The 111,744-nt window shown below is 40.7% G+C and overlaps 1 protein-coding gene across 2 annotated transcripts; it reads right to left on the reverse strand.

Annotated features, from left to right (window-relative positions):
• Positions 1–5,230: 5,230 nt before the first annotated feature.
• LOC122661781 (mannosyl-oligosaccharide 1,2-alpha-mannosidase MNS1) lies at positions 5,231–82,596 on the reverse strand. 2 transcript variants are annotated; one of them, XM_043857286.1, is made up of 15 exons: positions 82,592–82,596; positions 77,888–77,900; positions 72,280–72,287; positions 60,358–60,462; positions 52,204–52,316; positions 51,917–51,982; positions 51,372–51,543; positions 44,288–44,377; positions 43,914–44,038; positions 38,073–38,138; positions 37,452–37,560; positions 37,248–37,346; positions 13,395–13,475; positions 13,133–13,303; positions 5,231–5,692 (listed from the first exon to the last, which is right to left on the reverse strand). In XM_043857286.1, exons 4-15 carry the CDS (start codon positions 60,412–60,414, stop codon positions 5,447–5,449), a joined length of 1,395 nt encoding a protein of 464 aa, XP_043713221.1. In that variant the 5' UTR covers positions 60,415–60,462; positions 72,280–72,287; positions 77,888–77,900; positions 82,592–82,596; the 3' UTR covers positions 5,231–5,446. The 2 variants fall into 2 exon arrangements, with proteins under 2 accessions (XP_043713221.1, XP_043713220.1); XM_043857285.1 differs by lacking the exons at positions 72,280–72,287; positions 77,888–77,900; positions 82,592–82,596 and adding exons at positions 75,525–75,572; positions 76,526–76,963 and having other exon boundaries at positions 60,358–60,537.
• Between the last annotated feature and the right edge of the window lie 29,148 nt (positions 82,597–111,744).

Raw genomic sequence — 111,744 nt, forward strand, 5'->3', positions numbered from 1 at the left:
CCAAGTTCGGTGTCCACTCACAGCACTTGGATCCCATCACTCACACTCATCACATAAACATTGCGTATCCAACACATAATCGTTGCATACAAAATGAGCTCTAACGGATCTATTTTTGGTCCATCTGGTCGATCGGATCATAACCATTAGAGAAATAGATCCGTTGGAAACTAGCTGTTGGACCGGACCAAGTCACGGGTACGTTCCCATGATGCTGCTGCAAGCATCCGGATGAAATGGGTTCTGAGATCCGATCGATCGGATCACAGTCCCGTTCCCCTGTATTGCTTGATTCTGACAGTTTTGATTGTGGGGATTCGTGAGATTTTGCTCTAACCTTTTTCTAACATTTCCTAAGTTCATGTGGGTTCAAATGACAACCTCCTAAGGTCTTTATATGATGTAATGCAATTTCATTAATATTATGCAAATGCAAATACAAGTATGCAAGTGTGTGTGTGTATTTGTAAGTGCGCGCACAAGCATCTTCATAAAGGTCTTCATCTTGAATTCTTCAAGTAATGTTCTTCAATCTTCAATTATTCTTTAGTAAGAATAGTGAGGTGTCGTCAAAGCCTTGATCTTTCAACCTTTATCTTGAATATCCTTGTGCTTTATGTCCTTCAATTTCTTGGCTTGATCTTCTTGGTTCCATCATCAAACCTGTTGATATATTTATATACAATAGCTTGTGCCAACACGTTTGTTATCATCAAAACAATCATGGAGCTATGGAAGGTTTTCCCAACACTCCTATGGTGTACCTATGATCTACCATGCTAGGTTGGTGTATGCCATGAGTCCTTGGTGTAGGAGTCTAGATCTTTGCATGCATGAAAGAATCTGCACTTATTCATCTCTGTTCTACCTTCTTATATGTTCAGATTTATTGTGCTACCATTCTAGCCTATAGATGACCTATTGCCATGCCATATAGTATGCCTAGATCATGGATATAGGTGTAGGACATGCTTACCTTAAATGCATGTTGAGTTCATAACCAAAATCTTGCATCAGTATTGATTTAGAGTTAATCAAACTCCTCTTTAACTGAAAATCTGCAGATTCATGTGTATAAAACCATGTATGTTGGCCATGTGAGCCATAGATCCCAAAACCCCATGCATGTTTATTTTTCCTCTTAGATATGTTGGTTATCATGGATGGGACCTACCTATGCTTCCTGGTGATCCATGCTAGTCATAGATCAGTAGAACCAAGCCCAAACAGTGAAGGCGTTTAAGTTTCTCAAGCTGATCATGCACTGGTCGATTGGATGGACCAGTACCAATCGACCACTACCAGAAACCTTGACCAAATACAAACCTGGTCAACCTATGGCCTGTAACATCTTGTTGAAGGCCTTTGTGTTGAAACCCATGCCATCCCAGCCCTATACCTACTAGTTGGAAAACAGTTTGACTCCCTGGAATGGTGATTAGCCAACCAACCCAAGTTGGGGATAATACCCTAGGCCAAAACCTGCTGGAGCCACTGATCTATCACTCTAGAGCCCTATGGTGTGAAACCATGCCCATTCCCCTCAAGCCCTTTCCAGTTTTGCAACTGTAGCCCTACTGGTCGATTGCTACTAGTCTATTGGAAGGACCATTACTAATCGACCACTACCAGAAACTTGAACCAGATCTGAGTCTGATCAGTCCTATGGTTTGAAACACCATATGGGAGGCCATTTATGTGAACCAAATAAGAAACCATGCCCTGATGCTGCCTTTGAGTAATGGGTTGATTCACTCGGGTTGATTGGATCAACCAATCCAATCAACCAGTTCAAATCCTTGATTAAAACTTGACCAAACCATGAGGAATACTTGAAGTATCACCCGAGAAGCCATGCTAGTTTCCTTGGTTTCTTTTCAATTTTGTTGTTGTAAGCCCTACTGGTCGATTGCCACTGGTCTATTGGATGGATCAGTACCAATCGACCATTGCTGATGTCTTTCTAGTTTTGGGTCTGGCCTTGGTTTGGAACCTAAACCAAGGGTACCCCTGGTCTCCTTAAGTAATTTACTACTTACTAATGTGAAATCCTGATTTAATTACCATAGGCTATAGCAACTTATCCAGCGACGCGTGTTGGAGTGCTTTTGTGAGCCTAGAACCTTTCGAGCAAGTAGACCTTAGCTAAGGTGAGTGGATATGAATCATTCTTGTGGGTGTAATGGTGCTAAACACTATAAAGATAATTAAATGCTCTTCTTTTTTTTTTAAATTTCTTGAAATTATGAAATTAATGATGTAAATGTGGAAATGATCGTGTTATGATTAAATTGTTGCATTATGATGAATTGCATGATATTGAACTGCTAGACTAGATGTCGTAGTCGGCTTGAAAATAAATGGTATGGTGAGCCGTAGTATGGGCTACGGGAGCTTTATACACTTCATACTTAGAAATGGGGAGTATGGTAGCCCATAGAATGGGATACGGTTGACACCACTCAACTCATACTTACTATGTACACCATATGGTTAGGTTGAACATACCTTTATGCTACAACCCTTACCAACAAGGGTGCATGTGTCGGGTGATCATGGCCTCTTAAAAATCGAGGAGGGCAGAATCTAGGATAGGTTGTCATGGTTATCTTAGGGTCTACCAAGGGAGAGAGTCGGTGCTCCTGGACCAGTGTGGGTTCCATTCGCAATGATTGAGATCGCAACCAAAGTGATGATAGGAAGAAACGGAGGTTGTTGCCGGAGTCATTGCAAGTAGCATATACCTAGTGACTTAGTTGTGTTGCTAGGTGGACTAGCGTAATAAAATTGAATCCAAGCATATAGACTCATAATGTTGTGTTGCATCTGCATGCATGATTTATTATTTACTTGCTGGGCTCGGTAGAGCTCATCCCTTATGATATATTTCTTTTAGATGATTTTACAGGTGGATGTCTCCCTGAATGGGAGAATCATTTCGGACAGGATGATGTTGGTGATTGTGACTTTTCTATTGTGGATCCCGACGGAGGTGATCCCTCTGATGCGGGTGCACAGATTTAGCTTGGAAGAGTTGATCTGAGGAGCGGGTGTCCTTATTTTGATGTTTCTTGGAGCACTCTTTTTGTGGATAGCCTAATGGCATTTCTTTTTGTAAAGCTTATAGATGCATCTTTTGTTTACTTATAACCTTAATGTAAAGCTTGGTAAATGTCATACATGTATGTAAAGAACTGTGGGTTTGTGGGCCACTTCTGAACAATGTAACTGGTGACTCTATATATATAAATCTTTAGCTTTCCGTTGCACTCTAATTTTACAGTGCTTTATTGTGAATGCTTGTGTGTGTTTGTGAGTGGTGTTTGCTTATAGATCCTGAGGATTTAGTAGATGTGGTTTGACATCCAGGTCACCCGTTCAATCCTCCTAGGGGGTGGTTTTGGGGTGTGACAACAGTCCTTGTTAAATCTATCCTCAACTCCATCCCAACTCACTAGATGTCTTGTTTCCTGTTTCCCAAATCCATTTGTAGCCAACTAGATTCCATTAGTGCTAAATTTTGGAAGGGACATTTGAAGGATAAGAAATACTTCTCCCCCATCTCTTGGAGTAAAGTCTGCAAAAATAAAAAGGAAGGAGAGCTAGGTCTCTGTTCACACTGGTATCACAACCAGGCACTCATGCTCAAGCTGGCCTAGAGACTCACTACTTGTCCTGAAACTACCTGGGCCAAGCTCCATAAGGCAAAGTATTTTGTTTCCACTTCCATATTCAGGATCTTGGACTTGGAATAGCATCAGGGCTATCTTACCTACCTTCTAGAAAATGATAAGATGGAGGGCAAGAACGGGAACCAAAATAACCATTTGGAATGACCCTTGGATACCTCTCCTGGGCTCAAATGAAAACCATCATGCAAATCACATCCCCAACCCAAATTTTTCTGCTGTAAGCAAACTTCTTTGCAACCGCACTTGGAATGTGCCACTCATCCGCTCTCTATTTCCTCAATACACATGCCAGGCCATTCTTTCCATCCCCCTATATCTCCTCCCACATGATGACAAAATCTTTGCACACATCTCCAAATTTGGTTGGTTCGCTTCAAAAATTGCTGCAAACTTTGTTTGCTCTAACACAACTACAAGGAACCCTCTACCCCATTTGGACAAGAATCTGGAAACTCAAAACTCATCCCAAATTTAAACTTTTTATTTGGAAAGTGTTTATGGATGGAGTGACAAGAAGGAACAAACTCAGGTGAGAACATACCTCCTCCTCTTGTCCTCTCTGCAATGGACTTGAAACACCATGGCATATTTTCTTGTCTTGCCCATTGATCAAAAGAATCTAGGCTACAGGACCTTTGGGACTTCGTACTGAGTTCTTACAGAGAAACAATTTCTTGGATGTATTTTCTACACTGATTTCTGATCTTACTGTACCTAAATCTGATGGAGATAGGCTTCCAAGTATTGCCAATAGTACTCTATATTTCATCCGGCAAAGCAGGAATGGGGTAATCTTCCAAGGCAGAAAATTCTATCCCAATCATGTAATGGAGAACATTTGTAACTGGATTGCGGATAATAATCTATTAACCACTGTTGAGAAAGACAAAATGCTGATGGCCATAGGGAGAACCAATCTCTAATGGATATCAACCCCAGCCTTGACTATTACCTAAACCAATGTACAATGGACCATGTCCTAATTATTTCTGATGGTAGCTTTGATACATCCACTAAAAAGGGAGGATGGGGATATTTTATCTTTCACTAAAATAAAATCCTTGCCTCTTGTATGAACTCTGGTTATGCAAGGACAACCCAAGAAAATGAAACAAATGAATCAAAGGTGTAGAAAGGACCCTACCGATGAAGTGCAGGAACATAACAATCTGGACTGATTCAGAGGAGGCGAAAAACTGGTTGACAGATCAGGAAATACATCCATGGTCTTGGGATTTGTTTTATTTGCTTTTTGACATCTATTATCTTCTTATGTCTTTTGGAAATGTACCTATTATTAAACAACCTAGAAGTTTAATACTTCCTGCTCATAGGGCAACACTTTCTAATATGGATGATTGTATGTCAAACTATTTTCAGTAATGCTAAGTAGTATTTTTCATCAAAAAAAACAAAAAAAAAAACCCAAGGATTAGCAGTGTAGAAACTTCAAACTTGAGCTAATTTTCACTACAAAAATCAAATACAAAAAAGTCATCCCCATAGAATTACGGGGCCAGGGAATGATCTAGCTGTAGTTCTCACTGCGAATGCCTCCATTTTGTATCAATTATATGAGAAAGTAACAATTCTACAATCTCGGATTCTCATGTCCCATTAGAGAAAAAAATGTGATAATCTACAAGGTATGTTGCATAACCTGCAAATTAAATATTAAAAGAAAACGAGCGAGAGAGAGAACAGGAGAGGGAATAAAGAGGATTAAGCTAAACTGCTGAGATGATGGATCCTAATCATCCTCCTGTTCGACCTTCCTTCCTCCCACGGAACCTAAGTGGCAGTTTCTGCTGTCCATCAAATCCTCTAGAATCCTGTGCTCGATCTTGCCGAGTCACAATTTTCAGGGGGTGGGCTTCTGTATTGAACACCCACTCATCAAAAGATATAACCGAGTCTGGTGAGAACAGGAGGTAGAGATATTTCAGTGTCTCTGCCAGAAAGAAGCTTTGCATCATATTGTCTTGAACACCGGAATTTACCTGAACATGTCAACAATCAGCAGTAAGCATACGGCAATTTCATCAGAGTATAGAAAATTAAAAAATAAAATTCCACTTTTAATCAACATTGTTAGGATGACTGTAATTTATAGAAATACTAATCTTGGTTCTCCCTTCTCTTTCACGATAAGCTAGGAGAAATAAATTGTACCTCATATCTTGTCTCTAGACTTAATGCCAAAGTTGGGAAAAAACATTACTGTAGGATCAGACCAAGATGGACAGGCTACCATCCAAGTCCATGCAACTGCAGCTCCATTTATATTTCATTTACAACCCTAAAAAGTAATTCATAGAAATCTGGTGTTCCTCTAATGTATTGGAAACTTCAAATTCTGCTTCTAGCTGTACCTTCCTAAGTGACAGATAATACATTTGAAAGAAATCAACAAAATACAGCTAATGACATTTGAATCTGATGATTTTTTATTTTTTATTCAGTAGACTTTAATTGGAGAAATAAAGAAAAAGTTATAGTTACCAGCATGTGCAGGATGTTGAACCCCAATTTAACTGCCATCAAACTAGTAAATACTTTTCCATGTAACCTATGGCTACATAGTGCATAACTAAGAACCTCTAGTATTGGCTAATAAAAATTTAATTTTGGACATTCAATTTTGTAATTAGTTATTACGGTACTACTATATTAAAATTAAAATACGGTACTACTTTCTAAAACAGAATTCCCGTCTTTGATTGACATACTTTTGAAATTTGGTCATAACATTTCAAATATAACTCGACCTTGGTTTTGTTGGTCAGGCAACTCAATTAAGATATTAAATGGCGCCAAAAATCATGGTAAAAGGATTAGATTTTACCTTTCAAAATAAACAAAGAAAAGTGACAGAAATAACCAATTTCCTTTGATCTCTCAACCAGTAAACTGGTATAGTGGTTCGTAAAGCAAATCCAACCCGCTGATGTTCCATTAAAGGGCCCCCACATCACCATCCAATAGTCTGAATGGCAACATGCACTCCATCCAGCCACAATCAAGGCCCATTGCACTAAAGCTTTTGATCAAATGACCTTACTAGCTAACATATATAAATATATATATATATATATAGATGTATATGTTGCGTCAAGAAATCTCCAGTGGGTCCTCCAAGAGTGGGACCTGCACAAAATAACAGACAGACAAGGGAGATAAGTGCTGGTGAGGTGCCGGCCGGCGAGGGACTCTCCGATGCCTAAGTTAAGTCTCTTTAGCAAACAGAAAAAACAATAAGAGTTTCAAGAGTTCAATCCCCTCGCATGGACAACCTTCCCATTTATAGGGTTGATCCCTTTGGGCTGTCGTGATAATGTAGAGGTCCTGATGTGACCAATGATGGAGCCCTCCTCTCAGGAGGAAGTGGAGTGTTTCTCTGTCTTAACTGTCTGTCTTAGATTTGGAGAGTCCCATGTGGAGAATGCTTTATCAAGGACGGCCTCCTACATGCGTAGTGGCTTCTTTCAGTGAGCATCATTAATTGCTCATAAATGCAGTGGAGATGTGGAAAGTGGCTCCCTTCACTGGATTGCCACCTTTTTATGGTCGTTGATGTGCCAAGGCCCACTGTAGAGCGCCCACACCTATTGAGAGGTTATGTGGTAGAGTGTATAGAGTTGCCTTTGATAGGCTACTTGACCTGATGGATGTGTTAGCTTCTTCTTGCTTCTTTGAAGGGACCTCTGGATTTTTGAGCTATGGATCTTGGACAGGTATTTCTTTACCCGATAACTCCAGCTGATGGGCTTTGCTGATACCATGAGGCATGCTATCATTGGGTGGTCATTATATGGTATAACATAAAACCCCCACTCCAACAGATTCCATTTTGGGTGCGTTAGGGTAGAGCAGATTTTGTCAAAATCTTAACCCCCTCCACTCTCGATTGAGCAGTGGGGATGCCTTGGACTCCCAATGCTCGGTTGAGCTTTGGCGTTCTTCAAAATCTTACCCCCTCTACTCTCTACCGAGCGGTGGGGATGCCTTGGACTCCCAACGCTCGGTGGAGCGTTGGCATTCTTCAAAATCTTACCCCCTCCACTCTCGGCCGAGCGGTGGGGATGCCTTGGACTCCCAACGCTCATTTGAGCATTGGCCTTCTTCAAAATCTTACCCCCTCTACTCTCGACCGAGCGACGGGGATGCCTTGGGCTCCCAAAGCTCAGTTGAATGTTGGCTTTCTTCAAAAATCCTATCCCCTCCCCCCTGTTTCATTAACGCTATGTCTGCCAAATTTCTCATCATTACTTCTATTTTCTATGCATTAGGTAAGGGTGGGAGGGTCTTGTACCTATTACTTCATGCGTTGCTTGGTGGGACGTGCCTTTGATGGATTGACAAATGGTCTGATGCCACGTTTGGTCCTTCGCCACGCACAATCGTGGGAGATCCCTAGAATGGCAACCTACTTGCTTACGTCTTTCCAATGCTTGCTGCTATTTTTGAGCATTAAATACCCCTTGATGAGCGTGGCTTGGGGTTTTGCTTAAACCCTTTCTTTATTTTCATGGTTCTATGAGCGTGGCTTGGGATTTTGCTTAAACCCTTTCTTCTTTATTTTCATGGTTCCAGGCTTCTTTTTGTCGTTAGTTTTCTGGAGACATTATTTTCCTTGATCATGTGCTGATACTCTGGTTTCTATCATTTACCTGTCTTCTTCTTTCAAGCGCGCTTTCACCAGTAAGACCTTCTCCTTTCTGGGTTTCTTTTGCAATATCTTTTCGCTGTTTTTCTGTCTTACTACAACTTGTGCGTATGGCATCTTTGGATAAGGGCAAGTCTTCTCCCCGGGGGACTCCCGTTGCAGGGAATACTATCCCGGCATCATGGCAGGCGTGCCCATTGGGGAGAGTTCAAACTTTTGGCTCCTTGCGTGAGGGTTTTACTCCCCGTCATGCTGGCAAAACTTCTACTTCAGGTTCAGCCGGTGCTGCCCCTGGGGGTTCTTTTCACCCTGCGGGAGCGCATGTAGTGCCCCCCATTTCCCAGGGAGCTGGATGATCAGATGGAAGTCCGTCCCTTCTTTGGGTTGCTCGAGGGTATGCTAGTACAATCACCGAGGCAGATTTGGATCGTCTTAGGGAGAGGCTCTAAGTTCCTGATTTTATACCCCTTGAGGAAAGGGAGTTTGCTTATGATCCTGCTGAGGGAGAAATTTTCCTTTTCGAGGACTACTGCACCGGTGGGTTTAGGTTCCCTATCCAGCCATTCCTTGGGGAAGTCTTAGAGTACTACCATCTTTCTCTCTCTCTCCTTGTTTCGAATTCCTATAGGAACGTCCTTGCTTATATGCCATAATGAATAGTCTTGGTTTGCCCTTTCTCTCAGTCTCTTCTTGAACCTCTTTCATATCAATCCCCACTCTGGCTCCCAGGGTTGGTATATCATAAGCCAGTATTCTGAAGCGAAATGTCTTATCGGTTTGCCTTCTTCCAAGAAGGGGTGGAAACACCGATTCTCCTTCGCCCTGGGGGTTAGGGGAGTGTCGTCTAGCAATATTTGGTCCGAGCTTGAGATGTCAACATTGAATGCCAGGCCTCGACTGTATGAATCAGACCTCCGGATCTTTGAGAAGTTGGAGAAAATGGACCCTCCTTTTGATGCTTCTCCTTTGACTGAAGAGGAATTTCTTGTTCGGCATGGTCTCACTACTGGTGAGACTCTGTTTTGTCTTTTTGCTAGCTTCTTAAGTCTGAGTCTTATGCTATTCCTTTATTCATCGTGCAGTGTCTATTGACAATCAATCACTCAGGGCCACTATCAAGCAACGTGCCTCTCGTCCTTCCAAGAGGGGTTTGGAGGAGACGAGTCTGCAACCTTCTTGGGGTGGAGGGAAGACACGCTTGAGGGTGGAGGCATCTTTGACTCCTTGGTGCTCAAATGAGGATGAGCCCTCTTCTTTTGTCTCTTCATGGCGTCTCTCTACTACTTGCTCTGTCCTTGGTGATATGTCAGTGGGTGAATCCTGGGTCCATGAGGGAAGGCTTCCTCAAGACCGTGACCTGGTGGGGAAGTCTTCCACTAAGGATCTTGTGTCGAAGGGTAGGGGCACACTTGCTCAGGTAGGTCCTACTCACGTCGCATGTAGTTCTTTTGGGTTCTTTTTGTACTTCTTCATCTTACCTTTTGTCTTCTACAATACGTTGCTTATGCTAGGGTTGCCTACGACCACTCAATGCTCCTTCAAAAGGAGTCAAAGAAGAAAGATCTCCAAATTTTGGATCTCCAAGAAGAGTTGAAGGGGAGAGATCAGCAAATTCTGGACCTCCAGAATTCGCTCCAGTTGCATGCCGTTGAGTGCGTTAACGCTGAGAGTGTCTTAAAGGCGGCAAGCTCCTGGAATAAGGCGCTTGAGGACCAGATAATATCGGCCGTGGAGAGGCATCATAGCCTGGAGGGTGCTTGGGTCACTGAGAAGAGTGCTCTAGAGAGTGATCTGCAGCAGGCTCTGGTGCATGTGGAGAATTTGGCGGAGGCCAAGGCTTCTGCTGATGCACACGTTCAGGAGCTTGAATCCAAGATGAAGGATGTTGAGGCCAAGCTGGCCAAATTTGAAGAGCGAGTGAAAGTTATCGCCTCTCAGGAATTTGATGAAGCTTTGGTTGAGGCGGGTATTGACTCCTACTTCTTGGTGGTTGGGAAGTTCGAGACTTGGTTTTGAAGTCCATCCCCGATTTTGACTTCTTTGAGTGTTCTCTGCTGTTGGAGAAAACTAGTAAAGACTAAAGAGCTTGCGAAAGAGTCTGGCGAGGACGAAGGCGAGCAAGATGCTCAGGACCAAGGTGGCACCGAGGATTATGTCATTCCTACTACTTTGGTAGGCAAGGGTTAGACTGTAAACCCTCCTTTTAAGTAAAATATTTTCCTTGTCTTTTTCCTTATTTTTGTAACTGTTGCCAGGATGTACTCGGTCTTTATTTGAATGGAACTTCCCTCTTTTTTACCTCGGTATACTTCATTGTTTTGACCTGCTCGTCGTAGGCCCGCCCTGTGATTGATGTCAACAACGCCCAAGTCGCTAAGGCTAAGAGTCCTCCTTCCTCAACAGAACCTTCCCATTCCCAGGTAACGTTTTTGGAAATTGAGCTTGTCGCGTGCCAGGCTAAAGTCCGAGCTTCTGAAGAGGCTGTTGCTGAGCTGAGGAAGGAAAGAGAGTTACAAGAGAATGAAGTTAAGGTGCTCTAGCTTGCTGTGGAGGAGATGAGTATAAGATTGGTCCTCTTATGGATGAGTTGAACTATCTGCGATAGGTCAATGAGTCCTTCCCAGCCTGGGTTCAGAGGCAGAACGATGCTGTGGCTGATGGAGCTGTTCAACAATACCTTCATTCGCAAGAGTTTAGGCGACATGGCCGTCGGTGCTACCAGGATGGTTTCCGGCGTGTCGTGGAAGTTGTTAGAGCTAGATTTCCTGACCTCAACCTGAGTGATATTCACAGTCCTAGCTCCTCGGATGCCCACGGCGGCTCTCGAAGAGATGTAACTTTTCTCCAGCGTTTCTCTTAAGCCTTTTTCTTCTTGAATAGCTAATGAACTTTCTTCCTTCATTGCTTGCTCAAATTTGTAGATCTGCACCATATCTTGCTATTTTTCAGGCTTCTCTTGACTTGACTCTTGAATTGACTGAGGTTTCTGATGAAACCCTCGCTCGGCATCCTCCGGAGTCTGGAGATGTTATACCCTCTCTGGCTGTTGAAGATATGGAGTATGACTTAGATGGTATGCTTCTGCCTTGGAGAGTGCCGAGCGTCGAGCAACTGAGTTGTCCCAAAAGTCAGAATTTTTTCCCGAGTGTTACAAATCTGAGATGGAGTTCGAGCGGATGTAGTACAACTCTGCTCTGGATGACGCTGATTGCCAGATAAGAGGGCTTTCTGATCAGCTGGATTTCGCTCGAGAGTGCAAAGATGTGCTTTCTCGAATAGCCGGTTGGGCTGTTGAACAGTTTAAAGCTTCTTCTGAATATAAGAGGTACGCAACCTCTAGGTATCTTGTTGGCGTCCAGTTCGTACGGGAGGTTGTGATTGCTCGTGCTCCTGACTTTGACTGGCATGGTATCACTGTGAATTTCCAGTGGTGAATGGTCTGGCTTGTATACACTCGGCTTTCGTTTGCTTGACCTTTTGAGCGGTATTCTTTTTCGTCTGCTTTTCCTTTGCTTGGGGTCTTCTGTCTCTTCTTTTTATTATATATATATGTGTGTGTGTGTGTGTGTGTGTGTGTGTGTGTGCATGTTAAGAACTTGGAATATGGCAGATCCAGAGGATCCCTATCCATCCAATTGTCAGAATGTGGGATGCACTCGATAAGCCACTATAATGGTCTATTGCGGCAAAAAGCTTAGCCAAATGACCTCATTACATACTCTACACCCCTTCGATAATGCTTAGAAAAGTATCTTAGATAAATGTCAGTTACCTCATATGACCAGATTTAAACCTTCTTAGCTGTGCATAAATGAATGGACCCAAACAAACTTGATTATTAATCAGCTCCGAAACATTATACACAGACCCCAACAATCAGTGTCATGCATTGATCCTAATCAGGTAATTGGTATCTACTGACACCACATGTCTGTCAAGGAGATGTCTAGGCAACTAGGTGTCCCAGAGGGATAGGGGTCAGTGTGTTAGACACTAGCCTAGGCGAGCTCTCAGATGCTGAGATATCTGCCAAGGCAACCAGGGTTGCATCTAGGTTGCAATTTTGCTAAGCAACCACCAAGCTAATAGATGTCAATATACTCTTATGTGGCATTGTATTTGCTCTGATGTATATATATATCATATGAATGTATAACAGCTATCATTTATTATTTCGCATGCATGAATTATGAATGAAAAGTTCTTATTCCTGTATCAAATATCAAATATGTTAAAAAAAACTTGAAATGAACTACAGAGACAAAAGCTGAAATTATGGGCTACGACAGCCTAGTATTTTATATAGGGCAAGAGATCACTGTCTGGTTGTGTAGTGCCTACACCAGCACGGGGCCAATGAGAATTCACGCAGGGGGATCTGCCTGAATGAGTTTTTTTATTTCAGTGGAGGTTAAATGGTAAATTCAAGTGGTCCTCTGTGTGTGTGTTATACACGGACACACACACAATGCCTTGGGCAAAGGGCTGGGTGCCCTACCTAGGCTGATGTTTTGGCATGTTAGGTACAATGCCTTACCTAGTTGACAGGCTTCATTGCCTTGGGTTGTCTAGGCTTTCAAGAACACTACCATTTTAGAAGCAAATGCTCACAACTATGAATGGTTTATAGCCCATTTTTCAAACCAAGTTGACGTTTGTACTGATCGATGAAAGCTCCGAAGCAACCCCCATCCACAATCAAGGATCACTAACTTAACATATTTTTTCTGGAAACTTAACTCAAGATATATCAATGGGATTGATGAGTGCTTACATCCTTTAGACCAACATATCCAGATTCTATGCGGGAGTTCTTTTCAAATGCTTGGAATATGTTCCAACCCCATTCTTGGTATGTCTTGTTACCAGTGAGACGCCAAAGATAAAAGAGTGATTCCACAGTCTCTGGCCTCAAAATGTTCCAAGATGTACCCACACTCATGTCCTGCAAGCATATAGAATAATTTATTCAAGCTCCATTAAGCCAGTGTCTCATCAAGTTAAAATAAATAAATAAGAAAGCGGAAGTAACTTACATGTCCATCATGAAAGAAATAGTTCTCTCCAGCCAGTTTTGTTGGCGTTGACTGGTAGAAGTTATAGCAAGTCCAAGCAAGCTACAAAAAGAAAAGAAATAAGATGAAAGCAAAAAGAAAGAAGTAAAAGTGAAACCACTAAATGGGTAGAGAAGTGAGGGCAGTGGAATCTGTAAGCCAGATGCTAAAGACAACATCAATGCCTCTGTCCAAGCCATTAACATGAAGAAATGCCATCACACAAGGAAATCAGTAACCAAAATTACAGTTAGGGGTGCAAGTTTGGCCCTGGCCCGCCCTGAGCCCGAACAAGGTCTGGGTTGAGATATTTGGCCCTGAGGGCGGGTTAAGGCTGGAAATCTCTGACCCTGAGTCAAGGTCGGGTCGGGTTAGGGTTGAGGCTTCAGGCTAAGCTTGGCCCGGCCCGGCCCGACCCTGATTTAAGTTATACTATAAAATCTATATTGATATAATATATATATTATAAACTTTAAATGTCACCTACATTTTTTTATATAATATATTATATATGACGACAATAAGTGATAAAATATTTTTTATTATAGTGTTATTTTATGTAAATTTGATAATGTTCTCCCCGGCTCATTCCAACCCATGCATTTCTTTCCCCTTCCCCATGATCAGGGCCAATTAGGGTCAACCCGTCCCGACCCTGAGGGCAGGTCAGGGTTGGATTTTTTTGGCCCTGAGTCAGGGTCAGGTAGGGCCTGGGCCCAGCTAAGGGGACTTAGGGTTGGGCTAGGGTTCTATAAAGCCCGGCCCAACCCGACCCTATTGCAGCCCTAATTACAGTCATGAGGAAAGGTTGAATCGATTGACCAAATAAAATGTTGGTCCTGAAGGAACGTGCCAGAAGCATTTTCAGTCAATAATCAAAAGAAAATATTCAAAACAAGTAGCAAGCTCTTTTTGGCTTTACAATTTACAACAAAGGTTCAAGTCACTCGTAATGACTCCATTTTGACCAAGAAAAAAGGTAGAAAAATAAAGCTTTATACGGACAAGGCATAGTTCTTCCAAATCACACCCTTCAATATGAAACCTTGTCCCACTATTTGTAGCATTAATAAGTTCCCGAAATGCCGTCAGTTGTATAAAAGGTATCATTTGCAAGTCCATAATTGGTTGGTATGTTTGAAACAGAAAATTTTGTCGGTCTCATGGTCAAACCCAAATCATCTCTATCTTTAATAAGAGGGGCGGAAGGACCTTTCTAGCATCCTAGATGGATTCATTCCTGTAAATTTTAAGAGTCTAATAATTTAAGAAAAGTAATACATTGAAAAACAAATATAAAAGTTGAACAACAAATATAAGATTTTAAAAAGAGATACTATTCATTGTCAAATACCATGCACAAAAGTATGTCTTTTGCAAAAACAAAAAATAAAATAATATATCTGCCATTCTAAGCCATGTGCAAAGCCCTGATTTCCAAAGAAACATTGTCAATATGCCATTAGAGGCCAGGTGTGAAGCATGTGCCTCCAACTCCTCCGATATTTAGAAATCACTACCCCACATATAGGTCATTCCATAATCAAAATGTTGTACCATATACCTTAACACCGTTTCTGTCCAAATTGATACAGCTATTAAAAACTGGACTCTTCTCTGAAATATCAACCAATTTCCAATTAAATAACTATTCTAGGCAGAGCTTTCCCCTTTATATACTACCATTTTATATCAGTGCCTATCTATTTATTATTAAATCACCAGTGTCAAGTTGAGACGCAGTAACTAGATGCCCATTATAACCAGGCACTGGATCATTTTTGCCTCGATGCTGCCTTCAAAATGCAACAACTACAACATAGCCTTATCCCAACTAAATGGGGTCAGCCACATGGATCCTTACTCTCCAATCAGCTCTATTCGAAGTTATACATGATACAAGGCCTAAGCTAAGCACGCCTTTCCTCAGCACTTTTCCTATGGTTATTTTAGGCCTGCCCCTGGCTCTTTTAGTTTCCTCTATTTGAATCAAATCACTCCTCCATACTGGGGCATCCCTAGGCCTCCGTTGAACATGGCCATGCCACATCAAACTACTCTCTCGAAGCTTATCACGGATAGGAGCTACTCCCAAGACAGCTCTAAAATGGTCATTCCTTACTTTATCCTTCCTAGATTTACCACACATCCATCTCAACATTCTCATCTCCACTACACTTAGTTTATCTATATTCCAAATGACTTATAGCCGGTCGTATGACAGTCATATAAAATTTCCCTTTAAGCTTTAAAGGAATATGCCAATCACACAGCACTCCGGACACACCACTCCACTTAATCTATCCTATTTTAATCCGCTAGGCAACATCATCCTCTATATCGCCTATAAATCACCTTCTTTATTTATGATTGAGCCCAGATATTTAAAATAATCACTTCGAGGAACCTTCCTTTCATATATATTCACATCTCATTAACCGTCCGTCCTATATAGTTGGCAATACATCGCCTAGAAGTCCAGGCGCTTAGGTAGACTTCGGCGCCTTGTTGGTGTTGCCTTGATTTTGGACCCTGTCCAACGCCTTGGGTCGCCTAGACACTGTGACAACTATGCCGTCCTATTGTGGCTGCAGTTATACACCATATATTTCATTTTAGTTATGTATCTTAAGACCTTCTAATTAATAGGCAAAAAAGTTGCTTCATATTAAGTGCCAAGGCTTCCGATGCAAGATCTCGGATGGTTAGCGAGGTGACAGGGTTTGTGAGGAAGTCACTGCCCATTGTGTATTTGGGAGCACCACTTTACTCGGGCAGACTGAAAATTTCTTATTTTAAGGAAGTGTTGGCAAAGCTCAGTCTCAAAATAGCAAGGTGGAAGGGTAAGTTACTCCCAACTGGTGGCCGACTGACGTTGCTTAGACATTCTTTACCCATTCATATTCTCTCTGTCTTGGATGTCCCTAAAATGGTTTCGCGTAAATTCCATAGCATCTGTGCTGATTTTTTATGTGGATGTTCAGACTATGGAAAACGCAACCATTGGGTAGACTGGAAAAAAATCTGCAGGCCTTTGAAGGAGGGAGGATTGTGCATCAGACGTCTTGAGGATATTAAACTATCTATGAGATTAAAGGGATTATGGTGTATTATATCTGAAACCTCTATATGGGGTAATTTTTTTAAAGCCAAGTTCCTGAAAGGGAACCACCTAACGCTGGCTACTCCTTTGTCTGGGTCAAAATCTTGGAGGAAAGCGTTAGGCCTCAAGGAGACACTTTTGTCTAACTCCAAATTGCTGGTTAGCACGGGCGATGTCTTATTCTGGTTGGATAATTGGACGGGCAAGGGTCCCCTGATTAATTTTGTTGATGGAGCCCTGCAGGTTAACTTGAATACCCATGTCAAGGAGGTGATCAATTTGGAGGGAGAGTAGGACCTTCAGACTTTGCAGCTTATTGACTTAATGGAAATCCAGAAAACAATTATTGACAGTAACATCAAGCTTAGGGAGAGGCAGATAAGCCCATCTAGATGCCTGCTCTGGAAGGATTATTCTCTTTTAAGTCAGTTTGAGATGAAGTGAGATCTCAGGGCGGCGTGGTTCCGTACTCTCAATGGATTTGGAATCGTAGCCTCTAACCCAAAATTGGTTTTTTCAGCTGGAAGATCCTTAATGATCAAATCCCAACAGACGATGCGTTGATGAGGATTGGAATTCCTTTGGTTTCCAAATGTTGTCGTTGTGGGAATCCCTGGTGGGAAACGGCTTATCACTGCTTGTTGGTAGGGGGAACATCTTCTAAGGTATGGGCTTTTTTTGGTCGGTTAATGGATGTGACCATTATTAACTCTCAGGACATTAGAAGCAGGATTTTATTCTGGATTGAGAATGCAAACCACAAGGGGGTGTGCGGATTTATCAAGGGTCTGTTGCCTTCATTTATTCTATGGGAATTATGGCGGGAGAGAAATTTGAGAAGACATGGAGAGGATTCTCGTACGGCTACCACCATTATTAAACATATTTTCAGTTGGATCCGAGAGTGGCAGTATCCACCTAATGTTTGCAAAAGGCCTGGCTTTAAGGAAGATCTGACTTGATCTGAATTTGCAAATTTTAAAGGTAAAAATTCTTTACCCCCCTTTAAAGGTGCCCCGTCCTATTTATTGGTTCCCCCTTCCTCAGTGATTAAACTTAATGTTGATGGGGCGAGTAAAGGAAATCCTGGAATTAGTGATGCAAGAGGAATTATTAGAGATACAGATGGGAATTTTATAGCAGCTTTCTCCAACTTTTACTGAGTTTGCACTAATGTGGCTGAGCTGCGTGCGCTCATGGATGGGCTCCGCTTGTGCGATGTGTTGGGATTCTCCGAGATTGTAGTGAATTCTGATTCTATGTTGATTGTGAATCAAATAAGCAAAAAGCGTTGCAGTCTATGGAATTGTTGGGATTGGTTCCAGGAAGTGTCAGATCTTTGTAACTCCCTCCGTGTCCGAGTTTCTTTTGCTTTCAAGGAAAGCAATCGTGCGGCTGATTGGCTGGCTAATTTAGCCTGCTCAACTAATGGTAACACATCTTTTCAGTCTCTCTCAGCCCTTCCCAGAGAACTCAGAGTTATAGTGAGGCAAGAAAAGGTAGGTTTGCCCTTTTTTCGGTTTAAGGGTCTTGTGGATCTCGGATGGTTTTTTCAGGAGTGTTGCATTGTGTGATTTTTCTATTGGGTTTGGGGTAAAGCGGGAGATGTCCCCCCCTTGTACTGCTTTTATAGTGGTTTGTTTTAATAAAATTCTAGGGGTTTGTTTTAATAAAATTCTAGGGGCCAACCCGGGTCCCAGGTAATATTCGGGTTTTAAAATTAAAAAAAAAACCTTCTAATTCCAAGGCTAATCTCCATAACTCCAACTTGGCGTTAATCCCTTCTTTTGTCTCATCCACCAAAACAGTATCATCTGTAAAAACATACACCAAGGAACCTCATCTTGTATGCCTCTAGTTAAATCATCCATGATATGCGCAAACAAATAAGGGCTCAAGGAATTATCCTTGATATAACCCAATTGTAACTGGGAATTCACTACCTTCACCCCCCCCCCCCATAGTTCTTATGCTAGTCACCACACCATCATAAATATCTTTAATTATGTCCATATATTTACATGATACTCTTCTCTTCTCAATTATTTTTTATATTAATTCTCTAGGGACTCTGTCGTAGGATTTTTTTTAGGTCAATAAAGACCATATAGAGATCCTTCTTACCCTCTCTATATCCTTCCACGAGTCTCCCAAGTAAGAAAATAGCTTCCATCATGGATCTTCCTACATAAAAGCAAATTGGTTCTCCAAAATAGTAGTTTCCTTTCTCTGGTGAGTTTCAATAACCCTCCCCCATGACTTCATTGAATGACTCGTTAGTTTTATGCCTCTTTAGTTATTGCAGCTCTGAATATCACTTTTACTTTTGTAAATCGGGACCACAATGATTCTCCTCCATTCATCTAGCATTTTCTTTGTGGTCATAATCTTGTTAAACAGCTTGATTAACCAAGATAAACCACAGATTCCTAAGCACTTCCACACTTTTATAGGGACCCCATCTGGGCCTGGTGCCTTGCTTTCTTCATTCATAAAGCTTCTTTTACTTTAGAGACCCTAATTTTGCGTATATATCTATGCCATGTGGTATCAACTATCAAGATGAGTAATACACCCTTCTAGAACCCTATTATTCGAAAAGTCTTCATTAAGTAGGCCGTAGAAATAGTGTTTCCATCTCTCCTTAATGTCCTCATCCCTTATTAATACTCCACCATTAGCACTTTTAACACCTCAAACACGGTTGAAATCTCTATTCTTCCTTTCTCTCATTTTAGCCATCTTATAGATAGCTTTTTCCCCATTTTTTGTGTTCATATTTTTCCTTCGAAACATAGGCATCAAGGCGGGAAGGCAGCCAAGGCGTTTTAGATGGTAAAAAACCAAGGCGACCAAGGAGTCTGGATGCCATGGTGTCACCTTGGCGACGCCTTGATAACCATGCTTCAAAATGCAAAATAATAGCAATTCCATATTTTCAAAATAGAGCTTTGTGATCAGATCCAAGCATCCGCAACTTTGCGGCCATGCCTGCTGCTGTCTAGCTCCTTTGTGAGTATGCCTTGTGAATAACATCAAGGAGACCTTGTGAGTCATATCAAGGTGGAAGAGATTGGTGGACTCCAATCGACTCCTTGCATCTGTTTAGATCGGGAGGCTCTCTTATCCATCTTCAAGCTGCCGTCTTGCAAATTAAATTCTGCAAATCAGTAAGTGTTTAAAGTTTTCTGCAATTACTTTCTTCTTTTAATCTTCCAGCCTTAACCAACCATCAAAACCCATACATAATTTCATCAGCCTCCCCTCACCCACCCTACACTCAATCCAACTCTCAGCCCCTTTCCTCTTGCAAAACCCTAAAAACTACCATCCCCCACAAGCTGCAGAAACCCTAAAACCTCAGCTGAACCATTCCAGCCATCAGAATCTGTTCATATTTCAGCCACAGCCCTTTACACCATCCCCTACACTCAACCTAGCTTGCAGCCCCCTCCCTCCCATCACAATCCTAATTTCTCTCGTCTCCCATTAAACCCTAAAACCTAAAATCCTAGTTAGCCGATTCCAACCATTAAAACCCACCCATATCTTGGCCGAATATTCAGTCCTATCCTAGGAGAACTTGATCCAAGCCCCTCACCCTAAATCCACATCTAAACCCTAGATCTCATCATCCCCTTCTTTCCCAAAACCCAAAACCTAAAACCCTAGTTTTCTGAATTTTAAAATCTCACTCAAACCTAACCAAACCTGGTTCATTAGACTCCCTTAAACCTTGCAAGCTTTACCATTTAAGATTCAACCCCAATACCCTAAGCCTAACCCTAGTTTTGACAAAGGCCCTCAAATCTGCCCAACTGACCGGCAGTCTCTGATTTACATGGCTCCTAGTAGACCCTTTGTCTATCTAGGACTACATTACTTTGTTATCAAAATCAACTATAAATATGATCTAATAGTTTTGATCCACAAAAAAGGTGCTGGATGCACAGACCAAAGTTTCATAAACAAGCCCACAGAGAGGTTTTGACGCTTACTGTAGGAATTAAAGGAAGCACATGAAGCTGGATTATGGGCCAATGAGTAATGCGACATATGTCCAGCAAGTTAGGGTCCCTAGCACTGTTTGATTCGCCTACAAGTTAAAGAGGTAATGATGCAATGGGGCATTAGCAAAATAATGCAGTGAAACTCATGGGAAGGGTTCTTAAAGGTAAATGAATTGATTAAGCTTACTATGAAAAAATAATAACTTTTGGCTAGTGTGTACAATTAAAAAAATTGTTAATTTAAAAAGTTTGGTTTGATAGAAGGTATTTGGGATGAGGGCACAAATGTAATCAAAATTATTAGAAGAGGGTCTTTCTGTAATTTTGAACAGGGCAAGATTGTAATTAACTGTATTAGATGGGGGTAGTTTTTGTCATTTTCTACAAGGGTATTTTTGTAATTTTACTTTTGTTTGCTCAAGGGTTAAGAAACGTAGAAGAGAAGTTACTTCTTGAGGAAACTAACTTAGCTTCTTGAAGAAGCAACCTTTTAGCTTCTTAAACAAGCAAGTTAACTTACGTATTTAACTAGCTAACAAAGCAAACCCCCCCCCCCCTAGCTTCTTAAACAAGTCATGTATGAGGGGTCCTTATTGACTCAGCTAGTTATTATAGTAAAGATTCCCACACCCCTCAAAATTTTAGGACTAAAAGATCCTCCACCAGCATTCCTAAAGCTTCCCTATTTCAATGTGATAAAATTGATACATGCTACCACCACAATCAATAACATAGTCTATTGTGCCCTTCTTTCTAAGATAATATTCATAAAATTCAGACTAATCCCTAACACATCCCATCATCTATTGCTCAATTTATAGTTTTGATAATTTGATATGCTATCCTCCCTGCCTGTCCCTCTCCTCTCCCTCCGATCCCTTCCATCTCCTTGTTCCAAAATGATGGGCTTCCATTAGTTCATGGGGCCAATGTGAACGTGTTGATCATGAGCACAAACACATTTCAGCATTGCATTAGCCATCCTTATATGCTGTGAAGTCTAGAAGCGGGATCGGAGGTAAATGAAAAACCAATTTAAGTAAAAATAAAGGAACAACTACCTAAAACAAGAATGAGAGCATATGTTGGTTCAAAATGGAACCTGAAAGAATTTGACTTTTGGTATCACAGCTATGATCAAAATGGGAGAAAATTTAGAATGATTAAATTACCAAAGAAAGGGGAAAACTAGACAAAATTCTGTCGAACTAGGGCATTAAGGTGGATTGATCTTATAACACAATCATAACAGCTAGGAAACCCTTGTGGAGGACCTTTTGATTGCAGAAGTTCTGAAGGGTTCGGGAATCTTTACTATAAAAATGATTGGTGCAGTTAAAGGTCTCAAAAAACTTGACAGGTTTTTCTATGATTAAAAAAATTAAGCAAGTCAAATGACATGAGAGAGAATGAGAACATTTGAGGTGTGCTTTTGCTGGGGTGAAAGCATCAAAATTGAAGATCAAGAAGCTTTGAAGAAGCAGCAGCAGTTGATGGCACAAAGATCAGCAACAGTAACCACCTCCGAAGCCTATTCAAACTCTGGTTTCTTGCACCTAATCTAGTTTTGGTCCCTCTAATGTATATCCATCTAAGAGGCCAGTAGTTCATTGGCTAGTAGTCTCATCCATGGTTCGAGAACTTGCAAGATCTCGCCGAGTTTCTCGGTATTTCAAAAAACCGAGTCAATACATGATACGCATTATAAAACTGCAATATCTCGGCGAGATCTCGATCTCAGTTTCGGGTATCGGTTTGGCCCATTTTTTCTAACCCATCATGACCCATCTACCTAAGTTAATACCACCTAACCATGGACAGAACTCACATATCTCGGCGAGTTCTGTCCTAAAAGCCTAAAACTTTGAAAAAACTGCTCCAAACTCCATTTTCTTCTTCTTTGCTTCAAATTTTGTATGGATTGCAAGCTTGGAAATGTGATTCAACTACAAACTTGAAGATTCAACTCCAATATTGCAAGAATCATCACATATTTGAAAGTTTTTCAAAGGTACCCCAAGTTTATTTTTTTCAACAAAAATTGTGCAATCCTTGATAGATTCATGTGATTTTGAGATATGTTAAACAACTTTGGCCGATCTATCACTTGATGGAGTCCTAATTATTTTTCTGTTAATATTTTTTTAATTATAATTTCTGCAAAAATAAATGATTTATTTGAAAAAAATATTGAAAAAAATATGATGAATAGTGATTGTTTGGAAGTGATTTTCATATATGTTGAACAACTTTGGCCGATCTATCACTTGATGGAGTTTGAATTATTTTTCTGTTATTATTTTTATTATTATAATTTCTGTAAAAATAAATGATTTATTTGAAACAAAATTGAAAAAAATAAAATGAATAATGATTGTTTGGAAGTGATTTTCATATATGTTGAACAACTTTGGACGCTCTACAGCCTCATGGATCAGTTTTTTATTTTCACCTATTAAAAAAAATTATTTTATTTTTCAGAATTAATAAAAATATTATTAAAATTAAAACATATATATAATATTAAGGAAAAATACTTGTTGTTTATGAAAAATTATGCACAACATATGTACATAATGTTCAACTCCAAATGGTATCAAATACATCATTACATTATATTTTTCTTATATTTTAAGGTATAAATATTTTTAATAAAAATTCTAAATATTATTTTAAGAAATAAATACTAGGGTTAGGGGATAAATAAGAGATAACTATTTGATTGTTCTAGTAGCTTGACATTATGTTTAACAGTTATGAATAGAATACTTTAAGTCTTGAATACATTACTTTAAGTCTTTAATAGTTGCTAATACCTGTTTTTTTATGTAACAGTGTAAAATATAAGACATTTTGTACACAATGTCTGATATAGCATGGCAACATTGAGTCCCGATGTCCGAAGACAAAAAGAAGTCCAAATGCAATTATTGTAGAAAGTTACTATCTGGAGGAGCAACCAGGTTAAAGCAACATTTGTCTAGTACAGGCAAGGATGTTGCCTCATGCCCAAATGTTCCAACCCAAGTGAAACTGGCTATGGCACAACACTTGAGAGGAGGAAGAATAAAGAAAGCTGAGAGGGAAAGAATCCAACAACAGTTTGGTGAGGCAGTACTAGAGAGGCCTGGTGTAGAGGTCCGTGGAGGAGATGATACTGAATTTAGGCCTCCACCTGGTGAGTTTCAATCAGAGGCTGAATGGAGAATTTACCAGTAAACTTTCACAGAGAGTAAACAAAGTTTGCATTTTGAGAATGTAAGAAGATATGAAGAGGCAAAAGGAGCTGGTGGATCTGGCTCAGCTGCACCAGTGCAAGAAGATGAGCGGAGAAAAAGCACTGAGACAACAAATATACCATGGCCCCCAACCCGACTACGAGCACATTCCCCAGATCCCATTTATTAGCAGGATCCAACAATTTTTAGGCAACAAGATGCCTACCAACCAACCATCCCACAAATGTTTGGTGGTAAACAAGAGGAAGCACGAAAAGCCTTCAGCAAGTTCATGTTATACAATGGCATTCCAACTAATGTAGCCCAAGGAACATACTATAATGCATTCCTTGACGCTACAGGGAGGGCTGGCCCAGGATAGAAGGGGCCTTCACCCCATGAATTATATAATATACATTTGCCTCAAGAGGTACAGGACCTGAAAGAGTACATTGATGGTTTGAAGCCAATGTGGGAGACGTATGGGATTACCCTTATGGCTGATAGTTGGACTAGACCTACTAGACTGTCCATTATAAATTCTATGATGAGTTACAACGGGAAGACAGTATTCTTGAAGTCTGTCGATGCATCAAAGCATGTAAAGGATGCATCATACTTGTATAAGGAGTTGAAGCTAGTGGTGGACGAGGTAGGAGCAAAGAACGTTATCCAAATTGTGACAGATAACGGTTCTAACTTTAAAAAGACTGGAGAAAAGTAGATGAATAAGAAGAGCAAGAGGATCCAGCTCTTTCGGACTCCATGTGCAGCACATTCCACTGATTTAATGCTGAAGGACATGGGGAAAAAAACTTTGGTGATGGGTGTGGTAAATAGGGCAAGACAAGTGACAAATTTTGTAATATAACCATGGTTATGCTTTAGCCATGTTGAGGGAAAAATGCAATGGAGATTTAGTGAGGCCTGGTGTCACTCAATTTGCCACCAATTACATTGCATTGAAGAGCTTTCAGACGAAGGAGATAGGTCTGAGGTCTATGTTTGTAAGTGAACAATGGTTTGGAGGCAGTACTGAGGATGATTGATACAGAGAAAAAGCCTACCTTGGCCTACATTTATGCTGCCATTCAAAAAATGAAGGAAATGGTTAGAGCTGCTATACCTCGAAATGCAAAGTCCAACATTAACATCATTGACGAGTGGTGGGAGAAGCACTTGAGTCATCCATTGCATAAAGTTGGTGAGTTCAACATACTTTACAATTTAAATGTTAAAATTTTTTTACATTTACATATTCAAAACCCAAAGGCATTACGTCATTAACAAATTATATTTGTGGTGCCTACTTTACCAGTATACTATTTGAATCCAAAGTATCAGTACTCCCATGATCTTAGGCTAGACACAGATTTGTTAGTGGGAGTTCAAGTTATTATTGAGAAGTTGGAGCCCAATCCAAAGATACAAGCTACCTGCAATGATAAGGTGAGAGTATGGGACTTTGGTACTTTGAGTTAGTTTATGAATGTAATTACTAAATAGTAATACTAATGCCTCTAACAATGTTTGAAATTTAAAATGAAAATAGATCAAATATTTTAGAGAGGCCTCAGAAAGTTTCGGTCGCCAAGCTGCAGTGGAGGGTAGACAAAAGTCAGACCTTGGTAGGAGGCATGATATTACATTTATGAATTATAATTTTATCCCTTTAGAATGTACATATTCCTAATATTCTATATCTTGTAATGCAGCCGACTGGTGGGTGTTTTATGGTATAAGTTCACCTAACCTAAGGAAGGTAGCAGTGAGAGTACTCTCACAAATTTGTTCATTTTCCGAATGCGAGCGCAACTGGAGTACATTCTCATTGATACATTCAAAGTACATTCTCCGAATGTGGCCAAACTCGAGCAGCAAAATAAAAAATCAGCAAAGAGAACAATAAAATATCTAGCAGGATCCCAAAGAAAGACTCAGCCCACACCTACACCTACACATTACACACATAGGACACACCATTCAACAAACAAAAAGTAAACCTTGGGAGTTAAAACTCATTGATCCATACCCTCCTCTTAGAACGAGCAGAATTCACCTTTGACTTCGCAGTTAAAAAGTATAGAAATTTTGACCAAAATCTTTCAAGTTCAATCGAAACCCCGCATGTTTCGTCTGGTTGATTAGATAGGGCATTTCTGTGTCAAATGGCCATATTTTGGCTCAAACTTTAGAGAAACCCTAATTAAGCATCTCAAAACATAATGGAACCTTAGATTGTTAAAAAACATACCCAAAATGCTAGTTTGGTTTAGTCTCCTAGGTCGGTAGTGTACGGTGTACCTTGTTATATACTTTCTCAAATATAACCTATGCTACATATAATTTAGTGCTAAAACACATAAAATTCAATGATAACAACTAAAATATGCATTACAAAGGAAGAAAGACCATTTAATATTATAAAATTTCAAAGTATTATAAGTATACATACAAGTGTAAAAGTGTTACAACTATAAGTGCACAACCAAGGTGAAAAAGAATTTACGAAGCCATTCCTCCAACTCTATGTAAATGCCACATAGAGTTTTGAAATGGCTCAAACGATGAAGATTGTTGCGCGTACCAAGAAACCATTCTTCCGACTCTATGACAAAAGAAGGCCATGACATGCCTCGCCCGAAGAAACTCTCAAAGTCCATCACAACCATAGTTCGAGAACTCGTTTCGCTTTTGGTATTCGAGCCGACTCAAATATCCGAAATATTCGAAATTTCGGATATTTCGGTCGAAATATTGTATTTTTTCTGGTATGTTTCGATAGGTCATTTCGGTGGGTTTTAGGCCAAGTTAAGGCACGAAACTTCATGGAAACCCTATTTTAGGCTATATAAACACATTTAAATGTTCAAATTGCAAAAATAGTCACCCAAAATGGTGTTTTGGATGTGCACCATTGATTGGCAATGTACGGTCGAACCCTAATGTATAAGTGTATAACTTAGTTAATTACACATTTACACATACACATTATACATTAAACAAGTAAATTGACTTGGAACTAAGTTGGAAACATAATGACTCATAAGTTAAGTCATAAATCATAATATTAAGTACATAAGACATCAAGTCAATAACAAGTTAACAAATAACAACTTAAGAGTTAAGATTTAAGAAGATGATATCAAACATTCCAAATCACAATATGTCAATATCCCTAATTGTCCCCTACAAGGCTACAAGTCAAGTAGTCAACTAGTCATCATTCATCTCAAATGTTTACAAATTTGCTAATAATAACTACTCCGCCGTCCAGGATCAACCCCACTCATGGTCTACTGGAGCCGACGTGTATTGCTCTCCGACTGTAGGACAAATGCATGCCACGTCATAGTCTGGGAGAAGAAGCGAGTGTAGTCATCCACAGTGGCCATGTAAACTGCATCATCAACATGCTGAAGGTAACCTATCCTAGGATATAGGTCACCAAATGTGAAGAAGTACTACCCATCGATCCACTATGATATGAGTCATATGACGGCTCGGGAGCATGTACGGGTTTGCAGTGCGTTGGTGGGTTGGGTAGCCGATATAGGAAAAGAAGTCATGCACAAAATACGATCCACTATATCCTTGTGAGTGGGAGTCATACTCAAAACTGGGAATGGATGGAGAAGATATAGGCCTGCCGCCCCAAGGGTACTGCCGAATGCCCTTCGCCACATGGATGTGAATGAGATGAACCATGCTCACGATTGTCTTTGGAGATGGATCTTGTCTACATGAAAAGATGGGGCACGGAAATGCCCACTCGATCTACTGTCTCTATCGCCAATACTCAGTCCACCAATAGAGCCAAATAGGGCATCAATGTCCATAAGCTCAGCCTGCCTACTAGTACCACTACCACGACCACCAGGACGGGACACCCACGCTGCTTTCTCGAGTAGGTCGAGGTGGACGATGTGGGCCGTGTGGCTGGTGTGGGGCCGGTGGGGGCACGGATTGCCTCTTGCTGCTCTTGTACCACAAACGGGACTCGAGTTCCCTCATATGCTTGACCACCATCACCATCATCATCACGTCCATCATTACCTTCATCACCATCTCCACCATCACCATCTCCACCAGGACCACCACCACCATCTCCACCATCACCATCTCCACCACCACCATCTCCACCAGATGACATAGACCAATCTTCATCCTCCCCTCATCAACACCACCAGTGAGATCGGAACGGTATGGGTGACGCGTCCCGTGCATGTACCTCACCCCTCTGCGGCCGTGAAGTCATCCACATCGGCTTGTATGTGTTCGGCTATCATGGGGTCAGGTCTACCTCCAGGCGATCTAACACTCGGCTCACCTCTATCCCTCACCCAATCAACAATAGGATCTTCATCATCTGACTCCACCTGGAAAATGTCGGCGAGATCGATATTTTCCCTGATACCCTCTTGTCCCATGCGTATGTGTTGCATCTTCAACCTCAAATTATAATGCACATACACTAAGTCAGAGAGACGTTCAGAACCCAATCTATTTCTCCTCTTGGAGTGGATGAGAGAAAATGTACTCAATTTCGTTCACGACTAGATTTGAACATGTCCGGGAGAGAACCTTGATTGCTATTTTTCTTAAATTGTTTGCGAACCCCATACAACACCCACCATTCAATTGCATTACAACAAAAGAAACATGTCACCTTCATTTCAAAAGAATAAGATATTGAATTGAGTAATGACTAATGAAGTAATGACTAATGAGTACCGACATCACCGCGTGTCCGGCCTTGCTGTGCAACTTCGGTTCCAAAACTTCCCAATGCATCCCTAAAAGTCTTCAACTATAATCATTTGGAAAATATTTAAAATTAGTAATGACTCGTTACTATTTAGTATTGAATTGAGTAATTCCAAATGAATTATAACTTATAAGACTCACCTCATTGTTGCATATTGCCTGTAATTTACTATTCGGCTCCAACTTGGCAACTACTTCTTTGACTGTGTCAATAAGACTATTATTCAACCCAAGCCTATGACTGTATTGGTACTTGGGGTTCAAATAATATGCTGAAATTGACATTACATATTCACTAGTTAGTAATATATCCTTCAAATTAACTTTAAAAGATGTAATTGCATAAAAAACAAAGTGTACACTCACCAGCCTTATGCAGTGGATGCATAAGTTGATTTTCCGAGCGCTCCTTGATAATTTTGAGAAAGTGTTTGCAACCTCGTGGATTTGCATTGTAAACACCTTCATTCATCAAGTCTATGGCAACATATAGATGTGGCATGGTTGGTCCCTTGACAAAGATAATCAACTATATGCAAAACCTTGACCACTTGGGTCGAAGTTGTACCACTTTATGCAACTTAGACCAAAAGTCATCGATGAAATTGTAGCTTGTGCTTCCCTACCACCATGGGTATTGGACCCATTCCGGTTGAACCAGTCTTGAGCAAACATTGATCTCGGTCCAGGACTTCTTGGTTTCTATACTCTTGAGTGCAATGTAGTTGGTGGCGAATCTAGTTATGCCTGGCCTCACTAAGTCACCCCCACACTTCTCCCTCAAGAGGTTTAGTGCAAACCCATGGTTGTAGACAAAGTTGGTCATTTGCCTTGCCTTTTCCACGACATGTTGTACCAATTTGATCTTTCCCATGTCCTTCAACATGAGGTCTATACAATGGGCAGCACATGGAGTCCAAAACAACCGGTACTTATTGTTTTGCATCAACCTCTCACCGTCACTCTTGTAGTTGCTTCCGTTGTCCGTTACAATTTGGACAACGTTCCCCACTCCTACATCTTCTACCACTTCCTTCAGCAATTTGTAGATATACTTTGCATCCTTTTTCTCCTTGGATGCATCAACAGACTTTAGAAAGACTGTCCTCCCATCACAATACACCATAAAGTTGATGATGGACTTTCTTGTAGGACCAGTCCAACCATCACACATTATGGTCACCCCATAGTTCTCCCACAACCCCCTCATTTCATTGATGTAGTCTTCAAGCTCTCTCTTCTGTTGGGGCAAATACACATTCATAATCTCATATGGGGTGGGCCCCTTATACCTGGGCCAGCCAGCAATGGAATCTATCATAGTCCGATAAAAGGGGCCTTTGCTGTGTTTGCTGGGATGGTATGGTATAACATCCACTTAGCTATAGATTCCTTCACCATCCCCTTCAGATTTTTCCATGCTCCCTTGATTTTTGGTTGTTTGTTGCCTTTCTTTCTATAAACACCAGGTGCTTGGTGAAGTGCTGGGTCATCTTGTGGTGGTGGAGGCGGAGGGGAGCGCCTCGTACTCTGTGATCTCCTAAAGGGATTAGGCAACCCACCTCCTCCACTTGTACTGCTCCTCCACTACCACTAGCACCAGCTCTAGAGGTACTAGCTCCTCCACTACCACCTACTCTATGTCTCTCGACTCTCTCCTGATCCTCATGATAAGCGCTCTGCTCATCATCGTGCTCGTCTCCAATCCCTAGCCTCTTGCTCGGTCTCTATATCATCAGGAACATAGACATCATCATGTCATCATCATCATCATCACGATGGCTTGATTGGCCTCCATTGTACACTCTCAGCTGCTTCCTCAAGATCTACTTTTGCCTTCTCCCTCCGAGCCTTCCTCTTACTCCCTCCCTTCATGTAATCAATGACATGACCCTAGATACCTCCACAGGGACCATATGACATGCGACCACTTCAGGAGAATTCCCGACTAGATGTTGTTTGAGTCTAGTGGCACCACCTCCCAAAAGCTGCATGTGACAATAGTTGCATTGGGATTTTCTTTTATCCCCATCAATTGGAGTGCCATTCAACCATGCAATGTCACCTAGTGCGCTTGGGTGTGCTCCTCCTCCCGGGCGGGCCGGCTGCCTCTGCCCCTCTTGCCTCGGCTGCTGTCGTTTACCACGGTTCGTCATAATCGGACTAGTTTCTTGTTGCATGAATAAAAGACAATTCATTAATCATGAAGCACATCAATTCTTTTAGTTTAAAATTTTAAATGTTTAAGAATTAAGATTTAAGAGCACTAACACAAGTATATAAGTATATAACTAGTTAGTATTTTTCCCCTAACCCTCATACTTTTCTCATATTTAAAAACAATTTTTAAAAATATTTTTCAAATAAATATTGGCCTAGCACAACAAAATCGAATAGATATGTAAATGGGCAGCAAATAAGAAGTATGTACAATTTACTTTTATATTTTTCAGTAATTTTAAAACAAAAACCTCATTATTTCTTATTTTTTGCTATTTTTTTGAATTTTTTAAATATTTTTTATAATTTTCAAAAATTAAAATAATTAATTATTGGCAGAAAAATATTTTTGACACCATGAGGCCATAGATCGGCCAATGGTGTCTAACATATATTTAATTCATCACCATACAATATACATAACCCCTATTATTTTTTGATTTTTGTTGTAAATAAATCCAATTTTTGAAGTAGAAAAATAAATAAATAATATATATACCAAAAAAATTTCGACACCGTGAAGTCGTAGATCGGCTTCCGGTGTCTAACATATATTTATTTCATCACAAACAAACATGTTGATCAAGCATTTCCCTAAAAAATCAATTTTGAGAATATGGTTTTACTTGAAATAGTGGAAAGGCTTCACAGATGTGCTAAGAAGTTTGTTCTCCAAGTGATTCCGGCGTAGATGTGACAAGGATTCAAGTGGGAAGTGGAAGATTGAAGAAGAAATAAGCAAAAACCTTCAAAAACCAAGCAAAAGAGGAAAAATGCTCTGTTTCTTAGTCTCGGTCGAAATTTCGACCGAGATTATCGAAACATGGTATTTTATATAAAGCATTTTCTCGAGATTTTTGAAATCTCGCGAGATTTTGAAAATGTCTCGAAATATCTCGAAATCTCGAGAATTTCGATTGAAATTTAGTATTTTTTTTATTCGAGGGGTCATTTCGTTTCGAGGGGGTCGAAATTCTCGAAATCTCGATCCGCGAAATTTTGAACTATGATCACAACAGCCTAATAGGTCTCATCATCAACATCCTCTAGGTACCCCCAACCACGGATATAGACAACCGGGCCAGGAAGATGATGCAAATGTGGATCTATTGTAGTGGCTTGATGGACCAGGCTGATATGGTTTTTGGGGACCTAGATATGAGAAGATGCTATCTACTAAAGATAACACATCCTATGACTGACCATCATGAGCACTGGGGAATGAAGAGGAATACTGATCAAACCCACCATGCCCACTATACCCGACATGAGATGTATCTATAGCAAATGAGGATGCATGCCACTGGTTTATGTCCATAGCCACCATATCCACTACTTCCCTCTAAACTGAGGCCTCCAAAAGTGTCACACAAGGAAGAAACATATATCTCCATGTCAATGTTGCCATCCTTATCTAGTCTGCACCTGCGGCGTAGGCCTTTAGAATAACATGTACATGTGGGAGAACATGCACCATGGTTGGCATCCTATGTAGCATAATCAAATTGAGTCTCTCCTGTGAATTAGATAGGCTCTGGCTCCACAATCTCATGGTCATACTATCGAAAGGATGCAAATCTATTGCCATCACCTCCACTAGACAGCGATGGTGTGAGTGTGGGAAGTGGAATACGACCAATCGACATACTCCTCATCATCTTCGCCAAGCGAGGACTAGAAAGGTTGAGGTTTTTGTGTGTGAACTTGACCCTATTGAGAAGCCATGAACACACTAACATTGCCACCCATTTGACTAAAGATCTCGAGGTGGGGCCTACCACTAGTTTGATCCGTCATGAGGTCACCTCAATCCCTCACCTACTCGTACAGGGGATCCTCCTCATCTGAGTTCACTTGGAAGATATTGAGCCTGATTGGGTCTTTGTCATTGTCTATGCCCATGCGTATGTGCTATATCTACAATCTCATGTTATAGTGCACATACACCGACTACTCCAACCGTTTATGACCCACTCAGTTCCACCTCTTGGAGTATATAACTGAAAATGTACTCCAATTGCGCTTGGATCTAAAGGCGAAACATGTCCTGGGAGAGCACCTTAATCGCTATCTTCCTTAGGTTAGGCGCATATCTCCGACATAGAACCCACCATTCACCTACATTAGAATATTTTTGGTAAGTGGTTGTACTTGGTAGATACTTATATCTAAGAAACTAAGTTAATGGATCTACAAGGAATGGTTTTATCCCCATTGGACTTTGCCGCTACATGGCCGAAAGTCCCAAGTGCACCCTTGAAGGTCTTCATCTATGTACATTTCAAACATTGGTAGGTTAACAATAATACCAATTCAAATAGTTGCATTGATTTACTACTTAAGAAATTCTAAGTTCACCTCACTATTATAGGCTTACTACTTAAGAAATTCCAAGTTCACCTCATTATTAGGGGGACTATATATCTAGGTTAGGCTCCACCTTGGCCACCACATCTTGCACTGCATCTATCAATTCTTGACTCATCCAAAGTCTATGCTTGTATTGGTACTTGGGATTGAGATAGTAGGCTGGAAATCACCAGGAAGAACTTGTCAATGATTATGAAGTTGTAAATGGATAGTAATTTGTCTTCGGTAGTATAAAAGAAAAATCCACCAGTATTATGCAGTGGATGCACAAGTTCTCTCCCAGCAATGTTGCACTATCTGAATGTAGCTCCTGGCACCACATCGTATCGTTGTTGCCATGTGGTCCTTCATCATCTCCATTGCAGCATACAAATGTGGTCGGGTAGGCTTCTTCCCAGAGTTGACCACCCTCAAGTCCTTCACTAGCTCAAGTAATATAACAACCATTAATGCAAAATCATCACCAAACTGGGCTTCTTTGCTTAGGAATAATGGGTTATATACATGTTGAGCCTTTGATCCCATGGGTTTTCTATGTAAGAGGCCATTTTTATGGGCCTAAAATATGGATAATTAGGTTGCATATGGGATTAGTTGTTTTAGTTCCATACTTGATTTTATTTTGGTGTTTTTGTTCATAAATTGAACAGGTTCAACCAATGGTTCAGTTTAAGTGATTTTAGTAATTTCTTTTAAGTGTTTAGCGGGGCTGAATTAGGACTCTGTTTGTGTCTATTTCAGTTTCATAGTCAGTTTCAGTTTAAGTTACCTAATAGGTTAAGGATTGGGTTTGGCCTTTCCTTTTTAGTGTAGGTGCCTATTTTTGAGTTTTGAGTCTTTTATAAAGTTGTAAGGGGGCAAGTATTGAACACAAATTTTGATATTAATGAAAAGCTTTTGCTGCTCTTCTTCTCCATTGAAGATTTTTGTCTTGTGTTTCATCAAGGCTGGTGGGATCAGTGTTTGATCCGATTGACATCTTGCGGTGGGAAGCCCGGGCGGTTCTTTGGTGGGATTGGTGTTTGATCCAATTGACACCTGGCGGTGTAAAGCCCGGGTGGTTCATGAGCCCAAGTGATTCATTCAAGCTCTCTTTGTTCATGTTCTGATTTTTATTCAAGTTTACAATCAAACAAGCTGCTGCCAAGAAAATTCTGCAACAACAGTGAGTTTGAATCATCTCCATCCCCTGCAATTCTTCTTCTAATCCTCTCACAGCCTAAATCCTAAATTCCCCTTTTTTGTTTTCAACTTTCCCAAGACCTAAATTCTGGCCAGACCTAACCAACCAGCCAAATCACACCAAACTTTGATCGAATTCTCCTCTCATACTAGGGAAATCTCGATCCAAGTTGCTCCCTCATTTGACCATCATAAACCCTAAAAATCCATCTTTTCCTCTTTTCAAAAACCTAAAACCCTAACCTTAACATTGCTGCCGATTCTAATTAAAAGGCCTAGACTAGTTAAAAATTAACAGGAACTTCACTAAAAACTCCCCTACATCAACTTAGCATAACCCTACCATCAAACCCTAGGTCTCATTAAGCCTAACCCTAATTCCACAATTTTCACCTATTTTGACCTGTTTGAACTACCTTGTTCCTGGCAGATCCTGGTTATTGGCTTCTAGTTGATTTCTTACCAATCTAGAACTACATTAAACATCTTTAGGTCGTGCCGGAATTGCACACTAGATATCGTCAACTGGGCTGTTCGACCGCCTGGAGCTCAACTCCCCCTAACTAAACCACTCCTATGAAGCAAACATAGACCTGAGTCCAACCTTCTTTGCCTCAAAGCTCGAGGCAAATTGTGCAATGTTGGACCTCACCAAATCTCCACCACACTTGCTCCTCAACAATTTTAGTGCACGTCCATGGTTGCCCTCTTGACCACACTTTGTACCAAGGACTTCTTCCCAATGTCCCTCAGCATGAGGTCAATGCAGTAGGTTGCACACGGGATCCAAAACAGGCAGTACCTATTATTGGTCATCAGCCTCTCTCCTACTTCTTGAAGTTAATACCATTGTTCGTCACCACTTAGAAGATGTTATCTATCCCCACCTCTTGGACCACCTCCTCTAACAACTCGTATAAATATTTTGCATCCTTCCTTTCCTTGGATGCATCCATTGACTTAAGAAACAGAGTCTTACTATCACAATATACCATGAAGTTGATGATAGACTGTCTAGTGAGTCCAGTCCAACCATCACACATAATATCGACACCATAATCTTACCATGTCCCCTTAAGGGTCTTTATATACTCCTCTAGCTCCTTTCTCTGTTGGGGCAAATACACATTCATAAGCTCGTAAGCACTACCTCTTCACTCCTTCCCCAGCCTAGCCTACAATGTCTATCATATTCTGATAGTATGGTTCCTCAATAGTATATGTTAAGGTGTTGTGGTAAAAGAACCACTTCGACATGGTGCCACCCACTTTACCCTTCCAATCAAACCACACATGCTTTAACTATCTTTGTCTACTGCTCTGAGTCCTGAAAAGTGCAAGATCCTGCTCAAGTATGTCAACAACATCCTCACCTACTAGGGATGGGGCTCCCCTCAAACAATGTGTTCTCCAATAGGGCAACTCCATCTGCTTTTGTTTCTTCCTACCCTGTATAGAAGAAACACTACCACTAGCCTTTGGCTCTCTAAAACTACCCTGCTCCTGGCTGTCTCTCCAACATTGCCTCATCAAACTCTTAAAACCTTGCTTTCTACTTATCTAACCCTCCTCTATATTCCTCCCATGAGGGCAGCCATGGCCTTTTGCACCTCACTAGGGATCCAAGGGCATTTGGCCACATCTCTGTACCCACCTCCCAAATGCCATTTCAATCTAGTGGCCCCACCTCCAATAATCTTCCCACAATAGTTGCATTGTGACCTTTTTATCATTTTCAATGGATACACCATGCCTCCATGCTTTGTCTCCTCCCCAATCTCCCTGAGCACCCACAATGTAATCCTCTTACACTGTTCTAACAAAAAATGCCACAATATTAACTTTTCTACATCAACTGAAATTCTTCTGACAACAATAAAGCTATTTCCTAATTTCAACTTAATTTTTATATTTTTTTCTAATTAAAACTACTCTTTATAATTTTTTAAAAATAATAATACCGTAATTAACTAAAATTTAAGTACGGAACAACACATTAATCACTAGTTTCAGTTGAAAAGGCAAAAACAATACTGAAAAAAAATTTCATTAATTTTCAAACTAAAACAGAATATTTTAACTTATTTTTTCGTAAATTTTTTTAATTTTCTAAATTATTTTTCTAATTTCAAAAAATAATTTTCAGGCAAGACAAAAAGATACAGTTTTTTAAAGAATAAAATCTAAAAAAAAAAAATTTAACAAAAAAATTAAATCTGACTACGTGAAGTCATAGATCGGCCTATGATATATTAAATATTAAAAATTGAAACCCAACCACTAAATATTTACCCTATTTTTTGTAAAATTAACTTTAGGGGACAATAGTATAACTCAAAGTTTGAATCTTCAACAAACCTCACTTAAATGCAGCAAATTGTTGTTGCAGATGTGTTGTAGTAGTCTCCAACATGTTCCATCAAGGTTTGTAGGTGATTTAGCCAAAAAAAACATAAAAACTAGGGTTTCTAGCAAAATCCCCTTCTCCTTATCGAAACCACCAACACCAGTGAAATGAGACGAAATTTCAACCCATTCGATCAACTTTTGGATTTTAAACATCGTTGTATCGTTTCGACATGAAACATCCCTCCGAAACCGAAATTTCTACCATAATATCAAAATTTAATTTCCATAATATCAAAATTTCAGTCAGAACGTTGTATGCCTGCAAGGTCAACACAGGTTTGAAACCGAAAAATTCACAAAATCTCGGTCGTCTTCGAACTATGGTCGAAACCAAAAAAAATTCCAAAATCTCTGTTGAAAAGCAATCTGAGCACTTCCATATGATAGGTATATTAATTAAGTTATAGGATTCCAAGGAAGAATAAGCCCCTCTCAAAATTAACTAATGCAATCAAATACTAATTTTTCCATTCAAAATGGCCCAACTTGAAGAAAGCAGAGGTATTACAAACCAAATCTATTCAGAATATGTTACTAAATAGAACGAGAAGAGTACCTCTTCTGCAAGTGTGAGAAGTTTTTGAGCTTCTCCCGGGCCATACCCAGATGATCCCAAAGCAAGCATTCCTGGAGCAAAGCATGCTAATTCATCCATCTGCAAGCATATGTTAAAAGGCACTCAAAAGTCAAAAGACTGAATAATCAAATTCAGGAAAAAACCATATAATATGCTTTTTCAGCATTATACAACAAACACTACCTTGGGACTCACAGACTCCCCAGTCTTCTCACATATGTACGTGAAGGATGATGGTGTCGTTTTCCGGGTTAAGCTCACCAGACCTTTCATTGATGTCTCCCACATTTCTCTGTTTCCAGAAATGATAGTCACAAATATTGTTAGGAGGAAACTTTTGGCAAACCGAACCCTTGAAAGATGTTACATCCTTTTTTTATAGGATTAACGATAATAGTTGCTCCACCCCCCCCCCCCTTTTTCTTTGAGTCTGAATGAGAAAATTTAATAAAGAAAATACGAATTTTTACAGTAAATATAAACAATATGCTGAAATAAATTAAGTAATTTGTAAGGATCAAACTTAGGAAAAGCATATCAGTGCTTCTTTAAATACGAAATACAAGAAAAAAAAATTTACATATAATCGCATTACAAAGAAAATTTTGGGGGACTACTAAGCCTGTTCACATTGTACAATGAAAATTAAAACATCATGGTACATATCAAGAAAAAAAATTAAAGCATGAAGACTGTGTTGGTGAAGAACAAGTAATCAGAATTACAGAAGCTCCAATCAATCACAATACCTCCACCAAAGAGCAGGATAAATTCAAAGTCCAAAAGAATGCTAAACCTACTTACCTATAATGACTTACAGCTTCAGTTTTGTTTCCTTGTATCCAGGCTTTGAGTAGGTACTCATAGAAGCTGCAACAATCAAGTTTACATGTTAACAGAATCTTAAATAAGTGAAGCAATTTTCCACACTAGATGTACACATAATTATCTTCTTATAGTAACAAGACATCATAAATCACAAAGAATCTATGCAAAAAAACTGACATTAACGGAAAAATCCCCTTACAAAGCGACAATAAGGATGAATCAAGTAGTAATTGATTCAGAAATAGCCAAAACATGCATGCATGTCCATGCCAGACAGAAAGAAAAGGTTTTAAACACTGACCACAACAGACCTAAATATCCAACACATCAGGACAGTTTATTTCGCATCTCATATAACATGCTTCTGAACTCAGTTCGATTAGATAAGCTGATATTTTGCCAAGGTGAACTATCTGTAGTAATCGGAAGGTTTACTTTCTGTGGCCAGTCCTAAGAAGCTATACATTACTCTCTTTCTTTTGCCGCCTTTTTTTTTTTTTTTTTTTTGGGGGGGGGGGGGGTTGGGGGGAGTGTCTACTTTCCAATTCGGACACCTTGTAACTTCGGATGACAAGGCAAAGAAACATGTCTCCAATCAAGCCCAATGAGGGACACACATGACACATGAGCTCTAAGCATGTGCAGGCATGCCCCATTTTATATGATGTAAAAGTTCAGTCCTCCATCATATTGGGTAATGCAGGCATGCCTCCTCACGTACTCATATATCCTCATTTCTTCTCCAGAAACCCATCCAACAACAGTAAAAAAAAATTCATGATCAACATGAAAAATTGCATAGACCGCAATAATTAATCCAAAAAAATAAATAAAAAAAATGTCAAAACAAAAGGGTAGCAGCATGTCCAATATTTGAATATGCCTGTTAATTATCAGACATCAATAACTAACTCTTTGTTAAATAATAAATAAATTGCTAAAGATAAAGATATTAAGGACACGTAAACAATAAATCCTGCAAGATGAGCAAAGTTTTAGTGGAAGTCATAACCATACATCAGCAAACACAGGTACCAAATGAAATGTATAAGTAGGATTGAAGAAAAAAGACATGTACAAGTACCACTTCATACCTCAACAGACCATGCATTAACAAAGAAATTATGGGCATGTACGAATGCACAACCAAACTTCATATCCCCATGTATAAATAAAGCAATTATGCTGATGTACTACACTCAAAACTTGCACCGAAATGAGAATCCATCATACTGAACTGATTTGAACACGTAATTTTATGTTCAGACTTTTTGATGATTGAATGAATCTTAGCAGATAACATGGCATACTGACATACAGTAACTCATGAAAACAAAACATAAAGGGAGCAGTAACACTAATTCATGACATTAGAGTAAAATCTATAATTAAACAAATAATATTTGGCCTCGTAAAAATATGATGGTGGAAGGAAACTTCAAAGGAAAGGAATATTTTATTTGTGCATTCCAGCTTATTTGCACAAACTTCAATAGCATCAATAGACTAGTATAAAATCACTAGGGAGATCAGCTTGCAACTAAAGAACCAATGAGAGAACCAAAATAAGGACCAATTGGTGGGGTTAGGATATGGAGTTTTGAGTCTTCTTACTTGGGATGCTATGTAATAGGTCTTTTGGGCCTGGCCTGGGGTTTGTGCAGTTTTGTTCGGACTCTTTTAGCTGGCTAGTAGGAAGATACGATGGGTTAGGAATCTAGTTTCTAATGTATGGGTTTTTAGTTTTAGGTACATTTCTTATTTATTTCACTAGTATGAGTCTATATATTTGTATCTACCCAATAGATTTTATGGTATGGTTATGGTTTTCTCTAACTGAGAATGATTCTCTGGTTATGAAGGCTGACAGGCAACCTTTCCAAGGTTTACCCATCAAACCCTTCTCTGTGTTTTATTGCTCCTCAAGTCGGCTCCACCCCTTGGGGCCTTGGTGGAGATTTTAATGTTGTTCGTTATGAATATGAAAAAATGGGCAGCCATCCTATTGACACCTCTGCAGTCGAAGCATTCAATGATTGCATTGATAGTCTCAGCATGAATGACCTTCGATGGTCGGGTATGGATTTCTCTTGGCATAACAGAAGAAATGGAGAGTCCAGAATTGCTTGTAAATTGGACCGCATCCTAGTTAACGAAGCCTGGTTATCCATCTTCCCCTCCTCCCATGCTACCTTTGATCCGCCTGGTATTTTGCATCAGTCTCCCATTTCCCTCCTCATCCAGCCTTATGTCTCCTTTGGCCCAAAACCTATCAAATTTTTCGATATGTGGTCCTCTCATCTGGACTTCATCACTACTGTCCACTCATCCGGACTTCATCACTACTGTCCAATCGACTTCAGAAAAACCTGTCCATGCTTTTTCCACCCTCCTAATTGCCTTTGCTAGGAAGCTGCACAATATCAAGAGCGCCCTTAAAGCTTGGAATGCAAACTCTTTTGGAAATATCTCTGATTCTCTTGCTGCCTGTAGACTTAAACTTGGTGATATTCAGACCAGGCTTCAAGATGACATCCTTAAAGTTCAGTTGGTTGATGAAGAAAAAAAAACAGCTCATGAACTCTCAAAACTGGTGGCTCAAGAAGAGGGCTTTGCAAGGCAAAAAGCCAGGGTCAAAAGACTCTAGCTTGGTGATACTAATTCTGCTTATTTCCACAGGTCTCTGAAAGCTAGAACTAATTTCAACTCCATCCCCTTGCTGATTGCTCCAGATGGTTCCACTCTTTCATCAGTTGTGGCATTCGTTCGGAAGCAGTCCGATTCTTTAAAGAGTTGTTCTGCCCCACCTCTGCAACTCCATCAACTCCCATCCCCAATGTGCTCATCAAGTTCATCCCCAGCTACCTTATCAGCTCTCCTCATGCTATCCCAACTGAAGATGAGATCCTCAAGGCTGTTCTCTCCCACAAGCCTAACAGAGCCCCTGGCCCAGATGGGTTCAGTATGGGGTTCTTTTCCTCCTGCTGGGATATTGTTAAGGTAGATCTCATCAAGGCCATACAAAACTGGACAAGCACTTTACCAACATAATTACCCATCCCTGGTGATGACTATACTCAAACCAGAAAATATTAGTTTATTGGAACCTATAGTTGGTGAGATTGATCAGCAACTGAATATTTCGAGAAATCGAGCAGTGCTTTTTAAGATCAGAAATTCATAGATATTATCAACAGTACGTTAACTACCAAGTTGAATGGAAATTAAGCAACATGAAAGAAGATAAGAAATGAAATATAAAGGAGAAAATGATCTAAAAACAGGGTATCCACTCAGGTGATATAGAAGAAGATGGTGTACCCAGTGCACGAGGCTCCTGCCACTGCAGGGTCTGGGGAAAGACATAATCTACACACACCCCCCCCCAACTTTCGTGGTGAGGCTGTTTTCTGACTCAAACCCACGACCACTTGGTCACAATGGAGCAACCTTACCGTTGCGCCAAGGTCCCCCCTCAGGTGATATAGAAGAAGAATAGAGACGAAACAGGGAAGAAATAAAAGAACTTAGAAAAGAAGATTATCAGAGGAGCTTGGAGAGAGAACACACTTGATAGAAATACTCAGATTGGCAAAGTAGAAAGAGAGAAAAACAGTCACACAGCCAGCAGTTCAGCCGCATAAAAAATACAAAAAACATCTATTCAGCACTGTAATCAATAGGGGGGGGGGGGGGGTTAGGTATGTACTTATATCTGTTTCATAATTGTCATGGTGCCTCCATGGTGTCATATCGCTGGAATAATGGGCATATCGACCAACGACATGGGATATGTAAGAATATCGACTGATATGGCCTCCATGGCGGTGCCATAGCGCCGACATGGACGCCATATGGCCCATAACACGATATATGGCCATATTGGCCGATATTCATGTTCAAGTGCATAAAACTTAAGTTTTTAATAATTATTAATTTTTTTAACCTTTTAAAGATAATGCTTATATCTTAATGTGGATTGGAGGTGTAACTTTTTAAGTTACACCTGTAATACACATTAACATAAAAAAAAGTTAAAAAAACTTAAAACAATACACTGTACCCTAACTCTCGTCTCTTGGGAGAAATAGAAATCGAAAAAGAGAACAGAGGAGAGAGTCGTAAGATAGAGAGACGCAGTTCTTCACTTCTTCGAATGGCTGTTGACCTCCTTCCTTGGCTCCGGCGAGTGCTCCCAGCTCCGGCAACCTCTTCAAGCAGGTAAGTAATTAGTGTAATTGTTTTTTTTTTTTTTTTATATGGTGGTTCTTCTTCTTCTTCTTCTTCTTCTCCTCCCAGTCCTCCAGCAACTCTCTCGTTCAGTTCTTCTTCTTCTTCTGTTCAGTTCTTCTTCTTATTCTTCTTCTTCTTCTTCAGTTCTTCTTCTCACTCATTCACGCACAGTCACAACTACAGCAAGACTGCCAGAGACAAAGGGGGGGTTTCATGTTACACTTTCATGAATTAAACCATAGTAGATTAGTAGTACACTTTCCTGTTGATTTTTTTAAATTATAGGGTATACATTATAGCATACTAAATGACATTAAAAATAGAGAAAATAAAAAATAAAACATGGTCGACATGATCGCCATGGCGGGCGACATGTCGATATATCGATTAGATACCCCTCCACCGACTTGGATCGCCGTGACAATGTGACAACTAAGATCTGTTTGCTAAACAAAATTCAACTCAGACTAGGATTCCTAATCACAATCAAAAACTAACTGAAAACTGACTGAACTAAAATTCCTAATCAGCAACTATCAATAGCAAAAGTTCCCCTAAAATAATAATTTTTTTTAATTCACAAACATATCCGCAATAAAATAAATACCTAACTACCCCCTACTGGAATATTTAGGCCTGGTTCTCTTTGGCCTGGGCTTCCAAACTAGATCTTGCTAGTCCAGCCAGACTAGTGCATCTGAATCATCTTCCTATTATGAAATCTGAGTTTTGTGTTGCTCTTATTATTACTCAGTTTTCAACGCTATATCTTGACAGAGATAAGAGAAGATCAACTCATACCAAATTTTAGAATTTGAGCCTGATATTTTGGGGGGATTGCTCCACTACTAAAGGCAACTCACCTGTTGACTTTGGGGCTGAAAATTTGCAAGGCTGCGAGATCTCAACTATAATTCAGACCTGGTTGCTACAGTACTGCTAAAGTGTCAGGGATTTTCCTTACTTTCTATTGACCCCTTTGACCCTTTGATTTAATCAATATTTTAATCCAAGAGGGACAAAATTGCCTACTACATCCTAAAGTTTCAGTGTTTCAAGCTTCCAAGGAATCCCTAGAATTCTCGAAGTGAGATCAGGTCTGCTATCGTTACCATTCACAGACCCTGTTCTAGTCGTGAGGGTGAAGAAGAAAAACTCTTTTATTTTTACATACAAGGACAGATTCTGCGTTCAATTGTTTGAAAGACCTTTCCTTCAAATTCTTTCCCGAATTAAACCCATTCTGAATTCTAATTTCCATGAAAAGGCCTTCTCTTCAAAGTTACGTACCTAGTCACCCTATTTTGTTTGTTTGAAAATTTTATTATTTAGATAGGGCCCTATGCGACCTAATTGCGGTTTTCAAACCCTAGGTTGCATCACCCAGAAGTTCTAAATTAATGAGTCTCAAAGAGGGGGTTTAACAGGATAATTTTGGGATATTAGATTGCGTAATACTTAAAAACCAAGCAACATATAATAAAAACTTCTCAAAAGATACTAGGAAAATGACATTACCGTCATCAGCTATGGCTTTCTGGAACTCATTGACAGTATATCATATCAAAAAAAAATCAGAAGTACCTATCACCCATGGCACCAAATGTAATGGTCGAATATGATGTTCTCCCTGTATGAGGATTAATATAAATAGGAAGCAGACCATCGGCTGGGAAGTTTTTGTTAAGCTCTGTGATAACATTCTCCACCTGAAACAACAGATTCAAACGATACAACTTAAAACAAGAAAATGAATGAATCTATTATGTTCTCAAAAAATGGAAAACAAATAAAATATTTTTCCTTCCAAAAAACTCCATTATCACCTAAATGAATGAACAGCATATTTAGGCACCCCCAAAAAAAATATCACAACATATTTCGCCAAAACATCACAAGAAGAAGAGAAAATAACAGTGTTGCATTACAAAAGAAGCTACAAACATAATCAAAGATACCTTCTGCTGGTACTTGGGGTCACCTGTCCTTTGAGATAGAGCAATAAATTCTAGCTGCTCTGTGCCAGAATCCGCCAGGATGCTCTCACCCTATGAACAAGGAAAGCTTAATACATATAAAGTAAACAGATAAGTACAATATGCACGGACTTTATATTCCTAACATAGAGCCAACTCATAGAGGATTATGTTTGAGATGAGTCACCAGATTTGTAGTGACAAGGCTTCGAGTAAAGATCAGTTGAGAATAAATGTATCTAGGTTTGTATCCAATTGTCTGAACTGAGCACTCTTTTTGTTTTGGATCTATGAATATGTCCATGTATCGTGCGGTGACTTCTAAGGGATATATGTATACATGTATAGATATATACCTTTGCTATTTCGGACTTTGGCCCAATTATTTTTGTTATTACATCAAGAAAGAAAGCAATAATCCTAACATAGATTCCAAAAACAAACATCCATTCAACTTAATCAATAACACTACAACAACAACAAGAAGCTCAGCCTTATCCCAACTTAATGGGGTCGGCTACATGGATCCAAACAAACAAAGTAGGTAAAACTGAGGATTAGACAAAATAAGTATTAAAAAAAGGGAAATGAGATGAGTAGTGGAAAATAAGAAATGGCAAATGAATGAAGTAAAAACAAAAGAAAATTGAAAGATAAACGTAAGAGGAAAGAGGCACAGCCCAGCAAGTCAGGAGAATCTCAGCTAAATAGGGTCTGCTACATAGATCCTTGCCCTCTAATAGGCTCTATCCGAGGTCATACCTGGTACAACACCTAGACTATGCATGACCTTCCTCAACTTCTCCGATGGTCAATTTAGGCATGCCCCTTGCTCTTTTAACTCCTTCTATTGGGATCAAATCACTACTCCTAACTGTAGCGTCCCTAGGCCTCCATTGAACATGACCATACCACCTCAAACGACTCTCTCGTAGCTTGTCATTGATCGGAGCAACTCCCAAGTCAGCTCTAATATGATCATTCCGTACTTTATCCTTCCTTGTTTTACCACACATCCATCTTAACATCCTCATCTCTACCACACATAGCTTCACAATATTACACTTCTTAACATCCCAACATTCAGTCCCGTACATCATAGCTGGTCGTACGATAGTCCTATAGAACTTTCCTTTAAGCTTTAAAGTAATACGTCAGTCACACAACAGTCCGGATCATGGTTTGTAATCTCGGATCGAATCGGCCGATATCAGCCGGATCGGATAGGTATTGGTCGAGGCCGATGCTGAGATTAGACCGATATGGCAAGGTTGTACCAGATTGGCCCCTGGATCGGCCGATCCAATCCGATACTTGTCATTTTTTGGGGGTTTAAAACCCATATTTTTTCTTCATCCCAAGCCTTTCAAACTGTGATTCATGGATTTGAAACTTCAAATCCGCTAGAAAAAAAGGGGGATCTTACTGTTTTTTACCAAGAATTGATTAAGGAATATTTCATTCTATATAAAAATTGATCTCACCGTTATTTAGAGATTTACCTCAAATCGCCTAAAATTGAGGGGGGGATCTTACCGTTTTGACTGGGGAATTGATTAAGGGAATATTTTATTCCATTTAAACATTTATCTTCTTAAGGTGGTTAAGGTTTTAAAACACAGATTTTCCAATTTAGAGCCTTAAATCCATTGGATTAAAAGTTAATAGCGCCATAGCGGTAGTGGATGAGGTTGAGGAGGCGGACAAGGTAAGGTCAACATAAAAATAGGGATTTGACAAGCTCAAATTAAGGATTAGGCGTGATTACCATTTTTTCACATTTTATTTTATTTTCTTAATATTTTAATATTTTTCTGACTGATGCTGACCGATTGTAGGACCTTTCCAACAAAAACGAGTTTTTTGCAAATTTTAAACGATCCGGACCTATTTTGACCGATCCGGATCGGTATCGGATTGGTTTCGGCCTTAACCGATCCCGGGATTAAGAACCTTAGTCCGGATGCACCTCTCCACTTCATCCATCCCACTTTAATTATGTGTGAAACATCATCTTCTATGTCCCTTCTTTATGAATGATTGACCTCAAATATCTAAAATAGTCACTTTGCAATATCTCTCTTTCCTTGATTCACACCATGTCAGTATCCATCATAGTGTGACTAAAATTACACATCATATGCCCCGTCTTTGTTCTACTAATCTTAAAACCTCTAGTTTCCAAGGTTGATCTCTATAGCTCTAATTTAGCGTTAATCCCTGCTTTTGTATCATCTACCAAAATGATATCATCGACAAAAAGCATGCACCATGGGACCTCATCTTGAATGCTCTTGGTTAGGTCGTCTATGATAAGCGCAAAAAGATAAGAGCTTAAAGCTGATCCTTGGTGTAGCCCAATCGTAATTGGGAATTCCTTGCCCCGACCTCCTACAATTCTCACACTAGTCATCACGTCCTCGTACATATCCTTTATTACATGCACATATTTACTCGAAACCCCTCTCTTCACTAGAACATACCGGATTAAATCTCTAGAGACTCAGTCATAGGCTTTTTCCAAATCAATGAAGACCATATGGAGATCCTTCTTGCTATCTCTATATCTTTCCATAAGCCTCCTCAATAGGTAAATAGCTTCTGTCGTGGATCTACCTGGCATAAAGCCAAATTAGTTCACCAAAATATGGGTCTCCCTTCTCAAACGGGCTTCAATAACCTGTTCCCAAAGTTTCACTGTGACTCATAAGCTTTATGCTTCTATAGTTATTGCAGCTTTGGATATCACCCTTATTTTTGTAGATCGGGACTACGATGCTTCTCCCCCACTCATCTGGCATCTTTAACTTGGTTAACCAATAAACCCCAAGGTTTTTCCATGCTATCAAACAGAATTCAATGAAAGTATCATGATTAGCTTACACTGCATGCCAAAAACAAAACTAAACATAATCTTCAAGGTGCTCAGAAGAAGAAAAGTTTTTAAAATTCTAGGGACCAGAACATTTTAAGAAAGTTCTATTAAAGAGTACAACCCTGCTATCAGCAATTATGAAAAAGTAAAGCTATAAGCAACAAAGACATAACTAAATCCACAACTTAACCCTAGACATAGAGACACAGATTTGATGCAGAATAGAAGCATGGAGTCAGTAGCTGACTATCACTCTTATTCTTCTTTGTCACCATAGTTATGGTCATTGTCTTCTTTTTTTTTTTGTGTGTGAGCATTTTTTTTGGGGGGGTGGGGGCATTATATATTTCAGAAGTAGCCCCTTCTGTAGTTTATAGTTGTCAAGGCGGCGCCTTGGCCGACTTGGTCGCCTTAGCCCCCTTGCCCACCTTGTTGGTGTCGCCATACTTTTGGACCCTCTCCAGCGCCTTAGTTCGCCTAGACGCTGTGACAACTATGATGTAGTTGCAACTAGATATGATAAAATTGCATGTAGGGACCTTGCAAAGTAATTGAAAGAACAGAAAAACCAAATTTGTTGGCCTGAATTTCAGAATCAAATAAGTAATGACAAAGCCTTATCCAACTATTTCGTACCAGCAATAAAAATCTTATGCTGTCACCCTGGTCAATCCACTCCATATTCTCTGTCAAAGCCATCTCGTCATATCTTTCATGTTTTAATGTAGATCGCCAAAATCAAATCCTTTTTTTTTTTTTTTTTTTTGGGGGGGGGACTTGCTGGAATATACTTGACAGATATGAAACTTAAAAGAGAATAACAAGTTTCAATAGGAAATGATATATGCAAAAACAGTGAAGAAAATCAGACGCTGAAATTGTGAATAAACAGAATTTAGATGTGGATTTAAAAGAGAAATTGATATATTTAATTAATGGGCAGAAAAATAGAATAAGATAATCGAAAACAATATTCCAAATTTTACACTTAAAGGACAAATTTGAAAACTCAAAATATAGATCAGAAAACCCATAAAATTTGGTTAGAGACTTAAGAGTACCTATTAGTTCTGGTCTATCTGATAATTTAAATAAAAAATCTCCAATAAAATATGAGGTGTGACTCGACTGGTTTAAGGAAAATATGGAAACAGGGCAAGGAGTATTGAGGGTGATATTAGAAGCGATCAAAGCTAAGGTTAATGGTCAGACTCGATGAATAACAGTATCAGGAACTTAGTAATGAAGTAGTAGACCAAAGAGAACTAGAACGGCAATACCAAAATCCGACAGAACAAAAATAAGGGGGAAAACAAAGTATAGATTATGGAGGAAGAAGCAGTGGGAACATCTTGAATCCTCCAGGCCCGTAATGTTTGTCCAACGGAGTTACAGCCCCCCCTGCATAATGTTTCCTCAATATAAGCATCCAAGCTATCCTCCTTTAAGGTCAACCAAATCACCCTCACTGGTGTTCTTAGGGTTTTATCACAAATGAGCAACGATACTCTTTTTTATTAACACATATACGCAATCATTTCTGCCAGACTTTTGCTCATCTTGCGAATTGCAACCTTTCCAAGATAAACTTAAGTTCCTTCTGATGCATTGAGTCCTAAGGTGTAAATTTTTCTTAACTTTTCTTCAAAAAAATAATTAAAGATTATCTATTAAAATGTCACCACTCATTAATTATGAAATACCCATCTAATTCACTGATTGTGCAAATTATTTGAAAATGTTTCCTTATTGCTGATAAAATTGCCTTCCTCTCCCCCTCCTCACACTTTTGGTAGAGACTAAGAGTTATGAGCAACTCGAAGGCATAGCACAGCTGTACATACAAAGCGAGCATATTGTCACAGTCCACCCCGACTCTGACAATATGCTACAAAATCGCAAAAGCAAAAAACCAAAGGCCTCCACCAAGGCCCATAACAAAGTAAAAGTCTTGCAGGAAGGTGGATTGGGGTTGGTCCTAAAGTGGCTGCCCTCAAACTCAAACCTGCACCTTCACGCTGTCAGAATGATATTTTACCAATGCACTGAGCTAAAATTAATCCACTCCCGCCATCCCTCCCCCCATTTCTCCCCTACCTCTACCTCTACCTGTACCTTGTGCAGCAAAACCACCTATAGAAGTGCTGATTTCCAGAGCCTGACTGCTTCCTGGCCCTAAAAATTCAAAATAATGACCTCTATTTTTTTCAATAAACTGATTTTCCTGAATTTGAAATAATAGCAGAACTCTTGGAATTCGATAGAAAAGCAGTGTTCTGTTCCCGAAATACAACCTACGCATTTGGGGGCATGGACCTACTGACGCATGCATCAGTTCGGAAACACTGCCATCAACTTGATTGCCTAGTTGTAGTTGAAAAGTTTAATTGCTACCTGGACAAAGCAGCCATATCTGGCACTTCATGTAAGCCACGGAAAATGCCAGAGATGAAAACTTTACCGCACCCAAGTTATACCCTTTTCAGTATCAACATAGGCTTGGTACAACCAGTAAACAACCTTTAGGGGTCCATTGAAGCTGCTGCATTTGTTCTAGGACATTGTATCTTTTTTATGTCGGTCATTCAGCCACCAGAACATGGTTACAGTTGTCCATTTCTTCATGGACTTTGAATCTTCAAATGAGCTGCTTTCCTTTTTCTGTTGTAGTGTTTGAGGTCTTATGCAACATGTCCATGTTTCTATTATATATGTGTGGCCTTTAGTATTGTCAATATGTAGTAAAGAGCACATGATACCCACCACTCTTTTTTAAAACAAAAGAAATCATCACTTTTGTTTCTTTTGTTTCGTTTTTTTTTTTTTAACTTCTTTTCTTCTTCGAGTTATTATTATCACCTACAAGAACTAGTTGATGCTTTACCTTGAGATGCCTTTATGCCTTTATGCCTACATAGCAACTCACCAAGTTGAATACCTTGCTCAAAACTAGCCTAAACTACTCGGCAAAAATATCACTAGAGATCACAATTTTAACTTCTACATAAGATTCTGAACTCAACTTAAATTGAGCTGCAAGGCAACTAGAGGGAGTCACATGGCAGGACAGTGTTGGCTGATGTGGACATAGTTGTCAAAGGCGTTCAAGGTCCTCCCTAAGCGCTTAGGCACTTAGGCGGCACCTAGGCGACCTAAATCGCATTCCAGTATTATTTTTTTAATATATCAGTTATGTGTGAAACAATCAAAACACACATTTGGTTTATATGTTCTTGGAATTGGCCATTTTCAGGTATACCTACTCTCACATTTTATTAATATTGTTCTTACAAAATATGATGTTATCAATAAGTAATTAACCTGCTCTCGATTTAGAGAAATGTTCTTGTTCTCATAAGAAATTTGATTGATCAAATGATATTATTTTTACATGAGACTTTTTATATTAGGTAGAGCACAAAACCAGCTTTCCAACAAATCCAAGATTGCTTAAATCTGATTTATACTGAGGGAGTTATGCTCCGGTCAAACCTTATTTGGTGTACGCGAATGCTGTAAAAAATTAAAAATCACTCTAATGAAAATATTTTTTTAGATATCAACACAAATGATATTTTACCACATTTTTTGTTTTTAGTAATGTTTTACCATATTAAGATTTATGGAATTTTTAGATTTGAGACAAAACCCAGCATTCGAAAGTTGAACATTCACCTAACGCTAAAAATCCAGTTTTTGTTCTTGAACTAGGGGGTTGACTTTTTATCCTTTTGGAATTTTATTTTTTAACTATTTTTATTAGATTCAAAATAGGGGGTATTTGCTTATTTATGAATAATATCTTAAGTAAATGAAATAATAAATGATATTTGGCATAAATAACTACCAGAACTTGGTTCGATACCAATTAAACCAATTGAAGGCGTCCTACATTAAGGCGGCAGCCTCGTAGGCACCTAGAAATCCGCCTAGACGCCTTGACAACTATGGATGTGGATCCTCTCAGATATACTAGTCGAATAAGACCTAGTTGCTAGATGACAGGATAGCCAGATGGGGCCACCCGGAGCCCAATTGAAGGCAAAAATTCAGGCCAACTAAAGGGTTGGAACCTAAGAATTGATAAGGACTATGGACCATTATAAAATATCCCAAACAGAGTAATAGAATACTGAAATACAAGGAAGAGGAATTTGAACTAGAATTATACCAAAGAAGTTCATAACTTACCCCCGTCCATCCAGGGTTATGTGGATTTCCTTGTAACAAATTAATCCTGTTATAAGGGATCCCAGAAGGTGTATCCCATGCAGGCAACAATCTATCTGCAATATCTCTAGCCTTTTCAAGGAAAACTCTGTCCTCGGAGAGATCGTAAGCACTAAGAAGTCCTCCAACAATTCTGGAATTCAACAAACATAGAAGAGTTATTTAAGTAGATGCAACAATAGGCAAACTTTGATGTCTCTCATCCTACATTGGCATGTAAAGAAGAAAACTTTCTTCATCCTTTACAGGACTTCATTAAGGATCATTAGTCTCACGCAATATTTTTTGGATCAGACAATCCAAAAATAGGATCAACCTCAGGGAGCTAAAACGATGTATGCAGCAGAATGGCTGATCAACCATACACGATAGATCAGAACGGTCCATCCAATACAGAACAAGATCAGACAATACAAAATATCTGATATCAATCTTTACAACCATCTTTCCAGAATGAGAGAGGACAAATTAGAAAATAACAATAAGATTAAACCTTATAATGCAACCTTATGGTTGTCTCGAAAACACTAGCCTCATAATCTTTGTTAAAATCCAATGAATTTGTGACCCACCTGCCACAAAGCAAGAAAAGCATTTAAAGATCAAAAAAAGTGCCAACTGTGATAAAACCAATTTATGACATCAGAGACTAAATATAGAAGCATTCCGCATCAGAACCTTAGAAATAGAACTGCATTCTTTTATTTTGAGAGAAAGAATGGTACAGTTAGTTGAAAAAGAAGAAAATTGGCACTTCTTTTTAAATCAAAAGATGTTGAAGAATGACACTCACTCTTTAGCTTTCTGAAACTGCTCCTTCAGACCCATTATGAATAATGTGTCAAGGGAGTCAACTATAGTTGCACCAAGACCACCAAAACTATTGACACCATTCTTTGTTTGTGGCTGGCAAAGATAAAGATTGAACATAACAGTTGTCAGAGTTATCATCGTGATGGTATCAGAAAATGTCAAGTGAAATTGACGAAAGTAATTAGAACAACCATATTTCACCCACCAAACTAAAATATCAAAAAGAAATAACGAATGATAAAATAAGTTCTACGGTGGATCAGTTGACAACAATGGAAAAAGTTGGAAGAAGATGTTGTTTTTCTTCCCAGTTTTGGTTGGCCACCAGAGGTGGTGCTTGATATCTGAAAGAAAAAGCCTCATGGTAATGTTGATTAGGGTGAAGGTGATGTAGATCACAAGTCCATATGTACCCGCAAGAGACAAGCCCCAACACCAGCCCAGCAAGGTTGTGGATTAGACTGCTGTGAGAGGCAGCATGGTCTGTTGATGTGGCAAGTTTCTGTTGGTTCAATGGAGCATCACCCATAGTTATCAAGACGTCACCATGGCGTCCAGGCTCCTTGGTCACCTTGGACGCCATGGCGGTGTCACCTTGAATTTTGACCATCTAAAACGCCATGGCCGCCTTCCCGCCTTGATAACTATGACATCACCTAAGGTAGCCCCAGCCCAGAGAGAAGCATGGAGAAGAAAAGAGACCAAGACAAATTTTTTTTTTATTGTTCAGTTGTTCACATGAACAGTACCCGAGTTACTGTTCACATGAACACTGATTTGGGGGCTGATATGGACAAACTGGTGGAGATTAAATGCAACTTGAGGACTTTATTTAGTTTCTATTTTTATTAGGCCTAGTTTCTAATTCACTCATTATTGTGTTTCTAATTTTATAGTTTCTATTTTAGAATACTAGTTGAGTTGGAAATTCTATCCCAGTTACTTTCTAATTTTATGAATCCTAGTTTCTATTTCGTAGTTTCTAAGTTTAGAACATGTCAATTTAAGTTTCTAATTTTTATAACTTGAGGAGCAAGTTATTGTTGCCCATTTATATGTAAGGCTTTTAGAAGCCAAAGGGACGATTTATTGAATGAATGAAGATTGCTTTGGCAAATTTGTTTCCTTTCTCAAGTGTTAAACATGACTTGAAGGGCTGAGAAGCCTGGCTGGTGAGAGCCAAAACCCCTAGTGCTGAGAGAGCCGAACCTCCTTATCCCTTCTTCTATCTACTTCTCCTATCCTCAATTGATTTCCAACCTGCTGCTGCTACCATACGACTGCATCAAGCAACAACACAAGCATCCATTGAAGGCCTGGAGCATCTTCTAATCAGCAACAAGACCTGCTGCTGTTGCACACTGGTTTAGGACTGTTACACCTCTGCGACCCTGTTTTCTTTCCCAGATCTGCTGAGACTACAGCCAACAATATCTCCACAACCGGCCACTTAGCAGTTTTTAATTTGTTCTTTCATTGTATCGATCCTGCTGCAATCGATCTCCCGCTAGTTTCCCAGGTTCAAGATCGCTTTTGCATTAGAAGGCTACCCCACAATCTCAACAAAGGCTTTTAGGGTATTAGAGTTTATTCTAAAAGAATATTCAACTGAAAGGTTTAGCAAGTAAGGTGTTGATTATGGTTTGGGGTTGCTATTTCAAGTGAAATTTGAAGAAATATAGACTAATAATTTTAATATCAAATGACTTTTAAAGAAAGATTAGAAGATTCTATCGAGATGGCATGCTCAGGTAGATAAGTTTTCTCGAGTGTTTTGAAGAAGGCCACCAGCTCTACATGGGTTTTGTGAAGGATCCTGAAACATTTCACAGGGATCTTGATCATATTCTGCAATCAGTGATGCAATTACAAGTCAGCAGTGGCTGTTTTGATACTACATGGGGTGGTCTTGCTATTTTTGTGGGATTATTTGTAATTGGCCAAAATATAAAGTCTTAGGCATTAGTGGCACTACAAATTTAGTTCACTTTTCTAAGTCTTAGGGGCCTTGATATGTTTACTAGAAATTGCATTTTCTATTCTAATTATCTAAATCAGTCTGGCAATCTAAAAATTCCTTTTTCCTTGGGAGTCTCATTTTTTTTTTTTTCTATTTCATTTAGAAAGGGAGTCAGGTTACTTATACTTACCTTTAGGGGGATGGAGGGAAGAAAGGGTGCAAGTTAGGAGTCCTGCAGCAGCTAAGAAGCTCTTGTTTCCGTAATTTCAAATTTTCTTGCACGAGTCTATATAAAGAATGTAACTAAGAACTGAAATAAAATTTTGGCATTTTGTGTGTGAGGTGCTCTCTCTCTCTCCAAGCAGCAAGTAAATGATAGCTGCACAGAAATCCAAAATTAAAAAAATGGAAAAAATAAATAAAGAAAACGATAGAAAGCACAAAAAAACCCTAAGCACAGCCAACAGGTGGCAGACCATAGCCAACCATAAAGAATACCAGGAAGCTTCTTAAACAAAATACAAATCCAACTGTCTTTTCATTCCTCTTTTCTTTCTTCCTTAATGATTTTTCCTAAATCCCAGTTTTGATAACCTTAACTTGGCACAATAACTGTCTTTTCACCCCATATGCTGGACTTTTTGTAGAGTTTACAAAATCCCTAGAAGGAAACGGGAAAATTTTAAGAAAGAGCTCTTCCAAACCCAGCTTTCCAAGGCTAACAAGACTCACATTTTGAAATAGATCTGAAACTTCTAAGAGCCTAACTCAAATGTGTATGATGGCCCATTACATAGTTAAACTCATGTCTTCAAAAAACCCAGGCTGCCCAGCTGTCGCTTAAGCCCACAGAAACTCAAAATAAGTTGCTAAAGCCCAAACAACTAAAAGAAACACCTCTTCTGACACAATCCAAAATATTCCAATGAGGCCAATGATCAAAACATAATTGGTTGTGATCTTTTAAAAATCAAACAACATAAATCTTATGCCAGTAATGCTTGCATCTAGTTATCTTTTCACTGCACATGTTTTGCAGGATTTCTCAAATAGATCAGTAGGGGAACTTGAAGCATGATCTTACAGTTCCGGAGATCTCCTGACAGATCTGTTGCTAACCAAGATGTGTGTTGATGTGGGAACAGCTTTCAAGTAATGACGTTCTTCCTCAGAAAGTCAATACCCAACAAAAAGGACTAGGAGTCACAGTAGGAACTGAAATTGCTGGGAGCCACTGTAAATTCGATGTTTTGGTTATGTAATAAAAAGATTGTCATCTTTTCTTTGGGAATTTCTTCAAGCTTTGTCTGCTGCTTTAGCTATTTCATGCTACTGATTATATTCTTGCTACAGTCCATAGAATAGTAAAGCGTTCTTGGTGAGTTTGTCCCATAATTTTTTGCATTTTGATATTATTTCCTCTTAGAGCACGTTTGGTAACGGTCTCAAGAACGTTCTTTGGCGTTTTTTCGTTCTTTGAGAACAAAAAAAAAGGGAAAATCATGTTTGGCATTTCATTTCATTCTTTTGGTCTTTAAGAACGAACCGGATGGATTTTTGGTGAAAAGAACATTCTTTACAGACCATCTCAGACATCGTCTCATGTTCTTGAGACTAACTAAAACTCACAAATGAGAACTTAAAACTGGAGAAAATCGCGATAGAACCCGAGCTCAATCTCGACGAAGGCAGACTGGAGAAGAGCTGAAGTTCGTCGTAGCAGGAAGCCTATGTGAGTTTTCTCTCACCAAATTGCTTTTTCTGCAACACTCTGTGTCGCTCTCTGTTTTTGAAGAGATGTAAAATCTCGTTTTGGTTTTGGTTTATCTCACCTTTCAAACTCTTTTCTCCCATTTTGTCTCAGATATTGGTAGAATCACCCTGCTGTAAGCCCTGAAGGTGGTAGATCGAAGAAATCTGAAATGGGAAGGTATGGATTTTATAGGGTTTTTGATGAAATTTGCTAGGGCTTTTGAAATCTCTGTTATGTTTCAACTATATGATGTATCTTCTTGAAATCTCTATCTGTTTCAACTATATGATGTATGCTCTGTGACTTCTTGGGTTTCCTGAATCTTTCTTTTCCAAGCTTTCAATGTCGTGTTGTTCTTGTTGCTGATCAATGGCAGAGGTAGATTCCAAACGACGACGGGGTTTCTATCGTTCTCTAGCCTTATGGTTTTGAAACCAGTAGAATACATTATAGCCTTATGAACTCTCGCTTGCTTTGCTCTGTAATGGATGCTGCAACAGAATATTATTAATTAGAAACATAATCCAGAACCCTGGTTGAGAAAAAATGAAAAAGAAAATTACCTAAATATGGGAAAAGATCAGAGCCATGGTTGGAGGGGAGTCTGAGTGGGAAGGCCTTGGCATGAGAGGACGAAGTCTCGGGCCGTTTAACGAGTCAAACATGTTGAATCCATTACCATCATTGGAACCCATCATCCACATTTTGGCTGCTGTAACAGTTAGTGTGAGTGTAGTAATAGATTCAGTGTAGTTGGCTGAAAAGAGGGTATTTGAGATGCAGAGGGAATAAAACAATTAGGGAGAGAGTGTGTTTAGAGTTGCAGACATGGAGAAGGAACAAGAGAGGTAGATCGATGGATTGTTATTTAAAATGAAAAAAGTGGAGGAGAGGAGAGGTTGACTGGGTTACATAGAAGGAGAGATGGATGGATAGATTAGAGAGAATGGAGAGGGCTTACAACAATCTCTGCAATCTAAAAATACAGCATCTTTTTTCTCATGACTAAAGGATAGTGGCTGAAGTTAGTAGCTTAGATGTGGAAAATGGGCTTGCATCTTGTTCTCAAGCAATCGACTTCACCTTTATGATGATGCTCCAATAGTTTTATTGCATAAATTAGCAATATTTCCTAATTGCATCAATCTTTTTTCTTTCATTCTGGTGCTTGTAAAGATTGATTGTGCTTGTCTAAGATTAAATCTGGTAGATCTTTTGTTTCTCTAATTCTTGTTATTGAAATTTCTCAAATGGTCTCTGTTACAAAAATTGGTGGAAGATAACAATGAAATGAAGGTGTATAAATATAGTAGGAGAAAGGTTTGGCAGGACATATATACCTTACCAACCAACCTTCACCCATGACCAGACCATATTGTTCTGAATTCAAGCAGTTTATGAAGTAATTCACTACTTCTACCTGATTATCTATGGTGCATCATGATTATCAAAACTTAATTCTGAATTCAAGGCTTGGGTTTTCCATACTGGCTAATGCTCATTCTCTCTCATAGTGAGAGACCTTCAAATCAGATCTGTTGCAACAATCACTAGGACTTACTTTATTCTACTAATTAACATTGACAAAAGATGCCATTAATGTGTGGAGCTCCTGCACACGTAGCTGGATCTCTTGGCTTTTTAGAACCTAGGAGTAGGACTTACTTTATCAAGTGTGTCTCTTGTGCTGTTTCTCTGCTGGTCTTAAAGATCTGTTTTTTTTTTCTGTCCACAGTTGTCAACATAGTTTGAGAACTCGCGAGATCTCGGCGAGTTTCTCGGTTTTTTGAGAAACCGAGACGAGATGGGATACGATACAAAATAATACAAGATCTCAGCGAGATCTCGGATCTCGGGTCAAGATCTAGGGTTGACCCATGGAAATGACCCACCTACTATGTATTTACTTACCTAACTCGACAGAACTCAACATATCTCGGCGAGATCTCGGATCTCGGGTTGACCCATGGAAATGACCCATCTACTATGTATTTACTTACCTAACTCAACAGAACTCTTATATGCTTGCTGTAGAGCACTATATGCAACATTACAGCAACATTATGTTATGGGAAGACTATGTGACACTAATGGGGACTGAATACTTGATTCAAAGTCATTTTATGTGATGATAGTTGTAACTTGTAACACTGTTAAACAGTTTGATGTATCACTTTAACATTTCTAATTCTTATTTAAGTTGTTTAGCTATTAATTGAATGTTTTGCTCATAGTTGTCATGGCGTCGCCATATCGACACCATGGCATCATATCGCTGGAGAAGTGGACATATCGACCACCGATATGGATGATGTAAGAATATCGACCGATATGGCCTCCATGTCGTCACCATGGACGCCATACCACGACATATGGCCATATTTGGCGACATGGTTGTTTCAAATTATAAAACTTGATTTTTTAACAATAATTTTTTTTAACCATTTTTTATTCTAATGCTTTTTCCTTAACATAAAAAAAAAAATAAAAAAACATCAAACAGAAAACACTAATACACTATTGACTAATACACAATCACATATTCACATCAGCAATTTTTATTTTTATTTTTATTTAGATGGGTTGTTTATTAGCTTTATTCACTCAATATAAATTACGTTCATGTAATTGTTTTTTTGCTTTGTTACTTTTGTAGTCACTTTCATATGAATCATATCTCAACTCTCATGATTTTTCAACTTGATTATCAGCAAGACTATTGCTATCAATTATTTGATAATCCATGATTTCATATACACTAATGAATATTACACTTTCATGAATTAAACCATAGTAGATTAGTAGTACACTTTCATGTTAATTTTTTATGTTATAGGGTATATATTATAGCATACTAAATGACATTAAAAATAGAGAAAATAAAAAATAAAATATGGTCGATATGATCGCCATGACGGGCGACATGTCGATATATCGACATAACGGGCGACATGTCGATATATCGACATGACACCCCTCCACCGACTTGGATCGCCGTGACAACGTGACAACTATGGTTTTGTTTGCTTTCTATTACTAAATTATGTGTAGAGTAGGGTATTTTAGTATGTCATCGCCTACCAACCTATGGTCCAAATTAAAACTCATATTTAGAATTTGTTTTTGCAAAATCTGATAGTGCCATTGTGTTTAAATGGCCTAAAATAGGCTGAATACCAAGTTTCAGACCCAAACTAGGTCTAAAACCCACCGAGTTGAGGCTTCAAGTCGGAAAAAAAATGCACCAACTCGGCGAGATCTCGACTCGACTCGGTTTGTCCAAGGGCCGAGTTGGTACCGAGACCCGAGTTTTAGTACCTTGGTTGTCAAGGCGCCTAGGCAAACCAAGGCGAGTGAGGGCATCAGAAACCAAGGCGATGCCTTGACAACTATGAATTTGTCTCTTGTTATATATACCTTCTTGTTGTTGAGAAATTATTTGATTGATGAAATGTGGTTTTAGTGTGTTGATATACCTTCTTGTTATTGCCATCACTTTTGGACTGCACCTTCAAAACATCATGAATGTCAAGGTTTGTCGCAAGGTCTCATGGTTAATTGTAAATTGACTAAATTCCAAGCTCTACTTGATGGATCTTTGGTTCAAATTGGTAGAGCACTTGGAACATAAGCATGTTCCAAGGGGATGGTGGTTCGAATCCACCAAGGCCTTTTTATTCAACTGTTCATAGCATAGTCAATTATGGCACTAATCCACACAAGAACCCAATTTTAATGGCATCTTTGAAATTTGACATATTTTTTATAATTACTTTGGTTATGTTAATGAGATATTTTAATTTTATGCTAAGATTGGTAAGAGAGGGATTTTACAAGTTTTTTTTGGTATAATTTAGAAGGAAATGGCATTATTGTAATTAAAATCAAAATTGGAAAAACAGGTTTTACCAAACGACATTTTTGTTCTATTATTGTCCCGAAAACGTTCTTGAGACCATTACCAAACAGCCTTATTCATACACAGAACACCGTTCCAGACCAGAAACGCCAAAGAACATTTCTGGTCAAGAATGGGTGTTCTTTATGAAGACCGTTACCAAACGTAGCCTTAGTAATACAAGCTCTGTAGTATTGCTTTCTTCTAAACCCTAAAAATTATCCTCTAGGCCTATTACCCCTCTAAACCCTTTTAGCAACCTGAAACTTTACTTTAGAATTACATTTTGGGAACACTGCCAACAGGGTAACATAAGTTGATAAACCTAGCATTCATCCCCCTATTTCTTGAAGAGCTTTATGGGAACCCGGACATGCATCGGACTCCAACTCCATTTCTAAGTCCATGCAATAATGGAATAAAGGGCAATAATGACAATAAGCAGTCATATAAATCCAATAATGTGAAGAAAACATATATAGCCAGAATACATATCCAATAAATTATCAGACAAGAAGCAAACCTGAAGTTCATCTTGGCCCCATGCATATTTCTCATAAGATGCCCATGCATGAAGCATGGCTTCTTTAACTTTTTCTCTTCTTTGAACATCCAGAGGATCATCCTCAGCAGCCATCTTCCACTTGGTATCGCTTTTGGCATTTTCACTCACATCTCCTCCATAGTTCTTCAAATCCTGCAGCTGCAATTAATTTACAAATTCAGTCTACATGTAACATGGGATCCAATGACCTTACGGATACGGTTTAGAATTCCAGCATGAAAACCAGAATCACAGTGCTAGTTAGAAACCAGAATTGAGAGAAAATTCATTTCAGAAAAGCAAAGAATCAGATGAGACCAATATTCTGGTCAAAAGTCAAAGATGGACTAAGGATCAGTCCTGTGAAGTTTGGTTCAAATCCAACAGCTGGATTAGTAGATAATCAGTTTTCCTACTTGAGCAAGTAATCTCAAATAGAACAAAAATTGATAAATAAAGATGAGAACTATCAGAAATACTGATCAATACACAACCAGAACACTTGACTGAAACCAGATATCAGTAATCAACCTATTAATGGGTGCAATACTGTACTGTGGGGGTACAGATTATGTGTACAACGATAGAGAGACTGTCCCTATCGTGGCTGGTTAATCTTATTAGATTAGCTTTGTTAGTTTCCTAGTTAGATTAGATTAGTCTTTCCTTTTGTAGCTAAGGATCATATATTGTGTTTTATCCAGGATTCCTTTTCCTTGCCTAATAAGGAAATCTAGGTTGTAACCAAGGTTCTAAAACTCGGTCTGGACCAGGTTGAGTTTACCGAGATCTCAGCGAGAGTGTATTTTTTTTTTTTAATGTTTCAGAATAATGTTTCGGGGAGCATATGGCCATAGTTGGCTCCGAAACTTTAAGGTAAGCTTGTTTTAGGCTTAATAAACATATTTAAATGTTCAAATTAAAGAAAAAAAAACACCCAATTTGGTGTTTTGGATTTGCACCCTTGGTTGGCAGTAAAGGCCAAACCCTTAATGTAATATTGCCTATTCTACACATTGTTTGAATGATATGAGACATAATTGGCAAGTAAAAGAAGTAAATTATGAACATAATATTGGATAATTATTTAAGAAATAGTTAAAGACTTAAGAGTTTCTACTACAAACCACAAGAAACAATGAAGTGTTCACAATGCAAATTACATAGACACCCAACCTAAGTACAATGAGTAATACATAAGTCATAGCCACCTTACTACCCTAGTCTTCCACGTCTTAACTCCCAAGTCCCAACAATACAATACTATGACTCTATGAATACTGAGGAGGTCAAGATTCTCGAAATATTCCAGATTTCACCGAGATTCTCAAAATATTCGAAATCTCGATAGAGTTTTTCGAGATTTGACATTTCGTTGTTTTGTATCATATCTCGTCTCGACTAGCTCAAGTTTACCGAGATTTCCGAGATCTCGGTGAGATTTTGAACTATGGTTGTAAGTTGTAACGACTGATTATAAATACATACAGTTGGGGAAATGTTGGGAATCGACTGCAGCATTATCAGCAGTCTCTTCTTCCTCACTTCTTCTCTCCCACACTCTCTTCTAGTGTGATTACTGGCTGTTATACTTCTGATATTGTCACATGGTATCAGAGCTTTAATAACCAATAATCTTCCTCTTTCGATTTCTAGTTTGATTGCCCATTAAAGGACTGATTTTTCTCTGGTTGTAGCAACCTATGCTGCCTATCTACTGGTTTTTGCCCTAGTTAATGATGATACGAAGCTAAACTAGGGCATTCTACTAGTCCTACTTTGGTGCACGTGAAGTTATTTAGATACAAAGGTCAGATTTTATCCATATGATGGTTGCGGTACCAGTTTCTGGAAATTTTCTTTAAGGTTTTGAGATCTGAAATTACTTCCTATTCTCCCAGCTGATATTGCTGATATTTTGAGAGTTATTTGCACAATACTGGAGGTACACTCGATCCAAATATTGGGATCAACTGGTGGTTTGATTCTCTACAATTTGATTTCTCATTTCTACCTGTGGATGCTCTGATTTTTAGGTCAAATATCAGACCTTTTGTTCCTTAAATTACTTCTGATCCAACCACCTGATCAGACTAAGCTTTTGGGATATTACTACCCTATATTAATACCTCCTTCGATTTCAATTTCAGGTCTTTCTGACCTACTGGTTCTCTGTATCTTGAAATCACCCAAATATGGGTGTGTTGCTCTGTTTTGGGGCGTGCTTGCTGCCGGCTACTGTTTTCATCACAATATACTGCTACTGCCTCTCGGTTGTTTTACTACTTTATTAGCGATTGGGTGACGTACTTGTGATCTATGCAACTTGGTACTATCTATTGTCTGATGGCTGACCCTAAACCACCTGCCAACAATGTCCAGATTCAGATTACAACTATTAAACTCAATGGAGTTTCCAACGACTTGTTATGGGCCCAACCTGTGCAGGCATATCCATGCCAAAGGCAAGATGAAATACCTTCTGACCTACTGGTTCTCTGTATCTTGAAATCACACAAATATGGGTGTGTTGCTCTGTTTTGGGACATGCTTGCTGCCGGCTACTGTTTTCATCACAATATACTGCTACTGCCTCTCGGTTGTGTTACTACTTTATTAGCGATTGGGCGATGTACTTGTGATCTCTGCAACTTGGTACTATGTATTGTCTGATGGCTGACCCTAAACCACCTGCCAACAATGTCCAGATTCAGATTACAACTATTAAACTCAATGGAGTTTCTAACAACTTGTTATGGGCCCAAGCTGTGCAGGCATATCCATGCCAAAGGCAAGATGAAATACCTTACAGATGACCCTCCCTCTGCTGATTATAAAGACCCAGCCGCAATTACTATACATGAAGAGGGGACCCGAGAGAATTCCACTCTCAAAATATGGTTGTGGAACAGTATAGAACCATCTGTTGCTGCCAATGCCATGTTCCACACCACTACAAAGGGTGCTTGGGATGATTTACGAGAAAGCTTCTCTCAAGAGAAGAATATTTCCCGGATTAATGAGTTTTATGAGACTATGCTTAATTTTAAACAGGGGGATAAATCATTGAATGAATACACCAGTGTTTATAAAGGAATCATTGAAGAACTCCAAATTCATCAACCTCTTACTACTAATCTGGAGCAGTTGAAGCTTCAAAGGGTTAAAATTCATGTTGCAAAGTTTATGGCTGGCCTCCCATCCTGATTACCAATCTATTAAAAGCCAACTTCTTACTGGGGAAAAGGTGCCTTCACTTAATGAAGTTCTGTTGTATTCATCGTCTGCTTACCCCCTCCAGAGTTCATTATTCTCCTTCTCCTAAGGATAGTTCGCCTTTTATTGCTGGCCATAGAAGAGGTTCAAATTTTTCAGGGAGGGGTCGTGGGCCTCGTGGCCAATGGAGACGACACGGTCATAGACCAAGTGGTCGTGGTACAGGTTGTCAGCCAATTGACAGGACTTCTAGCCAATTCACTTATTGTGGCAAGTCAAATGATACCATTGACACATGTTGAGCTAAACATAGTCGACCCGACTGGGCAAATGAGTTAGCCAATACTGTCATGATTGATACTTTTATTAATTGAGCTACTTATGGTGACACCACACATAATTCTGCATCTGGAGCAGCTTCCACTGTTTATGTACCTTGAGATGATTATAATCAGATACTTAAGCATCTCCAACAGCTCAAGTCTACATCTACCTCCAATTGTAAAACCACTTTAGCCCACACAAGTAACTCGGCTCTTCTTACCCACCTCATCTACTTCGTGGAACATTGAGTTGTTTTCTTTTATGTCCAAAGTTCAAACTTCCTTTCCCGTCATTCTTCCTGATGGTTCATCTACCAAGGTAACCAGTCATTGTATGGTTTGATTGGTTTCACCCACTTCATCCATGACCTTATCCTCAGTACTTCATGTTCCACAATTACCATTAAGTCTTTTGGTTGTCCCACGATCCATTTTTATATATGGTTAAACAATCCTGAGATGGGCCAGATTATGGGAGCGAACTAAGCAAATTCGCCTTCAAGTTAAGAAGATTCAAAAGTATGGAATTGTTGTTGGCAGCAGGTACGCGAAAGTTGCTGATCTACAACCACCCTAGGTAAGGCTTTTCTTGCTAGGTCAAAACATTTTTCGTGGCCCGCAGCCCGGACTCTTATTCTTCTTTAAATTTGACATGTTAGCATAGTTGTCAAGCCATCGCCTAGGCATCCAGGTGCCTTGGACGCCTTCCTCGCCTAATTGGTGTCGCTTTAATTTTGGACCCTCTCCGGCGCCTTGGGTGGCCTAGACGCCGTGACAACTATGCATGTTGGTCAGCTTACTAAAACACTTAACTGTTCTGTTACTTTCTATCTTTCTTAGTGTGTTTTTCAGGACCTTCAAACAAGGAGGACGATTGGTGGAGGGCTTGAGCAGGCTGAACTATATTATCTGGATGGCTCTGGACCGTCGACCGCTGCTGCTACAACCACTGGTGGATCTTCTCCTCTTCAATGGCATCTCTGCCTTGGCCATCCCTCTTTATCCAAGCTTCAATTGATGGTTCCGAGTTGCAAATCAGTTTATCGTCTTGAATTTGAAGCCTATGAACTCAAGAAGCACCATCACACATCTTTTCCTGCTCAGTGTGTGTGTAGGAGTTCGTCTTCATTTTCTTTAACTCATTTTGATACTTGGGGATCCTTGTCGAGTATGTAATAGATTAGGATTTTCTTATTTTGTCAGTTTTGTGGACGATCATTTCTACCTGACTTGGGTTTATTTGTTGAAGAATTGTTCTCAATTTCTCAGTGTTTCAAAACTTTATCAAGAAATAACAACTCAGTTTAATGCTTCTATTAAAATTTTTCAATTTGATAATGCTCTTGAATATACTCCCCGTGAGATATCTGAGTTTTGCTTGGCCAATGGGATGATCATCAAACAAGTTGTTTGTACACCTCTCAACAAAATGGGGTAGCCGAACAGAAAAATAGACACTTGTTGGAAATTGCTCGATCCATTATGATTCATATGCATGTTCCCTAAAAAATAATTTGGTGTGATGTTATTCTTACTGCGTGTTTTCTTATTAACAAGATGCCCTCTGTTGTTCTAGATAACCAAACTCTTTTTTTTTATATCCCAATGTTTGTTTAATCTGCCGCCACAAGTTTTTGGGTATCTGCTTTGTTCATATTTTGCACCATGCTATGATCCTCTTACTCATAGGCAGTTTATCAGTGTTGATGTCACTTTTTTTGAGAATACGCCTTTTATACTTCTTCTACTTCCAAACTACCATCTCATGCAGATACTAATTATGGACCACCTCTTCGGTTCTTGTGCCTCTTGATGCTGCTTCTTCTCCCCTACAAGTATACCAGCGGCACAAAAATACCATGCCACCATCCTCCACTCCAGCTCCTGCTCAACCCACCATACAGTCCAATCCTGGTACTGAAGTTCTTCCTGCCTTACCAGTTACTCTTAGAAAAGGTACTTACTTTTGTACTTAGAAATCCACGACTGTCTATCCAATAGAACATTATGTGTCTATTTCTCATCTTCCATCTCTTTTTCATAATCTTGCCTTTTTCTTATCTATTAACTCTGTTCTGAAAACCCATCATGAGGCTCTATCTCATCTTGGCTGGAAAGTGTCTATGGAAACAGAAATGGATGCTTTATTATCTCAATAGACATGGACTCTTGTTGATTTGCCTCTCGGTAAAGATCTTGTGTGATCTCGTTGGGTGTACACCATCAAGTACAATCCCAATGATTCTATTGAACGTCTTATGGCATGGTTGGTAGCTAAAGGGTATCAGATGTATGGTGTGTATTATTTTGAAACAACCTCTCCTGTAGCACATTTAAATTTTGTTCATGTATTGATCTGTTTGGCTGTCAATTTATACCGGCCATAGTACAAAAATTCGTTAAAACTCGATCGCGAGTATCTCGGTCTGACCGAAACGAAACACCACTTCGAAATGAAAAAAATACAATAACTCGGTCAAGATTTCAGCCATTTCATGAAATTTCGGTACTTTGTTAGGTCTTGCCGATATTTCGGCAAGATGTTACAAACCCAAGTTATAAAATGTCAAAATCTCATGAATCTCGGTCGAAATTTCGACCTAGAGCTCACAAGGCTTGCTTTTTTCATTTTCTTCCACCCATTTCTCCCTCCTTCGCTTCTCTTTGGTGATTTTTGAACCGGCCCTCGAATCTTTGCCGAATCTAGGGACGTAGTGGATCGTCTTTTGTTGATGACATCTTCTCCTACCCAACCCACCAGCCGTACTCGTACATTCTTCCAGAGCCATCATATCAAAGTGGATCAGTGGGTAGTCGTGGTTCTCCACACTTTGGTGACCCATATCCTAGGATAGGTTACCTTCAGCATGTTGATGATGCTATTGACATGGTAAATATGGATGACTACACTCATTTCTTCTCCCAGACTATGACGTGGCACTCATATGTCCTACAGTCAAAGAATAATGCACGACGGCTCCATCGGACTATGAGTAGGGTCGATCTGGATGGCGGAGTAATTATTATTAGTAGAAATTTGAGTCACTTGACGACTACTTGACTTGTATTGGGAATTTGGGATATTGATGTTATTGACTTATTGTACTTAATATTATGACTTATGAGCATGGTACTAAATCTCGTTTCGTTTCGGTGTTTCGGTCTGACCGAAATTTCCGAGATACCGAAATTTCGTCGAAATCTCGGTCGAAATATGGTATTTTTCTGTGGGTGTAAAATGCCAAAAATGTCCAAGATTTCCGAAATTTTCGAAACGAGATGACCGAAATTACCGAAATTTCCGAAACGAGATGACCAAAATTTCCGAAATTTCATCGAAATATTCGAAATATTGCATTTTTTCATTTCGGACTTGCGTTTCGTTTCGGACAGGTCGAGATACTCGAAATATTCGATATCTCGACCGAAATTTCGCGAGTTTTAGTACTATGCTTATGAGTCATTGAATTTATGTTTCCAAGTGAATTTACTTGTTTAAAATGCGTATTAGTTATTATGTCCTCTAGTACTTAAAAGTCTTAAACAATGTATGTGTAATGTATGTGTAATTAACTAAGTTATACATTAGGATTTTACCGTATATTGCCAAACAATGGTGCAAATCCAAAACACCACTTTGGGTGACTATTTTTGCAATTTGAACATTTACATGTGTTTATATAGCCTAAAATAGGGTTTCCATGAAGTTTCAGGCCTTAACTTAGCCTAAAACCCACCGAAATGACCTATCGAAACCTTGCAGAAAAATACAATATTTCGACCGAAATATCCGATATTTCGACCGAAATATCCGATATTTCGGATATTTCAATCAGACTGAAATGCCGAAACGAAACGAGATTTTAAATATTGATACCGGCCTCTGTATTAGATGGACATCAAGAATGTCTTTCTCTTGGTGATATTCAGTAGGAGGTTTATATGGAGCAACCTCCAGGGTATGTTGCTCAGGGGTAGAATTCTGCCAAAGTATGTAATTCACAAGGTCATTTATGGGTTAAAACAGTCACCGAGAGCATGCTTCAACAAGTTCAGCTCCATTGTTACTCGTTGTGGGTTCTCACAATGCTATTCTGATCATTCTGTGTTTCTTCGGCACTGGAACTCTGAAGTGATTGCGTTAGTTGTCTATGTGGATGACATCATTATATCTGGAAACCATGCATCTGGAATTGCAAAGGTGAAATCGTATCTCCATTAGTATTTTTCAGATAAAAGACTTGATGGTATTTTCTAGGTATTGAAGTCCTACGGAGTAAGAAAGGAAATAGTCTATCACAAAGGAAATATGTGTTAGACCTCTTATCTGAGGTTGGTATGCTTGCTTCTAAAACCGTTGATGTTCCCATGGATCCTCATCAGAAGTTTGGTTCCGGTGATAGTGAAGATTTTGAAGACAAGCACAGATTTAGGAGACTAGTGGGAAAACTTACCTAACTAACTATTACTCATGGAATCAAAACTCGGTCGAAACCTGTCGAAACCGCCGAGACAACTCGGTTTCGACAGGTTCCAAGACGAGTTGGGCCTATACTTTTAAAAATCCCCGGTTTCGACTGGTTTCGACTGTTTCGACATGGTTTCAGTCGAAACCATTGGGAAACCGACGAAACCATGGCTGTCATTTCATTTTTCAATGGTTTTTCAATAGTTTTTGAAGAATAATAGTACACAGACATCTGTGTAGGCTCCATCTTCTTACACTCTCGGTGAACTCTTCTCTAGATTGGGATATCTTGGACAAGTTGATGATGGGGCTTATCATTGGGCAGTAATGGACTATCAGACCAATTGGTCCCATAACATGTCATGGGATACGTATCTTGTGCATTCGGAAGAACGGCTTCGCAATCTTAAATGGTACGCTGCTCGTGGACTAGACCCACTAAGAAACTCCGCATGGAATTGAAGAGGGGCATTTTAATGTTTTATTTGGATTCAATGTATTATTCAGGGTTCAAGTACTTTATAATTATGTGAACTAATTATAAATTTATAATACCACTGTACTGACTGTATCGTATCAGCACGTACATTAGTAAACTTGGGTCAATAACCACAAGTATTATTTTCAATGATTTTTTTGTCAATGTAATTCATGGATTGTGTTTAAAATGTGAAAAATAGGCAACCTGCAAAAAATCAGGCCTAAAAAACCTTGTTTTAGGGTCAAAACCTTGGTTTCCCCATCAATGGGAAAAAATCCCAGGTTTCGACCGAGATATGGTCGAAACCGAGACGAACTCAATTTCTGGCTAGTCGAAACCTTGTCGAAACCCGAGTTTTAGAACCTTGCTATTACTAGACCGGAAATATCCTTTGTTGTTGTCGCCATCAGTCAGTTCATGCAATCTCCAAAAAATGTTCACTTGCATGGTTCAAGAACTCGGTTTCGCACCTAGTTTCGCCTAGCTAAAACACGAGTTGGGCCTAGATCTTGGAGAGTTGATGCATTTATTTATTTATTTATTTATTTATTTTTAACTCAAAGGCTGGTTTCGATGGGTTTTAGACCTAGTTTGGGCCTGAAACTTGGTACTCAACTTATGTTCGGTCATTTAAACACAATGGCACTATCAAAGTTTGCAAAAACAAAGTTCAAATAGGAATTTCACTTCGGACACTAGGTTGGTAGGCAACGACGTACTAAAATACCCTACTATACACATAATTTAGTAATAGAAAGCAATTAAAGCATTCAATTAATGTAAAACAACTTAAATAAGCATCAGAAATGTATAGCAGGGTATTTTACATCAAACTTAACATATATGACATACCTCTATCCTTCCAAGCCATGTTTCCGAAGCCCGTAAGGCCCAAACTGTGCCACATAGGATTCCCATGTCAAAGTGTTGCTAAAGAAATGTGTATAGTCTACCACACAACCTAGATAATTGTTGTCATCTGCTATCCAAAGGTACCCTATCCTAGGGTATAGAAGAGGCGGTTGTGATGAAAAAAATTGGATCGGTCCACTGCTACCGCCATCAGGCATGTATGACTGGGTTGGGACTGTGCATAGGTCGTCGACAAACCCTGACCCAGTGCTCCAAATGTCGAAGTCATGGCCATAGTATATTGATAGCGGCTGCCTATAGCTACTATATCTGGAATCGGTGCTCTCTTGGCCATAATCATAGTCATACTGAGGCTGAGATGCATGCCACGACTGACACTCACTAGTAGTATCTATACTCATACTTCCGAAACTTCCAACCATGGTCTTCATACTCATGTCCTCATCATGAGCTTGTGACTGTGTACGACGTGGACGTCTCTTGTACGTAGCGGGGGCACCATGGTCCTGATCCTGTGTGGCATGAGTATACTGAGTCTCACCCAAGGTTCTAAAACTCAGATTTCGACCAGCCAAAAACCAAGACATGGTCGAAACTTGTGCTTTTTTCCCAGCCAACTCGAGTTGGAGGTTTCAAGGCCCAGAAATGCTTTTTTTTATCTGATTTTTTGTAATGAGCCTATTGTCGACATTCTAAACACAATGCATGAACTATTTTCTCAAAAAAAAATAACACTCAAAATGGTAATTGTGGTTTAAATAAATGTTTTTATATTAGTATTTCATTTACTCAAGATATTATTCATAAATAAGCAAATACCCCCTATATGAATCCAATAAAAATAGTTAAAAAACAAATTCCAAAAGGATAAAAAGTCAACCCCCATTTCAAGAACAAATACTGGATTTTCGGTGATAGGTGAAGTTTTCACTTTCTAATGCTGGGGGTTTTCTCAAATCTAAAAAATTTCATAAATCTTAATATTATAAAATATTGCTAAAAGCCAAAAGTGAAGTAAAATATTCATTTGTTTAGATGTCTAAATAAATATTTTCATTCAGACCGACTTTGACAGCATTCAGACATACCAAATTAGGTTTGACCGGAACACAAGTCCTTCAATATAAATCAGATTTAAGCAATTGTTTAAATCTGATTTATATTGAAGGAGTTATGTTCCGGTCAAACTTAATTTGGTGTGCATGAATGTTGTTTAAAATCGTTCTAAATCAAAAATATTTTTTTAGACATCAAAACAAATGAATATTTAACCGCACCTTTGGTTTTTAGCAATGTTTTATCATATTAAGATTTATGAAATTTTTAGATTTGAGAAACCCCCCAGCATTAGAAAGTTGAAATTTTCACCTACCGCCGAAAATCCAATATTTGTTCTTGAACTGGGGGTTGACTTTTTATCCTTTTGGAATCTGATATTTTAACTATTTTTATTGGATTCAAATGAGGGGTATTTGCGTATTTATGAATAATATCTTGAGTAAATGTTTTTATATTAAATGATATTAAGCATAAATAAGTGTCTAGCCTGATTTCTGGCATAAATAAGTGTTTATCCTAGTTTCCAGTCAGGTCTCCAATATTAGGCATACATAAGTGCCTGGTCTGGTTTCTGGCATAAATAAGTGCTTGTCCTAGTTTCCAACCAGGTTTCCTCAAGTTTCGATGGGGTTAAGTGACACTTATATAGGTATTCAAGTCGAAACTAGCAAAATATAGTCGAAACATGTCAAAACCAACCCAAACCCTATACTTTTTAAACTCCCACCTTAACTCATCACGGTTTCTTGCAAAACTAAGACACCTCGGTGGTTTCGATTGGTTTCAACCGAGATCTCTTTCCATGGTCACACCTGTGAATTGTATTGACTTCGACTCCGTCTACTGCTCGTACTGGTATGATTTGTAACAAATCTTGCAAGTTTGATGCAAGTAGGATATTAATTGATGTCTTCGACAAGTTTTCCAACGAAACAAGGTGGTAAAAGCTCAAAAATCAGCACACCACTGGTTTTTTTGTCGAGTTCACCGAGACAGTCAAATTTCTGTCGAGATCTCGACTGTCTCGATCGAGATCTTTCCCCTTTTAAACATGGGTTTGATCCACATCTCAGTCGACCCGAGATCTCGACAGAGTCCGTGTAACTTTGTATTTCTCCTCCTATCTCGACTCGCTAATTGAAAAAAACGAATTTTAAGCGAGATCTCGCCGAGTTCTTGAACTATGTTCACTCGAAGGCAGCCTATCATATCTTGAAGTACCTAAAGGGGGCTCCAGGGAAGGGCCTCATTTATTTCCTCGTCTAAGTGTTAATCTGGTGGGGGTTTCTGATGCTGACTAGGCTAGTGCCGATGGTGACAGAAGATCAACCACAAGGTATTGCACATGTATGGGTGGTAACCTAATTACTTGGAGGAGCAAGAAGCAGACAACAGTGGCTAGATCTAGTGCTGAGGCCGAGTATCGAGCTATGGCCATACTGCAGCCTAGTTGATGTGGTTGTAGTTAGGTTTTCCAATCACACAACCCATGAGGATGTTTTGTGATAATCAAGCAGAGCTATCTACACTGCAAGCAATCCAGTGTTTCATGAGATATTAAGACATATTGAAGTTTATTGCCATTTTGTGAGAGATGGCGTCATGAAGAAATTTATTGCTACCCTGTTTGTATCTTCCGTTGATCAGCTTCGCGATGTGTTTACCAAGCCTCTATTTGGTCCTGCTTTCAGAAAAGGTTGTTCCAAGCTGGGCACGGGTGACTTGTATGCTCCAGCTTTGAGAGGGAGTGTTAATGGGTGCAATACTGTACCGTGGGGGTACAAAATATGTGTACCACAGTAGGGGGAATGTCCCAATCATGGCTGGTTAATCTTATTAGATTAGTTTTGTTAGTTTCCTAGTTAGATTAGATTATTCTTTCCGTTTGCAGCTAAGAATCTTATGTTGTTTCTCATCTAAGATTCCTTTTAATTGTCTAAGAAGGCAATCTAGGTTGTAAATACTGATTATAAATACATGCAGTGGGGGGGGGGGGGGGGACTGCTGGGTATCGACTTCAGTATTCTCAGCAGTCACTTCTTTCTCACTTCTCTCTCTCACTCTCTTTGTGCGTGATTACTGGTTGTCATATTTGCGTGATTACTGGTTGTCATACTTCTGATATTGTCATACAACGAAACAGCATAATTCGAGAAACCAAAATTTTAGGAAAAATTCAACAACTTGAAGAAAACAAATCTGATCATGAGATCAGATGCGCTGTTTAGTTGGATGAAGGTGACTGCAAAGTATGAAACAGATCCAATGATCAGATTTGAAGTTCTAGAGTTTTCCTATTGGAGCAAGGAAAACTGGAAAACAGAGAAATCAATGGAGTTTTAAGATCAGATTCTGAAACAGAACTTCAGAATGATACACTCCATTGAATCCTTGATAAGATGGAAATTAAAGAAAAAATGTAGAAAGAAGAAGGGAAGGGAGATATGATCTTGGAATCACCATCAAGGCCTCAATTGGAATCATCACCAATCAATTTACTGAATCACCACAGAACCAAAGGCAACAAGACAAATTTATCACTCAAATTCATGTACAAAGCTGTAGTCCCTTACAAACTTACATAGAAGACTCGTGATGTGATCCAGGGTTCCAAAAACCCAATTCGGACCACTAATAGGCCCACCCAAATAAAGAAACTTAAATAAGATGGTCAGTGGTAGTTCAATTTCACAGCACAATATAAGAACATTTCATGCAGATCTAGGGTTCCGAAACCCGACTTGGATCGCTTATGGGTCCACCCGAATAATACAAAAACTCAAATTGTCAAAGTGGATGGCAGAATTGTAAATATGGGAATCAAGCTAACAAGGAAAACAAACTAAAGTGAACTAGTGCGTATGATGGGAAAAGGGTAAACTTGAGGCAAAATAAAAGTATGGGACATGACGGAATAAAAGGTAAAAGAAAGGGTTTATTTGGTAGTAAAGCAATAAATACCAAGTAAGTTAAGGGAGGAGGAATCATGAGGAAGGAAGAGTCGCTTCTTCCTTGACACTTCTTCTCCAACGGTAAACCAGAAAAGGAAGAAAGAGAGTGAATATAATGAAGGAGAAGAAGTAAAGAAAGGGATGAGAGAGGTTTAGAGGGAAGATCAGAAACGAGAGAGAGAGAGCACACTCACAATGGTAACCCGCAGGAAACCCCATTCTTCAAATTCAATTCAATTCAATTCAATCCAATCCAAAATCTAACTATTGCGTAGGTTATAACTTGTATTTAAAGAGAAAATAAAGACTCCTAAGTAAACTTTAAAACTGAAATTAGATCTTAAATCAACTCTATCTTTATTTAGCTTATTAAAACATAGAAGGACCCTACCACCAATAAGTAGCCTATTCAAAGTAAAAGATTACTAGAGAGAATCCCAATAATAAAACCAAATAAATAAATAACTAAATATCCTACTAAACCCAATTAGACCCGGTTCGTCTTCATATGGGTCCCCCCAAGGGGTTTGGGCTGGTCCAAAGGATTGCTCCTGCATCCCCATTTGGGACAGGAAAGAAGACTTTACGACATGGGTAAATAAGTTTAAAGAAGACTGACAAATCTGAAATTTAAAAAAAAAGAAGAGAGGATCAACACCACTTAAGAAATAAGGGTAAACTTGTTAATCATGGCAACTTTGGGTTTTAATTACAGCTTTCTTCGAACTATCAATTCACGATAGAGCACCAAACCAGCAGCAACCTGCGATGGTTCCAGACGAGAAAACCCTCTCAAACAAAATCAACCTAGGGGAGGTCGATAGTTCAAGGGCCCAATGATTTCAACCAATGGTACTCAATACGGAACATAAGGAAGATATCAGGAGGCTGCAACTAAGATTTCAAAGAAGAACAAATTCAGAACTGAGTTTTGATTTGAAACTCTCAAATCAAGCTGATTTTTGAGAATGGGACTTTGCAGGAAGGGACGCTCAAGGGTGAGAGTTATGTGTATGAAATTTCAGAGAGGAAGGTTGGGGACTAAGGGAGTTCAATCCAATTGTTGAGGGCTGTAAACATTGCCAAAAAAACAGGGGTATACCAAAGGTATTGACGAACCAGGTAAACAGAAAACAAAAAATAATAAAAGAGAATAGATGCACAGTGTGTAGGGAGGGGAGAGTGATGAATGGGTAATGAACAGTAAAGAGGCAGAGAGAAAGGAAGAAAAAGACACCAGCCTCGGACCATGCTCACTTCCATGAGACAATCCCAAACTCAAATTTCTATTCTTCAAATTTGTTCAATGCGTTTGGTTACAAAGCATATTTAAAGAAATAGAGATTCTGACATATAGAAACTACTATAAAGCTAGGAAACTAAACAAGAAAACTAGGAAACTTGAAATAAAAAAATATCTTCTACGTATCCAACTCTAATTAAAACTCCAATAGAAAAGATAGTTAAAAATTACATAGAATCCCAAAATAGAAACTAATAAAATCCTAAGATATCCTACTACACCAAAAACCCATATTTGGGCCCGGTTCTCAGTCTGGTTTCTCAAACAGGTTCAGCCCAATCCAAGGAAGAGCTCTTACATCAACTAAAAAAAAAAAATACTCAAATTCAAAAAATGAAAGGCCTAAATCAATCCTGAACTTTAAGGTAACTTAAACTAATAGGATAAAGTGAAAGCCGATGAAAATCATAATAAATTATTGGCAAGCGACAGCAAAATGAACATAAGCCTTTCAAATATCTTACGTTATTACCTGATTTCGCAATTTGGTAAGTTCTTCATTTAATTTGGAAACCTCCATCTGCAAAGAAAAAAAACAGTACGTGGTATGTTAAGTAATGCAATAAAATGAAGACTTTTCTCATACTTTTGTAAACTTGGGTTCAGACTTTGATAGAAGAAAATTCTTTCTTTTCGTATGACTATTCTATAAAAATACAACTCAATTCAACTCGATTATGTTTCGTCATTTCACTGTATTTACAACCAGAACAACACATTTTCAATATCAATGTTTAATAGATCCGGCTAAAGGTTTTCAAATGCCAATTGCCAGCATCGCACATCTCAATAGAAATGGTTATCAACAAAAGAAATTGGATAACATAAACAGACAGAAAGAAGTCCCACCAATCTTCAAAGGTCTGAAAATTATTAAAAGCAGCAATTCTGGAAAGGAAATTCCACAGATATAAAGCAAACAATCTCACAAAATAACTGAATAATAATAAATCCTCCCAGAGTTTGAAATTTGAGTACCCATACAAACCAAATGTTTCCATCCAATATAATATGAAAATGGATTTTCAATAATTATATAATATGTTTTAGCAGCAGTGTGGAAGTGTGAAGTAATCAAGGGGAAAGGGGGAAGAGTTCTCTTTCTGCTTGCAGGAATATTATGTTCAACAACAGGAAACCATCTCTTTACATAAATGAGAGCTCTCAAAAATTCTACATCGCCTAGGGCAACACCGCTATACAGAAAACCTATTAAAACAAAAACTTCATTAATCCAGACTGCAAGCCACACCACTCCATAGGAATTTCGTCTTATATTTCTCTACCAAGGCATCTTCCCAATTCAAACCAACAATCCTCATAGATCAAACCCAGGAGACACTAATAAGAAACCCTTTGCAAATTCAAGCATCAAATCCCTGTACAGTAACTTCTAAGGAACAACCACAACCAGAAACATACCTGAGAAGCACCTAATAGGAAGAACTATTAGAAGATGAAGAAAATAAGTACCTCGTGCTCTCTGGTTAGGGTTTGACGATCCCAGAAAACTAAGGTGACACAGACGAAGGCAATGAAGAGTAACGCTAGACGCGTTGGTCGCTTCAGATAATACGATGGGTGAAGATATCTCCATCGACTGCTTGAAGATCTGGCCCGTGCCATTAAAATCTAAAGTTCCTTTCAGACTCTTGTGGCTCCAAAATATGTAATAAGTAGATTCGACTTGGAAGGAAAACTCTCTCTCTTACGGTATTGTTTTGGCCACAGATTGGATCGAGAGAGGAGTGGCGTAAGGAGGGCGTGATCAAATTTTTCTCTCTCTCGCTTGCTGTGTTTGTCTCTTCAAAATCTCTACAGGTCTTCGAAGTCTTCTCTTTGGAGAGAGAATTTTCATTCTCTGACGCGACGATCGTCTGGTCTCCCCAAGAAAATGCAGACTGAAAGCGACAAGCAGAACATTCAGAACCAAAACCGCACCAAAATAATGAAGAAAAAGGAAGGTTAAAGCCTAAAAAGAAGTCGGGAAGACCAAGTTTTTCTTCACAGAAGGTGTACACACATGGTTATTGTAACGGACTTTAATCCACAGCAGTCCACATGACACACATGGCATCAGCAGCGCCGCATGATGAGTATAGCCGCGTTGTAGTTACAACAACAGATAAAAATCCTATTGTAATCATCATATGATCAAAGGAAAAGATATTTTCGAATTACTTAGGAGGTGAGAGTTATTGATGGAGCAATAGTCTCATCTTATGATTGGGCACCGTGGTTCTAGGAAAAAGGTTTATTTACCGTATGCAAGATGATTTTGCAATGTTGAATATGTAAGAAATGGTTTGGATAGATCACTGTGTTTTTGGGAAAATTTCGTAGACACCCCCCGTAAGATATATGTTGAACATATTATTAATATGTAAGAAATGGTTTGGATAGATCACTGTGTTTTTGGGAAAATTTCATAGACACCCCCTGTAAGTATATGAAATATCATGGACATGTCAAACTATGTTCAAATGTCAATCTTCCCCTGACGTTAAGCACTGTCAACACCCAAAGTTGAAATGTCCATTTTAACCCCCAAGTAGTTATTTAAAGGGTAATTTACACATACCACCTCTAAGATTTGACGAAAGGATGATTTTACCCTCTAGTTTTGGAAAATTCTACGTACCCCCCTGAGGTTTACAAATGGTAACAAATAAACCCATTCCGTCAGTTTATGACTAACACTGTTAAAATCAAAAGGTAAAATGACAAAAATGCCCCTTCAAGAAGAAAAAAAAACATGCAACTCATCTTCCCCAAATCAATTTGGGGAAGAAGATTAGTTACAGGTATCTCCATATATCTTTTTCCCTTTCTTCTTCCTCTTCTTCTTCTTCCTCCTGCAAGCCTACTTGCTCCCACCCCTCTGCAACCCCATCCACACAGGTCACAATTCCCACTCTCCTCCACCTGAGAAACTTATGCGGAGAACCCATTGATCAAGCAGTACAGTGCGGAGTACTGGATCTTGGGTGATCTGATGACCACCGAGGAATTTAGAGAACATTCTTTTGCGAGGAGGGTTTTTAATGTTGAGGAAGCTGATGTTATGTTTGTGCCGTTCTTTGCGACCCTTAGTGCAGAAATGCAATTGGGTATGGCGAAGGGGGCGTTCAGAAAGAAAATTGGCAATGACGATTATGAGAGGCAAAAGCACGTGGTGGACTTGATTCATGGTACTGATGCGTGGAAACAGTCTGGTGGCAGGGAATCCGTCTAGAAACATGATTTTGTTTGTTCATTTTGCTTTCATTTGTTAGTGATCTAGGATTTGGGTTCAGTTAGGGTTTTCTCTGGTGATCTGGGAGTGCAATTTGATAAGATCGTGGGTTTTTTTTTTCAGATCAAGGAAGGGCAGCAATAGCTCCCCAAGGAGATTTATTATGAAAACAAAGAGGGGGAGAGTGCAATTTGATAAGATCATGGATTTGTTGCCCTAGATTTGTTTTGTAAGTGAATCTAGTTCGCCCTAGATCGTGGATTCATTTGAAGTTCTGTGCAGTAAAAACTGCTCCAATAATCGTACTTAGCTTCCCTTTCGAAGAAAGCTCAGAGTGTAGTTCATTGTCGACATCGCTGCCGAGTCTGGAATCACCTTTCATGGTCCAATATTCATCTAACAAATCATAATTGAGTGATCTGGGGAGCTCTGCAACGTAGACTCTGATGCATTGGTTGGGATTTTGGGGGATTTTGCTAGAGGAAATGAGAGGTGAAGGGGGAGTAAAGTATTGTTTATGTGTTGTGAAGAAGAGGAAGAAGAGAGAGACTGATAGAACACAGAGAATGGAGAACGAGAGTAAGAGAGAAGGTATAGCACAGGGAGAGTGTTGCTCTTTGAAGCCATGGTTCTCTGTATGCCTTCAATGGCAGATGTTGGAACTAGAAGTATCAGGTCGAATGCAAGGGTTTTGAAACCTGCAATTCATCTTCCCCAATCGATTTAGGGAAGATGAGTTGCAGGTTTTTTTCTTTCTTTCTTTTTTTGTAAGGGTAATTTTATCACTTCACCTCTTATTTTTAACACTGTTAGTCATGAACTGATGGAATGGGCTTATTTGTTAATGTTTGAAAACCTCAGGGGGGTACACAAAATTTTTCAAAACTAGGGGTTAAAATTATCCTTTTGTCAAACCTCAGGGGTGGTATGTGTAAATTACCCTTATTTAAATAAATAAAAGGAAAAATACCATCCCTTCCCCTGTAAGTATCCATAATATCAACCTAATACCCAAGTTTTGAATAATGATAATGCCCTCCCCTACTTTTGAAAGATTCTATCAACCGTACCTTAAGTGACTAACGGTGTTAAAATAGCAGTTCAAAAGACGATATTACCCTTTAATTGGAGTTAAAAAAGATTTCTGAAGTGGGACCCACCCCTTCTTCATTCTTCTTCTTCTTCACCTTAAACCCCATAATACCCTTCATGTAATTTTATTTCAATTTTACCCTCTACAACCCCAAAACCCCTTTTGCGTCTTCTTCCCCAAAAAACCCTCTGTGTTATTCTTCTTCTTCAACCCCAAAACAAGAACCTTGAGTGTATGAATTCATTGAGCGTGCAACCTTCCCCACTGCATGTACCCTTGAGATGGTACCGCTCTTAATCGAATTCAAACCCCTAATCTACAATGTTTTTTTAACTATAAACTAGGTTTTCCTAACTGAATCTGAATCTCTTAATCAATTCGTATTCGTTTTGTTTCAAAAAATCCCCAATGCGTGGCTCTTTTTTCCACCAAATCACCAAACCTAATTTCTTCTTTGTGACGGGTTGACACAAAGTTCAGAAATTTAAAAACCATTCAACGAAGCTTAGGAGTGCAATTTTGAATCAGTTCCCTTGTTACAGGCAGTTCCATTATCCAATTTGGACTTTTGGAACTGCTTAGGGGCTATTCGGAAGAATGGATTACGCGAGTCATGCATCCTACCACTGGACCTCGCATCCACCGCTGGAGAACAAAATCCTTTTTCTTGAATTTCCATTTTTCCTTCTTTTTTTTTTAATATTAGCGAGCTTCTTTGGTTTCTGGTTCTAAGCTCCTGTTCGGACTTCCTTCCTTCCCTCTTTCTTAGAATCTCATTGGGTAGCAAATTCCTAAATGCATCCGTGTGATGGGTTGTCCAAGTCTGCCTTCAAGAATTGTTGGGTGATTTCTGAAAGGCTTGAAGTTTGAAGTAATATATAGTCTAGGTGTTTCATGAAGATTTTTGAACTGGGTTTTTTTCTCAAACTTGCAGTGTTTGTGGTCGTGAATGACTCTTTCTATTTTCAGAGAGGTAGAGGCATTGTAGATGTGGAGGGTGTTCTTTCCAAAATAGAAATAATTGTGGTCGTGAATGACTTTCATGGATCGACTTCCTTTGATATTTAGCTTCTTTTGTACAGATCCAACGGTTGGTTCAAACTTGCTCTTGGAAATAGTTCTTGTCAAGAACAGAAAGGAGTTGCAGAGCAAAGTTTTGAGTATTATTTGAAAGCAGAGAAATACCCAGGATAGTTAGAAGATTAGAGGAAGATGCCAATGCTTCACTCTCCATCTCCCATCCCTCTCCTTCGACCCCACTGAAACCCCAAACCCACCTTCCCTTTCCCTTCTATCTCACTATATAGTAGCAAAAAAAAAAAAAGTTGAAACCCTTCTACACACCAATCGAACCACCCCTTCTTCTCATTTTTTTCCCAGAACCAACCCCACCCTTTTCCTTTTCCAAAAACCCCAACCCAACACTCCTTGGTTCCGCCAGAACCAGAAAAAAAAAGAGCAAGAAGAAAGAAGAGCAGAGAGGGTCAAAGACAGCGTACAAAACCAAAAATAGAAAACCCTTTTTCTATCTTCTTCCCCTCAAAAACCCCTCCGTTTTCAACCAACAAATCTTCTTAGATTTGTGACCGGAGCACTGCTACTCTCCCATCGGCTCGCTCGACTTCATCACTTTCGGTAGGTCCAACAAAATCTCTGCAAATGAGCGACATCATCATGAACATTGAAGGCTCTGATTTACAATGGAGGGATCTCTTCAGAGAAGACCAGAGTGCTGGGATTGAAGAGGGCAAAATTGGAATAATATTACATTAAGGGTATTATGGGGTTTTAAAATTTTTGTAAATGACCACGTCATCACTTAATGATTTTTTTTAATGATCAGGGTACGGTTGATTGATAGAATCTTTCAAAAGTAAGGGGAGGCTTTTATCATTATTCAAAAATTGGGTATTGGGTTGATATTATGGATACTTAGAGGGGAGGGGGATGATATTTTCCCTAAATAAAATAAAGAATGGAATCCCATCCTCCCATCTTCTTCAACTTTCCTTCTTTTTTTTTTAATTCTTAAAATATCAACTTCAGATTTTGCAGGTCACCGCCGATTGCAAATAGCAAAAAAACTGAATCGCCCTTGGCCGATTGTCAAGCAACCGCAGGCTAGCAGCCCTCTCGGCTGCGGGTTGTGATGGGTTTAATTGCCACTGCCATGGGTTGGGCTGCTAGTATGGGGTATGCGAGGGGTAAGAGAAAAAAACAGCTGCCGACCAAATGACCAAACAGCCATAGACTGTAAGGCTTCTCGAGGCCAGCCATGCAGCAAGGGTTCCTAGTTCCTATAGACATATCATTGCTACAACAGAGGTTAGCGTAATATTTAGAGGGCTGGATGCCTGGATCTGGGCTGATTACATGGTGATGCACAATCCTGAATATGAAATAATTTGCTTATTGTTGCGTCAAGAAATCGTCGGGTGGTCCTTCGATTTCCACAACCTATAAAAGGACGTCAGGGACAAGGGAGAACCGGTGTGGTTCCGGCCTAGGACTCTCCGATGCCTAAGTTAGATCTCTCTGAGCAACAGATGAATTATTGGAATTCAAGATGGGTTAATGGGGGGAGAATATCTGAGTATTTATAGCAGAGTATGGCGATGTGGAGAGTCCAAGTAGTTAGTGATAGGCCTCCTTGGTAGTAGAGTCCATCACGTAGTAAATCACCTCCTCTTGGGAGGTAAAGTCCGGATAAGGAAGGTGTTCCCTAGCAGACGGACATGTGCTTCCCTCGCGTATTGGATAAGATCCTTGAGGGTCGTGCATAGATAAGGTTCATCTCCTTTGGGATAGATCCCTTTACTGGTAGGATGACGTTGATATGGGTGGTGATGCCCTTGCCGATTTGTGTAATGTCCTTGGTCCTTGAGTGACCTATTGGGTCTCTTCCTCTTAAGTCTAGCGGATGAGTCTTGAGGTAGCCGAGTCTGGGTCGTCCTCTCTTCATGCCATGCCACGTGATGGATAGGGGTTGGCCCCGAGTATTTATGGTTTATCACATGCCCCCCACTCTCTTGGAATGAAATGCTCAAGGGAGTAGTTTCTTAGTGTGGGAGGGGCTCATTACAAATAAGTCTACTCTGGGGAGCTCCATGCTAAATCTTTCTGGGCCGTCCGATTAGTCTTGATCTTCATGGTGGGTGCCTTGTAGTTCTTCTAGTGAGTGGGGCAGGTGAAGGGTTCAAATCTTCCCCACGACACTTTTTTCTTTCTTTTTTGGTCTCTCCCATTTCCTTTTACTTTTTTGGTCTCTCCCATCCCTTTTTGGTCTCTCCCATCTCTTTTTTTTGTCTCTCCCATCTTTTTTCCTTCTTTGGTCTCTCCCATCTTAGGTCCAGCAGATGGGTCTCTTCCTCTTAGGTCCAGTAGATGGGCCTTCATATCTCTTCTCTCTCTCTCTCTTTTTTTTTTTTTGCTCACCCATAGTTCGTCACCCTTCGCTCACTCACCCATGGGTCCGTCGCCCTTCGCCCGCAGCCTCATGGTCGTGACCAAAAAAAATTTTTTTTTTGCTCGCCCATGGTCCGTCGTCCTTCGCTCACTCAACCATGGTCTGTCGCCCTTCGCCCACGGCCTCATGGTCGTGGCCAATTTTTTTTTTTTTTTGGGTACTGCCACAGACACATCTTTACTCAAACCTTGGCCTCGACCCATCGCAAACTTCGACCTCAGACTTCGGACCTCAACCTCGACCTCGAACCTCAACCTTAGACCTCGACCTTCTTGTACACTTTCCTTGTGTTGTTGTCATCGTCCATTGTGAGTACCTTTGCCATTTGGTCTCTAAGATACTTCCTCGGTTCTGTGTTTATGTATGTGGCCGTACACTGCTAGGGTGTTTAGCCTGGAGGCCGAGGAGCGTTGCCCAAATAAGTCCCCTTTCTCCACGATTAAGTCCAGTGATTCTGATCCTGACACCTCTCACGAGGGTTGTGCCTTTAATGGGCCAACCTCTGGCTCGTCCATGCCCTCATCTGCGTCGGGCGTGGACACTCTCCCTCCTTTGCCTTCTCCTAGGCCTATTTCTAGTGACAAGGAGGATGCCATTGATAGTCCTACCCAGATGGTAGTCCTCCTAGAGATGATGCTAGGGTGGTACCCCCGGCCAATAGTAGGATGGGACGGTTCTCGAGCATCTTTACCGCATCGAACTTGGTGTCTTTTCGTCGATCATACCACATACCTTTTGAGATTGTTCTTCGTGCTCCTGGGGGAGACAATCGTGCCTTCTCCCACCGTAGCTCTGGCCATGGGCGCCAAGAGGAAGGTGTGTCCCAACCCTCCTTGCACCAGGAGGGGCTCTCTGGTGTTCAAGCTTCCTCGGCTGACTCCTGCTACTTCTCCTGCACCTGGTGCTTCTGTTCCCTCTGAGGAGGGTGTGGCTCCTCCCCCGGAGTAGGATGTGGCTTCCCCTTGACTTCTTGTATCGTACTCTTTCCTTCTTTTTGTTTCTCTGAACATCGGATATGGGTCTTGTAATTATTTTTGGCATCTTCTATGTTATCTTGTTCTTTTTTAGTCTCTGTGGTTGGATCCTCACTCCTTTGTACGTTGCTTTTCATTATCTAGTGGCCAGCATGCCTTTGTGGCATTCTGCCTCGTGGCCGATGGCCTTGGTTGGCAAAGAGCCTCGTGGTCCCTTGGTTGGCATAGAGCCTCGTGGTCCCTTGGTTGGCATAGAGCCTCGTGGTCCCTTGGTTGGCATAGAGCCTCGTGGTTAATGGCCTTGGTTGGCATATAGCCTCATGGCCAATGGCCTTGGTGGCATTTCGCCTCGTGGCCAATGGCCTTGGTATTGGAGGAAGCTTGACCAGTGATGGAGAGATACATAGATGTAGCCAAGAACAAACTTCTATTACTTCAAAATCTTCAAAATTTTAAAAAAGAACATTAAACGATTATTGTAGCTGTAAGTGTTTGCAGCTGAAAGCCATATGTCCTACTGGTAGTACTTCTTCAGGTGCTCTGAGTTCCATGCTCGATCTATCTTCTTGCCCCCCGGAGTTTTTAAGCAATATGTCCCTGGTCGTATCTGCTTGGAAGCTATGTAGGGTCCTCCCAATTTGTCGATAGCTTTCATTAGAACTAGGTCTCCCTGGTGGAACCATCTCAAACCATCTCGATCTTTTTGAACTTCTCGAACTCTGCTAGTAAATCTCTACGGGACTCGAACCATCTCGAACTCTGCCACTAAACCTCGAGCTTGCATCATCATGCGTTCATCCTTTGCCTCATACTCCCCTTTTATTTGGTTTACCACGGGCTAGGAGTCACTTCGTACGACTAGGTGGGTGACCTGGATGGCTTTTGCAACTCGTAGTCTAGCAAGTAATGCCTCATACTCTGCCTCATTGTTAGGTGCATGGAAACCTTTAGGGCTGGTGGTCATGAATCCAGCCCTGCTCCTTGCCGCATTACTCGATCCGTCCACAAATATCTCCCACGATCCCTGATCATGCTCCTCACTCGATCCATCCACGAACATCTCCCACGATCCTCGATCATGCTCCTCATTTAACCCGTCTACTAACATCTCCCATGATCCTTGATCTGTGCCTCGAATATCTTATTGACCATCCTCTGGTAGGTTGCTCTTGCGTTCTTTAGCCCGAATGGCATGACGAGATAATCATAGTTCTCCTGATCCGTCTTGAAGGCAATGTAGGTCTTATCCTCCTCCTTTATGAGGATCTGATTGTGGCCTGAGTATGCATCCATGAAGCTCAACACCTCATGACATGTGGTCTCATTGATTAATAGGTCGATCCTCGGCAAGGGGTATTCATCCTTGGGACACGCCTTGTTTGGATCACACATCCCCCACTTGCCATTGGGTTTAGGAACTATCACAACATTTGTCAGCCAAGTAGGGAATTTTTCCCTCCTGATGAACCCCGAACAAGTCAGCTTCTCGACCTCTTCTTTGATTGTAGCTTGTTGGTCAAGGGCAAATTTCTTCAGCTTTTGTTGTACCAACTTCTTGGATGGATCCACATGCAGTCTGTGCTCGGCTATATGCCGAGGTATGTCTAGCATTCTGAGATCGACCATGCAAAGACATCTAAGTTCTCTTTGAGGACTCGCCCAAGCCTATTTTTTTGTTCTTCGCCTAGCAGCGATCCAACCTGCACTACCCTAGTGGGGTCATCCTCGCTAAGACGATAAGGGACAAAGTCCTCCCCCGTCCTTCCCCTTTGTTCCGTTAGCTCGTCTCTCTGGTCATTGATGAGGTTCTCTACACACAGCGCCATTCCACGGGCGTTGCCATTGTTCTTCTTGACAAACATCGCATAACTCCCTGGCCTTCTTCTGGTCTCCTCTGATCTCACCTACTCCATTCTCTGTTGGGAACTTCACCTTTAGGTGGGTTGGTAAGACTATTCCCTTAAGAGCGACTAGGGATGGTTGTCCTAGAACGCCGTTGAAGGACACTATGGACCTCACAACCATGAAGTTAACCATGATCGTGATTTGCAGAGGGTGTTCTCCGATGGTGACGAGCAGTTCCATTGTTCCTCTGATGGACGCGGTGGTGCCTGAGAACCCATGGAGATGGATTAGTTCTGGCTTGAGTTAGTCATCGTTGAATCCAAACTGCCTGTAGGCTTCCAGTGAGAGCACGTCCACTAATGCTTCAGTGTCCACCAGCATCCTATGCACAGCTCGATTAGCAATGTCCACCTGCACTACTAGGGCATCTTCATGTGGCAAGCTTAGTCCTTCTAGGTCGACGTTCTAGAAGGAGATGATTGTCTCAGTCTTGGCTACTTTGCTTGGCATCTCTGCTACTCCCACAAACCTAGCATGGGCTTTGGGCTTTCTTATGGACTCCTCCCCTGTCCTCCCAGTATGGTGAGGATTTGGGCTCCTCTGGTGTTGCTTGGTCCTAGGGCATCCCCTTTTTCTTCGTGATGGCTTCTATCCTCGTCACGATCCGCTCTTCTTTCCTCTCGTCGTGGCTCCTCTCTTCCCGGATCACGATCTTTTCCTCCTTGGCCAGAACGGCCCTCTCGTCCTCCTCTCACGAATCTGTTTAGGCTCCCCGCCTTTACCAATTGCTCTATGGCCCTCTTTAGTTGGATGCAGTCTTTCGTGTCATGTCCTGTGTCCTTGTGGAAGAGACAGTACCTGTTACGATTTTGCTTCTCAGGTCCTGTAAGCATGGGCCACGACCAATTGAGCAAGCCATGGTCTTGGATCTGCATGAGGATCTGTGACCTTGTGGTGTTCAGGGGAGTGTATACGGGACTACTTGCTCGGTCATTCCTCTCTGGGCGACGTTCAGCCTCTTTTGGCTGGCGATCACCTTTCTCCTATCGGTGCTCAGTCCTTGATCTCTTACCCTCTTTACGATCTTCGGACGCCGATCTCTTGTTATCCTGAGGTTTGGCCTCGACCACCTTCTTTCGAGCTTGTAGTACCTCGGCCATGTTGGCAAACTCATTGCACCACTCCAGAAGTTCTCTCATCGTCCTAGTCTCATGTCGTGCCAGGTCCTTGATCAAGTCCAGGTCTCTGATGCCCCCAGCCAAGGCTGCATGCTGGGTATGATCGTCTAGGTCTCGAACCTCCAGGGACTCCTTCGTGAACCTGGTGACATATTCCTTGACGGACTGCTTAGGGTTTTATACCACGTTCAGCAAATTGACCGTGGTCTTTTTCTGCTTGACGCTACTTTGGAAGCGGGTGACAAACTGCTCACAGAGTTCCATGAATGAACTTATTGATCGAGGCCTAAGCCTTGAAAACAATGAGGTGGCCACACCCTTGAGTGATGTGAGGAATGCTCAACAGGAGACCATGTCCAATCCCCCATATAGGGTCGTCATCCCATTGAAGTAGTTGATGTGGTCATTGGGATCCATGGTACCGCTGTAGAGCTCGAAGATAAGTAACCTGAATTTGGAAGGGAGAGATGCGCTCATTATTTCTGCCGAGAATGGGTGTTGGCATGGTATGGAGTGTGTTTTGCCTTTTGTCTGCTTCTTCAGTCCTTCCAACTTCTTATCCAATTCTCAAAGTCTTTTATCTAGCTCCTCATCACGTGACTGTCCGCCATGCCTGGTTGTGTGTTCACTATGAACCCGCTCTCGACCCCACCTTAATGTTTCCTCCCGCCATGAGTTTTGACGTGATGGCGAGTGGTCACGACGTGATGAGTCTTGACGTGAACGTGAGGGAGTTTCTTCATGATAGGTCCGACTCGATCTTAGTGTGTGACTTCCTCCTAGTCGTCCTTGGAACACTGACCTTCTGATCGAACCATCCAAATTAGGTTCCACCGACTGGTGTGTCAGTGACACCCCACGGATCGGCAGATCTGCCGTTCTCCTAGGATGATGCGAAGCATCTCCTCGTTGGTGAGTTGAACTTGCGCGCCTTGTGGGTCTCTCTGATCTTTCATCCCCAAAGGGTGACCTCCGAGAGTTTGGCTCTTGTCGAGGGATTGGCTCTGTCCTTGGTGGTGGTAACGTCCTACGGTTACGGGACGTCACCCGCTGCCTCAAATAGTTTCGAAAGTGTCTTTGGTCCTGGAGGATCTGTCGCTGCAAGTCATTGATCTGACCTACAGTTGCTGGCGTATTAGGGTCAGGTACTGCCTCCACGGCTACTTCGTTATTGAGGTCGACTACGTCGACATGCTCATTCTTTGGGTTCTCCATCTCCTAGAATTTATGATCATTGACTCTTCGACGAGAGCTCTCTGGTGGAGGTGACCCATTCCTCTCCCTCGCAGCGTTAGTGGGGGGAGCGACCTTCTTACCCCGTGGTGCCATTGAATGCTTGAGGAAGCAAGCTAGTAGATATGTTTGGCTAGCGTCGTTCCTACAGACGGCACCAATCTATTGTGTCAAGAAATCGCTGGGTGGTCCTTCGGGTGCCGCAACCAGCAAAAGGATGTCAGGGACAAGGGAGAACCAGTGTGGTTCCGGCCTAGGACTCTCCGATGCCTAAGTTAGATCTCTCTGAGCAATAGATGAATTGTTGGAATTCAAGATGGGTTAATGGAGGGAGAATACCTGAGTATTTATAGCGAAGTATGGCGGTGTGGAAAGTCCAAGTAGTTAGTGATAGGCCTCCTTGGCAGTAGAGTCCATCACATAGTAAATCACCTCCTCCTGGGAGGTAGAGTCCGGATAGGGAAGGTGTTCCCTAGCAGACGGACATGTGCTTCCCTTGCATATTGGATAAGATCCTTGAGGGTCGTGCGTAGATAAGGTTCATCTCCTTTCGGATAGATCCTTTTACTGGTAGGATGACGTTGATCTGGGTGGTGATGCCCTTGTCGATTTGTGTAGTATCATTGGTCCTTGAGTGACCTATTGGGTCTCTTCCTCTTAAGTCTAGCGGATGAGTCTTGAGGTAGCCGAGTCTGGGTCATCCTCTCTTCATGCCATACCATGTGGCGGATCGGGGTTGGCCCCGAGTATTTATGGTTTATCACTTATGATTGGGAGTGAATAACTTCAATAATTTGATCAAACTCCAAACCTCTCTGCATCAATTTATAATAAAGCCATTAGTGATCAGAGACTAGTGGGAAAGATCAAGCCGGTTGAAAACTAAATTTTATTTTAAGATAAAAGAAGACTTCCACCCAGATTTGGGAAAGATTTCACCACGCTCAAAGTTGTGAAGTTGTTGCAATGTTATGATTTCACCCATATTGAAAACTTATTTTATTTTATTTTTTTTTAAGATAAAGAAGACTTCTACCCAGATTTGGGAAAGATCAAGCCGGTTAGGCAGACATGGAGAAGGATTTGCATAGCTGGAGGATCTGCAACTTCTTGGCCTCAGGCCATCAAGCCCAGATCTGGATTTTTGTTTTGTGTGCAAAATAATAAGATATAGATGACGATCTCCAGGCAGAAAATAGATTTTACTTTACTCGTTCAAACTTAAATACAATATCTCCTTTTTTTCTCTGGTTCATCTAAATTTCCCAGTTCTTGCTTCTTCTACCTTAGACCCAATGAATTGAAGACAATGAAAAGAACGGTTTGTAAGGTATTATGGGAAGTTCACCCAATGGTAAGGGTAATTTCATCATTATAAAAGAACTAACAACAACTTAACTGCACAGACCTAACAGGGTGGACGAAGTTGAAATAAAAACATAAAGTAAGGGTAGTTTGTGATATTTTGCCAAAGTTTGGCATGTCCTTGATATATTGAATACTTACAGGGGGTGTCCTTGAAATTAACCCCTTTTTTGATTATATAAACTAAAGGGGAAAGTCTTCATCCACGGCTATGTAAGCCGTGCATGTGAAAGGGTGGGAGTTTCAAGACATTAATTAATGGGTGGGGGTTTATGACTTTTCCAACTCTTTGTGAGAGGGGACACGACCGTGCATGCGTATATGGCCGTGTACGAAATCTTTGGCCTAAACTAAAAAAAGAGAGTACGGTGGGGATGCACAGGTTCCGACCTTGTCTTTTTTATTTTTTGGTAAGGGTTCCTACCTTGTCTTTACAGTGGTGGAAAGTAATATTATCAAAGTTGTCAGTTTTTCCGGCTAAATAAAAAAAAAAAAAAAAGATATATAAGGTTCCAGGGTATAGGGTACTTTTGAGGAAAAATAAAAAGATGAAAGAGTTCTTTGTTGCATAGCCATATATGGTGAATTGAAACCTTTTCTTGTTTTGCTCTGTCTCATCCTTGAAGAAGACCGAAGAGTGATGCTTCCTTTGAATCTTGCGCTCAGACGCTACTTGAATCTGTTAAAAAACTCTATCCATCTATTAAAATATTAAAATTCCACTTGGCTAATTTAAGTTAGGGTTCAAAAATTCATGCGACTATTAAACCAACCAAATTCATCATGGTGTTAGTAGGGTTAGATGTAAGAAATTCATAAGGTAGTGATGAGATCAAAGATGGATTCAAAGTAGGGGGAGTGATTTTATGATCCGTAGTCCATTTCAAAACATTTTTAATGGCCTTCATAGGGTCAACTTTAGCAGCATGCATTATAACATTGTTTCTTACAAGCCATATAAAATAATAAGTTATAATAATAATAGAGAACATCCAAATGAGAGATTGTGTCATGCACCCATCCCGATGAAGATATTTTACATTAAATAGGGGGTGACTGGGACAACCAGTGTCATCCCAATACCTACCATGATCACAGATACAATGTCCCAAGCCACAGTCCCCCCTATCATCAATCGTGATAACAGTAAGGAACGTACCAAATGGAATAAATCGTTCCAATCACAGAGTTAGCGGAAGTGAAATTTAATTAAATCATGTGAAATTATAGAGCATCGATTTTCTAATGATAACACATAGTACAATCTCAATATTTGTAACCATTCATTCCTCTCATTATTAAACATATAGTTTATACATGATTATGGATAAATACATAAATTAAATAATAAATTACGCCACTAGGACACCATTCTTGGGTGTACATCTACATCCAAGTCACAGCCACCGGCTCTATTTGATTCGCATCCAACGGTGCTCATCAAGAGTTTATCTGTATATCAACTAAAAGGGGTTGCGCATTGGGGTTAACTACACTAGCTAGTGAGGGAGCAAAGGGGAATGTACATACATACACACAAACAATTACAAGCAAAATGATGCATGCTAATGTTAGATTCATTTTCCACCTAACACATAAATTCTATAAATCAAGTGTATGCTACTATGATAACTCGGGAGACACTGAGAGTCACTTTAACTTATCGGCCCAGGAAAACCTCAATTATCACATGGGAGCCTACGCTGGTAGAAACCATCCGGTCACCCAGTGGCAGCCCCCGATAGCCATCACTACCCCTGACCTGGCCTCTCCCACCTCCATAGGTAACAGGTGCTTAGACTATCCAACACATAAACCCCTGTTGGCAAGGGTTGTAGCATAAGGGAGCAAGCATCTTAGCCACAGATATACTACATGCAAGTCCTATCGTCCCGAGAGATATTCTGGATGCATCAACATCCCATTCCATCTAGTACCTGTGTTACGTCTGTGCCCGGACCTTGACCTGAACTCCGAATGTAGGTCTAGAACCCGATGGATCCTGGGTCCTACCCACTAGCAACCTGTGGTGCGTTGACCCGGTGCCCATTTTTTAAGGGGAATCTCCGGTGATGTCATACCTATCGATCCAAAGGCAGCTACCAGACCTATGTTGTTGTTCCATACACAAATTGATGGACAACCTAAGGTACAACCCCTACTTAACTAAAACAAGAATAAATTCATGTTTAAATAGGGTTTAAGGCCACACATTATATGAGGGCAATGCCCTAGGCATGGCACAGGCTTCCGTGGGACTCAGATGCAAAAATAACAGGGTTTTACCTACTGTTCCATCCCTACTGGTCTATTGGATCAACCAGTTGGATCGACCAGTACTGCTGTACCGCACAGAATGCATCTCAGATCCGTGGGGCCCAGTGTTTCGCACCCTGGATCACCTCCCCGTATTTAGAATGACCCGTGGAAACTTTACCCTAACACTATGATTATATGGGGCCCACTTTGAAGCCATTTGCATTGAATAATGGGTTTCTAAAATGCATTTTTCATAAAACATCATTGGGCAAACAGGCCTTAAGGCAAGCCTGTATAAATAAGGTAACACAAGTAGAAACCCCTCCCATTCCTTTCGTTGGAGAGAAGGAAGAGAGAAAGAGAGAGAAAGAGGAAGAAGAAGAAGGAGGAAAGGCTCTTGGACCCTCTCTGAGCTTGGAATTAGTAAGGTAATCCCAGTCTCTATGACATTTCTCTGTTTCCTAACTAGTTCTAAGGCTATAACCATAGTTCAGCCCCTGATTTCTAGCTGAATCACCATGTCTTCATATGTTCTACAACAATAAACATATCTTGATGCATGTGTAAATCTGCCATGTTGGGCTTGTTGTCTACAATTTTTCTTAATGTACATATGCTATACCTGCAAATCTCAGTCTTTGATTATCAGTTGCCATGCCATATTGCATGCTTAGATCATGAAATTAAGTGTAGGACATGCTTGCCTTAGATGCATGTTAGATGCTTGGCTCTATTCTCTAAAACATAACTATTTTATCACAGTTATAACCTATTCATATGTGTTTTCTGTTGTTTCTTGCATGCAAAGCCATCCATGCTGTCCATATGAGCCAAAAGCTCCAAACCCTTATGCATGTTGGTATTTTCCTTAAAACCATGTTGATTACCTTCACTGTAACCTGCTGATACCTTCTGATCATCCATGCAACCCACTGATCTGAAGATCCAAGCCAAAACAGCAATGGCTTTTAAAAATCTCGAGCTGCTCATGCACTGGTCGATTGGATCAACCACTACAAGAAATTGAAACTTGTTTTACCCCTAGCCTATCTTTAGGTCTGTGATGCCCTGCATGAAGTCCTACATGTAATCCCAATTGAAAACAATGCATTGTACCTCTGTTTAGAGCCAATCTGACATCCCGAGATAGGTTTCGGGCAACCAAACTCATATTTGGCATGGAACCATGACCCAAATCACTGATAGGACTACTGTAATGCCATCTAAAACCCTTGGTGTGAACCCTTTCCAGTTTTGTGACTGTGACCCCACTGGTCCATTGCTAATGGTGGACCAGTACCAATCAACCACTGCAGAAAACCTAACACTGGTTGTCTCAAACCTACCCCAAGGTCTGAAACACCCTTTTTAGAGCCATTGGTATAAACCCCAATACAAAACACATCATTCCAGCCCTGTTCCTACACTTGGAGCAATGGGTTGATTGCCACTAGTCCATTGGATAGACCAGTCCAATCAACCAGTGCAAACCATAAATGAAGAACATGACCCTAACCCCTGAAATTACTTAAGCTAGTACCTAGCACCCATGTGGGTCTGAACACACAAATCCTTTCTTATTTTGGCCACAACAGCCTACTAGTCCATTGCCACAGGTCCATTGGATGGACCAGTGCCAATCGACCACTACTGCTATCCCATCTGTTTTGAGTCTGGCTTTGGTTTAGGACTTGAACCAAGGATACCCCCAGACTCCATTACTCATTTAACACTCATTGACGTATACTGTTGAATTAATAAACCTAGGCTTTGATTGTCTGCCTGGTGGTGCATATCTATGCACTTTTGCAGATCAGCAGTCTTTGGATCCGACAGAGTATAGTCAAGGTGAGTGGATATGAATCATCATTGTAGGTGTAACCTTGTGAACATATCAAAGATAACAAAATTACTTTTCATTATTGATATCTGTGCTATATTATTATTTATTTGCTTTTTGGATATTAGAATTACAGATGTTACTATGGACTATGGTTATGAACATGTTGATAAAATAATTGATGAATCAAATGCATGCTATGTGAATTGTTAGATTAGATGTCGTAATAGACGGCTTGGAAATGAAAGGAATAGTGAGCAGTAGTATGGGCTGTGGGAGCACCATACATTTCATACTTGAAAATGAGGTTTGTGGTAGCCCCTAGAATGGGATACGGTTGACACCACTCAACTTATACTTATCATGTAGATCATTAGGCTAGGTGAACATACCCTTATGCTACAACCCTTCCCAACAGGGGTGCATGTGTTGGGTTAACTTGGGGTCTGCCAAGGGAGGGAGTCGATGCTCTCGGACCAGTGCAGGTTTCACCCGCAATGATTGAGGTGGCAACTGAAGATCGATAAGGGAGCGACTGAGGTTGTTGCCCGAGTCACTGCAAGTAGCATATACCTAGTGACTTAGTCGTGTTGTTAGGTAGACTAGAGTAATAAAGATTGAACCCAGCATGTAGATTGATGATGATGATGGTCGTACCTGCTTGTATAATTTATTATTCATTTGCTAGGCTCGGTGGAGCTCATCCCTCGTGGATTGTTTCTTTTTAGATGATTTTGCAGGTACCCATTCACTTGCCAATGTGTGACGAAGCTGTTGATGAAGCTGTAGAACTTCTGTACTTTGCTGCCCTGTGAAGATCTTGTAGTTTTATTGCTTCCATCCTTTCAGAAGCGCAATCTTCTTGTGTACTGTACTTTTGAACATAAATGGATATGTATATGATATAACATAGGTACTTGGGATTTTATTGTAATTAATATAATCTATCTTTCGGGTAGTTTTCCTTTTATCTTCCATTGCACTCTGATATTCATTTATTATCTTTTACCCTCATTGTGTGGTTTGTGACATGTAAATACTGCTTCTAGATCTTTGGGGATTAGCGGATGTGGTTTGACATCCGGGTCACCCGCCCGACCTACCTAGGGGGTGGTTTGGGGTGTGACAATCAGAGTACCAACACTGCCTGACACATACAGATCAGGATGACATATAACATTTTTCATAATTAAATAAATTGAGGTTCTGGTACCGGCACACCTGACACTGTCACCCGATACAATGGTGAGGATAATATCACATTCATAATAGTTCACATTTAAGGTCAATAATGCAATGCGTACAATGCTTATATTTATATAATAGCATGATCATGGTTGCTTAATATGCATATTCAAGCCCAATAAAGTCACCCAAAACCCACTCACGGAACTCGGGTGTCACCCGACGTAGTTGACATGAATCTTACCGATGTACCAGCTATCCATTAAGTTGGGTAGCCTAAAAATACAAAAGTAAGCATTAAAAGATGTATAGAGGGGTCCCATGCTAGGGCTCTAAGGTTAAAACTAAGTTTCAACCGATACAACACGAGCGGACTCACGGATGGAAGCAACAGGGTGAGTCTGTCCCTGACTCTGTTCAGGCCAAAAGGTCAAAACACAAGGAGCGGATCCACGGATGGAACTTCTTACTTGGATCCGTTCGTCCATTCGTTCGATTTTTTAGACACACCCGAGAGCAAGCGGATCCACGGGTGGATGCGCCATCTTAATCCGCCCCTGCATCCGTTCGATCCCTGAGACATACCCGAGAGGGAATTGACCCACGGGCGGAGGCAATAAAATGAATTTGTTCCTTCATCCATTCAGGTCAAGTCACTGGGATTGCACTGGGTGGACAGACGGACGGTACCACGATTAGTGGATCCGGTCGTGCGTCCACCGAAAATGTTTTTTGAGATTTCAAAGGGCTTCTCCTCCAGCTTGAAGCTTGGAGTACCCCTTGCACTTAGGGACATGGAGAGGGTGTCTTAGGTGTCCCTAGGGTCATTAGAACCTAGGCTTACCCCATGGATCCAAGATCACACAAGGGTTTAGTCTCAAGGATAGGGTTTCATGGCTTAGAACCAAAGGTTCAGTAGCAATGGCTGCAAAGCAGCTCACATAGGTCTTTAGTAGGGTTTGGACTTTGCCATTTGAGCTCCATTAAGGATCGAGCTCCACCTTGAGTCCCAAATGGAACCCTAGGTTAGCTCAAGCTCAAGGAATCTATAAAAATGGAAATGGAAAGAGGAGTATCAAGGGTTTAGGTCATACCTTGGTGAGAGGAGCTTCAATTCTAGCCCTAGCCAGCCTTAAAGATCCACCTCCTTTTCCTTCCTCCCTTCCTTTCCATCTCTTCTTCTTCCATCCTTGTTTAGACAGCAAGAGGAAGAGATGTGGGGTAGCCAACCATCTTGGCATGGCTTCCATCCTCTTCCCTTCCCCTCCTATTCCTCTCCTACTTTCACTTCTTCTCCTTCTTTCCTTGTCTCTTCTCCTCCACGGTTTGCTTGGGAGGGGGAGAGATAAGGGAATAAGAGTTTAGGTTTATCTTTTAAGGGTCTAAAGGGTCTTAGGTCTTGTTTGTTTAGGTACCCCCAAACACTAGTTAGTCTTTTGGGTTTAATTAGGTCTTAGGTCTTGTTTGGCCTAAGTCTTAGCCCATTAGGTCTATTTAGTTTGTTAGGTTATGTTTGGGTTCACCCTAAGTCCCATAAGGCCTATTTATCCTCTAAGGTTTGTTTGGTTTAAGTTAGATTATAAAAGTCATTATTTATTTTCAATTAAGTCTTGTGGGCCCACTTTCATGGCCCAATTAACCAATTGATGGTAAGGGTGAGGGTCTATCTGGTCCGAGGGTCTAATTATGGTGTCCGGGACACGGGGATGTGGGTCCCATAAAAAAATAAATCAAAAGGATAAGTAACAACACGGGCGGATCCGTAAGCGGAACCAGTCAAGTGGGTCCGTTCGTGAATCCGTTGCTGCTGTCAGGGCCCAAATTTCAAGAAAAGTTGTGAGGCTTTGACCCGTACTCTCAAGACTTCGAGGGGACACTTATAACAAAATATTAGGTTCAAGGCCATAAGTGTTGACCATTGGCACCATGGCACTTCCCTTTGGTAAAGTCTAATTTACCCCGGGGTAGTAGGGTATATTTTGGGTGCGGGTGTAACAGATTGTTTATCAACATCATGAGATGCAAGAAGAGAAGCACAAAGGTTGATGAAGGAAGGGCCAGAGATATGCTCAGTTCTTAGTCCAAGAGGACCAGAAGCCCAGATACGCTTAGTCCAATCACATGATAGGAATAAATGCCAAATCGATTCATCACAATTGCCAAAGAAAACACTGAAGGGTTGACTAGTAGTCATTTTGAAATAGAGGCCCTGACTGGGAGTCCTACATGCAAGAGACGGCAAAAGAAAATTTTAAACCGAGGATGTAGATTAAGTTTCCAAAAAAATTTCCACCATTTCGATAAAAGAGGATTCGGATGGTCAAAATTGGAAATGTAAATGGCTGCCAATTTTGCTGAAAATTTGTCATTCTTTGTTAAAGAACATCTCCAAGAATCATCAGATGAAGAGATATTAATCCTAAGAATGTTTTTCACAGAATTAGCATAGAAGCACTCATGTAATTTAACCCAATCCAAAGTATTACTTGGTAGAAAATCAGCAACATGAATATGATTGGAATTTAAAGACAAAGATTGAAGTGAGACATGACCTGAAGCTGATGGGATCCAAGGATCATACCAACAATAAGTAGATAGCCCATTACCAATAGGTTTGAAGACCATGTTCTTTAAAGTTGGTAGGACCCTAACAATACTATTCTAGGTCCAGGATCCCCTATTTGTAATGGTTTTAGTATAAAAAATAGAGGATTAAGGGAAGTATTTAGCTTTAAGCACCTTGGCCCAAGCAGACTGAGGGTCAGATATAAACCTCCACCCTAGCTTCAATATTAAAGCCCGCTATACTCGCGTGTAGTATGACCTCCCGTGGTCTCCTGATTTCCACTATACTTGCGTGTAGTCCGACCTCCAGTGGTCTCCTAATTTCTACTATACTCGCGTATAGCTCGACCTCCCATTGTCTCCTGATTTCCACGATACTCGCATATAGTCCAACCTCCCGTGGTCTCTTGATTTTCGCTATACTCGTGTATAGCCCGACCTCCCACGGTCTTCCGATCTCCACTATATTCGCGTGTAGTCCAACCGCCCATGGTCTTTTGATCCCCGCTATACTCGTGTATGGTTTGACCTCCCATGGTCCTCTGATCTCCTTTATACTCACGTATAGTCCTCTAATCTCTGATATACTCGCGTATGGCTTGATCACTCGTTGACCCCATCCTTCTGGTTGAGTGATGCCACCTCATCCTCAAAATCTAAATCTTGTCGAGCATTGCTCAAACTCAAAACCCTGCCGAGCGTTGCTCAAAATCAAATTCCAGCTGAGCGTTGCTCAAAATCAAAACTTTGTTGAGCATTGCTCATAATAAAAAATTGCTGAGCATCGCTCAAAATCTAAATCCCAGTTGAGCATTGCTCAAACCAAAAACCCTGCTGAACATTGCTCAAAATTAGATTCCCACCGAGTGAAGCTCAAAACCAGATCTCTGTCGAGCATTGCTCAAAATCAGACTCCTGCTGAGCATTGCTCAAAATCAAAACCCTGTTGAGCGTTGCTCGAAATCAAAATCCAACAGAGCGTCACTCAAAACCATTACCCTTTTTGATCCGTTGATCACCGTTGTCATCCGATCCTTGGATCACCTATTGCCATTTAATCTATTGATCACCCATTGTAATCCAATTCTTGGATCGCCCATTGCCATTTAATCTTTGATCTCCCGTTTACACTTGATTCTCTAGATCGACTGATTGAGCCCCCATTGCTACCGAACCATTTGTCGAGATAGGTTTTATCGTTCAAAATAAAAGATTTCTTCGGATGGTTTGCCGAAATAGGTTTTATCGTTCCAAATTCGAAAAGTTTTGCCAAATGATTCACCAAGTGATTTGCCAAATTAGGTTTTATCATTCAAAACGTCGTCACCTATGAGCAAAGTGGCGATAGTAGTTGCTCAACCCAAGGAAGTTTACTGAAAGGTTTACTAAGGGATTTCCATTACCTTTGAGCAAAGTAATGGAGCAGTTGTTCAACCCGAGGAGGCTTACTGAAAATTTTGCCGAGGAAATACCATCGCCTATGAGCAAAATAATGGTAGTAGTTGCTCAAACAATTTATCGAATGGTTTACTGAGACGTGGTTTTATCGTTCAACTCCACCACCTATGAGCAAAGTAGCGGTGATGCATGCTCCTAGTGATAAAATCAAGCGGTCTTTTGTCTTTGCCCTTCGGATGTTGGCACAAACCTTGGACAAGGAGGGGCAAAATGTAGACGCTGAATTTTATCATCACCCCCTGCAATGATGACAATCGAACATGAACGACTGACGACGTCCCCCAAAGGACTTTTTCCTCCGTACACGAGCTGTTATACCCCAAACCATCCCCTAGGTGGGTCGGGCGAGTGACCCAGATGTCAAATCACATCCGCCAAATCTCTAGGATCCAGAAGCAAACACCACTCAAGAGACACACCGCATTTACAATATAATATTGGAAACAATGTGCAACAGAAACTAAAGTGATATATATACATGAAAGAGCTACCATAAGTACATTGTTCAACAGTAGCCCACAACCCATAGTACACCTAGACATACATACATACATGGGCTTTTCATAGCCCATCATCATGTTACAAAATATACAAAAGCTGCATCTGTAAGCTATACAAAAGAAAAATGCCTTTCGGCTATCCACAAAAAGAATGTTCTATGAACATAAAAAAGAGAAGACAACCGCCATCAGATCAGCTCCTCCAACCTAACTCTATGCACCCTCATCAGAGGGATCACCTCCGTTGGGGTCCACATCAGAAGGACCACGATCACCATCACCAAACTATCCGTAATGATCCTCCCACTCAGGGAGATATCCACCTGCAAAATAATCTAAAAGAAACAATCCACGAGGGATGAACTCCATCGAGCCCAGCAAATGAATAGGAAATCATACAAGCAGGTATAACCATCACCATCATCAATCTACATGCTGGGTTCAATTTTATTACTCTAGTCCACCTAATATCACAACTAAGTTACTAGGTATATGCTACTTGTAATGACTAGGGCGATAACCTCAGTCGCTTCTCCTCCATTTTTTGATTTCCACTTCAATCACTGTGGGTGGAACCCGCATTGGGCAGTGAGCACCAACTCCTCCCTTGGCAGATCCCCAGATAACCATGACAACCTGACCTGACTTATACTTTCCTTGGTATTTAGGAGGCCATGATCACCTAACACATGCACCCCTGTTGGGAAGGGCTGTAGCATAAAGGTATGTTCACCTAGCCCAATGATCTACATGATAAGTATGAGTTGAGTGGTGTTAACCGTATTCCATTCTACGGGCTACCACAAACCTCATTTCCAAGTATGAAATGTACGGTGCTCCTGCAGCCCATACTACGGCTCACCATACCTTTCATTTCCAAGCCGTCTATTACGACATCTAATCTAGCAGTTCACATAGCATGCATTTGATTTATCAATTATTTTATCAACATGTTCATAACCACAGTCCACAGTTATATCTGTAATTCCAATATCCAAAAGCAAATAAATAATAATATAACATAGATATCAATAATGAAAAGTAATTTTGTTGTCTTTGACATGTTCACAAGGTTACAACTATAAGGATGATCTAATATCCACTCACCTTGACTATACTCCGTAAGCTCTGAAGACTGTCGGTCCGCAAAAGTGCTCAGATACGCGTCACCGGCAAGTAGTCAAAGCTGAGGTAAATGAATTAGAAAAATCATATTAATACACACCAAATTACCTTAAGAGACTAGGGGTGACTTTGGTCTAGCCTCCAGACCAAAGCAGGACACAAAACTGGCATGACAGCAGCTGTCACGCCCCCATCCTTATGTAATATATACTGTCACATAAGGGGCGACTAGGACAACCTGTGTCCTTATGTAATATATACTGTCACATAAGGGGTGACTAGGACAACCTGTGTCATCCCACTACCTACCAGGATCACAGATACAGTATCTCGAGCCATAGTCTACTCTGTCATCACATATTGATAACAGAAAGGAACATACCAAAATGGAATAAGTCGCTCCAAATACAGAGTTAGCGGAAGCAAAATTTAATTAAATCATGTGAAATTATAGAGCATCGATTCTCTAATGATAACACATAGTACACCTATTCATAAATGTAACCATTCAATCTCTCCTAAAATTAAATACATAGTTTATACATGAGTGTAGAATGAAGACAGAAAATTAAATGATAAAAAATTGCCACAAGGGCACCAATCTTGGGTGTACATCTACATCCAAGTCACAACCATCGGCTCCACTTGATTTGCATCCAACGGTGCTCATCTAAGTAGTACCTCCTGTATAACAACTAAAAAGGGGTTGCGCAACGGGGTTAGCTACACTAGCTAGTGAGGGAGCAAATGAAAATGCACCCAATCAATATCAAGCAGAATGATGCATGCTAATATTAGATTCATTTTCCACCTAGCATACAATTCTATCAGTCAAGTGTTTGCTACTGTGATAACTCGGCAGACACTGAGGGTCACTTATCCTATCGCCCCAGTGAAACCTCAATTATCACAAGGGGACCTACACCTGTAGAAGCCATCATGATCACCCAGTGGCAGACCCCGATAGCCATCACTACCCTTGTCCTGGCCTCTACCACCTCCACACCATAGATACTCAGACTATCCAATACATAAACCCCTGTTGGCAAGGGTCGTAGTATAAGGGAACAAGCATCTTAGTCGCAGATATACTATATGCAAGTCCTATTGTCTCGAGAGGTATTCCGGGTGCATCAACGTCCCGTTCCAACTAGTACCTGGGTACTAGCATGACATGGCACATACAGATCAGGATGACATAAAACAATTTTCATAATTTAAATAAATTGGGGTTCCGGTACCGGCACACCCCGCACCGTAGCCCGATACAAGGGTGAGCATATTATCACATTTGAATAATAATGCAATGCGCACAATGCTTATAGATATATAATAACATGCTTAAGATTTCATATTAAATATATATTCAAGCCCAATAAATCACCCAGAACCCACTCAGCTAACATGGCCATCGTGAGTGGTTGACATGAATCTCACCTGGGCTCCCCGCTATCCATCGAGTTAGGTAGCCTAGGAATACAAAAATAATCATTAAAGCATGCATAGAAGGGTCCCATGTTAGGCCCTCGAGGTTAAAACTAGATTTCAGCCAAGACAGCACGAGCGGACTCACGAACGGTTTTAGCAGAGGTGAGTCCATCACTGACTTCGTTCAGGCCAAAAAGTAAAACAGAGCGAGCGGACCCAAGAGTGGAACATTTCACTTGAATCCGGTTGTGCATCCGTTCGACACCTGAGACACACCTAAAAGGAAGCGGATTAACGGGCAGATGTGCTTCTTAGGTCCCCCCTGCATCCGTTCAATTCCTGAGACATACATGAGAGCAACTGGCCCCAGGCGGATGCAACAGACTTGAGTCCATTCCTTCATTCGGGCAGTCCAACACACAGGAGTTATACTGGATGGACTGACGGACGATACCACGATTGGTGGATCTGGTCATTCGTTCGCCGGCAGTCTCGTCCAAGATTTTAGAGGGCTTTTGCTCCAGCTTGAAGCTTGGAGTGCCCTAAGTTCTCAGGGACGAGGGAGAGGTGTCTAAGCCTTTCTAGGGTCACTAAGTCCTAGCCTTACCTCAAGGATCCAAGATCTTACAAGGTTTGGTCTCCAATTAGTCCAAGGGTTGGGTTTCATGGCTTAGGTCCAAGGGTTCACCAACAATGGCTGCAATTGCAGCACTTGGAGGTCCAGATTAGCCCCATTAGAGCTCCCAATTTGGCCAAACATCATCTTGAGTCCCAAATGGAACCCTAGGTTAGCTCAAGCTCAAGAACTTCTACCAAAATATAAGCTAGAAATGAAGAGAGAGAGATTCCAAGCTTGGAGTCTTACCTTGGTGAGATTCTCCTTCCAACCATCCTCTCCATCTCTTCTCCTCCTCTTTCTCTTCTCTTTTGGGTCCGGCCAGCTTGGGGAGGAGATGTGGGGCAGCCAGCCATCTTGGCATGGCTTCCACCTTCTTCCCTTCCCCTCCTATTCCTCTCCTACTTCTACTTCTTCTTCTTTCCTTCTTCTCCTTCTTCTCTTGTCTCTTCTCCTCCACGGTTTACTTGGGAGGGGGAGAGATAAGAGAATAAGGATTCTCTTATCTTTTTAAGGGTCAAATGGGCCTTAGGCCATGTTTGGTTTAGGCACCCCCAAACACTTAGTGGCCCTTAGGTCTTTCGATGGGTTTTGGTTAGGTATTAGGGCTTGTTTGGCCTTCATCATAACCAGTTGGTCCATTAGGTCATGTTTGGGGTGCACCCTAAGTCCCTAGGACTTAATTGTCTACTAAGGTCTGTTTTGTTTAGGTTAGGGTATATAAAACCCATTATTCATCAAAGTTATGCTTTGTGGGCCCATTCTCATGATTCAACTAACCATCTAATGGCAAGGGTAGGGGTCCATATGGTCCACAGGTCTAATTATAGTGTTCGGGATATAAGGTATGGGTCCCACGAAAAAAGGAACGAAAAATACAGATGACAGCATGGGTGGATCCTCAGGCAGATTTAGTACGAGTGAGTCCGTTCGTGACTTCAGTGCTGCTGTCAGGGCCCAAACTTCAAGGAAAGTTATGGGATTTTGGCCTACACTTCCAAGTGTTCGAGGGGATACTTTTAGTAATATTTTAAGTCCAAGGTTACAGGTGTTGGCCAGTGCCACCGTGGCATTGCCCCTTAGGTAAATGTCTAAACTGCCCCGAGGTAGAGGGGTATATTTGGGGTGTGGGTGTGACTGCAGCAGTGGTCGATTGGCACTGATCTATCTAATGGATCAGTAGGCTGCTGTGGCCCAAAATCAAAAGGGGTCTGCGGATTTAAATAAAAAAGGTGCCTAGGTACTATTTTCGCTAATTACAGGGGTTAGGGTCATGTTACTCAACCCTGAACTATACTGGTTGATCGGTACTGATCTATCCAATGGACCAGTGACAATCAACCCATTGCTCAAAGTGTAAGAATAGGGCTGAATTAATGAGTCTATATTAGGGTTTATACCAAAGGCTCTGAAAAGGGTGTTTTAGACCTTGGGGTAGGTCTGAGATAGCACAACTTTAGGTTTTCTGCAGTGGTCGATTGGTACAGGTCCATCCAATGGACCAGTAGGGTCCCAGATGCCAAAAGTGCAGGGTTTCCAGGGTAATGGTTATGGCTTCATAAAAGAGGTCCCTAGGTGTCATTTTAGTGGTACCAACATAGGTCCTTGGCCTTGGTTCCATTTATAAGAGGCTTAGTTGCCCGATACCTGTCTCGGCATGTCAGATTGGCTCCAAACAAAGGTACAGTGCATGGATTTCATTTGGAATTGCATGCAGGGCTTCCTACAGTGCATCACAGACCCAAAGGTAGGCTAGGGGTAACACAGGTTTCAGTTTCTTGCAGTGGTCGATTCACAGTGGTTGATCCAATCGACCAGTGTATGAGCAGTTCAAAAATTTAAAAGTTAAAGTTGTTTTGGCTTGGATCTTCAGATCAGTGGTTTGCATGAATGATCAGAAGGTACTAGCAGGTTATAGTAGAGGTAATCAACATGATTCGAAGGAAAATATCAACATGCATGAGGGTTTGGAGCTTTTGGCTAATATGGACAGCATGCATGGCTTTGCATGCAAGAAACAACAGAAATCCTATATGAGCAGGTTATAATTGTGGCATAACAGTTCTGTTTCAGAGAACAGACCCCAGCATTTAACATGCATCTAAAGCAAGCATGGCCTACACTTAATTTCATGGTCTAAACATGCAATATGGCAATTGATCAACTAAGACTGAGATTTATAGGTACAACATATATTCATCATGAAAAAGTGTAGACAATAAGCCCAACATGGTGGATTTACACATGCATGCAAGATCCAAGCATCAAGATATGTTTATTATTGTAGAACATATAAGAACATAGTGATTTAGCTAGAAATCAAGGGCTGAACTATGGTTACAACCATGGAACTAGTTAGGAAACAGAGAAACGTCATAGGGCCTGGGATTACCTTACTAAATCCAAGCTTAGAGAGGGTCCAAAGCCTTTCCTCCTTCTCCTTCTTCTTCTTCCTCTTTCTCCTTCTCTTTCTCTCTTCCTTCTCTCCAACGAAAGGAATAGGAGGGGTTTCTATTTGTGTTGGCTTACATATACCGGCTTGCCTTAAGGCCTGTTTGCCCAATGTTGTTTTATGAAAAATGCATTCTAGAAACCTATTCTGCAATGCAAATGGCGTCAGAGTGGGCCCCACATAATCACAGTGTTAGGGTAATATTTCCACAGGTCATTCTAAGTATGGGGAGGTGATCCGAGGTGCAAAACACTGGGCCCCACGCATCTGAGATGCATTCTGTGCAGTACAGCAGTACTGGTCAATCCAACTGGTTGATCCAATAGACCAGTAGGGATGGACTAGTAGGTAAAACTCTGCTCTTTTTGCATCTGAGTCCCACGGAGGCCTGTGCCATGCCTAGGGCATTGCCCTCATATAATTTGTGGCCATTAAACCCTATTTAAACATTTAAACATGAATTTATTCCTGTTTTAGTTAAGCAGGGGCTGTACCATAGGTAGTCCATCAATTTATGTATGGAACAGCAACATAGGTCTGGTAGCTGCCTCCGGATCGGTAAGTATGACATCACCGGAGATTCCCCTTAAAAAATGGGCACTGGGTCGGTGCACCACAGGTTGCTAGTGGGTAAGACCCAAGATCCATCGGGTTTCGGACCTACATTCAAAGTTCGGGTCAGGGTTCAGGCACAGATGTAACACGAGCCATATCACCCCCTCCATATCCCTAAAAATAATTTACAAGACCCTTTTACTTAGTGCTGAAGGAGTTACCGCTCACCTTCCTTGACCGCTGTAGGGGGTGGAGGACCCCCGACAGAAAATGTTATGAAGGGTCAAAAGCGACAAAAATCCTAAAAAACATCCCCTGAACAACCCCACATGACACCCTACTTTGAAGTCTGACCTAGCGACACCATGCACGGCCACTAAGACAGCGTGAAGCGACAAGCGCTACCAGTGTGGCACTGTGACGGCAGACCGCACTGGCGTGGCTATGTGCGGCAAAGCACCGCAACCACCAAACTTCCCCTTGCGGCGTCGCACCACAAGCTGCGGTACCCAAAATTTAATTTTTTATTTTCGGCAGTGCCGCGGGGAAGACTAAAATTTTGCCTATAAATACCCCCACCCCTCATTTCAACAAGTCCAAGTTGAGGCGAGGGGGGACCTCCAGAGCTCCAATTTTTTGGTTTTTTTTTTCTTTTTTTTTTTTTTTAGTTTCGGGCCCTGCCCCAGTCCGATTTCGACCTTTCGAGCCTTGTCCCTCTATCTGGAGTCTGGGTCCCCCGGAGTCGCCTTTCCTAACCTGTTTTTGCCCAAATCGTAGAAAAGTCCTTATAGCATAGCTATTCTGCCCAAGAGCCATCCCACTCCCATAATTACCCGACGTCGTTACTCTGTCGAAGTAGTTTCCCATTTCAATACCTGAATCCGCTACTCTATCCGATAATGTCAACCTTAATACCCGACGTCGTTACTCTGTCCAATAGAGTTCAACTCAATCATCGTAAGCTGTTACTCTGTCCGGTAAAGGATAAAGTCAATCGTTTCTCTCCACCTGAGCTGGGGGATGCCGCCTATACTGTACTTTTCATAATTGTATTGTTTTAAAGTATACAGGTATACATTTCTTTCATTGCATTTTAATTTTGTAACAATGTAGACTTTTAGACTTTGAAATTACTCTTGTGTAGTGTACAGTAGTGAATTTAAAGTAGTTTAACTTTAAGTAGTTTGTGCATCATTTTAGCTATACACGTGGGAATAGGACATTTATAAAGGGAGAATATTCGAAAACCAGCGTCTAGTAGAAAGACCGGTTTAACCGGGTGAGGTGGGTGCCTAACACCTTCCCACTCTCGTAACCTGATCACTTACCCTGAATCTCTGACCAGACCAAACGAAGTCTTGTAGCCCTTCATAGGGCTACACCAATGTGTCCTAGGCCCTAATCCTAGGTGGCGACTCCATTTCATTTGATTGTATGACCCCCCCATCCCTCGACAAATCATAACCTTTGAGAAGACGCATTCCTTCTCTCTCCAATCGAGGAGCATAGCCCAACCCCATTTGAACCAAGCACCCAACAGGGAACGCAGACGCAGTTCTGGGAATGGATCCTCATACCTAGTCGGCCACCGACATAACTGGGGTGCCGAGAGATATAGCTGAGCACTGACTGCACATTTATCCGACCCAAAAACCGATTCTACAAAAAAGGAGGAACTACACCCTTGATCAGCAGACCGCAATCAAAGAAGAGGTGAATAAGCTCCGGCAATCCGGCTTCATCAGGGAAGAGAAGTTCCCAACGTGGTTAGCGAACGTTGTCATGGTTCCCAAATCAAACAGAAAGTGGAGACTATGCATTGATTACACCGATCTCAATAAGGCGTGTCCAAAAGATGAGTACCCCTACCTCGAATTGACTTATTGATCGATGCCACTGTTGGTCATGAGATTTTCAGCTTCATGGATGCGTACTTCGGCTACAATCAGATCCTCATGCATGAAGAAGATTAGGCATACGAGGCCTTCCGAACAGATTAAGAGAACTTTTACTACAAAGTAATACCCTTCGGGTTGAAGAATGCAGGGGCTACGTACCAAAGGATGGTCAACCATATGTTCCAAGATCAGATCGGCAGAAATATGGAAGTATACATAGATGATTTGCTAGTTAAGAGCCTGAAGGCTTAATACCATCTAACTGACCTAGAAGAAGCATTCGGAGTGTTGAGGAAAAATTGGATGAAGCTGAACCCCGCAAAGTGCGCCTTCGGGGTGACCTCGAGAAAGTTCCTCAGCTTTATGGTCTCCATTCGAGGCATAGAGGCTAACCCGACAAAGATCAGAGCCATCCAAGAGATGACCCCTCCCAAGACGGTTCGGGAGGTGCAAAGGCTGAGTGGAAGAGTGGCGGCATTGACGAGGTTTATGTTAAGGTCGGGCGACAAATGTCTACCTTTCTTCAACACATTAAAGAACCTTCGGAACCCGAAGGATTTTGTGTGGATGAGCGAGTGCCAATAAGCTTTTGAGGAGCTAAAATGGTATTTGGAGAATCCACTGCTCCTCTCTCGATCCAAGCCGAAAGAAGAGCTCCAACTCTACTTAGACTCAACGCTTGTGGTCATCAGCGCCGTACTATTGAAAGAAGAGGACAAGGTCCAAAAGCCAATATACTATGTCAGTCATGTGCTAATTGATGTGGAAATGCGATACTCCAAGTTTGAGAAGGTTACATTTGCACTTGTAACGATGGCAAGAACGCTGAGGTCATACTTCCAAGCCCACCCGATCGTAGTTCTGACCGGCCAACCCCTAAAGAAGATATTACATAAGCCAGACGTGTCAGGATGGCTGATCACATGGGTGGTGGAGCTGAGCGAATACAACATTGACTATCGACCCCGCATGGCAGTAAAAGGGCAAGCCCTAGCAGACTTCATCACTGAATGTATCAGGGCCGACTTCGAGGTCCGAGGAGGCGAGAGGTCGACCACTAAAGATGAGACGGAACATGCCTAGATTATGAATGTTGATGGTTCGAGTAACATGGTCGAAAGTGGTTCAAGGCTAATGTTGGTCAGTCTGAAGGGATTTCGCATCCAATACACATTAAGGTTCAGATTCACAGCCTTCAATAATGAGACTGAGTACGAGGCTTTACTAGCCAGGCTTCGGGTCGCCAGGGCCATAGGCATTGAACGATTGAAAGCAAGAAGTTACTCGTAACTCGTGGTCAATCAGGTTAACGACGAATATGAGGCAAAAGACAAAAGAATGATCGCTTACCTAGGACGAGCCCGAGGACTGATTGTCGAGTTTGAACATTTTGAGATGACCCGAGTACCACGAGAAGAAAATTCCTTAGCCTACTCCCTATCGCGGCTGGCCGAGGCCAAAGTGCCAAGCCTAAATAGTTCAGTTTATATCAAAATTCTGGATGAGCCGTCGCTAAATGACAAGAAGGTCATCAACCACATCGAAGAAGACGGTTCAAGTTGGATGGATCCGATCGTCTATTATTTGGAGAATGATCAACTCCCAGAAAGTTGAGAGGAAGCAAGGAATTCGAGCCGTAAAGTACACCATGGTCGATGGAGTTTTGTACAAGAGGGCTGTCTCACCTCTGCTACTTAGATGTCTTGGACCAAAAGGTGCCGAGTATGCTTTAGCCGAAGTACATGGAGGAATATGCGAAAGTCATATGAGGGCCCGAGCACAAGCATATAAGGTGCTTCGATAAGGGTTCTATTGGTCGAGAATGCAAGAAGAGGCCTTGAAATATGTGAGGACTTACGAGAAATGCCAATTATTTGCCTCGGTATCACATAAGCCCATGACAAACCTGACCCCTATGCTGAGTTTGATCCCCTTCGCCATGTGGGGGATGGAGATACTTGGAGATTTTATCCTGGCCTGGGGAATAGAAAGTACCTGGTCGTCACCATTGACTATTTCACTAAGTGGATTGAAGCTGAGCCATTGGCAACCATCACCGAGAAAAATACGGAGAAATTTTTCTGAGATAAAGTCATCTACCAGTTTGGTCTTCCCATGGTACTAATCACTGACAACGGAAAGCAGTTCGATAACCCAAATTTTTGGGGATTTTGCAAGTACTTCTATATAGACTTTCGCCCTGTGGCAGTGGCTCATCCAAAAGCCAATAGTCAAGTCAAGCTGTCTAACCGAATGTTGCTAGCAGGAGTAAAGAGAAGGCTGGATGAGGCTAAGGAGAGCTGGGTAGAAGAGCTACCAAGTGTACTATGGGCGTATAGAATGACCGTAAGAGCCCCTACCGGGGAGAGCCCATTTAGATTGGCGTATGGGACCGAAGCACTCACTTTGGTAGAGGTGAAGGCCTCATCGTACAAGATGCTCGACTTTAATGAGAAGACATATGAAGATGGCTTGAGGGCAAACCTAGACTTCCTTGACGAAGTAAGGGAAGATTCATTACTAAGAAACATGGCGTACTAGTAGAGAACGACAAAGTATTACAACTCAAAAGTAAAGGAACGCCTATTTCATCAAAGGGATCTGGTCTTTAGGAAGGCTAGTGCATCTCAGTCGTGACAAGAAGGGAAGCTCGCCCTAAATTGGGAAGGACCGTACATAGTCTCCAAACAGATCCGACTGAGAACGTATTGATTGAAGACTCCGGGGGGGGCAAGAAGATACCCGGACCTTGGAATTCTTAGAACCTAAAGAAATTATATCAATAGAAGATTTTTAGAGGTTGGCTCGAGTTCATTTTAGTAAAATTTGTTGTTCTCATTTCCAAAAATTCTGACATCGATAAAGAGAAGATCTCATTCAAGCTCCTAGTTTACTCCAAAATGTTGTTTCTCAAGTCATAAGACCAATCCTCATAGATTGGATAACCCCGAAGATCAACCCTCCTAGATCGGCTATGAGTCATAAGACCAATCCTCATAGATTGGCCGACCCCAAAGACTGACCCTCCTAGGTCGGCAATGAGTCATAAGACCAATCCTTATAGATTGGCCCACTCCGAAGATCGACCCTCCTAGGTCGGCAATGAGTCATAAGACTAATCCTCATAGATTGGCTGATCCTGAAGACCGACCTTCATAGGTCGGCAATGCTAAAGTCATAAGACCAATCCTTATAGATTGGCCGACCCTAAAGACCGACCCTCATAGGTCGGCAAGTCATAAGACCAATCCTCATAGATTGGCCGACCACGAGAACTTAAGGACCAAGAAAGAAATTATGGAAAAATCCCAAGGCAAAAGGATCGGCCACAGGTCGCCCTCAACGGTGGGGCTCAAGGTCAAGCTCGGGTCGACCTCAACGATCGGCCCCTGGGTCGGCACATTTGTATACCTAAATGTTCGAGTGCAATCTCTAATAGAAAATCATCAAGTACGAAGGCTCAGCCTAGTAATGTTGGGGATTTAGTCCCCCTATACTACCTACCGAGAATGAAAACTGACAGCAAACACTTAGAAAAAGAAAAAAAATTCATTAATAAAAAGCCGATGAATCAACAGAAATGTACAAAAAAGAAGAAGAAGAAGAGACCTTGGTGGGTCCACCATACATTCATAAACATAAAAAGTACAAAGGGGGTAGCCTTCAGGAAGTCGGCACGTCCTTGGGGAGGTCCTCGGCAAGAAGGTTGGAGATCCCTGGGGCAGGTTCGGCAGGATCCAAGGTTGTTTGCTCCACCTCGACCCCGTCCTCGGCCTCGGTGGTCTCGACCACTTTGGTGGCGTCCTCGTCAAACTATGAGAGATCCAAATTAGGATGAGACTCCCATAGCTCGTTCAGCACCTTAGCCCCGCCATGCTGAACCCCGAGGCATAGGTGGGCTTACTCAGTTGGTGGAGCACCTCCCGGAAGTCCTCCAACTGTAGATAGTTGTCCACGACTTCCTTCCTGGCCTTCTGTGGCCCTCTCCTTCAAACCACCCAAGCTCGGCCTTCAGGTCTCTGACCTCCTTGGCCGACCTCTCCTTTAGGGCCTTCAGCTCGGCCCTCATTGCCTCCAGGTCGGACTCGACTTTCTTCCTCTTCCCCTCCTCCTACTGGCGCTCTCGGATGGTACTCTTGGCAGCCTCTCCAGCCTTCTCGGCCTACTCCTCCAGTGAGGCCTTGTCCGTGGATAGTGGGGCAAAACAAAGAGCGGACTCAATGGCCTTGGAGAAACCCTACAAAAAGAAAAGAATAACTAGTAAATCAGAGGACACAAAAAAAAAAAAAAAAAAGAGAGGACAGAAGAAGTCCGAGTTTGAGGGATGAGCTACTTATGATGGCCATGTCCTGGAACAACGAACCTGAGAGCTCTGCGTTGCTGAGGTCGGTGAGGAAAGTCTGGTCGACTTGAAGCCGAGCC

This window comes from Telopea speciosissima, chromosome 5 (assembly GCF_018873765.1).
Source record: "Telopea speciosissima isolate NSW1024214 ecotype Mountain lineage chromosome 5, Tspe_v1, whole genome shotgun sequence".
Lineage (NCBI taxonomy): Eukaryota > Viridiplantae > Streptophyta > Magnoliopsida > Proteales > Proteaceae > Telopea > Telopea speciosissima.

Coding starts and splice junctions, on each gene's coding strand:
- LOC122661781 (XM_043857285.1), bottom strand. CDS start 76,678: ATGGCACGGGCCAGATCTTCAAGCAGTCGATGGAGATATCTTCACCCA. Junction 51,544..51,916: donor GTTTTCGAGACAACCATAAG/GTTGCATTATAA, acceptor GTTGAATTCCAG/AATTGTTGGAGGACTTCTTA. Junction 37,561..38,072: donor GAAGCTGTAAGTCATTATAG/GTAAGTAGGTTT, acceptor TTCTGGAAACAG/AGAAATGTGGGAGACATCAA.